Raw genomic sequence first — 123,686 nt, forward strand, 5'->3', positions numbered from 1 at the left:
GGCAAGATGTTCTAGAAAAGAATGAGAACATTCTAGAACAGGGCAAAGTCGTTCTTGAACAAGTGAAGAACATTTAAGAACAGGTCAATCTTAAAAATTAAACTTTATAATGCAGGCAAAGATGCTCTAGAACAGAGTTTAAGAGAATGATCTAGGCCTTGTAGAACAGGAGCAAGATGTTCTAGAAAAGCATGAGAACATTGTAAAACAAGGCAAACACATCCTGGAGCAGAGCACAAACATTCCAGACAGTGTAAAACGTTACAGAGCTGATGTTTAATATTCCACGAGTGTAGGAACGTTCCAGAACAGAATGAGAACGTTCTAGAGTTTAATGTTCTAGAACAAACATAATATGTTTTTAGAAAAGGACATAGATGTTCTAGAGAAGAATGAGAACATTCTAGATCAGGGCAAACATGGTAAAGCACAAAACACTTTGTAGTGCAGGGCAAAGATGCTCTAGAGTGTAAGTGTTTTAGAAGAGGACCTAGGTCTTGTAGAACAAGGGCAAGATGTTCTAGAAAAGCACGAGAACTTCTAGATCAGGCCAAAAACATCCTGAAGAACAGCATAAACGTTCCAGACAGTGTAAAACGTTACAGAGCTGATGTTTAATTTTCCAGGAGAGTAGGAACGTTCTAGAACAGAATGAGAACGTTCTAGAACAGAATAAAAATGTTCTAGAACAGTTGTTGAATTGAATGTTCTAGAGGAGACAGAACCGCGCTCGGACGGCGGTGAGTTTCTGCCGCTTGGCTGCTTTAATTTGTGCTCGAGCTGCAGCAGAGTTATACTGCAACCGACTGTAACGGCCCGCTGTGTTCCACATCTTCATCCAATCAAACACCCGGGGTGTGTGAGAGAGTGTGTGTGTGTAAGAGTGTGTGTGTGAGTGTGTGTATGTGTGTGTGAGAGAGAGAGTATGTGTGTGTAAAGGTTTAATAGTGTGTGTGTTTGTGTGTGTGTGTGTGAGTGTGTGAGTGTGCGTGTGTGTTGTACCCAGCAGTGGACTTTTCTCTATGTAAACTTTGCACTTCAGCTCTGTCGGATCAAATCCCAGCCGTCGAATGCTCACTTTGATACAACACTCACACGCTGGTTAGTAAGCCGAGGCGCCTGTACAGAAGTGGAGGAACGTGGAGATCAGCGCGTGACTCTCCCTGAGCGAGACCGACCTCATGCGCTGATCCACCAAAGTACAAATCAGAAGATCAGATCATAACATCATTAGATCAGAAGATCAGACCAGAAGAGCAGGTCAGAAGATCAGACCAGAAGATCAGCTCAGATCAGACCAGAAGATCAGATCAGGAGATCAGAAGAACAGACCAGATCAGAAGATCAGACCAGAAGATCAGACCAGAAGATCAGCTCAGACTATCAGAAGATCAAATCAGAAGATCAGAGAATCAGACCAGAAGACCAGATCAGAAGATCAGATGAGAAGATCAGAAGCTCTTTATTGAGTTTTACCGCAATAGAAATGCTGTTAGCTTCACTTCCTCTCGTCTCTCCAGCTTTTCTTCTCCTCCATCGACTCGCCGGTTCCTCCGAGAGAGAGAGTTTAAATTTAGTCCTGCGCTAAAGACCTACATTAATTATCCTTCATTCACACAGAGAGAGACAGACAGAGAGAGAGAGAGACAGACAGACAGAGAGAGAGACAGAGAGACAGAGAGAGAGAGAGAGAGAGATACTGATTCTGATCTTCATACTGAAACATCAGTGGAGCAGAAAACCTGAGTAAGTAAATATTTGTATTAAATAAGAACCGACGCGGTACAACACGTGTTTCCTCTCACTGTAAATCTGCTGGGATTTAGATTTCCAGGATCTGATCTTTGTTCTGTCATGTGATCCATTTACTAAAAATACCACCAGAAATTCCACAGCCACCTCCACCAATACGCCAAGGTGCCAACGTGTGTCTGCACCCACTGCCATCGTCTCAGGAGAGCCACAGACTAGAACCCAACTCCTCCCGTCCATGAGAAATCATGAACCGCTGTAATGTGCTGAGCTTTATACTTCCAGGATTCGCTCTTTGTTCATGTGATTCATACATTTAGTGTCTGTTTTACATTTGCGTGTGTATATTTGTGCTAGTGTGTATTTGTATTATGTGTGTATATATTGTGTGTATATTTTTGTGTGTATTTGTGCTAGTGTGTATTTGTATTATGTGTGTATATATTGTGTGTATATTTTTGTGTGTATTTGTGCTAGTGTGTATTTGTATTATGTGTGCTGTATATATCTGTGTTTGAGTGTATTTATGTGTGATTAAGCTTGTCTATTCACACTTGTATGTTTGGGGTTTTTTTCTGTGTGTATGTGCAGGTGTGTGTATTTGTATGTGTGTGTGTGTGTGTGTGTGTGTGTGTTTGTGTATGCTTTTTCTGTGTGTGCAGGTGTGTGTATTTGTATGTGTGTGTGTGTGTGTGTGTGTGTTTGTGTATGCTTTTTCTGTGTGTGTGCAGGTGTGTGTATTTGAATGTGTGTGTGTGTGTGTGTGTGTGTGTTTGTGTATGCTTTTTCTGTGTGTGTGTGCAGGTGTGTGTATTTGTATGTGTGTGTGTGTGTGTGTGTGTGTGTTTGTGTATGCTTTTTCTGTGTGTGTGTGTGTGCAGGTGTGTGTATTTGTATGTGTGTGTGTGTGTGTGTGTTTGTGTATGCTTTTTCTGTGTGTGTGTGCAGGTGTGTGTATTTGTATGTGCGTGTGTGTTTGTGTGCATGTGTGTATTTTCTATTTGTGTGTGTGTATTTGTATTTGGACATTTGTATTTGTAGATTGGCGTGTGTGTGTGTCTGCACATTTATGTGTACTGTATATTTGTATGTGCATGTGTGTGTGTGTTTGTACTTGTATTTGAATGTGTGTGTGTGTGTGTGTGTAATTGTATTTGGACATTTGTATTTGTAGATTGGTGTGTGTGTGTGTCTGCAAATTTTAGTGTATAGTTATATGTGCATGTGTGTGTATTTGTATATTTGTGTGTGTGTGTGTATTTTCTATTTGTAGGTAAGTGTGTATTTGTAGGTGTGTGTGTGTGTTTGTGTGTAAGTGTGTGTGTGTGTGTGTGTGTGTGTGTGTGTGTGTGTGTGTGTGTGTGTGTGTGTGTGATGGTAAGCCACAGGAAGCCACCATAATGACCGCCTGTCATGTTAAATATAAAGCTTTAACATGTGTGAGGGATTTGTGGGAACTGATCTGGCAACCCACATAATTAATACTCACTCCTTCAGAAGAATCAGAGGTGGGTACGTGTACACCATGAACGGGTGAGAGTGAAAGAGCTAATAAACGGGGGTGTGGTAGCTTACTAAATCAGAGACCCGGGTTCGAATCTTAGAGGTGCCAACGGCGTGATTGGGGGCCCTGTAGACACAGTTGATTAAGACTAAGGGAAAAGAAGCCAAAAGATCAAAACCAAATATAACAAAGATCAAAAGGAGCATGTACAGTCTGATGTTTGATGAGAACATGAAGTAAAGCTCCTGATCCATCAGTTTATACATGATTTTATACATTGTGCTGCTACATGACTGGGTGATTAGATTTCACATGAATACATTGTTTGTTCAAACAAGTGTTCCTAATAAAGTGGCCGCTGTGTGTATATTGAATATGTGTAGTTCCATGATCTCCTCCAGCAGGCGGGCGGCTCCTGATCAGAGCGTTAGAGATTTAAATGCTACATGACATCCGTTTAAAGCAGATTAATATTATCAGATCAAAGCAATTAGCCTGAAAAAGAGATCAGCCCACATTAAAATGAGTTTTTATTACAGCAGGATTAATGTGCTGAATAAAGTCTGACGAACAAAAGAGGGTTTAGTGGGGATGAGTACATGCATGTATGAGCTGATGGATGGATGGATGCAAAGATCAATGTGTGGAGGAACTAATAAAACGCTGAAGGAATGAATTAACATGTGGATGGATGAATTAATGGAATGATGGATGGATGCACATGTGGATGGATGTATGGATGGATGGACATGTGGGTAGATGGATGGATGGATAGATGCACATGTGGGTAGATGGATGGATGGATGGATGGATGGATGGACGTGTGGGTAGATGGATGGATGGATGGACGTGTGGGTAGATGGATGGATGGATGCACATGTGGGTAGATGGATGGATGGATGCACATGTGGGTAGATGGATGGATGGATGGATGGATGGATGGATGGACGTGTGGGTAGATGGATGGATGGATGAATATGAGGATAGATGGATGGATGCACATGTGAATAAATTAATGATGTATGCACATGTGGATTGATGGATGGATGGATGGATAAATGGATGGATGCACATGTAGATGGATGGATGGACAGACATGTGGATGGATGGATAGATGCACATGTGGAAAAATGAAAATTTGAGATCAACTTTTCTTTTACTTTCAAATGAATCTAAATAATATATAAATAGGTTTAGTGCCTTTAATGTAGGTAAATAAATATGATTAACAATGATAAATATGGAATCTTTAAATGATTTAACAGCACCGTAGCCCTGGGGAGCGTTTTATTACACACTGGAGTGCAGCTACAGCTCGGTGTGGTCGGATGTTTAGTGGTTGCTGCTTCAGTGTGTAGAAAGAACCAATTAAACACGATCAGATAAAACAAACAACAAACAACCAAAAAAACTCAAATGTACAAAGAATTGTCTATAAGTATAAAGTACATGGAAGAGTGGTCTTTTGCCAAGGTCAGAAAGAGGGACCCAAACTGTCACTTCTAACTTAACGTTTCCTGGAAATGTTTTTATTTTTATATCTTATATTTTGCATTATATGTATTTTCTTTACACTACATTGATTATTAAAGTAATCAATCAGTTCAATCAATCAGTTAGTCCTCATGTTCAGATATAATCCGAGAACCATCACGGAACCATGGGGCTTGGTGTTCCGTCACAATTTCCTTTCAACCAAAGTCTTAATGACAATGTTTTATCATGTTCTGATCATGGAGGGTCACTGATGGTTCCTTAGACATCATGGTTTGGTTTTTGGGGGGTTCTGATAGATCCAGAGTTCTAGATACGTCTCAAATATCACAAAAGCAAACATGACACACCTGAGCTCCGAACAGTTTTTAATGTTCTATACTGATCTTCATCGTTCTGAGAGATTAAATGTAGATTGATGGTAAAACGGTGATTATATCTGTTTAAAATTAAACCCACGTCAGTAAAGTGCGCAGAAGTCACGGGTCCGACTGTAACCGCAGCGATAAACGTTGGATTTTCACTTCAGATCAGTGTAGAGTGATTAAATGGGCGTGTTTCTCGACCCGAGTGTGTTTGTATAATCAGATGCAGATTGCTCGCGGTGTTTTGGAGGAAATCCAATCCTAAATGGACGGATAATTCGGAGCCCGACTGTTCGAGGTTATGAATATTACACCGGATGTAAATCTGCTCTGACGACGTCTGTTCCACTTAGCGGGTGATTAGGTGATGATTCCTCCACATGAAGTGGAATTATATTCCGTATACGTCCGGATGTAAATGGGCTCGGAGCCACCAGTCTGTTACACGACTTACTGAGGGACCACAGGTAGCCTCCGCTCCTCTGAGAGGGTTTTCACATTATTTTGGAGTCCATTTGTGTCCATTCAGCCAAATAACATTTGTATGGTCAGACTAGGATGTCGAACACAGAGGCCTGGTCCACAGTCAGTGTTCCGGTTCATCCCAAAGGTGTCCAAACTCACTGAACCGTGTCTTCTAAAACGAGAAAAGGTCCTTTCTGAAATCTGGAAGCATTTTCATTTCCTTTTACACCCCCCTTCGTAACAGTAAGTTTCCACACCATCACACTACCACCACCACGCTTCACAGTTGCTTCATAAACTCACTGTAATAAGCTAAATTTGATTTACACCAAACATATTAAAGCAAACTTTGGCCAAAATGTTCAGATTTGATTCGTCTGTCTAAAAAACTCTCTGAAAACCTTGATGAGCACTCACACCGACTGTATTTTGTGTTGTGGAGTCGTGAACCTTGACCTTAGGTGATGCTCTAGACCTTTGTAGCTCTAAACACATTTCTGGGATCTTTTATGGCGTTGTGGATGAGATCTTATTCAATAAACTCTCAGAGAAATTCTAGTGGTTTGCTCTATTTGTCTCTCGCTGTGGTTTGGTGGAGTTCTAGAGTCGTACGAACGCATTTGTAGCTTTTCTTCATACCGATATATACTGTATGTTAACACGTATTTTAACACGTTCTGCCAATCTACCTTCCTACCACATTTAAACGCGCTATACTGGGTTCAGATCCAGTGACTGGAGAGGCCACTGAAGTACACTGATCAACCAGGCAATATTTATCAGCAGAACTGACACTCACTGGATGTTTTTGTACCATTCTGTGAACACTAGAGACTGTTATGGTGGAAAATACCTGCGGTTAATGAGAAACTCACACCAGGTGTTTCTAATAAAGTGGTCATGATGATGATGATGAAGGCATCTGTGATTGTTGTATAAATCTTCCGTCTTTTCCTCTAATAAAATAAATGTAATAAATGATTTTTTGCCCCCACAGCAGTTTCCAAACACGATGATGTGCGGTTTAGTCTATCAGAGTCTCGGCTGCGTCCTAATAGTCCTCTACAGGGTTTAATTAAAGTGTCCTTCAGTGCATGGTCCTCCAGACCCTCCAGCCTTTAGCAAATTAATTACAAAACACCAGGCGATCATACTAATTCAGTCTGACCTGCACCATCGCTCGCTACCGTTTACCTCAACCTCAACCTCAAACAGCTGAGAGAGAGAGAGAGAGAATCTGTCCAGTTTATTTAGATGTATTATAATGTTTAAATGTTTCTCAGATACTTGATGGTTTGGGTCTGAGACACTTCCACTACACTTACATTTGTGGTATTTACAGACTTACAGTTATGACTGAATACAATTTGCTCAGGGGTCAAACAGAGGCTACCTGGCAATGGTAGGGCTTGAACCGGCAACCTTCGGATAACCAGTCCAGTATCTTCAACTATTGAGCTACGACTGCCCTACCACTTTCGTGGTTCTTGTCTCAGACACTTGGGTGGTTTGGTTCGGGTCTCAGGTGGCTGAGACAGTTGGGGGTTGGGTCTCAGAGACTTTGTGGTTTGGGTCTGAGACACTTAAGTGGTTTGGTTTGAGTCTCAGGTGGTTCAAGTCTTGAAAACTTTAAATCTGATGGTTTAAATCTGAGACACTTAGAGGTTCAGGTCTAGACACTTGGAGGTTCAGGTCTGAGACACTTGGAGGTTCAGGTCTAGACACTTGGAGGTTCAGGTCTGAGACACTTTGGTGGTTCAGGTCTGAGACACTTGGAGGTTCAGGTCTGAGACACTTGGAGGTTCAGGTCTGAGACACTTGGAGGTTCAGGTCTGAGAGACTTGGAGGTTCAGGTCTGAGACACTTGGAGGTTCAGGTCTGAGACACCTGGAGGTTCAGGTCTGAGAGACTTGGAGGTTCAGGTCTGAGACACTTGAAGGTTCAGGTCTGAGACACCTGGAGGTTCGGGTCTCAATTAGTCGGTGGTTTGGATCTCAGACACTTGAGTTTTTTGGATCTTAGACACTTGGAGGTTCAGGTCTGAGACACTTGGAGGTTCAGGCCTGAGACACTTGGAGGTTCAGATCTGAGACAATTGGAGGTTGGGGTCTCAAATAGTTGGTGGTTTGGATCTCAGACACTTGAGTTGTTTGGATCTTAGACACTTGGAAGTTCAGGTCTGAGAGACTTGGAGGTTCAGGTCTGAGACACTTGGAGGTTCAGGTCTAAGACACTTGGCGGTTCAGGTCTGAGACACTTGAAGGTTCAGGTCTCAGAGACTTGAAGGTTCAGGTCTCAAGTAGTTGGAGGTTCAGGTCTGAGAAACTTGGAGTGTCAGCCTGGGGTTAAAACAGCCTAGTCATTGGGAGGCGCACTTACACTCGTTGCGCTCTCAGTGCAGGTCTCAAGCCCGGATAGTAAAAGTGAGGTTGCATCAGTGCCAGCTGTGCCAAGTCTGGTATGAGGACCAGATCTGCTGTGGTGACGCCCAAATACAGAAGCAGCCGGAAATATCATATAACTGACATTGAAACTGCATGACATCAGTCCTTGATGCCACACTGGGAATTCTGGACCTGATGGTATCCATCATCTATTTCTATCACAACACTGCCATCCTCCAAACGACTGCCAGTCAGACAGATGGCAAAATATCCGTACGACCGCGCCAGCCTGGATTCGGTGCCAGTAGTAGTTAGGAATCGAGGCCAGACTTCTAATGACACGATGAACGTCGGGTTTAAAACGCGCCAGCGGATAAAGTCAGGACGTAATCTCGGGTTCACATCTTGTTCTTGAATGGAGGCATAAATCTTCACCCCCCCCGGAACGTCGCTCCTGGAGCGAGGGATTATAAGAATGCCGTGGGTTCAGAGCTACAACTACAAAGTGCTTCTATATGGTAAGTGGAGCTGATAAACTGGACAGTGAGTGTAGAAACAAGGAGGTGGTTTTAATGTTATGGCTGGTCGGTGTATGTGTTTCCATTCTGTGAGCAGTTGGTGTGACTGAAACACCTGAATGTAATAATTACAGTTGATGTTATAACAGGACTATATTTCACACTGCGCTGTATATCTGACGACACGTGATTATATAATCATTACCGTCTGTGAGAGCCGAGAGCAGGGTTCATCTAAACCCCCCCGAGATTTGCAAAGCACAAAACGGGGTCACGGTTTAAATTCTGAACTGAATGTGGAGCAAAACACAGCGATGGATCTCATCCGTCAGTCCTGACCTCGTTCAGCGTTCAGCTCTCGGTTCTGAAGTGAGCGGTGCCAATTTTACACCTCGTGCTCACTGGCGACCTCTGCTGGCTGAACAAGCTGCTTACCACGTCTCCTATACTGTAGATCTTCAGCTGGTTCCGTTCAGGCTTCTAAGAACCTTGGTGCTATTTAGAGAACAGGCCGTGTTTGCACCGTATTTATTGGAATCGAGGATGCTTCACCAGCAGAGGGCGCTGCACAACTCACAATAGAAGTGAACAGTAGTACCAAGCACGTAGATTAACTGTGAGGATTTGTGCTGAAAATCGAACACAGATCAACCGTCGCTGATTAGAAGATGTTCCAGTTCCTCTACAACCCGACACGCCCACATTCCTCGGTTCCACCTGGGAACGAATGTTTCTGGTTCAGAATTTATTTATATTTTGGTGAGAACATGCCAAACGGTTCAAAATTAGGTTCACGGACTGGAATGGAACCCATCCCACGCTGGTCAGAAGGGGCTATAAGAGTCCTACAGAGAACGCACATAAACTACCTCACTACTTGCCCTGTGTTCTTCCCCAGCAGGGGGCGCTGTTTCAGAAGCAATGAGGAGACACCCCATCCAGCCCCACCTTCCTCAGACACGTCGGTTGATGTGTGTTTGTTTCTATTGAGAGTCACGCGCTGATCTCCAGGTTCCTCCACATCTGTACAGGCGCCTCGGGCTCCTAACCAGGGTCCAGTGTCTGCTGCACTGATTGCACCGCCGATCGTGCCCGCTAGGGGGCGCCCAGCTGACCGGTAGCAGAGCTGATATTCGAACTCTGAGAGATCTGGTGTGCTGGTGGAATATCGCATTGAATGGACCAAATAACGATGAAGAAATTGTTGGACACGGTTGGATGTTCCAGCAGGACGATGACCAAGAACCCACATCAGAACCGGTTCAGGAACGACCTCCCAAAGTCGTGACCTCCAGCATGTAGGAGCCTCTGAATGTTCAGTTCAGTTCAGGTCTGCTGTTTTATCAGCGCTGCAGTTTCTTAATCAGATTCCTGTGTGGTGCAGCGCCGCTCCTCTGGACGACCCACAATTCCTCTGTCTCTGGGCGGAACACAGTTCGCGCGCTCGACTAATCGGGTTTGTTTTTCTTTATCTATGATCTATTATGACAAATTAAAGAGGTCTGGAGGCCACGTTTCTCCGACAGGCTGCTCGGCTCGTTATTAGCTAACAGACTCGCAAGCGGATTAGCATCGATCCGCCGCGGCGAGCGTTCGCCCCGATTAAAGGTCACGCCGCGTTTCTCTTAAAATAATACCAGAGCGCAAACGCAGGGGCGGGCAGAGGAAAAACGAGGGCGAACGTCTCCAGAAATCATCGTACGACCTCCAGGAGTCCGAGTCCAACACGAACGACTTGACTGAACAGTAGATGACGAGTCTGTGTGAGAACCTGGTGACCCGCCCTGCTCCCATACTACCTACCTGATCAGCTCAAGTGGAGAGGATTCTAAGCGATCTAAGAATTTAGACATGCCCTCTTCTCGGGAGAACGTTTACGGTGCGCTTGCATTACAGTGAGGGTTGAGAACGTCTCCTGGATCGTGGAGCTTCACAACCAGGTATTAAATCGCCGTCCGGACTTTTGCGCAGCAAATCACATTTGAGTTGTGGATGCACAATTGTGAGAAATCTGGCAACCTCGAAAACTTGGGCTGCATTGGGCTGCAGACGGCGCAGAGCAGAGACGCTATAGCTTTAGCTGGAGGGCTGTGTCTCAATCCACACACAGTATCCTACACATTGAGCTTATATAGCAGCCTCAGCATTGGTGGAAAGGTAATGAAGCACACTGTGTAGTGTACAGGATGGTATTTGGGACACGGCAGCTCTGCTCTGCTCCATCTGCAGCCTGATACAGCGCCGTTTAGAAGTTAGGAGGTTAAGAGTTGTGCCTCTCCCCCATTGCAGCTATAACAGCCTCTGCTCTTCTAGAAAGGCATTTCACAAAATGTTGGGACTTTATTTACATTTTATATTTAATTATTTACATTTTCCAAACCGCCCCAGTTTGTGGTTGTAGGAGCCCCGTGCAGGATTGTTTTCAGTAGATCCCTGTAAATCCAGTAGATTTAAGGGTTCCTTGGTACCTCCGGCCCGTCAGGCAGGTTTTCCAGGCTCAGAAAGAAGATAGAGAGTGAAATTGAGCGACGGAGCGGCGGATACGGACGGGAGGAGAATATGAACCCATCAGCCGCGCCGGCAGCTTGGTTAACACGTAAAGCCGAGCGTCGACAGCTCTGATGTCGGATCGCTGCTGCAAATCAGCGGCGCGGCTGTCAGGAACTGTTTACAGACGGAGAGGAACCACCGAGAGAAAGATGGATGTTTCCCAGCGTCTCCGTCGGCCTCCTCAGGCTTGACAGCTAAATGTGAGAGCAGACACAAAAACACGCCGTCTGATTGAGCTAGCGGGCGCGTGTTTATTCCATCGGTTAGCCATCGCTAACAGAACGTACGCCGTCCAAAAATCAATCATTTCACAGCGAAACCGCGCGGCTGTTTATCTGTCTGTCAGATCCCGCTATCGAACGAGCCGAGACGCAACGAACCCCCACGGCAGGATGGATTATTAATGCCTGATCCAAAACAGCCTTAAACACAAAGCCCAGAGCCCAGAATCCAGAGCCCTGACCTCAACCCCAGTGAACAACTCTGGGATGAATTAGAATGTCGATTACAAGCCAGATCTCATCATCCAACAATGTCTGACCCTAAATAAATGGGCACAGGTTCCCACAGACATGTTAAAAAACCTTGTCAAAAGCTTTCTGAGAAAAATGAAAGCTGTAAAAGTTTCTCTCAGGGTTTCAGAGTTTTTCGTGCCTGTTTCGGGCTGCTAATCAGAAGGTTTTCAGTTCTAAACTCTGCAAATGTGCTGTTCATATACATGTAATGTTATTTATATCTTTTATAATTGTTAATTAATAAAATAATTGACTGATTATTTATTTTCTGTTATTTTATTGATTTCTATATATTGTTTATTTATTTACTAGTTTATGTATGTATTTGTATATACAGTAATAGATATTTATTATTCTATTTTACGCATTAATTGAGATGTTTTGCACTTTGTTAAAGTCACATTAAATGATAATCAGCTCACATCAGTATTTTATTTCTCTTTATTATAAGCAGCGCTGGTGCAGATCAGATTTTAATTATTTTGATGTTTTATTGTGAGTTTGTGATTAAATGAATCTGCAGCAGCGCTGGAGGAGAGAAAATCCACACAGACTAACAGCGCCACCTACAGTCTCAACTCACAACTACAACAACAGCTGTAGCCTAGTGATTAAGGTGCTGGACTAGTAATCGAAAGGTCGCTGGTTCAAGCCCGACCACTGCCAGACTGCCACTGTTGGGCCCTTGAGCAAGGCCCTTAACCCTCAACTGCTTAGACTGTATACAGTAAGTGGCTTTGGATAAAAGCGTCTGCTAAATGCCGAAAATGTACAATAATGATATAATAACAATGAAAATAATAATAATAAAAACAATCATATTAATTATAAAAATAAATATAATTATATTAGTGCTATATTTATAATAATAAACTAATATTAAGAATAATAATATTAGTAAAAATAATAAATAATTAGAACAATATTTGTAATAATAATAATATTGGAAATAATAATAATAATAATAATAATAATAATAATAATAAAAGTAATAATAATAATATAATAACAATAATAATAATAATAAAAATAACAATAATAATAATAATAAAAATAGTATTCATAATAATAATAATAATAATAATAATAATATAATAATAATAAAATAAAAGTAATAATAATAATAATAATAATATTAATAATAATAAAATAAAAGTAATAATAATAATAATAATAATCAAATAATAAAAATAATAATTATAATAATAATAACAATAATAATAATAATAATAATATAATAAACGTAATAATAATAATAATAATAATAACAATAATAATAATAATAATTAAAATAATAATAATAAATCACCCCATTATAAGATCTGAATGTTCCACTCTGAAGGTGTGTGTATTGTAGAGGAGAAAGAAGGTTGTAGGAGCTGTAGGACGAGTGCTGCTGGTAAACTGAACGTTCTTTTATTCAAAACAACCTATGATTGTGACCAAAAACAGTTGAATTGTGGGTAAAGGGCCATGCTCAAGTGCCTAACAATAGTAATCCGGCTGTAGTGGGGCGTGAACCAGCAACATTCTGAGTTTCTGGGAACTTTCTGAAAGTGTAAAACTTAAACCCTAAAATAATGAAGGCACGGAGGCGCGGCTCTATTTCAGGACGTTAGCTGTGTTATTGCTGCTGTGTGTTTATTGTTTCCCCCCGTGCAGATTCCTCAGCCACACCTGCTCCAGGTTCTCTAATGGAAAATGGAAATGCAGGCTGGATGTGGAGATTACCACGGTACACAATCAAATCAGCCGCCGCTCGCTGATGACTTTGTGCTGCTGCTTATTACGGGGAACGATTTATCGCGGGTGCAATCAAGCTCCGCTCGGCGCTGTAGATGAGAGAGCGTCCGAGGAGGCGCCGTCGCTCCCCTCCCAACCGTAATAACACTGCGGGAGTAAACATCACAAAAACCCCTCGCCCGCTTCATTTAGGAGCATTTGTATTCAGGGAGCGTGGGGCGCTCAGGTGGGTCTCGGTGCCAGAACGGTCTGAAACTCATCAGAGCAACACATGAGAGCCAGAACAGTCTGATACTTGGTGGGTAGAGCATCTGCCCTGCACCCACTGTTGGGCCCTTGAGCAAGGCCCCTAACTCAGTCTGCTCCAGGGGCTCTAAACAACGACAGATCCTGCACTCCGTTTAAAGAGACGTATGTGACAACCCTGGTCAATCCTGATTAACACTAAACAGAAAACAACTATAAAAATACATTTAGAGCTTCTAATAAGTGCTTAATGTATAGCCATATTTTATATAATAATAATAATAATGTAATAAATTATAATAAGTTCACTTTAAACTAATTATAAGCACTTTGAAGCTTTATCTGCGCCTAATAGTAGCATAGAACACCTTTATTTATCATATACACACATACACATGTACAGTACGTATCCCAGCCTGTTTTAAGAGTTAAGAGTCTTGCTCAAGGGCCCAACAGTGACTGCAGGGCAGAGATCCTCCAGCCCGATGCTCTACCCACCAAGTATCAGACTGTTCTAGTGCTCACGTGTTTAGGTACCGAGACCCACCTGAGCGCCCCACGCTCCCCGAATACAAATGGTCCTAAATGAAGCAGGCTAAGGTTTTGTGATGGTTACCACATTTTGTTCACAATTTTTACTGCGACCCAGGCAACACAAACAATGCATCAAAATAAAACACAAAACAAAACATACTTATAATTAATAAAAATGACGGAGATCTGGTCCCACTGTGGTTTACAAGATGTAACGTAAAGCCTCCACAAGGGGGTGCTCATTTTATATGCCTGTTATATTTCCCATAATTATTATTACCTACAGAAGGGTCACGACCCAGCGTTCGAAAAACCCTGACCTAGTCTGTAGAAAAGCAGGACATTAAGTGTCTTGCGAGAGCTAAAAATGAGCCAGGACTGACTGTTAAAAAGAACAACAATCCTGGAAAAACGGGAAGACGTGGCAACCCCAGGATTGAGCTGGCTTAGCTTAGCCTAGCCTAGCTTAGCTTGCTAACAGTGACCCCTACAGGCACAACTTTAATTTGCATCCAAGAAGCTGCGAATGAGTTAGAATAGGGCGAGTCGTAGCCTAGCGGTTAAGGGACAGGACTAGTAATCAGAAGCCCCACCACAGCCAGGTTACCGCTGTTGGGCCCTTGAGTAAGGCCCTTAACTCTCAATTGCTTAGACTGTATACTGTAACTGTACTGTAAGTCGCTCTGGATAAAAGCGTCTGCTAAATCGCTACATCGCTAAGTGAACGAAGCCGTTTTCTAGCTAGAGACACAGAACTGAAGTTTCCGGTGTGACCGGGTTTTGAGTCGCACCAGATCGGCTTCAAAATGAACGGCTAAAATTGTCCGGGCTAATCGAGTAACGGCGTCTCGGCTCACGAAGGATTTTAAAAGAAATTGATCTGAACTCGCTCGAATAAGAACATGTAGAATAAAAAGAGGTGGAAATAAAAGAGCAGTGTGTGTGTGTGTGTGTGTGTGTGTGTGTGTGTGTGTGTGTGTGTGTGTGTGATGCTCTGAATGGGATTTAAACCCCCGACCCCGCTCCAGTCTGGTGTTTTTTGTGCTTTATTGAAAGCTATTTTCTCGGTGGCCTTTCCTCGGCCGCTCTCTCGGATGGAGCAACCTTTAGAAATGTCAGTGTGTTAAAGCTGAACGCAGCGAGGCGCCCGGTGTCAAACACCATTAGCTTTAATCCTCCTTTAAATCCTGTTTGCTTTAAAACTCCGAGAGGAAAGAGAAATAAATCTATATCTTCCTCGAGCCGTCGACTCTCGCTCCTGAAAAACACTTCGCGCTTCGGTACCGCGGTATAAGGGGTACGAGGGGTAAATAAAACAATAGAAATAATGAATACACTCACATCTGCACAGCTGCACAGTGATTCACTCATCATAATTATCTTCATCATCATTATTAATTAATAATAATTAATATATACGATTACAAACAACACGTAGCAACTAACAGAGTTCTAACACTGATAAACAGTCAGGATCTCAGTTCCTCTGACAGGAATGTAAATAAACAAGCTGCTCCAACAAGAAAACAAACAGACTATATATAGACGCCCCTTCTAATGACTGAATCCATGTGTTTCAGTCACAACAGTCACAACAGCAACAGTTTAGGGAAGGTCCTCTTCTGTTCCTATGCACAAAGCAATCTCTATAAAGACATAAAGAAAAGCTCCAGTGTCCTGCACAGAGCCCTGATCTCAGCCCCACTCAACAGCTCTGGGATGAACCGGAACATCGACCGATCAGTCAGCGTCCAGCCATACAAGCGCTGTCATCTTTTGACTGAACGGGCACAAATTCCCACAGACAACATTTAAAGTCTTGTTAGAAGCTTCTCAGAACAACAACTGTTGTTCTAGCTGAAAAGATCACACAGAGGTCAGGTGACCTCACAGCAAGAAGGTCCTGGGTTCGATTCCCTGGTAGAGTGGTCTGGGTCCTTTCTGTTTGCATGTTCTCCCCGTGTCTGTGTGTGTTTCCTCTGAGAGCTCCGGTTTCCTCCTACAGTCCAAAGACGTGCAGTCAGGACAACTAGAGATACTAAAGTCGCCCTAGGTATGAGTGTGTGTGTGCCCTGTGATGGACTGGTGACCTGTACGGGGTAAAAAACCGGGGTGTTTCCTACCTTCACCCAGTGAAACGGACCCACCGTGACCTTGATTATGATAAAGTGGTGGAAAACCAGAAAATGAACTTCACTGTACAAGAGCGGCCTCTGCTGTCCTGATCGAGAACTGCAGTTTGTATCAGTAAACGCACAGTGGCACGAGCAGCATATGTTTCTGTATTCCTGCTTCGGCACCGGGACCCTGGCCAGGATGAAGCTGTTAGTGAAAATGAATAACTAAATAAAAAGGTAGTGCAGCTGGTGAAGCGAGTGCTGCAGAGCTGCATGGGACCTGAGATTCTGGGTTCGTTCCACTATCCTAAATAATGCGGTTTGAACTGTGTGTTTCCATTTCAGACAGCAGAGGGCAGCAAACACACACAAATCACTTATCTCATAGATACTCATTTATCCACCGAAAAAAACACTCAATCAGCGATCAGGGTCGCAGTGGATCCTGTGCCTCACAGAAACACCAACCTCAAGGACTGCTCTCAAGGATTATCCACCTAATGGTATGTTTTTGAGAAGTTGAACGCTCAAGGGAGCTGTGAAGCACAAACACTAGTTGCTGAATGCTTTCAGCTTCGTAATACACCACATTACCAAAACTATCTGGACACTAGTTGATAAGTACCTGTACATGAAGGGGCCTGTCATTAAATGCTTCCAACATCCTGCTAGATCTGCTTTACTTATCTGATACTGTGAAAGCTGAAACATCTAGGAGCAACAACAGCTCAGCAGCGTGCTGAATCGTTCAGCATACACACACTACCACGGTCTGAATCTCCTCTGGAGGCCACAAGCTTCATGGATTGGGTTTCTATGGCTGAGCAGCTGCATACAAGCCGGATATGATTATGGGCAATGCAGAGCAGCAACTGGAGTGGTGTAAAGCACTTGAACTTCGGACTCTGGAGCATTGAATTATTATTAATTATTAAAGTGTATGAGATTTAGCCACATTGATTGGTTTAAACTTTATTTTTTAAGCTTTATACTTTGTTGCAACAGTTTAGGGAAGAACCCTTCCTATTCCAGCATGCAACCCTGTGCACAAGCATGGTCCATAATGATGAGTTTGGTGTGAAAGAACTCAGACGGCCTGGACATAAGCCCTGACCTCACATCGTCCAGCATCAGTGCATGACCTTTCAAGTGCTCTTTTAAAGGAAGAGACACAAATTCCCACATGCACACTCACAATACAACATCAAACTCTATATTAATGCAGTTGCTTGGTGAGTTGGTGCATCGGTGCTGCATTGCAGTTTATCTGCAGGACACAAACCGCTGTGACAGCTTGATGAAATATCGGGGTTTGGGTGCGACGGCTGAAGGTCGCGGTTAATGAACGTGTTCGATACGATGCTGTTCGTCATCATGAGAGACTCCACGCCGCATTAATGTCACACGTCCACTTTATTCAACTTTAAAACACGTCAGAGAGTCAGAGAGGTGGCGTGTTCATTACAGCTCCATGAAGGTTCTGAGACGTGGTACTGTATTCCACTTCCATCAGGAACTTCGTGGATAAACACCATTACAGAAACTCTGGGTGGAGAGCTTTGTGAGGATAGATTGAACCCTTAACCTTCTGAACCTTCAACAGTCTAGCACCCTGGTCACTGAGCCATCACCATCCCTGTTATCAGGGCATAAATGATAAACCTTCACCACTAGAGGAATGATCTAAGCTTCAGGGTGTCAATTTCTGACCCCAAACCCCCCAAACAAACTTATTACAGGATTCTTAGAGGCGAGTGTTTCATCATTCAGTCACATACAAAGAACAGTTGCAGAAAAGACCAGAATCATTCAGATTTGACCTGTACTCACAGAGAAGCTCAGCAGACCTCACCAGCCTCAGGTAAAGGTGATTAAGAAAATGAACGAGGTTCTGATGTAGGTGAGGTCGCCCTCTGCTGGTTTGGAGATGCACTGACATTGTGGACCGAAGGCAATTATCAACATTTAATACTTCTGTTTTTGAATGTTTAAGTGATTTTTCAGCACATACATTGTCGGTAAAAACAAAAAAAGCTTTAATAAATAATAATAGTTTAGATTTGAGGGGTTTCTATAAGTCTATAATTACTTGATTCTGACCTGAACGCTAAGCACAGAACAACACACACTGAGCAGGATATCAGGGGAGGATTTAGAGAATCCACCAGTCCACCTTCTGCATCATTTTGGAAGGTAGGATGGAGGAACCAGGTTACCTGGATGCAGACATACAGTAGGAGAAGATACCACACAAGGCACTGACCCCACTGGACATGAGATTGGAAGTCTATCAGGAAGCATCATCTGTGGCATCATGCTTTAAATATTTTAATATAAAATGTTGTTGTATTAATGAAGCAACATAATTAAATATATTTATTGTTTACAATTTAGTAGGTGGCTAAGTGGGTAGCACTGTCGCCTCACCGCAAGAACGTTCTGGGTTTGATCCCCAGGTCCAGGTCCTTTCTGTGTGGAGTTTGCATGTTCTCCCCGTGTCTGCGTGGGTTTCCTCCGGGAGCTCCGGTTTCCTCCCACAGTCCAAATACATGCAGTCAGGTTAAATGGAGACACTGAATTGCCCTATAGGTGAATGTGTGTGTGTGTGTGTGTGTCTGCCCTGCGATGGACTGGCGCCCCGTCCAGGGTGTTACTGTGTGCCTTGCGCCCATTGAAAAGCTGGGATAGGCTCCAGCACCCCCCTCCCCCCACGACCTTGATTGGATAAGCGGTTAAAAAAAGTGAGTGAGTTTAGTACCTGTCCTATTATTACTCAGTTGATTAAGAACGTACGGTGTAAAGCATCTCAGTTTTAAATGTAAGAAATATGAGTGTTGTTTACGTGTTTATTCATTGTGTTGTTGCTGTTGTTCATATATTGCTGTGGTTTATGCCAAATTCCGACCCCGCAAACCAGACAAAAAGGTTCAGCCGTGTCTGTTTTGGTGAGCCTGTGCCCACTGTAGCTCACAGGAGTGAAGGTTCAGTGTGTGGAACTTTCAGAGATGCTTTTGTGCCAAAAAGTGCACAAAAAGTTCGGTCACTCACACCAGTGACAATTAACCCTGTTTCAGCTGTCCCGCCCCCTACAGACATACAGCCAATCGTGTGTCTGTGTAGGTGCCCGGCCGGCCGATAGCTGAGCTGAGAGTCAAACTCTCGTGGACTCATGGGTTCTTTCTATGTAGAGTTTGCATGTTATCTCTGTGTCCACATGGGTTTCCTCTCTGTGCTAAACGATGAATGAATGAACCACATTCCACTGAAGTTATGGTTCTTCACACCACCACAATGGTTTGGCACCTCGTCCTGCCTGGGGTTAAGACCAACCACAATCCTGGACCCATCATCTTAGGGACGTTTGGTTCCTGCAAAGAGCTTAATACAAGCCACACACACACACACACACACATACACACACTTGACTTTGATCGAAGGTGAGTCGACTTGTGTTTTGGCTCCTCAGTCAGCGACATGACAATTACAATTCATCTCAACAACCTTTTCTGACCTTTTATACCCTTTGAGAGCGACACCCGGGACGCCTGTACTGACACACACACACACACACACACACACACCACCGCCTTCCACAGTCACCAACATGAGCGAGTGAAATGAGCGAGTCCAGAAAACATTAAAAAGATTCATTATTTATTCGTTTATTATTTCATTTTGGTGACACTTGTGCCACCAGAGGGCAGAATTACACCCCGATGGCACCCATGACTACTAACCAGGGTCCTTACACAGTGTTGAAGACCCCGCCCACTTTTTAGTCCCGTCTTTTTCTACCCAGCAGACTAGTGGTCGATCGTGCCAGCTAGGGGGCGCCCAGCCAACCAGAATAATAAATGAGTTACAAATCGGGAGCAGAGAGTAACTCATGAGGGCAACGAGATTCTCCACCCGTAAAGAACCTCTTCATTGGCATTCAGCTTTCGTTACTGAGTTCAGAGCTCGTTCTCTTCCACTGGACCTCCTTTAACCTTCTGTTTTTACGCCTGGCATGGAGAGTGCACGCTCTGTTTCCTGATTCCTCTGCGTTAAAAACGGCGGAGCATGTCTGGCACGGCCACCGTCCTCTCATCCTTTACAAATCTGCAGCTCAAAGGAAAAAACAGAAGTAAGTGACACACAATGATTAAAAACAGATCAGATTACATTTATAGATTATTTAATATCTTTTAATATATTCTAACGGACTCTTTTAGAGATCTGCAGGGGGGCGTGGTTTGCCGAATCATGCCCAATTGCCATGCCATTATGGCCAGCAGGGGGGGTGAAAGTACAGAGGACTGACTGTGGTGTTTCCTTTTATCAGGCAGTCTCTGCGCCTCATCAGCATTAATAGCATGAATTCTCTGCAGCTGGGAGAGATCTCTAAATACCGGCTATGCTGGACACACCGTTGCCGCAGGTCCTTTGTTGTGTGTTTTATTTTGTTTGCGCTTTTCCGATACGAGGACAGAGCTTCTGGTTCCGGCTCATATGTTGCCATTCTTTGATCTTCGTTCTGAAAAGGACCAAAAAGGACCTTGTGACAGACCCTGGACCTGTGATACTGAAGGTAATGAACTCAATCACAGGAGGCAGAGCAACCCTGTGGCTGAAAGACAACTAAATAATAACTGAATGAATAAAGTGAATAAACTCATTTTCAATGGTGGCAAGCTGGCAATGTTGGTGTTTGATCCAATAACCTTTCAACAACAAGTCCAGAACTTGAACAGAGAGCTTTAGTGTCTTTAAAGATGAGCTGTTGTTGTTTCTTGACACTCCCACATGGCAGTAACAGGACCTAGACCCAATCTGGGTGATCCAGTACAGATGTGGACAATGATTCTTGATAATTCACTAATAAACAGAATCTCGTACTGTAGTCATGGTTCCGGTCCAGGTTCGGGTTAGTCGAGAGCGTCAGGAGGTTCTCAAGTGGAACAGTGGACCAGGTCTCTGGGTATTACAGAACATCTGATCATGCTTTTACATCCAGGAGGGAATAAAGGTCGTAAAACCTGAAGCACACTGAGAACAACGGCAGCTATAAAGCTCACCAGGTTCTGCGCTGGGTCAGCTAAATGTTCTGAATCTCCCGATGACCTCCATAAATATTTCATTAGTCGGATGTTAAAAACCACTGAACCGTTATTAAACATTTAGATCACATCTCCGCGCTGACCTGTGTAAGGCTCGTTACGACGATCAGACATTTTAGCCGAAACTACATGTAGCTATTAATTCTTAATGCAAAGTCATTACGCTGCTGAAGGTCTTCATAATATATTTAAATTTACATTTTATTCATTACTGATATCACCTCCGTTCAGTATGGAGTTTTCTGATTGGCTTAAAGTAGTAGGTAAAGCACACAGAGAGAGGTTCTGCTAAGGTATGAACCTCTGAGCAGCCACTTCAACAATCTAGTCCTCATGTGGAGACGTTCTGAAGGACAGAACCAAGACTCAAGACCCATGTCAACAAAGGTATGGACTTGAAAGACCCACATAGACATAGTGAAGTTCTGAAGGGCAGACAAGGACCTAAGAACCATAAACACCCATCATAAGTGAGCTGAGGTTCTAAAAGACAAACTAAAGAAAGCCCAGAAGTTCTGATGTTCCAAAAACCTTATTTACATGAAGGAAGGTCCTGAAATATAGACCAGAGCTTACATTTATAAGGTGAGACCCTTATTCAGAGCAACACAAAACCAAACCAAACTAAACAAAAAATCCACAGCCTGAAATGACTATAAAATAGAAAAGACAGACGGCCGCATGACTAGAGCAGAAACACTCCACGCAGCGCAACGCAATGGCCAGGAAACACAGAAAACACAGGGATAAGCTTGAGACCGCCAGCTACTCAATCCACCGGTGCACCACAACCCAAACAATCACCAGAAACCCAAACCAGGGAAACTCTGAAAGCCAGTAGTAGCAAAACAATCACAAAGCTCCCCCACCACCCGAGCAATAAAGTCAAGGAACATGACAAGAACATGATCAGGTATCCATTTATTGCTTTTATTTTGCTGCTTTCCTTTTGGGTTGCACATCTTCAGCCACAGTGCAGTTCTACCTTGGTTAAGGTTCTGCAAATTGGGTTCATTTTCAATCCTTGAAGGTGCAGTGGTGAGGTGCGACCCAACCCAATACGAAAAGACAAACTAATAAAAGCCCAGATCCATATTTTAAAGTTCTGATGTTCCAGGATCCTTATTTACATAAAGGGAGGTCCTGATATAGGAACCAGAGCTTACATTTAAGAGGCAAGGTCATAAAGAACCAAAACTCTAACTTAGAGGTGGTGAGATTCAAAACAAACCAAACAAAACCAGAAAGCCACAGCCTGACTAGAAAATAGAAAAGACAGACAACCACATCACTGGTTCATTTTCAGTTCTTCAATTTCAATCCTCCTGCCTCAGTGGTGAGGCACAACCTGCCCTGTTACGATTTATATGAGTTCCAATTATTCAGTCACTGAAAAATAGCAAGAAAATGTAGATGTTATGCCAAAAAGAAAGTGCACGCCAGTCACATTCTGTTTTGTTGATGTACAGAGTGAACAAAAGTGATTAAATTTATTTTATTTGTTTTAAATCTGTCCTCAGATTTTACAGCCAGTCTGGTTTTACAGACATGCTGCAAGACTGATGTGCTGTATATCAAACAGTATACACCGACCAGACATAACATTAAAACCACCTTCTTATTTCTACACTCACTGTCCATTTTATCAGCTCCACTTACCATATAGAAGCACTTTGTGGTTCTACAATTACTGACTGTAGTCCATCTGTTTCTCTACATGCTTTGTTAGCTCCTTTCATGCTGTTCTTCAATGGTCAGGACCCCCACAGGACCACCACAGAGCAGGTATTATTTAGGTGGTGGATGATTCTCGGCACTGCAGTGACACTGACATGGTGGTGGTGTGTTAGTGTGTGTTGTGCTGGTATGAGTGGATCAGACACAGCAGCGCTGCTGGAGTTTTTAAACACCTCATTGTCACTGCTGGACTGAGAATAGTCCACCAACCAAAAATATTTTGCCAACAGCGCCCCATGGGCAGCGTCCTGTGACCACTGATGAAGGTCTAGAGGATGACCGACTCAAACAGCAGCAATAGATGAGCGATAAAAACTCCAGCAGCGCTGCTGTGTCTGATCCACTCATACCAGCACAACACACACTAACACACCACTACCATGTCAGTGTCACTGCAGTGCTGAGAATGATCCACCACCTAAATAATACCTGCTCTGTGGTGGTCCTGTGGGGGTCCTGACCATTGAAGATCTTCAACGTGCTTCTATATGGTAAGTGGAGCTAATAAAATGAACAGTGAGTGTAGAAACATGGAGGTGGTTTTAATGTTATGGCTGATCAGTGTATGTGTAGATACTTGCTGATGCCTCCGCTGTTTGAGGAGAGCATGAGAGCATATACTGTATATCTGTGGGAGGACTAAATCAGATTTCTGACACACAGCAGCATCAGACACGAGTGGAATCAAAAGCAGTCAAAGTGCCAAACACACGTTCTCCAGCACCACGTCTGCAGATCACGCCGACCCCGTGAGAAGGTTTCAGAAATCAGCGGAAGTGTTCCGGTGATTCGTTCTTCTCTAAGCATTCACAATCAGGAATGATCACGGAACGCTAAAAAACCAATCAGTTTCTCTTGAGGAGCGTCTGCAGATGTTTCACCAGCACTGGAGGATGAAATGATGATGAAGAGAGAGACACATTTACCTCAAACTGAGCATGAGAGAGAGAGAAAAGATAGAAAACATGGTGGGGAGAGAACATCCTGAAATGAGATGATTTATTCATTTATTTTTAGTATCATGGTGGGTCCAGAGGTTCCTGGAAACACTGAGGGCAGGGCAGGATGGGCATCACACACTCATGCAGTATCTTACTTATTTGCTCACATTTAGCAGCAGTTTAGTACAGCCAATCCACCTTCTGTATGATTTTGGGAACATCATTTACATAAATAGTGAGAAGATAAATAGCATGGGCTTGAGCTTGAGTGTATGAGCTTGTTTGTTTACATCGATACTCTACAGTTCATTGGTGTTCACTGAGCAGAGCCACATTGACCAAAACAGGTACCAGTACAGTCTATAAATCTGAGGTAGCAGCCCACAAATGGCCCACAGTCCACAGGTTGAGAACCACGGATGTTAAGACTTGATTCTTTAAATGAGCTTTACATCACTGTAGGCTTCAAGGCTGAAACGTAACTACATTCAGATTTGCAGATGATTACTTACAATTACAAAAAAGACAGGAAACCCTCAGAACCAACCAGGACTGGCCATGCATGAGTGGAACCTCGGGCATAATGTAAAATTATGGGTGGGGTCCTCTCCAGAAGCAGAACGTAATGCTTCGTCTGGGACAGTCTGCTCTCCAAGGGTGGTTCTGACCTGAGGTCTAAAACACTGCGACACTGAGTTCCTGAAAAGAAATAATTGTGCTGGCATTGCATGGACCGAGCAGCTTTAGGAAGCCACCCTAGGAAGAAACAGTGATATATAAATAAACCTCCACCTGGAGCAAAGTAAGTGCCCTGTCTACGGTATTCCTGCCTTCCGCCCAGTGGGTTCCAGTATAAAATTGGAAAAGATATATGTTTTATAGGAATGTCTGAGCATCAATAATGAGAGGAACTGATCACATTTATCACATTTATCCCACCTACATATACATCCAGGATTACATTCCTGTCCAAACGCATCTGTGCTCAGAAAGTTCTTATTAACGTTGCATCAAGTTCATCCAAGACTTCCGGTTCACCCAAACGTCTAGGTAGCAAACACTGTCTACCTTTTTACTATGGTATAAATATAAGGCGACACAAAGACCAGATGCCCTTAGTCATTCGTCAGTGTGGTGATGATTATTAGGCTATAAAAATAGTGCAAATAGTCCAAAGCTACACAATAAAATCATGGATGAGCAAAATGATCAATTAATGATCAGAGCCTATTCAAATATTGGGGTGAGCTTGAGAGGACAGTCCACAGAAGAGGATTTAGAAGCCTAGAGGATCTAAAGAGATTCTGGATTAAGGCATTACTCTGGAGTCCTAAATCTCATCAAGCTTTACAGAAGAAGACTCAGTGATGTACAAACAGCTGATAAAAACACTTCACTTTAAATGAAGGTGACATTTTACTCACGTTTGTACTGTTTATAAGCTAATTGTTTTAGGGTTTTTTGTGGTTTTTAACCATTTTTAAGTATATCTGGATCTGTCTGTATGTGGTTCCTCTCCGTTTCTTTATTCTCTCTCTGTGAATTTCTCAGTTTTATGTAAACAGAAGCCCGTCAACACCAGTTCAACCCATTAGCCAAGTGTGAGGATATACAGAAGCACAAGTCATGCTCCGAATGTTTCGCCGTTCCTCACTTCCTCAGTGCATTGTGGGTAATCAGATTATCTGAACATTACACGTTTGTTGACAGTGAGGAGTTAATCTGTCTGAAAAAGGCTTAGTCCACATCTGAAGAGGACTGAACGGGATTAATCAAGTACAGATGGCTAATACAGAGCCGCTCACGAGTCTTAACCACGGCTTTACCAAAACCAAACCCCCTCAGTAGTGGAGTTCCAGTTCCAGGGTCTGGTGCTTGTGCAAGATCTGAGGACCAATTACCATAGCTTAGTGTTTAGTTAAGCCTGTGTGGAGTTAGCTTTGTATGCACCTTTTCATGCACTTGACTTCACATTACATACTACACACACACACAAATATATATATACAGTATATATACTGATCAGCCATAACATTAAAACCACCTCCTTTGTAGTTCTACAATTACTGACTGTAGACCATCTGTTTCTCTACATGCTTTGTTAGCTCTTTTCATGCTGTTCTTCAATGGTCAGGACCCCCACAGAGCAGGTATTATTTAGGTGCTGGATGATTCTCAGCACTGCAGTGACACCGACATGGTGGTGGTGTGTTAGTGTGTGTGTAGACACAGCAGAGCTGCTGGAGTTTTTAAATACCGCGTCCACTCACTGTCCACTCTATTAGACACTCCTACCTAGTCGGTCCACCTTGTAGATGTAAAGTCAGAGACGATCGCTCATCTATTGCTGCTGTTTGAGTCGCTCATCTTCTAGACCTTCATCAGTGGTCACGGGACGCTGCCCACGGGGCGCTGTCGGCTGGATATTTTTGGTTGGTGAACTATTCTCAGTCCAGCAGTGACAGTGAGGTGTTTAAAAAGTCCAGCAGCGCTGCTGTGTCTGATCCACTCATACCAGCACAACACACACTAACACACCACCACCATGTCAGTATCACTGCAGTGCTGAATGACGTGAATGATTATTAACTACAATGACAATAAAGTCTATCTTATTTACTAGCTGTGCTGGAGCTGCTGTAACACTCAAATTTCCCCCATTGGGATCAATAAAGGAATCTTATCTTCGCATTAGCACTGTGTCTTTCTTTGTTCTAGTTCTGCTGGTGGATTTTGTGTTTAGCATTTGCAAAACCTGTTTTCAGTGTTTCTTTATTAAACCTAACAAAATGCCCCGTGTGTATGTTTAATCTAAAAATCTGTGCGATTAATAAGTAGTTACAGAGGCAGTAAAATAAAGTAATTACCTTTTCATGCCAGCGTAGATTTCCATAACGCACACACGTCTCTGTTTGACTTAAATGTCAAATGCAAACAGGATAATTTAATTAGGTTCTACGTTTAATATTCTGTGTTTTATATAATGCATAAGCAGTACGGTTCTGCCGGATCACCTCTCTGTTTTCTCCAGAGGTAAAGTCTGACTTTTATATTCAGGTCACAGTGTAATTACGGTGCTGCTGTGTTCAGCTGTAGGTGATAATTTCACCGTCATGACTTTGGTGTTTGCAGCCAATAAGCCGAAGCATCCGAGCGTGAACGGTTGCAATTTCTGATTTACAGAAACTCATTTACGGATCAATATTAATGGTGTTGTTTGTTGGGCTTTGAGCAGAGTTGTGGGCTTAATGAAGGGCAGATAGGTGAGGCGTAGATGTACAAAGGATTCAGAAAGTATTCACACCCCTTGACTTTTTGCACACTTTTTTGCATTGACTGTTTTATTTTAAATGGATATAATAATAATAATACATTTTATTTAAGGGTGCCTTTCAAGACACTCAAGGACGCCTTACAATACAGATTAACATCATCAATAACAGTACATAAAGGAAAGGCATGTTTAAAAATTTAAGTTTTAAGACGAGATTTGAACATAGCGAGAGAGTTAATAGCATGGATGTCAAGAAGGAGAGAGTTCCAAAGGTGCGGAGCAGAGTAACTAAAGGCTCCAGCCCCTGTTGGAGATAAGCAGATGGATGGAGTAGAGAGAAGAAAAGCAGAAGAAGATCTTAAAGTATGGGAGGGGGGTGTAGACATGGAGAAGATTTGTAAGATATTTAGGTGCTAAGTTATGAAGAGCCTTAAACTTTATGAGCAGAATTTTGAAGTTGATACTGACCATTTTCACCATCAGTCTACACTCAATCATCAACATTTTTCACAAATGAATTACAAATCAGAATCTGAAATCTCATATTCACAAAAGTATTCAGACCCTTTACTACAAATAGCTACAAGGAGCTGTGATCCTTGAACGAATTCAGTCGGACTCCACCTCAACTGATTGAACCACACCTGGGATTATAAGGGCCCACAATTATACTGCATTGTCAGGTCAAAATCCAAACCATTAAGACTAAGAAACTGGCAGTGGATCTCCATGATTACCTGGTCAAATTGGGCATCCGGGCAAAAACGGTTTTGATCAGGAAGGTAAGTATGAACTAAACTGTATGAACGGTCACTCTAAAAGAGCTCCAGAGTCCTTTGCAGTGGCAGTACGGTTGGAGGGTAAACGGATTGTACAGGACAGGTCTGATGAGATGATAATTAACCTCTTTGGCCAAAACAGCACCACCAGTGCTCTGGGTTCGAATGTCAGCTGTGCTATTGGCCGGTCAGGCGCCTACACAGACACGATTGGCTGCCTTGTGTCCAGTGTTTCCCAGTGGAACCGGACCTGCCGCAACCTAGACCAGGATGAAGCAGTTGCTGCCAAAACTGATTCAAAACTGCAAATTAAATCATACTAATGGAAACAATTAAGAATTAACACATGCAAATGTTGACCACACCTTTATATCTTCATCACCGAGGTTGGTGTAAGAAACGAGACAGTATTTCGTCTTTATTTTCCAGCTGCTTGCTGTCTTTTCATCAGTATGTGCTTTGATGTGTCACCAGCTGTGGAGGTGCTGGTGCACCAGTCTGCATCATCTGTGTGTTTGTGATAATGAAAAAGATTTTGACAGCTCAGTTCTCTTATTAAAATAAAAACCCCGCTCTCGCTCTCTCTTTCTTTAAGCCGTGGTTTTCTGGATGTGTTTGTTATATTTTAACACCGTTCTGAGTGTTCCCATGATGGACCAATTACCATAGCATGATGCAAGAACTGTGTGTGTGTGTGTGTGTGTGTTTTGTAAGCAGTGTGCCTTCCAACCCTTCAACTAATATATTTACATATACAGTAACAGTAAACAGGTTTTGTGCAAAAATTAATAAATGCCTCCAACTTTGTGGCAACAGTTTGGGGAGAGCCATTATCTGCTTATGACTGTGCTTATGTGCACAAAGAGAGAGAAACCCAAATCTACTAAGCACCATTGAGCTGTACTGAAAGGAAAATTGCCAGCCAGCTCTTCTCATCCAGCATGAGTGCCTGACCTCACAAAATATGCCAGCTTGTCTGGTATTGGGGGGCAGTTTGTTCCAAGAAAACATTCCCCTCAAAATTACACCACCACTGACCTAAACCAAAAATACAAGGTAGAATGGTAGAATGGAGGCTTAAAAAAGGACTCAACTGATGTCAATCAATTGATTGACTATAGATTTACTCATCATTCCGTTCCCTCCTCCCTGATAAATCCTGGCACCCACCTCCTCCTCATTTCCTCCACCCTTACAGCCTCATAATCACTCCTCTTCCACTACAGTTAAAGGTGTGGCCTGCACTCGTAAAATTCTATAATGGAAGAAGCTTGGTATAACCTTGAACCTTCCAACGGTAATGAGCCTCTGGGAAAGAAGAGCCTTGGTCAAGGAGGTAAGAAAAACCCAAGTTTGAATATTATATGATGTTTCAGCCAAATCCCAGATTTAAAACCCATTCAGCATCTTATTCTTCTTACTATTTTTTAAATTTATTATTAAAAGTTATCCTCCTGAACCACCTACATCACCGTGTTTGTATCATGCAATAAGAGAACCATCTCTAAATCAACTTTCAGTAGTAAATGAGGTGGCATAACCTAAGAGGTGAATGATTTATCAGTTAAAAAGCCGTCTTTATTTATATGCTAAAAAACTATTAGCAGTAAAACTCACTTGATCACTGAAACTAATGGATTCCAGCTTTACTGTGCCCTGATTTCTTCTGATATATGATACCCCGTCAGTACCATGCTCAAGCACTAAATTACCTTCTTTTCCTAAATAACCACAAAAGCTTGCAGTGTTTAATTTCGAGCTTCTAACTACATCTTTACAACATTGCAAGTGGCAGGTTAGCAGTTGTGTTTGCTGAGATGTAGACGGAACAGCTGTCATGACGTAATATGTTGGTTATGTTGGCACCAACCAATGGAGTAGTTTCAATACATTCAACCTGAACGTATAGATATTTGCAGCATTGTGTTATACGATTATGTGATGTGTTATGTGATATGGGTTGTTGCTGTATAAAAGATAGATATATCACGTTAAAGATTAGTTCGAAAGTTAAATGTTAAAATCTATCTATCTATCTATCTATCTATCTATCTCTCTCTCTCTCTCTCTCTCTCTCTCTCTCTCTCTCTCTCTCTCTCTCTGTCTGTCTGTCTGTCTGTCTGTCTGTCTGTCTGTCTGTCTATCTATCTATCTATCTCTCTCTGTCTGTCTGTCTGTCTGTCTGTCTGTCTGTCTGTCTATCTATCTATCTATCTATCTATCTATCTATCTATCTATCTATCTATCTATATCTGTCTAGCTGTCTATATCTATCTATCTATCTATCTATCTATCTATCTATCTATCTATCTCTATCTATCTATCTATCTATCTATCTATCTATCTATCTATCTATCTATCTATCTATCTATCTATCTATCTATCTATCTATCTCTATCTATCTATCTATCTATCTATCTATCTATCTATCTATCTATCTATCTATCTATCTATCTCTATCTATCTATCTATCTATCTATCTATCTATCTATCTATCTATCTATCTATCTATCTATCTATCTATCTATCTATCTCTCTCTCTCTCTCTCTCTCTCTCTCTGTCTGTCTGTCTGTCTGTCTGTCTGTCTGTCTGTCTGTCTGTCTATCTATCTATCTATCTATCTATCTATCTATCTATCTCTCTCTCTCTCTCTCTCTGTCTGTCTGTCTGTCTGTCTGTCTGTCTGTCTGTCTGTCTATCTATCTATCTATCTATCTATCTATCTATCTATCTATCTATCTATCTATCTATATCTGTCTAGCTGTCTATATCTATCTATCTATCTATCTATCTATCTATCTATCTATCTATCTATCTATCTATCTATCTATCTATCTATCTATCTATCTATCTATCTATCTATCTATCTATCTATATCTGTCTAGCTGTCTATATCTATCTATCTATCTATCTATCTATCTATCTATGGGGAGGACATGGAGACTGACTCCGTGGTAGAGGAGACACTTTTCAGAGTTCCTTCTGGAAAGCGAAAATTGAAAACAAAGTGGACTAAAGATGGGGAAAAGAAAGGGAAAACACAGAAGGCAGGTGGGCAGAAGAGTGAGCAGCAGAAGGAGGTTCTTGGTTCTGGTACCCCTGATGACACTGACAGTGATCTGTCTGATGTTAAAAGTCAGAGGAGCTGTCGAAGTGCATACATGTTCGACAAGATTAGGTCTTTTTTGACAAAAACAAAAAACATGAAAGGTGTAGTTGTTGAGGAGTTCTTTCCTGACAGGAAATTATTCATAGACTCTGTCCGGGCTCTTATGAGAAATGAAGGGGAGGACCAGTTTACTGTGCAGGAAATTTATCGATTAAAAAAAATTGTTCCAAAATTGAAATTAGGACTGAAGAATGAAGATGGTTATGAAACCTCTTAGCTTTAGCTTTTTTTTGTTTCTACTGTTCCTCTTTTCTTCACTCATGAGCAGGATAAGGGTGGGCTCTTTAAATCTAAATGGGGCACGGAACAGCTATAAAAGAGCTTTGTTATATGAATTGATCAGACAGAAGGGGATTGACATCATGCTAGTCCAAGAAACACACAGTGATGATGATAATGAAGTTGAATGGAAAAAGGAATGGGAAGGTGAAGTTCTCCTCAGTCATTTGAGTTCTACCAGAGGTGGGGTGGCTGTTCTCTTCTCTAAAAATCTCAGGACAACATCTTGTGATATTGAGCAGGTGATGAATGGCAGGTGCATGATTGTACGAGCACAACTTGAACATTTTAAAGTTGTTATTTTTAATGTTTATGCTCCCACGACTGGTGTTGACAGGGTGGCCTTCTTACGTACTGTTAGTACAGCTCTGCAGAACTGCAGCACTGATGACTACCTGTTTGTGGGGGGTGATTTTAATTGTACTGAAGATGACACCATGGACCGTAATCACACTGAACCACATGCTGCATCTCAGCGTACCCTTTGTGAGCTAATTAGAGCTCGTGAGTTATATGATGTATGGAGGGGTTTTAATCAGAATACAAGACAATACACATGGGCCCATGCAAGGGATGGTTTTATGTCACTGGCTAGATTGGATCGGATTTATTGTTTTAAGCACCAGCTTAGCATTGTTAAGGGTTGTATGATTGCACCTGTTGGGTTTTCTGACCATAGCTTGATTTTATGTTCGGCTTTTATTGCTAACATTAGGCCTAAAAGTGCTTACTGGCATTTTAATACCTCCCTGTTAAGTGACATGAATTTTAAACGTGTTTTTTCAGTTTTTTGGAATGCTTTCAAAATAAGGAAGGGTCAGTTCTGTAACCTGCGTGAGTGGTGGGATTATGGCAAGGTTGAAATACAGCAACTTTGTAAACAGTATACTTTCAATATGTCACAGTATATTGCCAAATCAATGAAAACATTAGAACATGAGATAGTTCAGTTGCAATGCCTTATAGAGACCAAAGTCATGTCACAACTCTTAGATCAAAAACTTCTGCTCTTAGAGATCTTTTGGGCATCAGGGCACAGGGGGCTCTGGTCCGATCGCGTTATCAGAGCTTGTCACAGATGGATGCCCCATCCAAGTTTTTCTTCAGTCTGGAAAAAAAGAATGGTCAGAGTCGTGTCATTCACTCTCTGCGCTCTGAGGAAGGACTAGAGCTGACAGAGCCCGCTGAGATAAGGAAGAGAGCTGTACGGTTCTACAGCGAATTGTACAGAGGTGAGCATGTGGATCATGGAGAACTGGCCTCTGGTTTTTATTCAGGTTTACCTAGGGTTTCTGAGCGCTCATGTGCAGAGCTGGAACGGCCTCTGTGCAAGCAGGAGCTGTATGCTGCCCTGCAGGACATGAAGGGTGGTACTGTCCCAGGTATCGACGGCCTTCCTGTGGAATTTTATAAGGCCTTTTGGACAGAGCTGGGGACCGATCTGCTAGCTGTTCTCAATGAGAGTTTGGATGATGGTTCCCTGCCATTAAGTTGCAGGAGGGCTGTTGTCACCCTTCTGCCTAAGGCGGGTAACCTGCAAGACATAAAGAACTGGAGGCCAGTGAGTCTCCTGTGCACTGATCTGAAAGTGTTTTCCAAGACTCTGGCTAATAGACTGAAAAATGTGATGGGGCAGGTCATTCATCTAGACCAGACCTACTGTGTGCCTGGTAGGTCCATTAGAGACAACATTCACCTAATTAGAGGTGCTTTGGAAATCTCTAAGATTTTGGGGTTTGACTTGGGTCTCATTTCTATCGATCAAGAGAAGGCATTTGATAGAATTGAACATCAGTATCTTTGGCATACTCTTGAAGCTTTTGGCTTTGGCCCAGTTTTCATGGGCATGGTTAAGGTAATGTACCAAAATATTGAAAGTTTGCTGAAAATTAATGGGGGCTTAAGTGCTCCATTTCAGGCTGGTCGTGGTATACGTCAAGGATGTGCCTTGTCAGGCATGTTATACTCTCTTGCCATTGAACCAATGCTGAATAAAATTCGCACACAGAGTGAAGGGGTAGTTCTAAGTAAAAGTGATTTGTATCGGCATCACCTATCTGCTTATGCAGATGATGTGATGATTATGGTAAATGGACAGCAAGATGTTGATAGATTGGTTGCCATTGTATGGGACTTTGAACTTATTTCATCGGCAAGGGTCAACTGGGGAAAAAGTGAGGCTTTAGCAGTGGGTCACTGGGCAAAAGGGTTGCCAGTTTTACCTGGTGGTCTGTTATGGAAGACTGGGGGGATAAAGTATCTGGGTGTGTATCTTGGGGATGAAGTCACACAGCTTAAAAACTGGGATGGTGTGGTGGAGAAAATGGCTGGTCGTTTAGCACGGTGGAAATGGATTCACGGACAGCTATCCTTTAGGGGGAGAGTACTAGTTGTCAACAATTTGGTGGCTTCAGTACTGTGGCACCGGCTGTCCTGTGTTGATCCCCCAGTTGGACTACTGTCGCGGCTGCAAACCATATTAGTGGATTTTTTTTGGGACCGGCTTCATTGGGTTCCTCAAGCTGTGCTCTTTCTCCCAAAGGAAGAGGGAGGACAAGGCCTAGTGCATCTTGCGAGTAGACTGGCAACTTTTCGTATGCAGTTTGTGCAGGATTTCCTGACTGGGCCTGCTGATCTGGTGTGGCGAAGGGTCACTTGTTCTATTCTGCACAGGGTGGATGGCCTGGGACTGGACATTGCTTTGTTTTTAATGGATTACAAACAATTGCATTTAAATGGATTACCGCTTTTTTACCGTGGACTTTTTAAAATATGGGGATTTTTTGAGAGTCGTCGACTGACCACCTCACTTTTCTGGTTGCTGAAAGAACCTTTAATTAAAGGAGCTCGACTGGATGTGTCAGGTGATGGAGTACCTGGGCTTACTCAGAGACTTTGTGCATCTGGGACTATGTTACTACAGAATTTAGTGACTGTGGCAGGATCAAACCTGAATGATGTGCACGCTGTGTCCTCAGTGTTGAAACAGAGGTCCTTGCGCCACACCAGGACCATACTTGAGCTGTGGACACAAAGGCTTTCACAAGAAGAAATGGCTTTGCTAAAGGACTATGGGAGTGGCAGGGCAGTGCCCAACGGGGAAGATCCTTTCCCAGAAACTGGACTGACACCGGCCTTAGGCGAAGGCTCAGGTCCTTTGTTAGATATTTCTGACCTACGGGACTTGGACCTTCACACTGTGTCGGGCAAGATTTTATACAGGTGCTTGGTTAAGGCTTTTAATAAGTCCGTTTTGGATGGCAGGCCGGACACAGTGTGGAGGGACAAGTTTGGTGGGGAAATGGACAGACGACCTGTCTGGAGGGTTCTGTACAAGCCGCCACTCACAAAAAGATCTGGGGACCTCCAGTGGAGAATATTACATGGGGTTATTGCTGTTAACTCTTTTGTGAATGTTATTAATCCAGGCGTAAGTGATGTATGTGTTTTTTGTGGAATTAGAGAAACGATATTTCACTGTTTTATGGAATGTCAGAGATTGAGCTCTCTTTTTAATACCCTGTCTGTTCTGTTTTTGAAATGTGGGGAGGTTTTTAATTCACTTGCATTCATTTTTGGAGCTGGCTACAGTCAAAAAACTCGATTTAAATGGCAATTGCTTAATTTTATTGTAGGCCAAGCAAAACTTGCTATTTATAATTCAAGGAAAAACAAGATAGAAGGCAAATTTGGTCAGAATGTTTTACAGTTGTTCATGGCTCTGGTAAGATCCAGAATTGTTTTTGAGTTTGGGTTTTACAAGAACATGAACAATACTGAGGTATTTGAGTCTGAATGGTGTTATAATGATGTCCTATGCAGTGTGGTAGAGGGTGAGTTGATCTTTGCTAGCCCATGGAGCTAATGGTCAGGTGTTGAAAATGTGTTTTTATGTTTTGTTTTAGTTTTTCTGTAATCAACCTGATGTTTTTTAATGTTTGAATAAAGGTTTTTGTAAAATTCAAATTCAAAATTCTCTCTCTCTCTCTCTCTCTCTCTCTCTCTCTCTCTCTCTGTCTGTCTGTCTGTCTGTCTGTCTGTCTGTCTGTCTATCTATCTATCTATCTATCTATCTCTCTCTCTCTCTCTCTCTCTCTCTCTGTCTGTCTGTCTGTCTGTCTGTCTGTCTGTCTGTCTGTCTGTCTATCTATCTATCTATCTATCTATATCTGTCTAGCTGTCTATATCTATCTATCTATCTATCTATCTATCTATCTATCTATCTATCTATCTATCTATCTATCTATCTCTATCTATCTATCTATCTATCTATCTATCTATCTATCTATCTATCTATCTATCTATCTATCTATCTATCTATCTATCTCTCTATCTATCTATCTATCTATCTATCTATCTATCACTGCCTGTCTGGTTCCTCTCAAGGTTTCTTCCAGAATTTTATTTTTATTTATTTATTAGGATTTTAACATGACAGGAATGGTCTATCTATCTATCTGTCTATCTATCTGTCTATCTATCTATCTATCTATCTCTCTATCTGTCTATCTCTCTATCTATCTATCTCTCTATCTATCTCTCTATCTCTCTATCTATCTCTATCTATCTATCTCTCTATCTGTCTATCTCTCTATCTATCTATCTATCTATCTATCTATCTATCTATCTATCTATCTATCTATCTATCTATCTATCTATCTATCTATCTATCTCTATCTATCTATCTATCTATCTATCTATCTATCTATCTATCTATCTATCTATCTATCTATCTGTCTATCTATCTATCTCTCTATCTATCTATCTATCTATCACTGCCTGTCTGGTTCCTCTCAAGGTTTCTTCCAGAATTTTATTTTTATTTATTTATTAGGATTTTAACATGACAGGAATGGTAGTTACTGCTTACAGTTCACATCAGTTCACAAGTTTAACATCAATTTTGTACCTCCAATTAACCTGACTGCATGTTTTTGGACTGTGGGAGGAAACTGGAGCTCCTGGAGGAAACCCACACAGACACGGGGAGAACATGCAAACTCCACACAGAAAGGACCCCCCCCCCCACTCAAATAGGTCAAAATTAGTAGTTGTAACAACATAGCTGTGTTTGTTGGGAAGTTGTTTAAGCTCTTATCTGTCATATTCAGCCTTTTTAGCTTCTCCTTTTAACCATAACTCTTTTAACCATAACTCACCATAATCTCTGATTTATACTTTGGTGCATTTATCACATCACTATTGACATTTGCACAACAGTAAGTGCATTTCTCAAAACAATTAGTACAAACTGCAAAACCTAGTTGATAACCTGCAACGTAGCTGTGTTTGTTGGGAAGTTGTTTAAGCTCTTATCGGTCAAATTTCATCTTCAATTTAGCTTCTCTGGTTAACCATAACTCACCATAATCTCTGATTTATATGAAACATTCATGGCCGGTGTGTGAGTACTTATGAATATTGTGTGACGTCACGGCGCTGGCTACAGGGGAAGGGCGGGAACTGAGGAGCGCGCGCGGGCAGGTCGCGCGAGTGGAACGCTGCCTCATATAAAATGCGCGAGCGCTGGACAGCGCCTCAGAGTAACGGTCCTCATCTCCTCAGGTTCGGTACAGATTTACACCGGCCCGGTTCTCTGTGTGAAAACTGCGAGCTGTTTGGGATTTTCCTCCCGATATTAAGTCGATATGAAGGTAAAATCTGTATGAGTGTGAAGTGATCGGACGTTAGGCGAGATAAAAGAGGATGTAACGGTAGGAGATCTAGCAGCTTCTGAAGCCAGCGGTGCCTCACCGTCCTGACACTGAGGAAACAAACACCGCAGCGATCTCCGTTTAACCGACGGGATTGTAAAATGAACAATTAACCCTGAATTATGGATTGTTTTCTGCTTTAATACAACCAGGTTTGCTAGCGCGAAGCTCCAATGTTGACGTTAGGGGAGACAGAAAGATGCAGCGGTGAGCTACAATGGAGGCTGAGGCGAAAATCCTGAGGTAAAAAAGAATCAAACATTGAACCGAAATCTTTGTCCCACACACATCAGTATTTTCCTCACGACGGACTCATGTTACAGATGGAAATGACCTCTCCTGCACACCTCTACATCCAGTAACCTTATCATCACAAGCAGCATCAGCCGCATCTCAGCCTCCCAATGGCTGCAGCACGGAGAATCAAGACTCTGCTGACGGTGAACATCCTGGTGTTTGTGGGGATTGTGCTGTTCTCGGTGTACTGCAGGATACAGGACCGGTCCGGGGAGATCATCCAGCTCAGACCCGCAGCACGGACCCGAACCGGGAAAGTTACCGACCCGGACCGACAGTCCATCCTGCAGAGGCTAGAGAGACTGGAGGACGTGGTGTACAATCAGCTAAACGGTAGGTGTGCTCAGCTCATCAGGTACTGCTTTATGCACACACACACACACACACACTTGCAAAAGACGTGTATCATTTGTACCAAAACATGAGTTCCTTCATCTGTTTAAAATACAAACATCAAATTAGACGATGAATTAAGTTATGCAGAAAGTCTGCAAGGTCCTAAAATTTGCATACAGCAACTGGGATCATTAATATGACCTGTAGGAAGTCCTTAAACTTTGTAATTTAGCCTCTTCATTCCTCATTAGTCATTATAATTCATTACAGGTTGTGACTTCTCTGTGCCCATAAATCCTAAAAAGGCTTAATCCCTCCAGGTACCAACATCTATACTAACAGTTATAAAAAAAAAAGTGCGTGGAATAGTGGTTTCTTTGTCAAGGTCGGGACGAAATCCCAAACTGTTGTCGCTATTCATTCATTTATTCACTGTCTGTTTAACCACTGCTTTATCCTGGTCATGGTCGAGGTGGGTCCGATTCATGGGGCGAGAGGCAGGAAACCAGCACACAGAGTTTGCACAAACTGGAGAAGCAAAAGAGAGAACATACTAACTACTACAACATTTTCAGAGAGTTGATGCTGATTGTATGATTTTTAATCAAGAACATGAATAAATAAGTGGTCCTAGACTTTTGACCCCCAGTGTACAGTATATATATATATACTATATGATCAAAAGTAAGTGAACGCCCCTAATTAATACGTTTGGGTATCTCTGTGACACTCGTCGCTAAGTACATAAATAAATGCTCCTTCCATGATGTTCTCCTGTTCACCTGTGAGGTCTGTAAGCACATGGTTTGAGCAATTTGGTATGAAGACCTGCACAGAGCTGAGCTCCAACCTCAACCCCCACTGAACACCTTTGAGATGAGTTGAAATGTTGATTGTCAGCCAGGCCTTCTCATCCAACATCAGTGCCTGACCTTGTGCTCTCTCAAATGGGCAAATTCTCATGAACACACTTCGAAATCTTGTGGTGAGCTTTTCCAGAAGAGTGCAGGCTGTTATAGCCGCAAAGTGGGGGAAACTGTATTTATGCTGGTGAATTTGGTATGGGGTGTCTAACAAGCTCATGGTCAGGTGTCCACATACTTTTAGCATATAGTGAACATGAATGTATCCTTATATTATAAGACCAGCAGTGCTTTACCTATATCGGATTTGAAATGCAGGAACCATGATGATGTTCAGATGGCGCAGAGGTCTTGTACGTTAGCCTACCACCGCTTACGTCGGGGTTAGATTCTCAGCTGGGCTGGGCTGGGCGATGGGGTTGGTCGATGCCCTGTAATGGATTGGCACCCTGCTCAGGTTATCCCTGCCTTGCGCCCAGTGTTTTCCCAGGCTATCACAACCCTGAAGAATAGTAGAGAATGTTCCCTATTTATACTGTATCATCCACCAGCTGAATAATAATACGTTTTATTTCCATTAGCTTCAGCTGACTGGGTTGACTGGTAGGCAATCGCCTTCTCCAATAAATTTAGTGTGTATTGATTTTTTCTCTGTTTGCCAGTTTATCACATCGCCGTATCAAGTACCCAACGAACCAGCTGTTCAGTCTGTATTATTCATTCATTCATTGTTTTACCACCGCTTTGTCCTGGTCAGGGTCACAGTGGGTCTGCTTTTCCAGAAATCACTGGGCGCAATGCAGTAATACATCCTGCCTTGGCCTTGGCCACCACTCCCCTCCCTCAGACACAGCTAATCATGTCTGTATGTACTGTAGATACCACCATTGGGAATCCCAGTAGTAGTGGGCTAGAGTGATTTACCGCTGCACCTCCCAAGTGCCTTGACCTGGATATATTTACCACATATGTACACGTATGATCAAAAGAAAAAATACATGTATCATCCTGCCCTATTAAATGAGCATAGTGCATAGTGCCTCAAAATCACAACATCAACAGGGCAGCTTATGTTGTTCCAGGTTGTGTATTTATCTTTATCGGTGCCCCCACAGATGTGCATGCAGTGTACACATGCCATTGGACCCTGGTGTTTAAAACGGACAATGCTAACAGATTGGACCGTCTGTTTACTTTCCTTACCCAGAAAACACACAGTTAATTATCTAGATAAACAATCTAAAAGGTTGACAAGGACCGCTCAGTAACGCAGGGTAGGAACACAATACACAATGAGCTAGGGCAGTGTTGCCATGGTAATAAAACACTGTAAGAAAGGAAAGGAAGTGGCTGGGTAAAGCTCGGTCACTACCCAGTAAATTATTGAAATAACAAATTTTTCTACAAACGCTCATTACTGAATGGGTAAATGTTCCTCTTTCTAAAGGTCATTAAGTCAAAAAATTTAATAAAATGCATTTTGATACATACAGGTCACCCCCTGCTACCCGAAATTAGAGTATTACTATAAAACCTTTCGTTAAGTTGAAATGGTGTAAAGCGTAGAAGCGTATAATACCTTTACTAAATATGGGAAAATGGAAACAAACCAAATGTCTTATAAAATCTAAAATAAGGCTAGCAAAGGAACAACGAAAGCAACCTCAACATGATAAACACACGGCAATAGAAAGTAGAAATAATGTACAGTACATACAGGTAACATACACATGGAGAACAGCAGGGGGCACTATTTACAGAACCCTTATGACCAGCAGATGAATGGCATGGCAGTTTCTCTTAACTGGCAGTGTGTATTTAAATCATGGCTCATTGGTTGGCACCTGTCCTTCTTTTCTGACACCGTGATGCCGGGCTCGATCCGGTCTGGTTTTGCCCTGGCGCAGATGCCGGCACTCTTTATGTTTTCCTGGAAACCCAGCCGGTGTCACTGCACGTTTCGGCTGTCTCGGTGGTATGATGACCTTTAGTTTAGATCCACGCTGGGTCAGTGGAGTGGCGGTCTGGTCGTTATACTGCTGTCCCTGGCTTGTTCAGGTTTTCCTCTCTTTCCTCTTTGTCTGAGAACTTGGTTGTCGCAGGCTGGCGGGTCGAGCCTTATTGTGACATCCAGCTGTCTGTGGGCTGCCGATATTTTGTACCTTTCTTATGATAATGCTATTTTTCCTTTTTGTTACTAATGTCGGTCTTTCAATTAAACTGGAGTGAGTGAAGAGTCCAACTTTGTAGCAAAAGTCGAAGAATTCGAACGGCCTTCACAAAGCTCTGACCTCAGCCCTATTGAGCACCTTGCTGTGCACATGAAAAGATGCATTTAGCTTTTATTTATACAGTACATTTGAAAATGAAGTTGAGGTCTGCACAGCGATCTGCTATGGTCCTTGATTTTCCATTTTAACATATTTATTCACTAGACTTACATGAATTGACCTTATTTATTTAAACGTATTTTCATGCCAATGACAATACAGAACATTTCAGAACTTTAAAATTGTTTTCATTTAGCACAATATCTGGCAACCCGGATCATGCAAACACTAACAAAAGAGAAACAAGAAATACTTTGTTAATATTGTTCATTTTCTCATCCCTTACCTGCTTTAATTGGTTTATTAGTCTTATTTATTAGTGTTTTTGGCAAATTGGCACATAAATACGTAGACAAATAATGTGACAAACACACACAGAAGCAGAGCAGTGTAATGATTAATTATGTCCTTGTTCAGAATGGTCACAACAGAGGGCACAGATGATATTTTGAACCTTTTCTTTAAGGATAGTAGGACCTTAAGTCTCCTGCCTGATGGCAGCTGCTGGAATGATGAATGAACATGGTGGGGAGGGTCCTTGTTGGCCTGAATTGCCTGTTTGGTTATAGATTGAACGTATAAACCCTGCCTTTGTTTAAAACTACGTTATCTATCAACAGTTATATTGTATTTTTGCAAAGTTAAGATAACATACTTTCCCAATACAGTGATAGGGGAGGAGTGCACCTCACTGTCACATCAGCTAGCGAAACATCCCTACAGAACACACTATGCTCTCTGTATTTCTCCACCTCTCGTATCGGTGCCTTTACCAGGCGTGTCTGTATCGAGCCCGACCCGTCCAGTGTCACCACCGAGACTTGAACATGGGTCTCTGTAGTGGTGGGCTAGTGCAAACAACTACTGCTTCTCTCCTCCAAATGTTACACATTAAAGTCAGGAGAGATTTTTATCAAAGCACTTTAACATTTTAAAACTCCAGAACAGCAAATCAAATACCAAAGGTTAGGAGCAATATGAGCGCAGATAATGACATCAGATCGCACAGATTCATATCACAGATAAATATAAAGGGAATAAAGACGTTTAGTACAAAAATTTACGATCACATTCCTCCAGACTTATGATTAAATATTAACCATGATGAGATTATTCATTCTTAACGTCACTATATTAAATCAATTTATCTAGGGGCTGGCTTGCACAAATTCTATTTTCCGATTCATCTCTCTTGGTTTTTATTCATGAAACATATTATTGTGAGCACATTCTGTTAAATTTCCTCTTTACTGCAGTCATTTGGAACGCTTCCATCTGAGCTTATTGTTATTCTGCAGTGGTATCGGGTGTGTGTGTATGAATGCGGTCACTCTGTCATTCTGAATTATTCTTTTGAATTTGAAGGAGAGCCAAGAAGACATGGCTTCAACGCTCTGCTCCTTTAATCGCTCCACATTCGCCGTCGGTTCATTAAAGGGGGTCAGATATACGGACCGTACGAGGACAGTACTTAATGTCCTCGTGATGTTGGGCTGTTTTAAAGTGACCGCCATTTAATTTGTGTTTTTAATGGTGTTTTTTAATGTAACAGTGCTCTGTGCTAATTGAGAATCTGGACATTTGCGGTATATGTACTTCTTGTTTACTGACTACGCTAATAGAATCCACTATTAGCATTTTATAAAAACATGCCCCTGAGCTAGTCTGAAGTAAGAATGACTTGACAGACGTGTAGGTGATTACATTATGCTCACGCAGCCACTTAGTTTATTATCCAATTCCTTTAAAAGCCAAGTTAGGATTGTGTTTGTTGGCTTTTTCTTTATGCCTTTGTTTGTCTTGACATTGGTCTTACCAGCATGTGCGGCTGTTTTAGTCGCAGTCTGAAGCCTTCCGGTAGAATGTTTTTCTTATATAAGTGCAGGAGGTACAGCATTGTTGTTGGGATTATTTAAACACTTCACTGTCAGCGCTGAGACGAGAACAGTGGCCCAACCTAAAATATAAAGCCAGCAGCATCCTGTGAAGTGTCCACGGATAGAAGACAAGAGTGACCCACCTAGAACCAGCGCTAACAGGGTGTGTGTTCCTAATAAAGAGGATTTCAAAATCCCAACAACACTGCTGCACCTGCTGCACTCAAACATACACAGAACAGCACACAGGACCATGTCATTAGCATGTTAGTGTCAGTGCAATGCTAAAATTCATCTAGTACCCATATAATCTGTGGTCAGTGGGGGTCCAATATGGGTGACAAAATGTACAGAGCAACAGATGTACTACAGTCAGTGATTGTATACCCACACAGTGCCTCTAAATAATACGTTTAGCTAATAAAGTGTCCAAAGAGTGTATGTTAAAGGTAGGTGTTTCTAATAAAGTGCTCAGTGAGTGTGTATTGTGATGCAGTACTGTAACACGTTTGTTTGGGTTTATCAATAAACAAACAAACAAACAAAACAAAGCACGAGCTTTTTAGCTAGATGCTTGCTTTATATCTCCCTCGCGTGCTCACATTCACACGCACAAGGAAGCACACAAAAAAGGAACAAGGCACAGGGTAAATAGACAGGGTAATTAGGTTCTACATGTGCTACCACTAATTAACCCCCAGCTTCACCCCGCCCCCCCCATCCCCAATCTTCTCCCACACACTGCAGACCTGAGCTCAACCACACCTCGCCTGTCTCAGGCACTTTCAGTAAAGGTGCTATTTTGGAGCTGTGGTGAACCTTGATGCTAAAATCTGCTCATGAATGACATCTCTCTCTCTCCCACCATGCTTCATCATGTCTCACAGGGATATCATACGAAGCAGAGCTGCACTTCCTACAGTTTATAGCACGGATCTATTGATCTAGCTGGACTGCAGTAGAAATCATGCGGTCACATTTTTCCTTTCTAGACCATTTGTAATCAGACAGTAAATATCAGAGAGTAAGTTCGTACTGAAATGTTTGGATGCTTGTCAAACCTGGGAATAGTCCTGTGTTCTAAACTCTGGCCTGCTCGAACCCAGGGTGTGGGGATGCAGCAACATGATTCGCTAAATGTCTCTTTTGGTTTTAATGTTCACACTTGTGAGGAGCAGATTGCTGTGGTTAGTTGTAATGTGGCTTAGCTGCTGAAGTGGTCTGGCAGGAAGCCACGTGTCCTTTTGCTTTGCCATTTTTGGTTGGCGGAGGGGTGTCAAGGAGGAACAGATGATTGGTGTGTCAGTTTCAATCACTCGTTGTTGCCTTGTAAGCTCTAATTCACTCCAGGTGGAGGTTTTTCTATGTATTGCTGGTTTCTCTTACTCGGACTTACCAGCAACCTTGTTGGCTTTTCTTTCTGAAACCATTCTGTCATATTGTGAAGACCAGTTCTCAGCTCTGCTCTTCCCTGCTCTGTTCACTTTTGCTGCTGTGACTGCGGATGCTTTTGTGTACTTCGTTTGTTACTTTGGTTCACTTGTTTTGCTTTTATTTACGATGGTCCGGCGTTGTTCTACCGTGGTTAAATATCCTGCACTTGGATTCTTCTTTCATTCCTGCTGGGCTTCACTCGCCAAGCATCACCATTTTTACATGAGTGGAAAAACATGATGAATTATTGATACATACCAACTAGGAAGGAATTAATTATAGATCAATAAAATACTGAATTTGAAAGCACAGCCTTGACTGAAAGGTATGAACAGTTGAGATGAGACGGCCACTGAATAAATAATATTAGGTGTATTGAAGTGGTTTCCTTATTTCTCAGATTTTTGCTGAAATCCCCTCTACATCCCAAACACATCAGGTACGCCGTTACAGAACTGCTCAATCCAGCCGGGATTTAGATGGATGTGTTTGTACATAATCCTGTTATGATGCCACCTTCCCCCAGATACACCCACAATCAGTCTTGGATATAAACTAAGTCATTAAATTAAGTGTAAAATTTTCTAAACATGTTATGTTTAGTATGTACCAATTTTTTTAAGTCTGGAACAATTGTGTCTCACAGTCTTGAGCAGTAAATCAGGATTTTGTAAAACATTCGAACATCTCGTTTAAAAGTCTGTCCAGATTTATTATGATCCTCCGGAAATCTGTAGTAAATTTAGATCATCCAGCCACACCCTGTACAGGAATCCTGCTCTTGCAGCATCTTCGTGATATATGTTGTGTGTATTAAATGTAGCTTTAAATCTTTATGAGGATGTTCTATAGTGTGCAGAACTATAAACGCATCACAGATGCTGCTGCGTAATTCAGGCCAGTTCTGACACTGACGTGCTCGCAGTATCTGGCTGATTCTGCAGGGAGAAGAGGTGAAATCTGGAGCAACCAGCAGATGCTTAGATGCAGAGTATAGAAGGTGTGTGTGCTCTGTAAAAGGTGCTGAAACAGCACACACACCTGAGGCTCATGATTACTCCACTTTAAATAGCTCCCTCTTTCATGGACTCACGCAGCGCATTGCTTTTATCTTGTGTCCTTGCTTGACTGTTCCTTGTTCTGTGATTTCTGTGATTTTCTCAGGATTAAAACATGAAATAAAAGATGTTTCTTTATCTAGAAAACAAACTGCCTTCATATAAACCTGGCCACTATGTTTCAGTCATAAAATCAAATACACACACACACAACAAATCAACTAAAAGATGAATCAGCAGCTTGCTGGTCCTTAACCATTAGAAATGGCTCTCGCTGGAATTCTCGCTGCAAAATCTCTCCTGCAGCAAGTTTATTAGTTTACACTAAAACAAACCGAGTTTCAGCTGAAACAGCTCTGTCAGCACAGTTACAGAACAGTTACAGTGCAGTTACAGCACAGCTACAGCATAGTTACAGAACAGCTACAGCACAGCTACAGCACAGCTACAGAACAGTTACAGTGCAGTTACAGCACAGCTACAGAACAGCTACAGCACAGTTACAGAACAGCTACAGCACAGCTACAGCACAGTTACAGAACAGCTACAGCACAGCTACAGAACAGTTACAGTGCAGTTACAGCACAGCTACAGAACAGCTACAGCACAATTACAGAACAGCTACAGCACAGCTACAGCACAGCTACAGCACAGTTACAGAACAGCTACAGCACAGCTACAGAACAGTTACAGTGCAGTTACAGCACAGCTACAGAACAGCTACAGCACAGCTACAGCACAGCTACAGCACAGCTACAGAACAGTTACAGTGCAGTTACAGCACAGCTACAGAACAGCTACAGCACAGTTACAGAACAGCACAGCTACAGCACAGCTACAGCACAGTTACAGAACAGCTACAGCACAGCTACAGAACAGTTACAGCACAGCTACAGAACAGCTACAGCACAGCTACAGAACAGTTACAGTGCAGTTACAGCACAGCTACAGAACAGCTACAGCACAATTACAGAACAGCTACAGCACAGCTACAGAACAGTTACAGCATAAATACAGCACTGCTACTGCACAGCTAGAGAACAGCTATAGAAGAGCTACAGCACAGTTACAGAACAGCTACAGAACATTCACAGCAGTTAGAGAACAGCTACTACAGAATAGTTCCAGCACAGTTACAAAACAGTCACAGCAGTTACAGCACAGATACAGAGCAGCTACAAAACAGTTACAGAACAGCACAGCTAAAGAACAGTTACAGCACAGTTACAGAGCAGCTACAGAACAGTTACAGCACAGTTACAGCACAGCTACAGAACAACTACAGCACAGCTACAGAACAGTAACAGCACAGTTACAGAACAGATACAACACAGCACAGCTAAAGAACAGTTACAGCACAGCTACAGAACAGTTACAGCACAATTACCTCCACCCCCATTATCTCCACTCCCAGTACCCCCACTCCCCCAGATTCCTAATGCAAAGCCGAAATATCAGTAAATGTGTTCTGATAATGTGTTCTAGGGTTGAAATCAACTCCAGAGTGTGAAATTAACACCCAACAGTTTGGGGATTTCACCTGATAAACACCATGATTAACTGCTGAGGTGTTGTTGAGCAGTGAAATCACCTGTCACCAATCTCTCCGTCTCCAGCACCGCAACGGTCGCCATGATCTAGTGTTTTCATTTATTTCCTGATAGGAGAGAAGGAAAGCTGAAAGGTCTCATTTCACACTGAGGGTTTCACTGTGTGTTTATACGTGTATTAAGGATTCAGACGGATCTATGCTTCACAGTCACCACGCTGCAGTAACTCTTCGTCTCTCGTGTAATTAGCATTTGATTAAAGTGAAATGAGCTTCAGCCAGCAGCCAAAACAACAGAACTGAGGGGAATGTACAAGTTCCACCAGCACCAGCCTGATTCATGACTCTATTCTTTATGTCAAGAAAATACAAAAAAAACCTGCAGGATCCATGTAATAAACCGTTTAAACCTGTTTCAGTTTTTTGCACAAAAGGTGTTAATTAAATTGTTCAGTATTGTTACAGATATTCTCAGAATAAAGCATGAGGTCTAACAGGTCATACAGAGCCAGTGCTGGAAATGAGATTCAAACATATAAGAGAAAACACATCACATAACCGTACGTGCATGTTATATAATTAACCTGAACCGTGAACCTGCACCTGTGGTTATATGGTAATTCAATTCAGGGGATAATTCAGGGACCTGAATGGTTTGTTTACACCTGGTTTTGGGACGCAGAAGAAAACTGGTCATGTCTGTTTTTCCAAAATTGTAATATGTAGATAATAACTGCATTCTCAATGTGCATTTTTATAAAGACTTCCTCATGTATTAAGAGGGTGTTTATTCTCTCTTTAATTTAAGAATCGTGCCCTTCTGCATTGCCATTTCGGCACAGATTATTGACGTGTCAGTTCATTGATAATCATCTGTTGTCGCTTGTTAGTGTTCATTTGCTCCAGGTGGAAGTTTTTTTTATACATATATCATGGGTTTCTTCTTTTCCAACTTGCCAGCTCCTCTGTTGGCAAACCTGCTTTCCTCTAAAACCGTGATACCTGGCTGCTCCACCCGTTTCTGCTAGTGTGATTCCAGCACACTCATTTCTTTCTGGGAACTCACCCATGGTTGAGGTGATTTAGTTCTCTCCTAATGGTAAAAATAGTGATTATATTAATTCAACAATTCAAATACAATACACACAATAAAATGTGCAGACAGACATGGGGTGCGAGACTTTCTGAATCCGGTCTATGTTCATCGTCATTACTGTTCTTGGATCAGATGGTGTGATTTTGTCTGTGCAGGCGTGTCTAAAGCCATCGGCCTGCTGGAGGGTCCCGGCGGTCTCGGTCAGGGGGGAGCAGCGGCCACTCTCGGAGGCGAGAGTCCTGAAGGTGGGGGGAAATATGAAGAGTACGGGTACAACGCTCAGCTCAGCGAGCGCATCTCCCTGGACAGGAACATCCCGGACTACAGGCCCAAAAAGTGAGTGTTTCATCACGTCGTTTATTCTGGGTTTAATTTCAGTCTCTCACATCAAATCACATCAAACATCAACAGTTCTGTTTATTTGTGTTTGTGATTCTGCAAAACGGAGCCCAAATGAGTCCTGTCAGTGATCATTTAGACACTGATTGCTTCTTCACACCCCACTGACTACACCACTATCCAGCCATTAAATGTTTTATTAGCATAAACACACACAGTGAAGCTGGAAATAATGGCCGAAACTGCACTGCACTAGTGTGTGTCCTCCAGTTTACTCACACACACACACACACACACTGTAGGAAATATGTGAGTACAATGTGAAAAATAAAATGGACTTGCTCGAATGTGGATAGTTTAGAGCAGGGGTGTCCAAACTTTTCTTGTTGGGGGTCAAATGGAGTAAAAAATACAACCACGGGGCCACAGAGTCTTTAGTAATGAAAATAATACAAATATAACCGAGCTCCTGATTACTAACAATTCCACCTTCTGTTTATCTGAGTGATTAATGATCTATCGTCCACAGTGTCGTGATTTCACTCACCAGTTTATAATCCTAACCTGAAGATTATTATACTTCTTCACATTAAACATACCCACTTCCCTCTGAACTCGGCGCTCCTGAGATCTTCTGCGTTCTGCGTCTAGTTTTCGTTTCCCTGGAGCCAAAAACTGGGGAACGTTAATGTAGGTGTGACGTTAATGTTTTGAGTCTGGGGGGAAAGAAGACGGGGAGAGTTTTAGGTCTGGTTTATGTGAGAGCGCCACCTAGAGTTCAAACAGTTCAAGCAGCTTTTTTTAACCCTGATTAATAGCGACACGAGTTTAATTTGATTTCTTAATTACCTCACAAGTCGTTTCAGTAATGGTAACATGCAGTTGTAGCCTAGTAATTAAGCTACTGGACCTGTAATCCAAAGGGCGCTGGTTCAAGCCCCACTGTTGTGCCCTTAACCCTCAATTGCTTAGACAATATACACCGATCAGCCATAACATTAAAACCACCTCCTTGTTTCTACACTCACTGTCCATTTTATCAGCTCCACTTACCATATAGAAGCACTTTGTAATTCTACAATTACTGACTGTAGTCCATCTGTTTCTCTACATGCTTTGTTACCACCTTTCATGCTGTTCTTCAATGGTCAGGACCACCACAGAGCAGGTATTATTTAGGTGCTGGATGATTCTCAGCACTGCAGTGACACTGACATGGTGCTGGTGTGTTAGTGTGTGTTGTGCTGGTATGAGTGGATCAGACGCAGCAGTGCTGCTGGAGTTTTTAAACACCGTGTCCACTCACTGTCCACTCTATTAGACACTCCTACCTAGCCGGTCCACCTTGTAGATGTAAAGTCAGAGACGATCGCTCATCTATTGCTGCTGTTTGAGTCGCTCATCTTCTAGACCTTCATCAGTGGTCACAGGACGCTGCCCACGGGGCGCTGTTGGCTGGATGTTTTTGATTGGTGGACGATTCTCAGTCCAGCAGTGACAGTGAGGTGTTTAAAAACTCCAGCAGCGCTGCTGTGTCTGATCCACTCATACCAGCACAACACACACTAACATGAATAACAGCATGAAAGGGGGTAACAAAGCATGCAGAGAAACAGATGGACTACAGTCAGTAATTGTAGAACTACAAAGTGCTTCTATATGGTAAGTGGAGCTGATAACATGGACAGTGAGTGTAGAAACAAGGAGGTGGTTTTAATCTTATGGCTGATCAGTGTACTGTCACAGTACTGTAAGTCGCTTTAGATAAAAGCGTCTGCTAAAAAATGTAAATGTAAATGGGCTGCAAATGATCCTCTGGCTGTAGTTTGGACATCCCTGGTATAGAGCTTTAGGTAAAGCTTAGAACACCTGATATCTCTCAGCTAGCAGGTATTTACTCTTTCCTTTGTACTCAGAACGTAATAGTAACGTGCCTGAACAATCTAAATATACGTGAGGCAGCTCTCATACAGAGCGCTGCAGGATTATTCTGCGTGATAGTGAGGCACCCCGGACGAGGGGAGCACACATCTGACAGCTCGGATCAGGAAGGGTGTGGAAGATGGACAGTAATGATCATTTGTTGTTGGCTTTTATTTAGCAGATATAGCATGAACTCAGTCATGACGGGACGCTACCGGGTTTGGCGAGATGTGGTCCGACAGGCCGGGGGTTTTCGGAAGCGTTTAAAGCTGACCTTTCATTTCACGACTGTTTCTTAGCTTTTGAACTGACATCCAGGGTTTGACGCTGTGTTTGATGTGGAATAAATCTGCTGCCATGTGAAACAAGCTCGACTGGTGGGAGTTGTTCTCCTGAGATTCAGCCGGCGCGTAACAGGCTTAGAGCTTGTGTTATAATCAATCAATCAATGAGAAGCATGAATAAGGAGACTGAGACTCACATCGGATACGCCACATTAATGCCACATAGAAATTAAACGTCAATACACAGCAACACCGAGGCTATACAAGTACACAGGAAAATCCAATCCTTTTATATAGTCTTAACACTAATGTTTACATTTACGTTTACATTTTCGGCATTTAGCAGACGCTCTTATCCAGAGCGACTTACAGAAGTGTTTCCATGGTGAACATTACCTTACTTTAGTTTAAGTAGACAACCGTACAAGAACACAAATCTGCTGGAACCCTGTTAGATAGAAAGTTGACGGGCAGTGTTTGCTCAGCCTTTAAAAACACTGTCAGACTGGAGGGTTGCTGGTTCAAGCCTCACAACTCCCCAGTGGCCACTGGAACCTGTTAGCAAGGAATATAGCCAAAACACCTGAACTCAATAGTTAGAAGGGCACTCAAGTACCCCAGGTACCCAGGTATGCAAGTACTCAGGCACCCAAGTTCTCAAGTACTTAAATACTTAAGTACTCAAGTATCTAATTGCCCAGGTATGTGAGTACCCAAGTATTCAAGTACCCAGGTACCCAAGTATCCAAGTACTCAGGCACCCAAGTACTCAAGTACCTAAATACTTGGGTACTCGAATATCTAATTGCCCAGGTATGCAAGACCCAAGTATCCAAGTGCTCAGGCACCCAAGTACTCAAGTATCCAAGTACTCAAGTATCCAAGTACTCAGGCACCCAAGTACTCAAATATCCAAGTACTCAAGTATCCAAGTACTCAGGCACCCAAGTACTCAAATATCCAAGTACTCAAGTATCCAAGTGCTCAGGCACCCAAGTACTCAAATATCCAAGTACTCAAGTATCCAAGTACTCAGGCACCCAAGTACTCAAATATCCAAGTACTCAAGTATCCAAGTACTCAGGCACCCAAGTACTCAAATATCCAAGTACTCAAGTATCCAAGTACTCAGGCACCCAAGTACTCAAATATCCAAGTACTCAAGTATCCAAGTACTCAGGCACCCAAGTATCCAAGTATCCAAGTACCCAAGTATCCAAGTACTCAAGTATCCAAGTACTCAGGCACCCAAGTATCCAAGTACTCAGGCACCCAAGTATCCAAGTACCCAAGTATCCAAGTACCCAAGTATCCAAGTACTCAGGCACCCAAGTATCCAAGTACTCAAGTATCCAAGTACTCAAGTATCCAAGTACTTAGGCACCCAAGTATCCAAGTACTCAAGTATCCAAGTACTCAGGCACCCAAGTATCCAAGTGCTCAGGCACCCAAGTACTCAAGTATCCAAGTACCCAAGTATCCAAGTACCCAAGTATCCAAGTACCCAAGTATCCAAGTGCTCAGGCACCCAAGTACTCAAGTATCCAAGTACCCAAGTATCCAAGTACCCAAGTATCCAAGTACTCAGGCACCCAAGTATCCAAGTACCCAAGTATCCAAGTACTCAGGCACCCAAGTATCCAAGTACCCAAGTATCCAAGTACCCAAGTATCCAAGTGCTCAGGCACCCAAGTACTCAAGTATCCAAGTACCCAAGTATCCAAGTACCCAAGTATCCAAGTACCCAAGTATCCAAGTACTCAGGCACCCAAGTACTCAAGTATCCAAGTACCCAAGTATCCAAGTACTCAAGTATCCAAGTACTCAGGCACCCAAGTATCCTAGTACTCAAGTATCCAAGTACTCCAGTATTCAAGTACTCAGGCACCCAAGTACCTTTTAATCCTTTTATTCAGTTTTAATACTAATAGAAAGTTGACGGGCAGTGTTTGCTCAGCCTTTAAAAACACTGTCAGACTGGAGGGTTGCTGGTTCAAGCTCTTCACAACTCCTCAGTGGCCACTGGAACCTGTTAGCAAGGAGCATGGCTAAAAAACACCGGAACTCAATAGTCAGAAGGGGTGTCCACATACTTCTGGCCACATATTCTCCTGTTTTCCTAACCTATTGTATTTCATTTTTCTCCTGCCGCTGCAGCCCCCCACCCCTGATCAGGGAGGGTCACAGACTGTCCCCCGCCCCTTCTCACAAGCACAGCCACCGAGAGAGAGGATGAATAACACTCCTAATGTGTTTCATGTGTTATGACAAAACAGTTTTCCTTTAACATCAATGAATTGCCTCTGTCAACTGGTGTCGACTGAAGAGCTTTTTAAATGGAAGCTTAATTGCAGTGTTTGCACATCAGTTTGACCTTGAGAGCTGAGACACTGAAGAGGCCGGGACAGTGACACACACCGCCTGTCATTCATTACTTTCCTTGAACCTTTTGCCTTTGTGCTTAATTTCTAGGCATTTTTGGAAGTGGTAACCTGGCAGTTAAGGTCCTGGACTAGTAATCGGAAGGTCACTGGATCATGACCGTCAATTGTTTGGACTGTCACAATTGTAAAACACTTAAAGTGTCTGCTTAGTGCCGGGATTGTACATTTCTTGGACAGCTCATCTTTTTCTTGTGCTTAGTGCATAATTTTTTTCATTGTATTTAATAAATCCCCATTTTGTCATTGCCCGGTGTTTTCACTGGCACTTATGTCTGCATTAATCTTTTCTGGGAACTCAGCTAGTAGGGTAACACTTTTTTGGCTCCGTCTCTCATGCTGTCATAATAAAATTGGCACTCCTATATGCAGACCCAGTTCCTGGGGTGGCTGTTACACTGCATCTCTCTCTTAACGGATTTCCCCCTCTTCATTCATTTCTTTTTCAAAGAATTGGATTGTCGCACACTGGTGGATTAAGTAGCTGGCATTAACGTGCCAACTCTCTCTGCTTTGAGCTGTAGATCACGGTTGTGCTTTTGTTCTCTTTCACTTCATTACTTTTAGCTGTTTTTTTGTATTTTGTTATTAGTGTTCCGTTTTGAGTAAACAATCAGAGTATTTTTCTGCTTTAGTTAATTATTCTGCATTTGGGTTCATTTCTCCCAACTTGGCGATGCTTGGCTCCCTCTGGTTCCTCCGTGGCGAGGCACGTTCCGCCCAGCGACACGTCTTTTATCTTTTTAATTTTCTTATCAACATTGTTCTGCCTGTTTCCATTCTTTTCTTCTCCAGCGAGGTAGTAGCCAATCAGAGCTTCCCTTTTAAAGACAAAGGAAATGAAAAAGCAGGAGGAAAAAGCCTTGACGAAATAAGGTGTAGCTTCTCCCCCGTGGCTTCAGTATGATTGAACTAAACCAACAAAAAGACCAAAAATATAAACTATCACTGTTTCCACCCAGAGGAAATCATCATGCACTCTGTGTGTGTGTGTGTGTGTGTGTGTGTGTGTGTGTGTGTGTTCATGCGTTCATGCCTGCTTGCATTTGCTGGCAGAAAGACTTCCTGTTTTCATCTTTAATAAACAAGATTGTTTACGCCTCTGCACACAAACATATGCTACCAAATGCACGTACACAAGGACACAAGTACCCAAGAACTCAGGCACCCAACTACCCAGGTACCCAAGTATCCAAGTACTTAAGTATCCAAGTACTGAACTATCCAAGTACCCAACTATCCAAGTACTCAAGTATCCAAGTACTCAAGTATCCAAGTACTGAACTATCCAAGTACTCAAGTATCCAAGTACTGAACTATCCAAGTACTCAAGTATCCAAGTACTCAAGTATCCAAGTACTCAGGCACCCAAGTACTCAAGTATCCAAGTACTCAAGTATCCAAGTACTCAAGTATCCAAGTACTCAACTATCCAAGTACTCAAGTATCCAAGTACTCAAGTATCCAAGTACTCAAGTATCCAAGTACTGAACTATCCAAGTACTCAGGCACCCAAATACCTATGCATCAAAGTACCTGAATACCCAGGTACTTGTATCTAATTGCCCAGGTATGCGGAAACCCAGGTATCCAAGTGCACAGGTACCCAAGTACCAAGTTGAAGTAATCCCATTTGTAGGTGATATGTGGGTGCAATCATTCTCATCACCACCATCATGTTCTGCCTCTTTTCTTCTGCTTGAACCTGTGTGTTCATCCAGCACACTGATGGATCCGATGGCCCTCGGTTCTGCCTCTTAGTGTGTTTTGTTCCTGCTGGCATTCTGCACCCTGCTATGGGGTGTGGAAAGTATCTGGGGGTTACTTTGGAGTGTCTGTACTTTGGATTGGAGACTGATCTAGTGCTGAGAGCTTCTTCCTCTGCTGCCATGATTAGGACGTTTTATGGAGCAGCGTATCCTGCCACAGCACCTGCTCTGAAAAATTCATCTTTCTTCCATTAGAGCAGATCGGACACATTCAACACCCCCCATCTACCATCTTACAGATGGTACATATATATATATATATAGCATTGCTATTCACAGCTTGTAGTGTGTGTACACTTGTGTGTGCCACCTAATCCCCCGCCCCCTTTTTTTTTTACAGATGGTACATATATAAAGAGCTATTCACAGCTTGTAGTGTGTGTGTGTGTGTGTGTGTGTGTGTGTGTGTGTGTGTGTGTGATCTATCTGCGATGCACTCACACACTTATGTTTACTTGCATATTGTTATGCAAAAGTGTCTCTCTCACACACACTTACATGCTCACACCACTGGCACAGTATTAAAATGTGCCATACATTCTCAGATGAATCACACGTGCACACACACACACACACACTACAAGCACAGTATTAAGAAGTGCCATACATTCTCAGATGAATCACACACACACACTCACACACACACACACACACTGGCCCAGTATCATGCCCGAGCGCCACACACGCTGGCAGCAGATGGATCTCAGCACGGATTCTCTGATGTCGAGGTTTCCTGGCGTAATTTCTATTTCACACCACTGGTACCCTGAAGCTCTGCGTGTGCGTGTCGCTTGTGTCAGCTAATCTCTTCCTGGCCTGGAGGACCCCATAAAGTTCTATGCGAAAGTTCACACACCCCTGGTTACATTTACATTTTCGGCATTTATCCTAAGCCACTTACAGTCTAAGCAATTGAGGGTTAAGGGTCTTGCTCAAGGGCCCCAACAGTGGCAACAAGGAACCTTCTGCTCACTAGTCCAGTACCTTAACCTCTAGGCTACAACTGTGAAAATAAGTGAATGTATACAGAGCAGGAAACTTCAGCACACTTAGTGCACAATTACTGTTTATGTAATGACACTGTGAGGTCGAGACCCTGGTCTTATCTCTGCCCTGGACTGAGCTGTTGTGCAAGGTCTGTTGATGAAGCAAATGGTGTCCAGGCAATGGAGTGGCAGTTCACCTTTTTACCCTAGGGGTTTTGCTGAGTTTTTTGCCTTTGGTTGTCAGTGTTTGGTGGATCGAGTAGCTGGCAATGGTGGCACCAAGTTCTTATTGTGTCTTATCTTCTCTCCACTAATGGCTGCGGATTTTGATTCATTTACATTTTCGGCATTTAGCAGACGCTTTTGTCCAAAGCACCTTACAGTTGAGACAGTACACAATCTAAGCAATTGAGGGTTAAGGACCTTGCTCAAGGGCCCAACAGTGGCAACCTGGCGGTGTTGAGGCTTGAACCCGCAACCTTCTGATTACCAGTCCAGTACCTTAACCACTAGGCTACCGCTGCCCCTGATTCGGTTCTCTTTTGCTTTCGAGTTCATTAGCCACAGTGCTGTTTTACTCTGCACCCCCCCTCCCCCCATGCCAAGGCACCACCCACTACTTCACAAATTGTTGATCATGTCTGATTTATTCCCCACTGCTTTAAGGCATTTGGAATTTATGAAAAGAATTTATTATTTCTTCATCATAAATTCATCTGTAGTGATCACTTTATTATCCTGCTCATGGTTGCAGTGGGTCTAGAGCCAGCTAAAAAGATTGGACACATTGCATGAACACTCACTGGACAAAGAAGCAATACACACACACACACACACACACACACACATTCACTCATCTAAATGCAATCTACAGCAAGGAATTTACCCTCTGCTAGGTTTACTTTTGGTTTTCTTCCTGTATTTTTAAGGGAGTTTTTCCTTGCCACTGTTGCCCTCGGCTTGCTCAACAGGGTTTTTTTGGTCTGTCGGTCCTGGATTCTGTAAAGTTGCTTTGAGACAACGTTAGTTGTAAAAGGCACTATATAAATACATTTGACTTGACTTGAGGCAGATACAGAAGGAACGTACCAAGCTCCACACAGACAGTGGAAGCCAGGAACATGTGAACCCACCAGAGGTTGAGAGCTTGAACATGTATGAAGGTCCACTCTGAGCTCTTTGTTCCTTTGGTCAGTGTTGCAGCAGTGTCCTCCAAACCTTCTGCGACCTTCCCTTTTCCAGCATGACCAATCGTGTCTTTTGAACACCTGACCAGGTCAGCAGCACCACTGAGACGTGAACTCGGGTTCTTGACCTATCCGCACCGGTGGGTCACTGTGTTAGACCGCTGCGCCGCTCGAGTGCCCAGGGCTGGTCTGTTTTTGGCGTTGTGTGTAGGCATCATTGTTTTTAGCTGAACGTAGGCAGCTACAGGAGACTAGTGCGTTAACGAGAGCGCAGCGTTAATGCGCCAACGCTGTGGGATCTTCAGACCTCAGGATAAACAGCCCTGGAGTGTGTTGGTGTTTCCAGTTTAGATCTCTAGATACCTGAAGTGCTGCTCTCACATGGACTCTGATTTTATTCCTCCTCCCCCTCTCTGCTTCCCTTTTCCAGTCCCTGCTATTTCTGCAGCTTCTCAGATTCCTTCATTTTGATGCTCTTGCTACATGAGACGTGTATCGATCTGCACTGATGTTTTTTTCCTGTAATATTACTGTAATGCTTCTCTGTACAGAGAGACAAAAGGATTTTTTACTGTTTATACTGCAGGTTTGTTTGGGCCCTGCTTTTAAAAGTGCTGAAGTTCAGAAAGTGTTTATTACAACCTATGAGTAGATACGTGTCCATCAATTCAAAACAGCCAGTAAGAGAGCGAGAGAATGTGGGAATATGCTTTTAAAAGAAATAAATGTATAATAAACATAATCAGAATCTTTATGTTTTTATTCGCCAAGTACCTGGTGTACAAGTAATTTCTCTTGTTTCAGGATGTCAACATTTAGATGTAGTAAAATAATATAATATACAATACAATAAAGGTATATTATACACCGATCAGCCATAACATTAAAACCACCTCCTTGTTCATTTTATCAGCTCCACTTACCATATAGAAGCACTTTGTAGTTCTACAATCACTGACTGTAGTCCATCTGTTTCTCTGCATGCTTTGTTACCCCCTTTCACCCTGTTCTTCAATGGTCAAGACCCCCACAGAGCAGGTATTATTTAGGTGGTGGATCATTCATGTTAGTGTGTGTTGTGCTGGTACGAGTGGATCAGACACAGCAGCGCTGCTGGAGTTTTTAAACACCTCACCGTCACTGCTGGACTGAGAATCGTCCACCAACCAGAAAAATAAGAAGATGTCTAGAAGATGAGCGACTCAAACAGCAGCAATAGATGAGCGATCGTCTCTGACTTTACATCTACAAGGTGGACCGACTAGGTAGGAGTGTCTAATAGAGTGGACAGTGAGTGGACGCGGTGTTTAAAAACTCCAGCAGCGCTGCTGTGTCCGATCCACTCATACCAGCACAACACACACTAACACACCAGCACCATGTCAGTGTCACTGCAGTGCTGAGAATCATCCACCACCTAAATAATACCTGCTCTGTGGGGGTCCTGTGGGGGTCCTGACCATTGAAGAACAGGGTGAATGGACTACAGTCAGTAATTGTAGAACTACAAAGTGCTTCTATATGGTAAGTGGAGCTGATAAAATGAACAAGGAGGTGGTTTTAATGTTATGGCTGATCGGTGTACATATATAATCATAGATAAGTATCTAAACATAAATAGACACAAACTGTAAATAATAAAAATGCAATAGAATGTAAATATAAAAGTAAAGTAACAAAACTGTACTGAAGGGGCAGCACGCGAGCACGGTGAGTAGAGCCGAACCTCACAGCTAGACGGGCCTGGGTTCCATTCTTTCTGTGTGGTTTGCATGTTCTCTTTGTGCCGGCAAGGGTTTGCTCCCTCAAGTTCAAGACAAGTTAGCACTCCGGCTAATTGGAGCTACTGCCCTGTGATGGACTGGTGTCCTGTCTGGCATGCTTCCTCACTTTTGCACAGTGAATCAGACCCACCGTGACCCTGACCAGGACAAGGCGGTGGTAAAATAAACAGGCAATGAATGAATAATCAGTACAGAAGGATCTATAAGAAGTACTTTTGCTGATTCATGCGTTTCAATTCCTCTCTGTCGTCCTTGTACTTTTGCACTGCCGCTGATAAAAGGAGCATCAGTAAATTTCAGTGAATGTGCGGCTGAGATAAATAAAGCTCATTTATCAGCGGCGCTATCAGGACTATCAGCTCTTCTGCTGCTCTTTATTCAGTCCCTGCAGCTCCTTCAAGAGAGACTTCAGCTCTGCTTTAATTACAGAATCGGCTCGTTAAAAAGAAAACCGTCCAATCAGATGTCAGTACGTGATCAGGAACCACATCCAGGCAAAGCGACGTTTTATTTACTGACCCTCGGCAGTCAGGACAAATGAGAGCCTGATGTCTGCAGTATGTAGGCAGAGGCATGTGCACGAAAGTCTTTTCTTTCTTCATTTATCACTTATTTTCCCCTTCCGCCACAATCTAGATATATCCACTTCCCCAACTGTAACTTCCCTTAGCTTTGCTGACCCCCACCTTGACTGAGAGGAGTCCAGTTGTGTCCAGTTCCCCTGATTGCTCCTCTATACTGATTCGACCCCTCACCGCTGACTGAGGACGCCTCTCAACTGACACGCGCCCCCTCCGGCACGTACAGTCAGTACAGACTGCATTTTTCACCCGCACGAGTCGAGTTCATACACCGACGGGCACCGTGTACGGAGGGCCACACCCCCATCGGCGTTATCCCTCAGCCCTGTGCAGGCGCCATCAGCCAGCCAGCAGGGGCCGCAGTCGCACCAGTTATGAGAACCCATGATCCGACTTTCTTACCGTCTAACCCTGAACAACGGCCGATCGTCGTTCATGTAGCCGCCCAGCCCAGTCGGAAGGCAGAGCTGAGATTCGATACGATGTACTCGAAACCCCAACTCTGGTGCGCTAGCGTACTTGAGCGGCCCCTCATCACATGCCCCCTTTGACATGCCCGTAGTCCCCACACGTTTAAATCTGTTGTTGATGCATAAATAAGCCAGATGCTTTCACGTGTGTCAGGGGGTGTGTGCTAGTCTGCGGTACTCCTCAGCCAGGATGGATGCCATGCACGAAGCGGAGGTTGATCCTGCACCTGGGGTGAGATGGTGGGGGAACTAGAGGAGGTGTCGTGGTGATCCGACATGTCTAAATAATGATCAAACCTGTTGATTATGAATAAATGTGACGTGTCTCTGGTGTGCAGGTGCAGACTGATGAGCTACCCGGACGAGCTGCCGCAGATCTCGGTGGTGTTTATATTCGTAAACGAAGCCCTGTCGGTGATCCTGCGCTCCGTACACAGCGTGGTGAACCACACCCCCGCTCACCTGCTGAAGGAGATCATCCTGGTGGACGACAACAGCGACAGCGGTGAGATTTTAATCATCATTTTCATCTGTAAAGCTCGTTTTATTAATCAGCAGCAGAGCTCTGATAGCAGCACAGAGTGTAGATCTTTCGGTAGCTGTGTGAGACGAGCACCAACCATGAGAAACAAACAAAACAGCTCCCGGTTTTAACCTGATCTGTTTAAAACTCTTCTAACCTGCCAGACCTTAAGGTTTAGAATCTGTCACAAATGGACCTTCAGAAATTCCTCCCTCAGATGCTGTTTACCCAACCAATCAGCTCCCAAAGAGGGGGTGAAAAAGTGAATTGTTATCTAACCCAGTGGTCCCCAACCACAGAAAGAGTAAATAATTCGAGACGCTACAAGAGCAATTAAATTTCCAACACACTTCAGGTGTTATTGTCTCCAATCACCACTAGGTGTTAGCAGCGTCTCGTTGCACCAAAAAAGCTCAGGATTCACACTGATTTTCCATTCTATAGTTATTCTATATTAAATCCTCCCTCCCCCGCCGGTCTGTGAAATTATATCTTATATGGAACCGGTCCGTGCTGCAAAAAAGGTTGGGGACCGCTGATCTAACTCATCCAGGGATTCAGTCCACAGGTCTGTCTGAAACCCGAGCTCTCTGTCTACACGGACGCATTTCCCATCATCCTACACTCCCGAGAAGCGGGCGTGTCTAAATCCTTAGCTCTTTAAAAATGCTCCTACTGAGGCGCCTTAATCCCGAGCGATGATCTGACTGAATGACGAGGGAGCGTCCGACGCCACCTCAGCGCTGAAGATCGATCCCAGCATTCAGTGCGGCACTGAAAACGACAAACATGGTGGACGAATAAATGCGGAGCAACCAACAGAGTTCTTTTCACGTGTAAATAAATTCTGTATAAAGGTGTAATTATATATGAGTGTGGTTTATTTGTAAATTGGTGCGTCAGGGAGAGTTTAAGCGTTTCGGGACACGGAGGGAGACGTTAGCCGGCGTGCTAGCGTTGGTTTGCGCGGCCTGATGCTAACTGTGTTAGCTTAGTAAGCTAAAACTGCGGTGACGTAATTGTAGCGCGTCTAAATCTTCATCTCTGGCATTTAGCGGACGCTTTTATCCAAAGCGACTTACAGTACTGTGACAGTATATTGTCTAAGCAATCGAGGGTTAAGGGCCTCGCTCAAGGGCCCAACAGTGGCGACCTGCTAGTGGTGGGGCTTGAACCAGCGAGCTTTGGATTTCTAGTCCAGTACCTTAACCACTAGAGGCTACAGCTGCCCCATAAATGATCTGATTATGAGCTCCGGGTCTTGTTAGAATCCTCTCTACTGAGGCAGCTGATCAGGCTGGCAGCATGGCAGCTCAGTAGGTTTCAGACACCCCCCACATGGCAGCAGATGATTCTCCTCTGCTTGCTTGACATTTCCTTTTTGAATAATTCCGACCCTTTCATCACGTCTCGGGTTCAGTAGGTGGGTGAAGTCTGTGTGTGCTGTCGCTGCAGCGCTTGATCAGGGCCGAGTCTGAGCCGTGGTTATTCTCGGCCTGCTCTCTGGAACCCACTGTGTGTGTGTGTGTGTGTGTGTGTGTGTGTGTGTGTGTCGGCCGTGGGTCGATCACGGTGCCTGAATGCTTTCACCGTGTGTGTGCGCTCGTTCTCGGCAGTGTTGCAGGCTGCCGGCTTTGTTACCCTCGCTGAATGCGGCGGCTGTGAAGTCCTTGATTCTTTATTTAAGCGCTGTTCACACGTGACCCGCCCGACCCCTGGGGGCACGGTGAGCCATGATGCATGCATGATGGCTTCATATTGCTTCCTGCGGCACGGCAAGTAGGTAGATCGGGGGTATGGATCCACAATTGCATCAGATGTTATTCCAGAAGTGCCTGTTGTGTTCATGGTTATAAATCAGATTTCAGATCCAGATGTTCACAGATGAAATTATTCTACATTTAAACACCTTATCCATCAAAACAACAAACGCATTTCCTGCCTTCCTTTCTTCCTTTTTTTTTTTTAAAATTCTGATCATTTCCAGCTCCCGGTTGCAATTCCCTTGCCTCGTGTTCCACCCTCACGCAGCGCTCCCCTACCATGGACCGGTTTCATATAAGATATAATTTCACGGACCGGCAGGGGCGAGGGGGTTTAAAATAGAATAGAATAACTGTACTACTCACAAATGAGCTGTTTTTGCTGCAACGAGACGCTGCTCCCACCTAGTGGTGATTGGAGACAATAACACCCGTAAAAAAGTAGTGTTTTCATTGCTCTTATATTGATCTCTTATAGGGCAGTTGTAGCCTAGTGGTTAAGGTACTGGTCCAGTAATCAGAAGGTTGCCGGTTCAAGCCTCACCATTGCCAGGTTGCCACTGTTGGGCCCTTGAGCAAGGCCCTTAACCCTCCATTGCTTAGACTGTACACTGAGTAACTGTAAGTCGCTTTGGATAAAAGCGTCTCCTAAATGCCGAAAATGTAAATGTAATTTATTCTTTCTGTGCGACCCGGTAATAAATGACCCACCTAGCGGTACCGGTCCCTGGCCCGGTGGTTGGGGAGCACTGGAGTAGAGGGTTAAGGTAAGATTAGAACCCCTACCGACAGACATGCAGTCACTGGCCGCTTCTTTTCACCCGCCAGTGTTGGATTCCTACAGAGGGCTGTACTGCGTGTGGAGAGTGGACCGCAGAGAAGGTCGCATTCCTTCAGCAGAAACGAAACCCCATCAACATTCCTCCCTCAGGCACAGCCAGTTGTATTGGTTCGACTCCCAGCCAGATTGGTAGCACAGCTAGAATTAAAACTCCAGAGCTGTTGAGTGGGGCTGAGGTCAGGACTCTTTAAAACGAGCAGGACCTTCCCTAAACTGTTGCTGCAAACTTGTTGTTTCCTTTGTTTCCTGTTATTTGTAAAACGTGAATTCAGTCATTAGAATCGGCGTCTCAATACTTTTGTCCCTCTGTTGTACTCACCGCTGCACGGGTTAATTTACCTTCGACACAAAACACGTCTGTTTCCTAATAGATCCGTCTCATTCATCAAAACGGCACACAACACAAATATTCCCATCATCCTCAGTCTGCTCCTCACCCACCCACCCACCCATCTCCATCTGCGTCTGAGGGCTTTGAGCCGCTCTCGTCCCGGCGTGATGGATGGATGTTTGTTTTCTCCCTCGTTCCACATTGTTGAGGCTGTATAAATTATTTCTGCCTCATAATTCTTTATGTCTCTGGCTTAGAGGCAGAGGCGAGCTTACAAAAATCAGGCGCCACATGAGAACAATTTACAGCAAGTTTACCCACCCTCGCCTCTCCAAACACTCTCTGCCTTAAGACATGTCACACGCCCACGAGCTCACTCTGGCCTGAGAAGAGAACTCCAGATAAATGCCTTTTCTCTCTTTTTCTCCATCTTTCTTATAAAATACATCATTTACAGTTTTTGGTTGCTCTGTGCTGCCACCTAAGTATGGATGGACATGGGTGCTCAGGTGGCACAGCAGTAAAGTATAAAAATAAGAGGGTTGCATCAGGTAGGTCATCCAGTGTCTGGTATGTGGACCAGATCCACTGTGGTGACCCTGAACCAGGGGCAGCTGAAAGAAAAATGAAACGATAGACACGCTATGCTCCGTTTTCCACCACTAGCGGTGCCGGCACCTCAACTACACAGTAGGTGTCGCTGTTGCACAATGAGACAAAACCCCATTGAGCCTTCCCTATTGTAGACATGGCTCATTTTGTACTCATGTGTTCTGTATTTTTTGCACTTGTATTGTGTATAAACCATCACTGTTTCATTCTTCCCTCTCTCAGTGGAGCTGAAGTTTAACCTGGATCAGTACGTGAACAAACGTTATCCTGGATTAGTGAAGATCGTCAGGAATTCCAAGAGGGAGGGATTGATCCGGGCCCGGATTCACGGCTGGAACGCAGCTACCGCTCCTGTCGTCGGCTTCTTCGACGCTCACGTGGAGTTTAACACGGCCTGGTGAGGAACACCGGCCTCCGGGTATTATTTCTTACCCCAGGGTGTAGGGGTAACAAATCTCTTTATCTGGTCATTGGTGCAGAACAGCAGACACAAGCCTGAGACCCTAACACATGAAAATGTTCAAAATGATTCAATATTAGCTCAGATCTACTGGATTTAACAATAGTGACGATGTAAATAAGTAGAGCTGAGGAGGCACCGGGATTTTATCACGACATGACAGTGCAGAGTAAATTGGGGCCCTCAGTGTCCCCCCCCCACACACACAACACGGCCCCACGTGACGTTATCTGTGGGCGTGTCACAGTGTAGAGGCTGTGAAACCGCTTTTGCGCTGTTCTTTCATATTTTAAAAGTTCATCTGATTAAATTTTGATATTTTCAAAGCGATGAACTGTGTGATAGGAGGCGGTGAAAGTGCTCTAAACAGTACGAACAACGCTTAACGTGAAAAATAAAGCTTGACTTGACAAACGTGACTTATTGTACTAAAACAATGACCGATGAATGGGCAGTACAGAGCGCTTATAACCAGTACAGAGCGCTTATAACCAGTACAGAGCACTTATAACCAGTACAGAGCAGTTATAACCAGTACAGAGCGCTTATAACCAGTACAGAGCGCTTATAACCAGTACAGAGCGCTTATAACCAGTACAGAGCGCTTATAACCAGTACAGAGCATTTATAACCAGTACGTACAGAGCGCTTATAACCAGTACAGAGCACTTATAACCAGTACAGAGCGCTTATAACCAGTACAGAGCACTTATAACCAGTACAGAGCGCTTATAACCAGTACAGAGCACTTATAACCAGTACAGAGCGCTTATAACCAGTACAGAGCGCTTATAACCAGTACGTATAGAGCGCTTATAACCAGTACAGAGCGCTTATAACCAGTACAGAGAGCTTATAACCAGTACAGAGCGCTTATAACCAGTACGTATAGAGCGCTTATAACCAGTACAGAGCACTTATAACCAGTACAGAGCGCTTATAACCAGTACAGAGCGCTTATAACCAGTACAGAGCACTTATAACCAGTACGTACAGAGCGCTTATAACCAGTACAGGGCACTTATAACCAGTACAGAGCGCTTATAACCAGTACAGAGCACTTATAACCAGTACAGAGTGCTTATAACCAGTACAGAGCGCTTATAACCAGTACAGAGCACTTATAACCAGTACAGAGCGCTTATAACCAGTACAGAGCGCTTATAACCAGTACAGAGCACAGAGCGCTTATAACCAGTACAGAGCACTTATAACCAGTACAGAGCGCTTATAACCAGTACAGAGCGCTTATAACCAGTACAGAGCACTTATAACCAGTACGTACAGAGCGCTTATAACCAGTACAGGGCACTTATAACCAGTACAGAGCGCTTATAACCAGTACAGAGCACTTATAACCAGTACAGAGCACTTATAACCAGTACAGAGCGCTTATAACCAGTACAGAGCACTTATAACCAGTACAGAGTGCTTATAACCAGTACAGAGCACTTATAACCAGTACAGAGCGCTTATAACCAGTACAGAGCACTTATAACCAGTACAGAGCGCTTATAACCAGAGCGCTTATAACCAGAGCGCTTATAACCAGTACAGAGCACTTATAACCAGTACAGAGCACAGAGCGCTTATAACCAGTACAGAGCACTTATAACCAGTACAGAGTGCTTATAACCAGTACAGAGCACAGAGCGCTTATAACCAGTACAGAGCGCTTATAACCAGTACAGAGCGCTTATAACCAGTACAGAGCGCTTATAACCAGTACAGAGCACTTATAACCAGTACAGAGCGCTTATAACCAGAGCGCTTATAACCAGAGCGCTTATAACCAGTACAGAGCACTTATAACCAGTACAGAGCACAGAGCGCTTATAACCAGTACAGAGCACTTATAACCAGTACAGAGTGCTTATAACCAGTACAGAGCACAGAGCGCTTATAACCAGTACAGAGCGCTTATAACCAGTACAGAGCGCTTATAACCAGTACAGAGCGCTTATAACCAGTACAGAGCACTTATAACCAGTACAGAGTGCTTATAACCAGTACAGAGCCCTTATAACCAGTACAGAGCATTAATAACCAGTACAGAGCGCTTATAACCAGTCCAGAGCGCTTATAACCAGTACAGAGCACTTATAACCAGTACAGAGCACTTATAACCAGTACAGAGCGCTAATAACCAGTACAGAGCGCTTATAACCAGTACAGAGCACTTATAACCAGTACAGAGTGCTTATAACCAGTACAGAGCACTTATAACCAGTACAGAGCACTTATAACCAGTACAGAGCGCTTATAACCAGTACAGAGTGCTTATAACCAGTACAGAGCACTTATAACCAGTACAGAGCGCTAATAACCAGTACAGAGCACTTATAACCAGTACAGAGCACTTATAACCAGTACAGAGCGCTAATAACCAGTACAGAGCGCTTATAACCAGTACAGAGCGCTTATAACCAGTACAGAGCACTTATAACCAGTACAGAGCACTTATAACCAGTACAGAGCGCTTATAACCAGTACAGAGCACTTATAACCAGTACAGAGCGCTTATAACCAGTACAGAGCACTTATAACCAGTACAGAGCGCTTATAACCAGTAATAACAGAGAGAAATGTAGTGTTCCTGTGTGGTACTGTTAGTACTCCAAGTTACACTTTTTTACATAAAGCTTTTTCGATTCTCCCGAGCTGCAGAACCAGCACACAAGAAGTGACTCCAGTTAAACACAGATACATGTGGAGCTTCTGGACTGGATTTAATGGTTATTTCACACAGATGTTTTTTCATGTCGTGGAACTCTTGTGATGTTTTATCGCTCGAGTCGAGCGCTGAGCAAATCGGCTATTTGAGACCAGGGTCACGGTGAGAGCGAAGCGCAAAACCATTCTCACGTGATGCACTAAAGAAAACAACAGCTACGACAGACACGTCTACGTCTTCTCATCACCGATATCTGTAACAGCAGCACAGATGCTCACGCATAATCTACACGCTCCGCATTACTCCACATCACCACTCTTTACTGTCTTTATGTAACGCGCGCTTGCTTCCCAAACACTGGTGGAAACGCGGGTTTAAGACTGACCACCTGCGAGTGCTTTGGGACGGGGGTCACTGCGCTTTCATGTCATTATATAAATTCTGATGGAGCGGCGGCAACAATTAAGCAGCGGCGGGCCGCCACCGCAAAGTGCATGTAGCGGAAACGCTGGCCCTTATAGACCCGGGTGTGCCTTTCAAAGTGTGGCTAATTAACTCAGACTGCAGCAGGTGGATTCAGTTAAGTTCTAGATACATCTCAGCATCATAAAAGCAAACAGGATGCACGTATTATTATTATTACTTTTTATTGTTATTATTATTAATGCTGTTATTATAATTATCATGTCATTATGTTGTGTTATTATTTTTATCACACATAAACCGCAGTATTATCAGTATTTGCCCACCCGTGACAGTCAGCATTACTGATGCTGATATTCTCAGCGTGATGGTGGATAAAGAGCTTGTTTGAAGCGTAAATCACGCGCTGTGTAAATATCAGCGTGTACGTGTGTGTGATACAGCATGAATCTGCAGGCGGAGTGTGTAGCACATTTGATATTTATCACTCGGGTTTGACCTTTCCAGTCGCGCCGGGTGTGATCGAGCTGTTCTTATATGCCGATGGGACGTTCCATCGGGACTGCGGAGGAATGTGCGGTCGCGTACGTGCTCCACACATCCGCTAAACACGTCGATATCGCTTAATGATTCTCCACTCGGGGCGCCGCTGATTCACGCTGGCGCACGGGGCTCCGTATGCCAACACTCTGGGTCTTTAAGTGGCGCCCGGCGGGCTGATTTTCATCTCATCACGTCACATCTTCTGACGTATCTTCTGCATCGGCACCGTGCACGAGAATGCCAACAACGCTTCAGCGCTTTGTGTTTGGGCTGCTGATGAGATTGCAGACGCTCCCGCCGGGTGTTTGATTATTTTAAGCTGGGCGCTCTGTGCGACCAACAGAAATGATTATTGGATATAAGCTAATGAAATATGTGTCGCTTACGCCTTTGCTTATTGGAGATGGATGTGATAACTGAGGGCATGAATACATTCATGATGTGGGGTGTTTACTCGCTCTTGAATGAGATGGATGGTGTGGTGAGGAGTGACCTTGTTAGAACAGAGACGGAACCCTTAGATTCATTCCCTATACCTCATGTACACCTGCTAGCTTCGTTTGGTCCAGTAAAGTGTCCTGGTTAGGGATGTTAATGATGACGTGGTTACCTGATGAGGCTCTTGTGAGAGCGACCAGGTATTAATTTGGTGTTCCTAATGTCAGAATTATCCCAGCTACTCGTTCCACCAGTGTGCACCCGAGTTCTCTGAAACAAAGCACAGGGACCAACTGCTAAGCCTGTCCAGTGTGGATCCATGTGTGGCCTACTCCAGGGTGGTTTGGTCATGAAGTCTGAAAAGCTGACACATTATTGGGTAAAATCCCTGGAAAGAAGATAAACCGTGCTGATGGAACCCGACTTTATGGTTTCGAAGAGATCGAGGGGAAGAATCCATGATTATATAGTCCTGCCTCCACCTGGAGCGATCAACACTGCTTTCTGGCCCGACACGATCATGAATGGCATAGCAGGTGGGCATGATACTGTGATCCATGCCTCCCTGCTGAGCTGTATATTAGGTGGGGCCGTGATGTTCTGCTGTATGTGATATTTCTTCTGTCTCACTGGTAAATAATGGATCGCTGAATGATGAAGCTCTGCTAAGGTCATTATCATTCCACTTTATTTCCCTGAACTCTTGTTATATGATGATATTTACTTTCCTCCTCATTGTGTAAATGAATGTAATTTCTGTAACAAGAAGGTTCCAGTTAAAAGCTTCAACTGATACGTTTTGTTTTCATTACAGAACAAAAGCGCTCGATAAATCACGGCACAGCGGCCAAAATCCCAAACATGGCAAAAACCATCATAACCGCTGCTTACCTTAGCTTCTGTTCTTCCAGATGCTATTACATTTATAAGCGTGCGTCCCATTAGGAACAGAATCCGTTATTTTGTAAATGTGCTTATAATTAAAAACCTCCAAACTTTTCCCGGTGGTGAAGTAAAACAGGAAGTGGTTAGAAAGCCGATCGAGCGTTTCATTACCGCGTCATCTGTGTGACGCAAACTGAATAAATGCAAATAACAGCATTTCTTACTAACAATTACAATCAGAAGCTCTGATTGGTTCAGAAAGCGTCTTTCAACCATCAGCACCGATTCTGTAGGAGCGTTCCATTCACCACGGTTGTTCCTGTGAAGTGCACTACGTAGGGTATTCCACAATTTTAGGTAGGGAGCGACGCTTCATCACTACACCGGAAGCTGGCTGGAACATTTACACATTGCGTGAGTTGTGGGTTAAGACGGCCGGAGCGTTATTATTATTAGAGAGCAGAATATTTATAATAATAATAATTATATATATATATAATTGTCACATGTAAGTAATGTTAACACGTGCTGATGCTAGCGACTCTTGTTGTTCACGAGTCATTTTTTTGCGAGTCATGAATCGAGTCCGAGTCGAGTCTGAAGTCGCTGTGTGTGTGACTTACGTGCGACTCAGACTCGAGCCCCCGTCTCTGGTTCAGCTCTGTTATTAAGTCTGTATTTCCTTTATACTATTTTTTGGTGAGTTCTAAGTGTTCAGTGTTCCATGTTTAGGAAGTTTCTTTCGACCTTCTAACCACCCGACAGCGTTTAGTCTCTCTGCTTGTCTTTAATGTACATAAAGGCACCGTGGAGGGAACAGAACCAACATGCCTGGTAAAAGTGTTTCCTGGAACTTGGTGCTCACCCTGAAAGACCCTGCGTCTCTTTTCGGGCCCCTCTGGGACCTCTGAGTAAATAGGGCGAGATCTCATTATCTGATAGAGGTGCATGAAAGACGCTTTTCTCACATGTCATACAGGGATTCTATCAGTCGTGGCGAATGGAGCGGTGAGTCTCTGAGGAGCGTGAAGTGTGAAGCGAGGGAGACGGACGAAGACGAGCTCAGCTGGAGATACACATCTGGATTTATTCCTTTTAGTGTTTACACAGTGTGGATGAAAACACATAACAGTCAGATTCAGCTCTCGAAGAGCCGACATGAACGAGCAGCTTTGTCGATGTGAAGCACAGTAGTGTGGAGGTTTAGAGGACTTAGATTCGGCCAGTGTGCATGTTAGACATCAGGCTCCTGTCCCAATAGTTATGAAAGCTGAGAGAAGTTTGTTGCTGATTAGATAGACAAACAAGAAACCAAAACATGTTTTAATCTGAACAGCCAGACACATAATTGGCTATGTCTGAGGAAGGGGGGTGGCCGATGCCCTGTGATGAACTGGTGCCCAGTTCAGGGTGTGTCCCTGCCTTGCACTTAGTGTTTCCAGGAAGGACAGGACCAGTCGCGACCCTGACCAGGATAAAGTGGCAGTAAAATAAAAATCTAATTTAATTTCAGTTCTGACTTATGTAGAACTCTCATCTAAAGCCTCCACAGAAACAGAACAATATTATAAGCACTGTAACTGCACTTTATAGCAATTAAACAGAATAGTCACGATGTTTCCTGCTTGAAACAACAGTTTGGGGAAGGCTGTTCTCTCCCCCAGCATGACTATACATGTATGGAACTCCACTGACCTGCACAGAGCTTTTGAAATGAACCCTACTGAAGCATTTTTGGAAAGAATTGAGGCTTAGTGGACTAAATGTGCACAAATCCCCACAGATGCACTAGAAAATCTCGTGGAAGGGCTGAGAGAGTTGGAGGAGCGTGAAGACTAATGTAGGCCCCCAGGTATATTCCGGGATATTCCGCTAGCACAGAGTTCGAAACTCGGCATTGCCACCGGCCGGCTGGGCGCCATCTAGCGGGCGTAATCGGCAGTGCCTGCAGCAGAGACGTTTCTGCTATGTGTGGGCGGGGTCTTCAAACGCTGTGTAAGGACCCTGATTGGCAGATAGAGGCGCCTGTGCAGAATGCATGGGTGAAAAAGGGTTCCGGAGGAGGCGTGAGCAGGAATGTACCCACCTCACCTGCAATCAGGGATCCACCAGCAACAGAAGACAGATTGAGTACGATAAATTAGGAGAAAATGCAGAAATAAAATAGAAAAAAAACATGTAGCTATAAAAAGTGGTCATGGTCAGGTGTCCACATACTTTTGGCCATGTACTGTATGTATGTTAAGCTTTAATGCTCTGGAATTGAATCCAGATTCAGATCTGTTACATTTTCCATCAGATATGAACATACAGACAGTGGAAGGTTCTTGAAGGTTCTGGGATCCTTCAGAACCGGTGATCTGGGCGTCCTCACTGAAGTGGATGAGGTGATCAAAGGTCTGGGTGCATTAGCAGGGTCAGAGTTCACATCCCCAGGTACAAAATTGAAATGCTAATCATGCTAATGAGGAATTAAAACCATTATAATGCAAATCAGATCATGCTAACGAGTGCCTGCTAACGTTAATACAAATCAGCTGTTGTGTAAGTCTCTCTGTGGAGGGTGTTCTCATTTACATTTAGGGCATTTAGCATCTAGCACTTTCATCCAAAGCACGATTCGAGCAATTGAGGATTGAGGGCCTTGCTCGGGGGCAACGTTGGCGGTGGTGGGTGTGACGAATTTTGGGCTAGGACAAGACGAGAGGGGCGGGCACACACGCAGAGATGTTTCAACTACATATTTAATAATAATAAAGACACAAGACAGGATAAACTAACACCAGACCTATGCTACATGCTAACTGCTAACTAAGCTAAACACACAAACAATGCTAAATGCTAATCTAAACATACATGAACTAAGCTAAAGCTAAACATGAATCCTAAACTAAACACGAATAAGAGAAACAGAACATGCACACGACACCTCAGACGAGGTTCAGCTGTGGCTAATTAGCAGGGGACCAATCACTGTGAGGGGGCGTTATCTTGCCCCTGAAAACAAACTTCTCCAACATGTGCTCCTGGAGAGAAGGGCGTGGCACTGAAACATGAGATCTGGGAGCACAGAGGCTGGATTTGTGACAGTGGGGCTTGAACCAGCAGCCTTCTGATTACTAGTACAGTACTTTAAGTGGAAGCTGAAAACATCTACAAGTAATTATTTCTGGAAACTGTGTCTTGTTTTTCCTGCGCACCTCGTCCTCGTCCTCTTAGGTTCCAGTTTTGGCTTTTCTGGTACAGCGTCCTCATCGTGTAAATGAATGTAATTTCTGTAACAAGAAGGTTCCAGTTAAAAGCTTCAACTGATACGTTTTGTTTTCATTACAGAACAAAAGCGCTCGATAAATCACGGCACAGCGGCCAAAATCCCAAACACAGCAAAAACCATCATAACCGCTGCTTACCTTAGCTTCTGTTCTTCCAGATGCTATTACATTTATAAGCGTGCGTCCCATTAGGAATAGAATCCGTTATTTTGTAAATGTGCTTATAATTAAAAACCTCCAAACTTTTCCCGGTGGTGAAGTAAAACAGGAAGTGGTTAGAAAGCCGATCGAGCGTTTCATTACCACGTCATCTGTGTGACGCAAACTGAATAAATGCAAATAACAGCATTTCTTACTAACAATTACAATCAGAAGCTCTGATTGGTTCAGAAAGCGTCTTTCAACCATCAGCGCCGATTCTGTAGGAGCGTTCCATTCGCCCCGGCTGTTCCTGTGAAGTGCACTACGTAGGGTATTCCACCATTTTAAGTAGGGAGCGACGCTTCATCACTACACCGGAAGCTGCTGGAACATTTACACATTGTGTGTGTTAAGACGGCCGGAGCGTTATTATTATTAGAGAGCAGAAAATGACATGATCAGAATGATGTTGGATCATAAATATACAGTGTATCACAAAAGTGAGTACACCCCTCACATTTCTGCAGATATTTAAGTATATCTTTTCATGGGACAACACTGACAAAATGACACTTTGACACAATGAAAAGTAGTCTGTGTGCAGCTTATATAACAGTGTAAATTTATTCTTCCCTTAAAATAACTCAATATACAGCCATTAATGTCTAAACCACCGGCAACAAAAGTGAGTACACCCCTTAGTGAAAGTTCCTGAAGTGTCAATATTTTGTGTGGCCACCATTATTTCCCAGAACTGCCTTAACTCTCCTGGGCATGGAGTTTACCAGAGCTTCACAGGTTGCCACTGGAATGCTTTTCCACTCCTCCATGACGACATCACGGAGCTGGCGGATATTCGAGACTTTGCGCTCCTCCACCTTCCGCTTGAGGATGCCCCAAAGATGTTCTATTGGGTTTAGGTCTGGAGACATTCTTGGCCAGTCCATCACCTTTACTTTCAGCCTCTTCAATAAAGCAGTGGTCGTCTTAGAGGTGTGTTTGGGGTCATTATCATGCTGGAACACTGCCCTGCGACCCAGTTTCCGGAGGGAGGGGATCATGCTCTGCTTCAGTATTTCACAGTACATATTGGAGTTCATGTGTCCCTCAATGAAATGTAACTCCCCAACACCTGCTGCACTCATGCAGCCCCAGACCATGGCATTCCCACCACCATGCTTGACTGTAGGCATGACACACTTATCTTTGTACTCCTCACCTGATTGCCACCACACATGCTTGAGACCATCTGAACCAAACAAATTATTCTTGGTCTCATCAGACCATAGGACATGGTTCCAATAATCCATGTCCTTTGTTGACATGTCTTCAGCAAACTGTTTGCGGGCTTTCTTGTGTAGAGACTTCAGAAGAGGCTTCCTTCTGGGGTGACAGCCATGCAGACCAATTTGATGTAATGTGCGGCGTATGGTCTGAGCACTGACAGGCTGACCCCCCACCTTTTCAATCTCTGCAGCAATGCTGACAGCACTCCTGCACCTATCTTTCAAAGACAGCAGTTGGATGTGACGCTGAGCACGTGCACTCAGCTTCTTTGGACGACCAACGCGAGGTCTGTTCTGCGTGGACCCTGCTCTTTTAAAACGCTGGATGATCTTGGCCACTGTGCTGCAGCTCAGTTTCAGGGTGTTGGCAATCTTCTTGTAGCCTTGGCCATCTTCATGTAGCGCAACAATTCGTCTTTTAAGATCCTCAGAGAGTTCTTTGCCATGAGGTGCCATGTTGGAACTTTCAGTGTCCAGTATGAGAGAGTGTGAGAGCTGTACTACTAAATTGAACACACCTGCTCCCTATGCACACCTGAGACCTAGTAACACTAACAAATCACATGACATTTTGGAGGGAAAATGACAAGCAGTGCTCAATTTGGACATTTAGGGGTGTAGTCTCTTAGGGGTGTACTCACTTTTGTTGCCGGTGGTTTAGACATTAATGGCTGTATATTGAGTTATTTTGAGGGAAGAATAAATTTACACTGTTATATAAGCTGCACACAGACTACTTTTCATTGTGTCAAAGTGTCATTTTGTCAGTGTTGTCCCATGAAAAGATATACTTAAATATCTGCAGAAATGTGAGGGGTGTACTCACTTTTGTGATACACTGTATATATATAATTGTCACACGTAATTAATGTTGCTGACTTTTGTTGTCCACGAGTCATTTTATGCGAGTCACGAGTTGAGTCACGAGTCACTGTGTGTGATTTATATGCGACTTAGACCCAGACTCGAGTCCCCATCTCTGGTTTGTGAGGTTGAGATCAGGACTGTACAGCTGAATTAATGAATAAAATCTGTAAATCCTGTATGTCACTCAATCAGTAAAATAAATCACAAGATTAATTAGAACCTGAAGCAGCTGAAGCTCGAGCTGAGACGTCTCAGCTGTTCTGTTCTGCACCACTGATTTAGAGATTTAGAATACAGTGGGTTTTTCTTTTAGTATTTAACCACATTTTGAATAATAGGTGAACGTTTCCGTTCTGTTAAGCGATTGTTCCCTGCAGCACCACTTAGAGCTTCATTCAAACCCGCAGTGCAGATCTGATGGTGAATAAGGGGGAGAAAAGGAACAATAAGTCGTCATTCTGCTAATAAAAGGGAGTTACGGGGGAGGACGGAAGTACAGAAAATGTACAACTGAATAATACAGCGGTACTTATTATTATTTATTATAAATCTGAATCCTAGAGAAGCAGTTCTGCATGATTCACTCACGACTAGCGGAGCGTCTCATCAGCTTCTCTCTTCTCTTTCTAAAAAATAAACATTTACATTTTTGGCATTTAGCGGATGCTTTTATCCAAAGCGACTTACAGTACAGTGACAGTACACAGTCTGAGCAATTGAGGGTTAAGGGCCTTGCTCAAGGGCCCAACAGCAGCAATGGTAGGGCTTGAACCGGTGACCTTTGGATTACTAAACCAGTGCCTTAACCGCTAGGCTACAGCTGCCCAATTAATACATGTAGCACAGCAGTCTGATGTGCTACAATTTGCCCACCACAGTAACCCGTAGGTTTGAGTCCCCGTGGTGCCACCGGTCTGGCTGCCACTCTCCGGACACTGATGGCCAGGTCTGAGGAAGGGAAAGTCTGGAGAGATACTGTCTGCAACAGCGCATCCTAGCGTCTGGTTAAAGTGCCTGCATGTGTGGTGAAGCAAAGCATTTATATCCATTTATGTTTTATATTTCTGTACAAATCCACTGCTGTCTGGGAAAAAGAATAGAGCCAGCAGCTTTACATGTGTTGTAGGAGGTCCAGTGTGTTCTATTCAGGGCCCTAAATAAAAAAAAAGAAATGAATTAATTAGGGCTGTCGAAGTTAACGCGATAATAACGCATTAACGTGATCTCAATTTAACGCGATTAAAAAAAATAGTGCCGTTAACGCAAATTGTATTTCATGTTGAGACTTGACTGGTAGAACAAACGATTTAATGTCGGACTTGCCACCGTTGTTTATTTGCGGTTTGTTAAAATAATATAACCCAGCGTGGTATTGTACCGAGTACCGAATACCGGACAGCTGAGTCAAGCACGCTAGTCCATGAACTATGGAAGCCCCAAAGGGTCAAAACACACTCACTTCGTGTAGAAACGTCCATACTACAGTATATATACAGTATGTACAGTGTATCACAAAAGTGAGTACACCCCTCACATTTCTGCAGATATTTAAGTATATCTTTTCATGGGACAACACTGACAAAATGACACTTTGACACAATGAAAAGTAGTCTGTGTGCAGCTTATATAACAGTGTAAATGTATTCTTCCCTCAAAATAACTTAATATACAGCCATTAATGTCTAAACCACCGGCAACAAAAGTGAGTACACCCCTAAGAGACTACACCCCTAAATGTCCAAATTGAGCACTGCTTGTCATTTTCCCTCCAAAATGTCATGTGATTTGTTAGTGTTACTAGGTCTCAGGTGTGCATAGGGAGCAGGTGTGTTCAATTTAGTAGTACAGCTCTCACACTCTCTCATACTGGTCACTGAAAGTTCCAACATGGCACCTCATGGCAAAGAACTCTCTGAGGATCTTAAAAGACGAATTGTTGCGCTACATGAAGATGGCCAAGGCTACAAGAAGATTGCCAACACCCTGAAACTGAGCTGCAGCACAGTGGCCAAGATCATCCAGCGTTTTAAAAGAGCAGGGTCCACTCAGAACAGACCTCGCGTTGGTCGTCCAAAGAAGCTGAGTGCACGTGCTCAGCGTCACCTCCAACTGCTGTCTTTGAAAGATAGGCGCAGGAGTGCTGTCAGCATTGCTGCAGAGATTGAAAAGGTGGGGGGTCAGCCTGTCAGTGCTCAGACCATACGCCGCACACTACATCAAATTGGTCTGCATGGCTGTCACCCCAGAATGAAGCCTCTTCTGAAGTCTCTACACAAGAAAGCCCGCAAACAGTTTGCTGAAGACATGTCAACAAAGGACATGGATTACTGGAACCATGTCCTATGGTCTGATGAGACCAAGATTAATTTGTTTGGTTCAGATGGTCTCAAGCATGTGTGGCGGCAATCAGGTGAGGAGTACAAAGATAAGTGTGTCATGCCTACAGTCAAGCATGGTGGTGGGAATGCCATGGTCTGGGGCTGCATGAGTGCAGCAGGTGTTGGGGAGTTACATTTCATTGAGGGACACATGAACTCCAATATGTACTGTGAAATACTGGAGCAGAGCATGAACCCGTCCCTCCGGAAACTGGGTCGCAGGGCAGTGTTCCAGCATGATAATGACCCCAAACACACCTCTAAGACGACCACTGCTTTATTGAAGAGGCTGAGGGTAAAGGTGATGGACTGGCCAAGCATGTCTCCAGACCTAAACCCAATAGAACATCTTTGGGGCATCCTCAAGCGGAAGGTGGAGGAGCGCAAAGTCTCGAATATCCGCCAGCTCCGTGATGTCGTCATGGAGGAGTGGAAAAGCATTCCAGTGGCAACCTGTGAAGCTCTGGTAAACTCCATGCCCAGGAGAGTTAAGGCAGTTCTGGGAAATAATGGTGGCCACACAAAATATTGTTACTTCAGGAACTTTCACTAAGGGGTGTACTCACTTTTGTTGCCGGTGGTTTAGACATTAATGGCTGTATATTGAGTTATTTTGAGGGAAGAATACATTTACACTGTTATATAAGCTGCACACAGACTACTTTTCATTGTGTCAAAGTGTCATTTTGTCAGTGTTGTTCCATGAAAAGATATACTTAAATATCTGCAGAAATGTGAGGGGTGTACTCACTTTTGTGATACACTGTATGTATTTGCATATGTGTACTTGAGTATGTGTGTATGTATTTGCATATGTGAATATGTATATGGGTATTTACATGTGTGAATATGTATGAATATGGGTATATATGTGCATGTACTGTATATATGTGGCTATATTGGCCTAATTGTGCAATATTGTCACATGTCACTTTACTATTTAATAATCTGATAGTTTAATTACTATTCAATTTTTACACTAGCAATATACTTTATGCATCATTACAGTTATTCATTTTATGTAAATAACAAGAAAGACTCGGTTCTATCTATCTATCTATCTATCTATCTATCTATCTATCTATCTATCTATCTATCTATCTATCTATCTATCTACAGTGCCTTGCAAAAGTATTCAGCCCCCTGGAACTTTTCAACCTTTTGCCACATTTCAGGCTTCAAACATAACGATATGAAATTGTAATTTTTTGTGAAGAATCAACAACAAGTGGGACACAATCGTGAAGTGGAACGAAATTTATTGGATATTTTAAACTTTTTTTAGAAATAAAAAACTGAAAAGTGGGGCGTGCAATATTATTCAGCCCCCTTGCGTTAATACTTTGTAGCGCCACCTTTTGCTGCGATTACAGCTGCAAGTCGCTTGGGGTATGTCTCTATCAGTTTTGCACATCGAGAGACAGAAATTTTTGCCCATTCTTCCTTGCAAAACAGCTCGAGCTCAGTGAGGTTGGATGGAGAGCGTTTGTGAACAGCAGTTTTCAGCTCTTTCCACAGATTCTCGATGGGATTCAGGTCTGGACTTTGACTTGGCCATTCTAACACCTGGATACGTTTATTTGTGAACCATTCCATTGTAGGTTTTGCTTTATGTTTTGGATCATTGTCTTGTTGGAAGATAAATCTCCGTTCCAGTCTCAGGTCTTTTGCAGACTGCAACAGGTTTTCTTCCAGAATGGTCCTGTATTTGGCTCCATCCATCTTCCCATCAATTTTAACCATCTTCCCTGTCCCTGCTGAAGAAAAGCAGGCCCAAACCATGATGCTGCCACCACCATGTTTGACAGTGGGGATGGTGTGTTCAGGTTGATGAGCTGTGTTGCTTTTACGCCAAACATAACGTTTTGCATTGTGGCCAAAAAGTTCGATTTTGGTTTCATCTGACCAGAGCACCTTCTTCCACATGTTTGGTGTGTCTCCCAGGTGACTTTTTATGGATATCTTTGAGAAATGGCTTTCTTCTTGCCACTCTTCCATAAAGGCCAGATTTGTGCAGTGTACGACTGATTGTGTCCTATGGACAGAGTCTCCCACCTCAGCTGTAGATCTCTGCAGTTCATTCAGAGTGATCATGGGCCTCTTGGCTGCATCTCTGATCAGTCTTCTCCTTGTTTGAGCTGAAAGTTTAGAGGGATGGCCGGGTCTTGGTAGATTTGCAGTGGTCTGATACTCCTTCCATTTCAATATGATCGCTTGCACAGTGCTCCTTGAGATGTTTAAAGCTTGGGAAATCTTTTTGTATCCAAATCCGGCTTTAAACTTCTCCACAACAGTATCTCGGACCTGCCTGGTGTGTTCCTTGGTCTTCATGATGCTCTCTGCGCTTTAAACAGAACTCTGAGACTGTCACAGAGCAGGTGCATTTATACGGAGACTTGATTACACACAGGTGGATTCTATTTATCACCATCAGTCATTTAGGTCAACATTGGATCATTCAGAGATCCTCACTGAACTTCTGGAGTGAGTTTGCTGCACTGAAAGTAAAGGGGCTGAATAATATTGCACGCCCCACTTTTTAGTTTTTTATTTCTAAAAAAAGTTTAAAATATCCAATAAATTTCGTTCCACTTCACGATTGTGTCCCACTTGTTGTTGATTCTTCACCAAAAATTACAATTTCATATCTTTATGTTTGAAGCCTGAAATGTGGCAAAAGGTTGAAAAGTTCAAGGGGGCTGAATACTTTTGCAAGGCACTGTATCTATCTATCTATCTATCTATCTATCTATCTATCTATCTATCTATCTATCTATCTATCTATCTATCTTATCTATCTATCTATCGATCTATCTATCGATCTATCTATCGATCTATCAAACCATTGTCACGATACAACCACAGAAAAGTCTGTTACAAAAACTCCCTTACAGTTTTCTCTTGTCCCAGCAGTTTTTAACATAAGTACATTTAGCATAAAATGTGTTCACCATTTTAATTGTAACATTTCACTTAAAAATCCTTCTTTTCTATAACATTTACACAGATTTTTTTTAATGCGATTAATCGCGATTAACTACATGAAATTCTGAGATTAATCGCGATTAAAAAATATAATCGTTTGACAGCCCTAGAATTAATACATTATATTAAAAAATAACTAAATAAATGCAGTGGAAAAATGCATTAAATTAATTATAATATTTAATCACACATAAGTAAATAAATGAAAACAATGAAATAAGAAAATAATAAGTTAAACAATAAATAAATGATTTTATTTAAACACATCTATAATAAAAATAATACACAAAGTTAAAAATGGCGCTCAGGTGGCGCAGCGGTAAAACACACGCTAGAACACCAGAGCTGGGACACATAATAAATAAATAACATGAAAAAAATTGAAATAAGAAAATGGTGACAGATGTAGAGCAATAAAATCTGATCGTTTCTCTTTTAACCAAAGACAGTGAGACCAGTTAGGATTCTCTTCTGTGCCAAAAGAAGATTCCTGAACCCAGAAAGTAAGACCAGGCTGTACCTCAGAGATACTTTACTTCATTTTTACTTGTAATTTGGGAGTAGATCTGGGAAAAGTCAGACGTATAATTTCATGTGCTCCTCATTTCTATATTCTCTCTTTATTCGAACCGGTGTTCCATCACAGCCTGAGGTAAGAGTACGATCACAGCGCTGTCTGCTAAACGATGTGTTCTCTTTTCTTTGTTCCCCTCAGGGCCGAACCCATCCTGGCTCGAATAAAAGAAGATCACACTCGTATAATCCTGCCAGCTATAGATAACATCAAGTACAACACCTTCGAGGTGCAGCAGTACGCCAACGCCGCTCACGGATACAACTGGGGTCTCTGGTGCATGTACATCATCCCGCCTCAGGATTGGCTGGATAAAGGAGACGAGACCGCCCCTATTAGGTATAACCAGCCAATCAGCTTCTTCATCATTAAAAAAAACTTTAAAAGACTTTAGTTTAAAGATTAACTCAGATATCACACACATTCTTATACACTCTAATAATAATAATAATAATAATAAAATAAGAAAGGAATCCAGAAGAAAGACCAGGACTCAGGGACTCTCTTTATTAGCTCAGTTTCAGGTACATTTGGCATCATTTATTTTTGTAAACTATTCAGTGTGTTCAAACAATCCTCTCAAACAGCATCCTCCTCCTACCCCGTCTCCACCCTGTCCTCAGACGACATTGTATGAGAAACCATCATGCTAATGGGATAAATATAGCCACATGGGTTCGGGAGTACTTCAGAAAACTGTTGCTTATTTTGGGATTTTAGAGACACGTGCAGCCATCAGGGTGAAGACTTTTCCTGGGAAGCCTCATTTCACACGAGGTAAATCCCACTCGCAAACCTGCGACCATTAGTGTCCTCAGTTCCCCACACATTAAAAAGTCTCATCGATAGGGACGCTGATGGAACACGGGGGGAACACGCCCCCGTCCTGACTTTTTTGGAGTGTGTTGCGAGGATCAGTTTTCAAGTTGATCAGTGAAAACGCTGGAAATCCCTTCTGTCCACATTTCTGTTAAAGATTTAGGAGAATTGCTGCTCAGGTGGCGCCGCGGTAAAAACACACGCTGGAACCAGAGCTGGGATCTCAAATACATCGTATCGAGTCTCGGCTCTGCCTGCCGTCTAAGGCTGAGCAGCCACATGAACAACGATTGGCCTGTTGTTCATATAGGGGTGGGGTATTAAAAAGCCGGATGGGGTCTCTCTCATTACTGATGCAATTACGACCTCTGCTGGCTGATTGATGGTGCTGCACAGAGATGAGAAAAGAGTGCTGTCAGGGTGCGTCTCTCCGTACACAGAGCTGATCCACATTGCACTCTCAAAGTGTAGGAGACAAGATGCATACGGCTGCTGCCCACGTGTCGGAGGGGGCGTGGGTTAGCTTCGTTCTCCTCAATCAGAGCGGGGATCGGCATCGGTGGAGAGGAAGCGTGACGCAATCGGGCGATGCGCTGAAAGGGAGAAAAAGAGAAAAAATTTATAAACAGAATATGCAATATGCAATTTATGCTATATATATTAAAGGGAAATTAACACATCACAAATTCATTTATGTATTTAATTGTGTTTGTAGTTTATAAATTGGCCAATCACACTGCCTTTATAAAAAGTACCAATATTCACACATATTAATGTTTACTGTAATATTTAATACCATAATATTTATTGTGTAGGTGAAATAAAAGCTGTTTGATTTGAAAGGTTCTAGGCTTTGAAATGATGGGGTGTAAAACTCGGACACATTCTGGAGCCCCGGCAGCTCTGTGTCGTTTAGAAGGGAAAAAAGAATGTTGATGTGATGAATAAGGGATTCAGAAATCAGAATGCAGATGAGAGAGGAATTCAGAGCGTTAGATCTGAAATGATACTTGCTGAGTGAAACCCAGCTGAGAAAGTGAATGTGAGCTGTACAAAGCTGCTGGATTCATGTACTGTGATGCCTGCAGGATGGACGTGGCTTTAGATCCCTCACATATCAACACTCACCCTCAGATCAATGGAGTTCTGCTTCTCCTTCACACGTTCTGGCGCAAATTCTATCAATTATGCAGCTCATCTGAGCCACCAGTTCTGTTTCAGCTGCTCCTTCAGATCCAAATCTAAATTGTTTATTACCCACGTGCATTTTCAACTTTAACATCTCACCATATAGCTTACATAGTATCTCATCATACATCCAACCCAGTATCTCATCATCCATCCAACCCAGTACATTACCATACATCCAACCCAGTATCTCATCATCCATCCAACCCAGTATCTCATCATCCATCCAACCCAGTATCTCATCATCCATCCAACCCAGTATCTCACCATACATCCAACCCAGTATCTCACCATCCATCCAACCCAGTATCTCATCATACATCCAACCCAGTATCTCATCATACATCCAACCCAGTATCTCACCATCCATCTAACCCAGTATCTCACCACACATCTAACCCAGTATCTCATCATCCATCTAACCCAGTATCTCATCATACATCCAACCCAGTATCTCATCATACATCCAACCCAGTATCTCACCACACATCTAACCCAGTATCTCATCATCCATCTAACCCAGTATCTCATCATACATCCAACCCAGTATCTCATCATACATCCAACCCAGTATCTCACCATCCATCTAACCCAGTATCTCACCACACATCTAACCCAGTATCTCATCATCCATCTAACCCAGTATCTCATCATACATCCAACCCAGTATCTCACCACACATGTAACCCAGTATCTCACCATACATCTAACCCAGTATCTCATCATACATCCAACCCAGTATCTCACCATCCATCTAACCCAGTATCTCATCATCCATCTAACCCAGTATCTCATCATCCATCTAACCCAGTATCTCATCATACATCCAACCCAGTATCTCATCATCCATCCAACCCAGTATCTCATCATCCATCTAACCCAGTATCTCATCATACATCCAACCCAGTATCTCACCATCCATCTAACCCAGTATCTCATCATACATCCAACCCAGTATCTCATCATACATCCAACCCAGTACATTACCATACATCTAACCCAGTATCTCATCATACATCCAACCCAGTACATTACCATACATCCAACCCAGTATCTCATCATACATCCAACCCAGTACATTACCATACATCTAACCCAGTATCTCATCATCCATCTAACCCAGTATCTCACCATACATCTAACCCAGTATCTCATCATCCATCTAACCCAGTATCTCATCATACATCCAACCCAGTATCTCATCATACATCCAACCCAGTATCTCACCATCCATCTAACCCAGTATCTCACCACACATCTAACCCAGTATCTCATCATCCATCTAACCCAGTATCTCATCATACATCCAACCCAGTATCTCATCATACATCCAACCCAGTATCTCATCATCCATCTAACCCAGTATCTCATCATACATCCAACCCAGTATCTCACCATCCATCTAACCCAGTATCTCATCATACATCCAACCCAGTATCTCATCATACATCCAACCCAGTATCTCATCATACATCCAACCCAGTACATTACCATACATCTAACCCAGTATCTCATCATACATCCAACCCAGTATCTCATCATACATCCAACCCAGTACATTACCATACATCCAACCCAGTATCTCATCATACATCCAACCCAGTACATTACCATACATCTAACCCAGTATCTCATCATCCATCTAACCCAGTACATTACCATACATCTAACCCAGTATCTCATCATCCATCTAACCCAGTATCTCATCATACATCCAACCCAGTATCTCATCATACATCCAACCCAGTATCTCATCATACATCCAACCCAGTACATTACCATACATCTAACCCAGTATCTCATCATACATCCAACCCAGTATCTCATCATACATCCAACCCAGTATCTCATCATACATCCAACCCAGTACATTACCATACATCTAACCCAGTATCTCATCATACATCCAACCCAGTATCTCATCATACATCCAACCCAGTACATTACCATACATCCAACCCAGTATCTCATCATACATCCAACCCAGTACATTACCATACATCTAACCCAGTATCTCATCATCCATCTAACCCAGTACATTACCATACATCTAACCCAGTATCTCATCATCCATCTAACCCAGTATCTCATCATACATCCAACCCAGTATCTCATCATACATCTAACCCAGTATCTCATCATCCATCTAACCCAGTATCTCACCATACATCTAACCCAGTATCTCACCATCCATCTAACCCAGTATCTCATCATACATCCAACCCAGTATCTCATCATACATCCAACCCAGTACATTACCATACATCTAACCCAGTATCTCACCATACATCTAACCCAGTATCTCATCATACATCCAACCCAGTACATTACCATACATCTAACCCAGTATCTCATCATCCATCTAACCCAGTATCTCATCATCCATGTATCTCATCATACATCCAACCCAGTATCTCACCATCCATCTAACCCAGTATCTCACCACACATCTAACCCAGTATCTCATCATCCATCTAACCCAGTATCTCATCATACATCCAACCCAGTATCTCATCATCCATCCAACCCAGTATCTCATCATCCATCTAACCCAGTATCTCATCATCCATCTAACCCAGTATCTCATCATCCATCCAACCCAGTATCTCATCATCCATCTAACCCAGTATCTCATCATACATCCAACCCAGTATCTCACCATCCATCTAACCCAGTATCTCATCATACATCCAACCCAGTATCTCATCATACATCCAACCCAGTATCTCATCATACATCCAACCCAGTACATTACCATACATCTAACCCAGGATCTCATCATACATCCAACCCAGTATCTCATCATACATCCAACCCAGTACATTACCATACATCCAACCCAGTATCTCATCATACATCCAACCCAGTACATTACCATACATCTAACCCAGTATCTCATCATCCATCTAACCCAGTATCTCACCATACATCTAACCCAGTATCTCACCATCCATCTAACCCAGTATCTCATCATACATCCAACCCAGTATCTCATCATACATCCAACCCAGTACATTACCATACATCTAACCCAGTATCTCACCATACATCTAACCCAGTATCTCATCATCCATCTAACCCAGTATCTCACCATCCATCTAACCCAGTATCTCATGATACATCTAACCCAGTATCTCACCACACATCTAACCCAGTATCTCACCATACATCTAACCCAGTATCTCACCACACATCTAACCCAGTATCTCACCATACATCTAACCCAGTATCTCACCATACATCTAACCCAGTATCTCACCACACATCTAACCCAGTATCTCACCATACATCTAACCCAGTATCTCACCACACATCTAACCCAGTATCTCACCAAACATCTAACCCAGTATCTCATCATCCATCTAACCCAGTATCTCACCATACATCTAACCCAGTATCTCACCATACATCCAACCCAGTATCTCATCATCCATCTAACCCAGTATCTCACCATACATCTAACCCAGTATCTCACCATACATCCAACCCAGTATCTCATCATCCATCTAACCCAGTATCTCATCATACATCTAACCCAGTATCTCATCATCCATCTAACCCAGTATCTCATCATCCATCTAACCCAGTATCTCATCATCCATCCAACCCAGTATCTCATCATACATCCAACCCAGTATCTCACCATACATCTAACCCAGTATCTCATCATACATCTAACCCAGTATCTCATCATCCATCTAACCCAGTATCTCATCATCCATCTAACCCAGTATCTCATCATACATCTAACCCAGTATCTCATCATCCATCTAACCCAGTATCTCATCATCCATCTAACCCAGTATCTCATCATCCATCCAACCCAGTATCTCATCATACATCTAACCCAGTATCTCACCATACATCCAACCCAGTATCTCATCATCCATCTAACCCAGTATCTCATCATCCATCCAACCCAGTATCTCACCATCCATCTAACCCAGTATCTCACCATACATCTAACCCAGTATCTCACCATACATCCAACCCAGTATCTCATCATCCATCTAACCCAGTATCTCATCATCCATCTAACCCAGTATCTCATCATCCATCTAACCCAGTATCTCACCACACATCTAACCCAGTATCTCACCATACATCCAACCCAGTATCTCACCACACATCTAACCCAGTATCTCACCATACATCCAACCCAGTATCTCACCACACATCTAACCCAGTATCTCATCATCCATCTAACCCAGTATCTCATCATCCATCTAACCCAGTATCTCATCATCCATCTAACCCAGTATCTCACCACACATCTAACCCAGTATCTCACCATACATCCAACCCAGTATCTCACCACACATCTAACCCAGTATCTCATCATCCATCTAACCCAGTATCTCATCATCCATCTAACCCAGTATCTCACCACACATCTAACCCAGTATCTCATCATCCATCTAACCCAGTATCTCACCACACATCTAACCCAGTATCTCATCATCCATCTAACCCAGTATCTCACCACACATCTAACCCAGTATCTCATCATCCATCTAACCCAGTATCTCATCATCCATCTAACCCAGTATCTCATCATCCATCTAACCCAGTATCTCATCATCCATCTAACCCAGTATCTCATCATCCATCCAACCCAGTATCTCATCATACATCCAACCCAGTATCTCACCATACATCTAACCCAGTATCTCATCATACATCTAACCCAGTATCTCATCATCCATCTAACCCAGTATCTCATCATACATCTAACCCAGTATCTCATCATCCATCTAACCCAGTATCTCATCATCCATCTAACCCAGTATCTCATCATCCATCCAACCCAGTATCTCATCATACATCTAACCCAGTATCTCACCATACATCCAACCCAGTATCTCATCATCCATCTAACCCAGTATCTCATCATCCATCCAACCCAGTATCTCACCATCCATCTAACCCAGTATCTCACCATACATCTAACCCAGTATCTCATCATCCATCTAACCCAGTATCTCATCATCCATCTAACCCAGTATCTCATCATCCATCTAACCCAGTATCTCACCACACATCTAACCCAGTATCTCACCATACATCCAACCCAGTATCTCACCACACATCTAACCCAGTATCTCACCATACATCCAACCCAGTATCTCACCACACATCTAACCCAGTATCTCATCATCCATCTAACCCAGTATCTCATCATCCATCTAACCCAGTATCTCATCATCCATCTAACCCAGTATCTCACCACACATCTAACCCAGTATCTCACCATACATCCAACCCAGTATCTCACCATACATCCAACCCAGTATCTCACCATCCATCTAACCCAGTATCTCATCATCCATCTAACCCAGTATCTCATCATCCATCTAACCCAGTATCTCACCACACATCTAACCCAGTATCTCACCATACATCCAACCCAGTATCTCACCACACATCTAACCCAGTATCTCATCATCCATCTAACCCAGTATCTCATCATCCATCTAACCCAGTATCTCACCACACATCTAACCCAGTATCTCACCACACATCTAACCCAGTATCTCATCATCCATCTAACCCAGTATCTCACCACACATCTAACCCAGTATCTCATCATCCATCTAACCCAGTATCTCACCACACATCTAACCCAGTATCTCACCACACATCTAACCCAGTATCTCACCATCCATCTAACCCAGTAACATGACAGCACTTCAGTTTACCTAAGCTCTGTTTAAAACGTGGTGTATTTATTGATCTTTCTGATCCAGGACTCCTGCCATGATCGGCTGTTCGTTTGTGGTGGATCGGGAGTATTTTGGAGAGATGGGGCTCCTGGATCCAGGCATGGAGGTGTATGGAGGAGAGAACATTGAACTTGGAATGAGGGTAAGCAGCATCATGCACGTTTGGATCTCATCTCACCTCCCTCACCAGAGATATTGAGAATTCAGATCATTCAGTGAGGAGCAGCGCCGTGTAGACACTCCAGTTCCCCGTCCTAATTACAAATCAGCGGCGTGGCCTCGCTCGGATGAAGCTCTGATTCATTCCATCTACAAACATGCAGCATTTGGGCTCAATTTTAATCACATTTGTGCAGCTGATTTTCTTTACTGCAGGATCTAAAGTTGCTTTAAGGATGCACACCCACATCAGGAAACCCATCCACACCCTGAAGCCACAGCAAGGAGTTTCTGTAGATTATAGCAGCAGTGGGTTTACTAATACATTTATAGGATGGAAGGGTAGAAACGCTGGTGAATAGATGAATAAAGTGTGCTGGTCTACCAAGTTGGTCTCTGCAATCAGCATCACTGGTTCTGTATAAAAATCACAAAACACCAAAAGAAGATAAATGTGCTTTCATCTCCTGACTGGAATCACATTATAACACACACCGATCATCCATAACATTAAAACCACCTCCTTGTTCATTTTATCAGCTCCACTTACCATATAGAAGCACTTTGTAGTTCTTCAATCACTGACTGTAGTCCATCTGTTTCTCTGCATGCTTTGTTAGCCCCCTTTCACCCTGTTCTTCAATGGTCAGGACCACCACAGAGCAGGTAGTATTTAGGTGGTGGATCATTCTCGGCACTGCAGTGACACTGACATGGTGGTGGTGTGTTAGTGTGTGTTGTGCTGGTATGAGTGGATCAGACACAGCAGCGCTGCTGGAGTTTTTAAACACCTCACTGTCACTGCTGGACCGAGAATAGTCCACCGACCAAAAACATCCAGCCGACAGCGCCCCGTGGGCAGCGTCCTGTGACCACTGATGAAGGTCTAGAAGATGAGCGACTCAAACAGCAGCAATAGATGAGCGATCGTCTCTGACTTTACATCTACAAGGTGGACCGACTAGGTAGGAGCGTCTGATAGAGTGGACGGTGAGTGGACGCGGTGTTTAAAAACTCCAGCAGCGCTGCTGTGTCTGATCCACTCGTACCAGCACAACACACACTAACACACCACCACCATGTCAGTGTCACTGCAGTGCTGAGAATCATCCACCACCTAAATAATACCTGCTCTGTGGGGGTCCTGTGGGGGTCCTGACCATTGAAGAACAGCGTGGGTTTCCTCCCACAGTCCAAAAACATGCAATCAGGTTAAATGGAGACGCTGAATTGCCCTGTAGGTGAATGTGTGTGTGTGTGCCATGTGATGGACTGGCAACCCGTCCAGGGTGTTACTGTGTGCCTTGCGCCCATTGAAAAGCTGGGATAGGCTGTTAGGAAAGTGAGTGTTCACTGGGTTTGGAGTCAGCTTCTGAAATGGATTATGGGTAAAAAACTATACGAATTACACCTCTAGTGGTCTCGTTAGAGTAGGCTCTATGATGCGACATGACTTCTGTGTTTTGGACGGAGCCATTATGGACGTTAATGAGAAACGAACGACATTAAGAAGGTTCACCTGCTGCAGGTCTAAAGTTTAACGTGTGTTAAATACCAGAACAGAGCACAGAAACCTCTTCACAATGATCCAGATGTGTTCATTTCCCCTTTCGCAGGGGTCAGGCATGAAAACATTTTCTCTGCAGCGAGGGCTAGTGACCTTACACGTGTTCAGACAGACATGTGACCACGGGCCGTCTAAATACCATCTTCAGTCAATATCCTACAGCACATAGAGTTCTACTGTAACAGCTGTAAAAGAGCTCATTATCATGGATCGATACCCACGGTACTGCAGCTCACACGTCCTGAGGAACGGTGTAAGTGCCTGGAGCGCTCGCGATCATCACTCCTGCCTCTTCACGTCTTTATTTCCTTCTCAGGGCAGTTTAGCAAAAAGATCTGATATGAATCTGCTCCTATTCATGTACATCAGAGGGATTATAGTTTACATACACGGCTTTATCGAGCGGCTGGGCGCCCACACAGGGTCTGTTCCAAAACCTAGACTTAATATTTTCAAACAGGCCTTGATACATGTTTAACAAGAATGTTTTAATCGATTATTCAAAGCAAAAAAAATAAATAAATTATTAAATAAACTGTCTTTGGAATGCCATTTCAAACACACTCAGTTTAATACCACATTAAATCGACACTGAAATCCTTTAATTGGCTTTTTAAAGTCTCATCACTTTTTGATCCAGCAAGAAAAACAGCATGTCAGGAGGGAATGGGATTCAAATTGTGTTTAGCGTGGAGGCTAACGCTGGAAGGACGATTTCTCTAAAGCCTAATCCATCAGCGGAGCAGATCAATATGAGCGCTTTATACACTCCACTAACTGCTCGACGTTAATGAAAACAACACGAGCTCGACTTTAGTGCCTGTTCACACACTGATACCCCTTTTCCACCAAAAAATCATGGTTCTGGTTCTTGAACCGGTTCCGTTCGGGTTTCTCTGAACCTCGGTGTTCTGTAGAGAACCGACGCGCGTTTCCACCAGTTTTTGAGAACCAGGCAGCGTCATCAGCGGTGGGCGTTACCTAACCAAAGTTAAGAGCAGTAATAACATGGTGGAGTGTGTGGATTATGTGAGAGCATTTGTGCTGCTGTTACAGATGTTTGTTTTTATGTAAAAAGCAGCGATCTAACAATCGGTGATGAGAAGACGTGACGTGTTTGTCTCAGTTGTTGTTTTCTTTAGTTCACTGATGTAAGAAGCGTTTTGTGCTTCGGTTTCAACGCGACTCTCGGCACAAATAACCGATTTACTCAGCGCTCGTCTCGAGCGATAAAACATCATTAAAGTTCCACGACATGAACAAACATCTGTGTGAAATAAACATCAGATCCAGTCTAAAATACCACGTGTACCTGTGTTTAACTGGATTTACTTCTCGTGTGTTTATGCAGCTCGGGGAATTGAAAAAGCTTCACGCTTTATTTTTCACGTTAAGCGTGTTTCGTTCTGTCCGGGTCACTTTTATCTCGTCATATCACACAGTTCATCTTTTTAAAGGCGCTTTGCTTTGACCAGCCAGCAATAGGAAACCCGTTTGACCATGTTTCCCTCAGACACTGCTGATCATAACGGTCGATAGCACAGCTGAGCTTCGTACTCAAGCTCTCCAGAGATCTCAAGATTAAGGCTTTTATGTAATTAGGATGTAAAGAACGCAGACAGAATTGCTGTACTTAGAAGTCAGCACCGGGCAACGCGGTGGCTCGGTGGGTAGCACTGTCACCCCACAGCAAGAAAGCCCTGGGTTTGATTTCCAGGTCAAGCAGTCTGGGTCCTTTCTGTATGGAGTTTGCATGATCTCCCCATGTCCCACAGTCCAAAGACATGCAGTCATGATAACAGGTAATACAAAATTGTCTGTGTCTGACAGACACATACATACATACTTTATTTATCCCGAAGGAAATTATTGGTCTCCAGTAGTTTAACAAGCAAAAGAAGAGAAACTAATACAAATACAAAATAAAGTAAGTAAATAAGGTGCATTTATACAGCATATGGTCTATATAAGGATATTGTTATAGTTATAAATACTGTATATACAATGTATTGTTATAGTTATCGGTTATGGGTATATATATATATAGAATATGAATATAGACTGTGTATCAGATATAAAATATATCAGACATAGGTATGGATAAGTATAATAGTGGTAATATACGGATGATGATGATGATAATAGTAGCAATATATAAATAGATAATAATATAATAATATAGTATAGATATATACATACAGGTATGAATACAAGAACGTAACAATCAGGCAGGAGTATGTAGTCTTGGAAATGGCGGTACAAGTGTGTGTTTGAGTTTGTTGACTGGGTTTAACGACCCCGTCGGTGTGTGGTGTTAAACAGTCTGACTGCCTGGGGTACAAAAGACTTCACTTGGTTGACATTTATTATAAAAAGTAAAATTGAAGTATATTTCAATAATACCACAATTCTCATCGTCAAAGCAGCAACTCACATCAGTGCAGCTCCTAATAAACGCCAAATATTTTTCCTCTTTCTCCATTTTCACTTTATCTTTCATTTCTTGTGATTCTGATGTTTAATCCACACTGAAATGTTTAAGAATTATGTACAGATTTTGTGAGACCTGCTTTGTTTTATGGCTTGAAGGTGGCGGCACTGACGAAAAGGCTTTAAAAGACTTTATACATCCGCTCACTGGGTGTTTCATCAGGTCCATCTAGCATAAAGCCACATCGCATAATTATACAATTACTAAAATGTCAGGGCGGCAAGGTGGCTAAGTGGGTAGCGCTGTCATGTCTGTGTGGGTTTACTCCGGGTGCTCCGGTTTCCTCCCACAGTCCAAAAACATGCAAGTGAGGTGAATTGGAGATACGAAATTGTGCATGACTTGTGAACCGATGAATCTTGTGTGGTGAGTAACAACCGTTCCTGTCATGACTGTAACCACAGTGTCAAACACCACGTTACAATCCTACAACGGAGACTATTCTGGTTTATCCCCAGCGCATGACTATGCCTCTTGTTAATCAGTCAATGTTCTTTGTTAGCCTGTGTTAGCACAGCTTAGGGGTTAGGTTCCTGTTTAGCATGTTTAGATTAGTGGTAGCATTAGCATAGCTCATGTGTATGTATGTCTTGTTCTAGCCTGTGTTGTATAATCTCGTCGTGTCCTTGGTTATTATTAAACCTAGTTTAAACGTCTCTGCGTGTGTGTCCGACCCCTCTTGTCTTGTCCTAGCCCTAAATCCTAAAGGGGCCACCATATCCACCGCTGAGTGGCTGAGTGGAATCTGTGATCATCTGAAGACTGAGGCTTCAAATCCTGGTCTTTTTTTAAGCTGCTACTGTCGGGCCCTTGAGACCGGCTCTGATTTCTCCATGTTACGACTGAACCTGCATTCCTACCCCGAACGCTGACACAGAGATTTCATGTTTCTGTAGGTGTGGCAGTGTGGGGGCAGTATGGAGGTGTTGCCGTGCGCCCGGGTCGCTCATATCGAACGCACCAAGAAGCCGTACAACAACGACATCGACTACTACGCCAAACGCAACGCGCTGAGAGCCGCCGAGGTCTGGATGGACGAGTTCAAATCCCACGTCTACATGGCCTGGAACATCCCCATGAACGTGAGTGCTACTGCGACTGCAGATCACAATTGAGACACATCCATAATTAAACCCCACTGCAGTGAATTATGACCCTGTAATTATGACTGATCATAATATTAATAATTAATGTGTGTCCGGAATCGAAAGGGCGGCGGAGCGTAAGAATGATTCCATGAATCCCATAATCCTCTGCTGAGCTAATGGGAGCTGCTAATACTAACACCCGTAATTAAAGAGCTGATGAGCCGTATAGCATCAAAGCTAATGAAGGACCATGCAGCGAGGGTCCTAGCTGACTGACGGCCCGAAGAATAAACTCTCTAAAAAAATTTCTTTCTGTCATTCATCCCTCCAGCTACATACGGGGGACGTTTCTGACCAAAAGTATGTGGACACCTAATCAGAAGCTTTGTTGGACATCCTACTCCAAAACCATGGGCTTTAATATGGTGTGGGAATTTGTGCCCGTTTAGTTGAGAAGTGGATGAGAAGTCTCAAGTCTTGGTAGGGTGGGTGGAGGTCAGGGCTCCGTACGTAGCACACCAGCACCGAGATTCTGAACTCCTCGGTTCGGAACTCGGTGTTGCCTCCGGTCGGCTGGGCGCCATCTGGCGGGCATAATTGGCAGTGCCTGCAGCAGATACTACTTGGCCACCGTATCTGCAGGGTGGGGGGCCGGACTATGTGCGGGTGGGCGGGTCTTCATACGCTGTGTGAGGACCCTGATTGGCGGAAGAGAGGAGGGCTGTGCACGCGTCGGAAGAGGCGTGTACAGCGACGTGCTCTCCTCAGATGTAATCGGGTATCTCTCAGCAGCGGAAGACAGATTGAGTCGCTAAGTCGGGAGGAAAAAATGGGGAGAAAAATGCGTTAGGAAAAAAAAGAAAACGAATAATGACAAACCATCATCGCCCCACAGGGGTACAATCACTAAAACCTCAGCAAACTCAAAGCAAGACAGGAAACACAGAAACAGAATGAAGAAGAGCTGGATTGTCACTATTGCCAGCTACTCGATCCACCATCCAGTGACCCAGCTCTGCAGATAAAACAAGAGAAAGAGATATTACACATTATATAACAGTTAGTTCCGACCGTACAATCTGATTGGTTGAGAAGCGTTCTAACTGTGCTGATATTGGTGATAACGGCACGGCCTTTTCACACCACAACTGTATTACTCCGCTGACGCGTTGCCAGTAACGACGAGCTTCATGCAAACAAACGCTCACGCAGGCGACACCGACTTTATTCCCGATCGCGTTTTAAATCCGTTATCTGATATACAATTTAGTGCACTATGTAGGGAACATGAATGTGTTATCTGATACACAATCTAGTGCACTGTGTAGGGAACATTAATGCGTTATCTGATATACAATCTAGTGCACTATGTAGGGAACATGAATGTGTTATCTGATATACAATCTAGTGCACTATGTAGGGAACATTAATGCGTTATCTGATATACAATCTAGTGCACTGTGTAGGGAACATGAATGTGTTATCTGATACACAATCTAGTGCACTGTGTAGGGAACATTAATGCGTTATCTGATATACAATCTAGTGCACTATGTAGGGAACATTAATGCGTTATCTGATATACAATCTAGTGCACTATGTAGGGAACATGAATGTGTTATCTGATACACAATCTAGTGCACTGTGTAGGGAACATTAATGCGTTATCTGATATACAATCTAGTGCACTATGTAGGGAACATTAATGCGTTATCTGATATACAATCTAGTGCACTATGTAGGGAACATGAATGTGTTATCTGATACACAATCTAGTGCACTGTGTAGGGAACATTAATGCGTTATCTGATATACAATCTAGTGCACTATGTAGGGAACATGAATGTGTTATCTGATACACAATCTAGTGCACTATGTAGGGAACATGAATGCGTTATCTGATACACAATCTAGTGCACTATGTAGGGAACATGAATGTGTTATCTGATACACAATCTAGTGCACTATGTAGGGAACATGAATGCGTTATCTGATACACAATCTAGTGCACTATGTAGGGAACATGAATGTGTTATCTGATACACAATCTAGTGCACTATGTAGGGAACATGAATGTGTTATCTGATACACAATCTAGTGCACTGTGTAGGGAACATTAATGCGTTATCTGATATACAATCTAGTGCACTATGTAGGGAACATGAATGTGTTATCTGATACACAATCTAGTGCACTATGTAGGGAACATGAATGTGTTATCTGATACACAATCTAGTGCACTGTGTAGGGAACATTAATGCGTTATCTGATACACAATCTAGTGCACTATGTAGGGAACATGAATGTGTTATCTGATACACAATCTAGTGCACTATGTAGGGAACATGAATGCGTTATCTGATACACAATCTAGTGCACTATGTAGGGAACATGAATGTGTTATCTGATACACAATCTAGTGCACTATGTAGGGAACATTAATGCGTTATCTGATACACAATCTAGTGCACTATGTAGGGAACATGAATGTGTTATCTGATACACAATCTAGTGCACTGTGTAGGGAACATGAATGTGTTATCTGATACACAATCTAGTGCACTATGTAGGGAACATGAATGCGTTATCTGATACACAATCTAGTGCACTATGTAGGGAACATGAATGCGTTATCTGATACACAATCTAGTGCACTATGTAGGGAACATGAATGCGTTATCTGATACACAATCTAGTGCACTATGTAGGGAACATGAATGCGTTATCTGATACACAATCTAGTGCACTATGTAGGGAACATGAATGTGTTATCTGATACACAATCTAGTGCACTATGTAGGGAACATTAATGCGTTATCTGATACACAATCTAGTGCACTATGTAGGGAACATGAATGTGTTATCTGATACACAATCTAGTGCACTGTGTAGGGAACATGAATGTGTTATCTGATACACAATCTAGTGCACTATGTAGGGAACATGAATGCGTTATCTGATACACAATCTAGTGCACTATGTAGGGAACATGAATGCGTTATCTGATACACAATCTAGTGCACTATGTAGGGAACATGAATGCGTTATCTGATACACAATCTAGTGCACTATGTAGGGAACATGAATGCGTTATCTGATACACAATCTAGTGCACTATGTAGGGAACATGAATGTGTTATCTGATACACAATCTAGTGCACTATGTAGGGAACATGAATGCGTTATCTGATACACAATCTAGTGCACTATGTAGGGAACATGAATGCGTTATCTGATACACAATCTAGTGCACTATGTAGGGAACATGAATGCGTTATCTGATACACAATCTAGTGCACTATGTAGGGAACATGAATGTGTTATCTGATACACAATCTAGTGCACTGTGTAGGGAACATGAATGTGTTATCTGATACACAATCTAGTGCACTATGTAGGGAACATGAATGCGTTATCTGATACACAATCTAGTGCACTATGTAGGGAACATGAATGCGTTATCTGATACACAATCTAGTGCACTATGTAGGGAACATGAATGCGTTATCTGATACACAATCTAGTGCACTATGTAGGGAACATGAATGCGTTATCTGATACACAATCTAGTGCACTATGTAGGGAACATGAATGCGTTATCTGATACACAATCTAGTGCACTATGTAGGGAACATGAATGTGTTATCTGATACACAATCTAGTGCACTATGTAGGGAACATTAATGCGTTATCTGATACACAATCTAGTGCACTATGTAGGGAACATGAATGTGTTATCTGATACACAATCTAGTGCACTGTGTAGGGAACATGAATGTGTTATCTGATACACAATCTAGTGCACTATGTAGGGAACATGAATGCGTTATCTGATACACAATCTAGTGCACTATGTAGGGAACATGAATGCGTTATCTGATACACAATCTAGTGCACTATGTAGGGAACATGAATGCGTTATCTGATACACAATCTAGTGCACTATGTAGGGAACATGAATGCGTTATCTGATACACAATCTAGTGCACTATGTAGGGAACATGAATGTGTTATCTGATACACAATCTAGTGCACTATGTAGGGAACATGAATGCGTTATCTGATACACAATCTAGTGCACTATGTAGGGAACATGAATGCGTTATCTGATACACAATCTAGTGCACTATGTAGGGAACATGAATGCGTTATCTGATACACAATCTAGTGCACTATGTAGGGAACATGAATGTGTTATCTGATACACAATCTAGTGCACTGTGTAGGGAACATGAATGTGTTATCTGATATACAATCTAGTGCACTATGTAGGGAACATGAATGCGTTATCTGATACACAATCTAGTGCACTATGTAGGGAACATGAATGTGTTATCTGATACACAATCTAGTGCACTATGTAGGGAACATGAATGCGTTATCTGATACACAATCTAGTGCACTATGTAGGGAACATGAATGCGTTATCTGATACACAATCTAGTGCACTATGTAGGGAACATGAATGCGTTATCTGATACACAATCTAGTGCACTATGTAGGGAACATGAATGTGTTATCTGATACACAATCTAGTGCACTGTGTAGGGAACATGAATGTGTTATCTGATACACAATCTAGTGCACTATGTAGGGAACATGAATGCGTTATCTGATACACAATCTAGTGCACTATGTAGGGAACATGAATGCGTTATCTGATACACAATCTAGTGCACTATGTAGGGAACATGAATGCGTTATCTGATACACAATCTAGTGCACTGTGTAGGGAACATGAATGTGTTTGTAACGCGAACAGTTAGCTTAATAGCCCAGTTAGCAGCTCCTAGGAGTTCTGTTCTCACCCATAATCCTTTGGTGTGTGTGAGAGGGTTTTTTTTTTCCTTCGGAGGTTCTTGCCTTTTTCTTCTTGTTGTTCTTACCTCCCTGAAATGACTTTTTGAAACTTGTGATGTCTGCTCTGTAGTGTTAAACTTTATATTGGTTGTGGAACTACTTTTTGGCGGAAGGTTTTGTCAATATTAAAGCATATTTATTATGAAATTCGGGGCTTCTTTGATTTATTTTCTTTCTTTTTTTTGTAAAAACTGTTGTATAAAAGCACTAGAACACTCGAGGTCGTGTGTTATCGCCAATGATGATGATGATAACGAACGTTCCTGAACGTGTTTCAGAACCCTGGCGTGGATTTCGGCGACGTCTCTGAGCGAGTGGCTCTGAGGAACCGACTGAAGTGTAAGAGTTTCCGCTGGTATCTTCAGCACGTCTATCCAGAAATGAGGATCTACAACGACACCATCACGTACGGGGAGGTGAGAACGTCGGCATTCGGCACCGGAACGTTAATGATGCTGGATCACACACTTCAATCCACACTTTGCTGCTCAGCTCTGTGATCCTAAAGATGCCATAACACCTGGTTATAATGCACGTGTACCTGAAACCTTCTGCACAGATTGGATATAACGTCACTTTTTGGAAGCTTTATTACAGCTGAACAACCCTGTGCACTGAGGGTGACGTTGTTCAGCACCTGGAACAGCAGCTCATACTTTTGCTGATAATGCTGCTGCCATGCAGTTTCCAGTGTGTGTGTGTGTGTGTGTGTGTGTGTGTGTGTGTGGGCCCACTTAAAACATCTTCCTATGTTCCTGTTTGTGTCAACACACTCCCTCACACACTCCCTCACACACTCCCTCACACACACACACTCAGATACAGTAAAGCAGGACACTATAACCGAGTACCTCCCAATTATTACTGTGCAGTCACTATAGCTCACTGTGGTGGAACATCAGGAGATACGTTCCTGGACGAGACTTCCTAAACAAGCAGCAGATTTACGGTTCCTTCAGGTCTCTGGGCTCAATTCCCATCATAGAAGAACTGGAAGCTTAGTCATTTGGCACAACTTCCACATTTAAGTGTGTGAAGGTCTCACAAGGATGCTCACTGGTTCACTGGTCTGCGTCCACGAGCTTTTTTTTACCCAGTTGCGTTATGCTTCCTCTCTACTGGACTGGGAGACTAAACCGACACACCCGCCCTCCGACACGTGTGCAGTACCCGGCTGGATCATATGCGGATCAGCTTTGTGTACAGAGAGCCACACCCTGATCAGCATTATTCCTCGACTCTGTGCAGACGCCATCAATCGGCCAGCAGCCGCTCAGGTGGCGCAGCGGTAAAAAAGACACGCTGCAACCAGAGCTGGATTCTGAGTACGTGGTATCGAGTCCAGCTCTGCCTCCCCGGTTCGAGGCTGAGCGGCTGTATGAGCAACGATTGGCCGATTGCTCAGTTAGGGGGCGGGACAAAGAACCGGATGCGGGTCTCTCTCTGTCAGAATGCGATTACGACCTCTGCCGACTGATCAGAGGCGCCTGCGCAGAGATGAGGAGGAGCGCCCTTAGGGTGTGTCTCTCCGCATGCAACGCTAGGTGGCGCCACACTCATCAGTGTGCGGGTGGCAGAAATGCATCCGGCTGCTGCCCATGTTTCGGAGGGGATACGGGTTAGCTTCGATCTCCTGGGTCAGGGCGGGGTTCGGCTTTTTCAGCCACATCCCAAAAACAGACCCTACAGGGCAAACTCAGGACCCCCTCAGAACGTCTGGAGATCCACGGGGGAGCTGCAACACAACACAAGGCCAGGGCTGGAGAAATCTAGGCTGATCTATGCAGCCCACTGCCACCCTGACCCCCATCAGCGGACCAGATGAGTCCGGTCTCAAATTACCCAGGGCAGGAAAACCCTGATGGAATTATTTTAGTGTAAAAGTGATTCTGAAAGTGAGTCTGAGTGTCTGTTTTAATCTGTGTGTGTGTGTGTGTGTGTGTAGGTGAGGAACAGTAAAGCGAGCGGTTATTGCCTGGATCAGGGATCAGAAGATGATAATAGAGCAATCCTCTACCCCTGTCATGGCATGTCGTCTCAGGTAAGATGTCTGTCCACTCAGATTTGTGTTTAAAAAGCACTTTGGTCCAGTAATCGAATCAGATCGAAAGTATTTGGTCAGACAGGATGAAAAGAATGAAGCGCGTTCACTTAAATGTAGACGTCTCAGCCACTGCTGGGTAGATACACACGTGTCTTATCTTATCCTGTTTAATCTAGGATGAATGTATTAAAAGGGTGTCAGGGTTGATAGCGCTGTTGCCTCACAGTAAGAGGCTCTACCTCCTGTGCTCTATTTCCTGGGTCAATTCTGTGTGGAGTTTGCATGTTCTCCCCGTGTCTGTGCAGGTTTCCTCCTGCATTGTCCTTCCACAAGTCTGTAGACGTGCAGTCAGACCAAATGGAGCTAGTAAAATTGTCCTAAGTGTGTGAGTGTGTGTGTGTGTCTGCCCTCTGGCACAGGACTGACCCACTGATTAGAATGGAAAGCCTTTATTTGTCATATATACATATACAGATATAAGGTTAAGGACCTCGCTTAAGGTCAGCGGTCAGCTGGGCACCATCTAGCGGGCATTAATGGCAGTGCCTGCAGCAGACACGTTTCTGCAAGGGCGGGATAACCAGACTATGTGGGTGGGGTGTTCAAACGCCGTGTAGGCATCCTGATTAGCAGATAGAGAGGTAAAAGAAAGGACTGTGCGCAGGTCAGAGGAGGCGTGAGCAGCGGTATACCTTCACCTCGACTGTAATCAGGGATCCACCAGCAGCGGAAGATAAACTGACTACGATAAATCAGGAGAAATAAAGAGAAAAAAAACATCTTATTATTATTATGTACATCAATCTGAGGGAGAAAGAAAAGAGAGAAACTGCAGTTATTTTGCGTTTTCGTCCTGGATGTTTTTAATATCTGAGCCACAAAGGTGGAACATTTCCAGCTAAAAACTGGAGGGGTAACGAGAAAGTCACAGGTTCACACCCCACCACTGTTAGTTACTACAGCTCTTAACCCTCAGTTGATGAATTGTGTATACCGTGTATATCGTATACCGCCTTTGCAACAATAGAACATCAAGGTTCTGCGGGGACTTAATTATAAGTGGAAATTCTTATTTTTGGAACACTAACTACTGGCGCTACAGGCTGGGGCTGGACTTTAGTGAGCTCTTGTCACTAGGCTATATACAGTATAATTCAATAAACCTTTTCTCTTTTCACTGGTAATAAGGTTATTAAAATTAATATTCTGGTCTGGATGATCAGACGTGGAGACGTAATAACTGGGATGAATAACCAGCGCATCATTGTTGCAGGATTAAACCTTCCAGAGCGATAAGAGTGTCCCGATCACGTCATCCCCTCCATCACGCACCGGGACAAATAAACGTGCCGCCGCTGTTCGATCGAGCCGCTCTATACGAAGAGCGTAGTCTGTCCACGCGCCAGCAGATAGATTTCACGGCTAATCAATTATCTACAGGTGCTTTTGTTCTGGCGTTTACGTCGATTTGCTCCGAGCGATCGTTTCATTCTGTCGGCCACACAATGGGATGAGCTTAAGGTCTCCTCTGACTGTCACCTGACCTCGCCATCTAATATCCAAATATTGTCTTTCAGCTGAATTATTGAGCATCACACAGAGCCGTCGTTTCTATATCTATCTTAATGGACTCCGTCTACACTGCGAGTGCGAGGGGTCAGCGTTTCTCCAAATTTATTTATTTATTTATTTATTTATTTATTTATTAGGATTTTAACGTCATGTTTTACACTTTGGTTTTATTCGTGAGACGACAGGTAGCTACTGCTTACACAAGATTCATCAGTTCAGGTTTGATAGGCAGTTGTAGCTTAGTGGTTAGAGTACTGGACTAGTAATCAAAAGGTCCCTGGTTCAAGGTTGTCACTGTTGGGCCCTTGAGCAAGGCCCTTAACACTCAATTGCTTGGACTGTATACTGTCACCATATTGTAAGTTGCTTTGGATAAATGCTAAAAATGTCAATATCAGACACAGTCATGGATGATTTTGTATCTCCAGTTCATTTCACTTGCACATCTTTGGACTGTGGGAGGAAACTCACACGGACACGGGGAGAACATGCAAACTCCACACAGAAAGGACTCAGACCGCCCCGCCTGGGGATCGTACCCAGGACCTTCTTACACTTGTGACAGTACACAGTCTAAACAATTGAGGCTTAAGGACCTTGCTCAGGGGCCCAACAGTGACAACCTGGTGGTGGTGGGGCTTGAACCAGCAACCTTCTGATTACTAGTCAGTGGTGAAGGTACTGGACTGAGGGCTGAGGCCGGCACGCGCCCCCTCTGACGCATGCACAGCCGCCGATCACTTCATTTCACCTGTTGGGTCGAGATCAAACAGAGCGCAGTATTGAGTCACTGCCCTCCATGCAGGCGTCTAGACCGGTCAGCAGAGGTCGCACTTACACCAGTGCTGAGCAACACTGTTTAAGCCGTCGTCCTTCCGCCTGTGTTGCTATGCAGCACCCACACAACGTTCTGCTCTGTTAAGAGCGTAATGCGCCGGTCGAGTGGGCGCCCTCTAGCAGGCACACTTGGCAGTGCCTGCAGCAGACAAAATTGGCCATCAGGTCTCTGTCGGGAAAAGACCGGACTAATAAATGGGCGGGGTCTTCAAACGCTGTATAAGGACCCTGGTTAGCAGCACGATGTGTCTGTGCAGAAGTGGATGAAAAAGAAGGGGACTCCGCACGGGTTACCGAATCGGGTTACGCTAAAATCAGGAGAAATGGAGTGTAATGCAGTAATGATGGACGTATGATCCTTAATGTAAACTGATAAGATGGCGTCTGGATGGGTGCCGTGTCGGGACGGTCCTGCTGCTGCTGATGATGATGTGGTGCGTCTTGTTGCTCCTGCTGTTTCGATGATGAGAATCGATATGGAGAGAATCTAACGTTCTCCTGCGTGATGGATTCAGTTTATAAAATGTACTGATGAATCCTGAAGAGCAGCTCAGTGCTGTCAGAAACATCACGCTCAGATTCTTTTTCTGTCTCTAACTGAACCGTCCGTCTTTATTTGTGTTCTTCTATCCTCAGCCGTTCTGTAACTGCACTTTTTCTCCCGTTACATATTTCAGCTAGCGCGGTACTCCACAGAGGGGCTGCTGCAGTTAGGACCCCTGGGCTCAACCACGTTCCTGCCCGATACCAAATGTCTGATCGATGACGGGCGGGGTCGAACGCCGAGCTTGAAGAAATGTGAGGCCGTATCCCGATCCTCACAGAGACTCTGGGATTTCACGCAGGTACAGTAAATAATCCAGAGCCATGAGTTTTATCCTGTGGGATGAACCCCGCCCGTGAACCATGGTGCTCTGGGAAACGGGCTTTCAGTTATATCAGTTTATAAATTCCTCTTATAGTTTCTTATATCTCACATGTTGAGTACAGCCCATGCTAACTCCTCTCCACTGTTTAAGCACCATTAATAGGCAATGGATGGATAGATAGATAAATAGAAGGAAAGATGGATGGCTGGATTAATGGATTGATTAATTGGTTGATGGATGACTGGGTGGATGGATGAGTGAATAGATGGATGGATGAATGAGTGGATGGATGAATAGATGGATGGATCTATGACTGGATGGATGGACTGATGAGTGGATGGATGGATCTATGACTGAATAGATGGGGGATGGATGGATGGATGGATGAATTGGTTGATGGATGACTGGTTGAATGGATGGATGGATGAGTGGATGGATGGATCTATGACTGAATAGATGGGGGATGGATGGATGGATTGGTTGATGGATGACTGGTTGAATGGATGAGTGGATGGATGGATGGATCTATGACTGAATAGATGGGTGAATGAATGGATGGATGGATGAATTGGTTGATGGATGACTGGTTGAATGGATGGATGGATGAGTGGATGGATGGATCTATGACTGAATAGATGGATGAATGGATGAATTGGTTGATGGAAGACTGGGTGGATGGATGGATTGGTGGGTAGGTGGATGACTGGACAGATGAATAGATGGATGGATGAATAGATGGATGGATGAATAGATGGGTGGATGAATTGATGAGTGGGTGGATGGATGAATTGGTTGATGGAAGACTGGTTGAATGGATGGATGGATGAGTGGATGGATGGATCTATGACTGAATAGATGGGTGGATGAATGGATGAATGGATGAATTGGTTGATGGAAGACTGGGTGGATGGATGGATTGGTGGGTAGGTGGATGACTGGACGGATGAATAGATGGACGGATGAATAGATGGGTGGATGGATGGATCTATGACTGAATAGATGGATGAATGGAAGAATGGATGAATTGGTTGATGGAAGACTGGGTGGATAGATGGATTGGTGGGTAGGTGGATGACTGGATGGATGAATAGATGGACGGATGAATAGATGAGTGGGTGGATGGATGAATTGGTTGATGGAAGACTGGTTGAATGGATGGATGGATGAGTGGATGGATGGATCTATGACTGAATAGATGGATGAATGGATGAATTGGTTGATGGAAGACTGGGTGGATGGATGGATTGGTGGGTAGGTGGATGACTGGACGGATGAATAGATGAGTGGGTGGGTTGATGGATTGATGAGTGGGTGGGTTGATGAGTGGGTGGATGGATGAGTGGGTGGGTTGATGGATTAGTGGGTGGGTTGATGGATGGATGGATGAATAGATGGATTGATTAGTGGATGGGTTGATGGATTAGTGGGTGGGTTGATGGATGGATGGAGGTGTACAGAATAATGTTGTTTGTGATGGGTGTGTTTTTCAGAACGGGCCGATTATAAACAGGGACAGCGGTCGCTGTCTGGAGGTGGAAATGTCCAAGGATGCAAGTTTCGGGCTGCGCCTGGTCATGCAGCGATGTTCAGGACAGAAGTGGATGATACGGAACTGGATCAAACACCCCAAACACTGAAGTAACTAATAAACATGCTGCAGGAGTCACCAGCTCCTCTCTGCTTCCTGAGCGACGGATTAAACGTCAGCTGTCCGTCTGCTGACGCCACCGTGCAGTTTTGGTCGAGACTGAGACGCCCGTCTGTTGGGCGGAGGTGTTTCTGATCAGCGGGAGGGATGAGACGAACCACTACGGTGATGAACCGGAGAGCATCACTGTACAGACCTCTGCTGCTGGGGTTGAAGATAAATGCACCACTCCTATAATCTCATACACCTTACCAACAGTTTACATTCGATTACAGGTCCAGACTCTACTGAGGGAAGATTCTCCCGCTCTGCATCTCATCTTTGTTTTATCTCAGTTTACATCAGGAGAGACGTTCTACCAAAGCTGTTACGTTGGGGTTCAAATGAACGTCCCGATTTAGCACCCACTATTAGGGCGCGTTCATATAAAAAGGGGCAAACCGTGAGCCTTGGTGCAAACCATCGTTTTGCTGGTCTGAATGTGCATCAGTGTGGAATAAGGTGCAGATCCAGGGTTACAGCTCCACATGTATCTGTGTTTATCTGGATTCTCCTCCCTGTTTCACTTTTAAACTTGTGTTACAGCTCCAGCTTCTGAGAAATGGTGAGAATCAGAATCAGCTTCTCCCAGAGTCTAAAACGCTTCTGGTTCAGAATAAAGCTTCACGTGGTTTAATGTAGTAAAAGAAGGAGACAGGAGCACTAAACTTCTCTTCATTATTACTGCTCATAAGTTCCTCCACTAATCACATTCCTCACTCGCTGTTTTACTACAATAAGTCACGCTAAGCTTCGTTCACGTTGGGACGCTCAGGTGGCGCAGCGGTAAAAAAACACAGTAGAACACCAGAGCTGGGATCTCGAATACATGGTATCGGGTCTCGGCTCTGCCTGCCGGTTGGGCTGAGCAGCCACAAGCTGGATGGGGTCCCTCTCTTAACTAATGCAATTACGACCTCTGCTGGCTGATTGATGGCGCCTGCACAGAGATGAGAAAAGAGTGCTGTCAGGGTGTGTCTCTCCGTACACAACGCTGAGCTGCACTGCACTCGTCAAAGAGTAGGTGATAAGATGCATACGGCTGCTGCCCACGTGTCGGAGGGTGCGTGGGTTAGATTCGTTCTCCTCAATCAGGGCGGGGATCGGCATCGGTGGAGAGGAAGCGTGACGCAATCGGGCGATTGGACTCGGAAAAAGGGAGAAAAAGGGAGAAAATGCTTAAACAATATATGTACAGTATATATTTAAAAAAATAAGTTTTGTTCACGTTAAGCGTTGTTCGTACGGCCTGAGTCGCTTTTACCGCCTCGTATCAAACAGTCCGTCTCACTGGAGGAGCTTTGAAAAGGTCAGCAAACCGGGTCAAAGTTTAATCAGGTGAACAGAAATCGCAAAAGTGCCGTCAGCGTAATCGGTTTTGTCGCTTCTCATGTGAACGCGCCCTTATACCAGCGGGTACCTGGGTACGGAAATCGTTCTCTTTGTTAAGCAGGTAGATTCGAATTGTTTCAGATTGACCGTCCAGCATGTAGGTGATCTCACTGCACCTGAGCTACGACCCCGCCCAACAGTTTCTGAGATAAAAATGCACTTTTATTTCATTCTGAATAATAGATCTATTTAATATACAGTGTATCACAAAAGTAAGTACACCCCTCACATTTCTGCAAATATTTTATTATATCTTTTCATGGGACAACACTATAGAAATAAAACTTGGATATAACTTAGAGTAGTCAGTGTACAGCTTGTATAGCAGTGTAGATTTACTGTCTTCTGAAAATAACTCAACACACAGCCATTAATGTCTAAATAGCTGCAACATAAGTGAGTACACCCCACAGTGAACATGTCCAAATTGTGCCCAAAGTGTCAATATTTTGTGTGACCACCATTATTATCCAGCACTGCCTTAACCCTCCTGGGCATGGAATTCACCAGAGCTGCACAGGTTGCTACTGGAATCCTCTTCCACTCCTCCATGATGACATCACGGAGCTGGTGGATGTTAGACACCTTGAACTCCTCCACCTTCCACTTGAGGATGCGCCACAGATGCTCAATTGGGTTTAGTCCATCACCTTTACCTTCAGCTTCCTCAGCAAGGCAGTTGTCATCTTGGAGGTTGTGTTTGGGGTCGTTATCCTGTTGGAAAACTGCCATGAGGCCCAGTTTTCGAAGGGAGGGGATCATGCTCTGTTTCAGAATGTCACAGTACATGTTGGAATTCATGTTTCCCTCAATGAACTGCAGCTCCCCAGTGCCAGCAACACTCATGCAGCCCAAGACCATGATGCTACCACCACCATGCTTGACTGTAGGCAAGATACAGTCGTCTTGGTACTTCTCACCAGGGCGCCGCCACACATGCTGGACACCATCTGAGCCAATCAAGTTTATCTTGGTCTCGTCAGACCACAGGGCATTCCAGTAATCCATGTTCTTGGACTGCTTGTCTTCAGCAAACTGTTTGCTGGCTTTCTTGTGCGTCAGCTTCCTTCTGGGATGACGACCATGCAGACCGAGTTGATGCAGTGTGCGGCGTATGGTCTGAGCACTGACAGGCTGACCTCCCACGTCTTCAACCTCTGCAGCAATGCTGGCAGCACTCATGTGTCTATTTTTTAAAGCCGACCTCTGGATATGACGCCGAACACGTGGACTCGACTTCTTTGGTCGACCCTGGCGAAGCCTGTTCCGAGTGGAACCTGTCCTGGAAAACCGCTGTATGACCTTGGCCACCATGCTGTAGCTCAGTTTCAGGGTGTTAGCAATCTTCTTATAGCCCAGGCCATCTTTGTGGAGAGCAACAATTCTATTTCTCACATCCTCAGAGAGTTCTTTGCCATGAGGTGCCATGTTGAATATCCAGTGGCCAGTATGAGAGAATTGTACCCAAAACACCAAATTTAACAGCCCTGCTCCCCATTTACACCTGGGACCTTGACACACGACACCAGGGAGGGACGACGACACATTTGGGCACAATCTGGACATGTTCACTGTGGGGTGTACTCACTTATGTTGCAGCTATTTAGACAATAATGGCTGTGTGTTGAGTTATTTTCAGAAGACAGTAAATCTACACTGCTATACAAGCTGTACACTGACTACTCTAAGTTATATCCAAGTTTCATGTCTATAGTGTTGTCCCATGAAAAGATATAATGAAATATTTGCAGAAATGTGAGGGGTGTACTCACTTTTGTGATACACTGTACATGTACAGTACATGTTAATGTCGCAGCTAGGAACGTGGGTGCAGCACCGGTCCTGAAGTTTGGGTTCTGGGTTTGATCCTGTCTCAGAAACGTGCAAAAGGTGGATTGGCTGTTTTAAATCGCCCCTACAGTGTGTATCCTGATGAAGCATTTATTAAGGATTATTACGTAAAGCCGTTCACTGGAATTTGAAACATGACTGCTGGGCTTCACGTCCATCCAGCCACTAGTCAGGTCAGGTATCGATCGATGTTAGGCAGTAACCCAGCAATCCAAAAATATCTCGGTGCTCCGTGTGGGCCAGCAAATTCAGCAAGCTATTTTTAAACAAGTGATCTCGGGCTCGTTTGATGCAGCGTAACCATAAGAACCCAAGTTATTCCACACTAAACACATCGAACCATTTTACCATTGCTTTGTGCATGGGAAACAGGAAAGGGCATTCCCTAAACTGCTGCCGTGGGTCGAAAGTCCACTCTCCATATTTATGAACACCACACTCGAACCTCCAACTCTTTCTAATGCGTGAAAGTACAGAAGGAAGTGAAAGAGCTTAGTCAGCACTAACTGAACCTACTGATGTGAAAATGCTCCAGTGGTTTGTCCCTGCACCCGCACCCCCCCCCCCCCCCCCCCCCGCACCCCCCTAAATTCTGCTGAGTGTGTCTGAGTGCCAGCGAAGCTCGCAGGGAACACGGCCAAGGCTCACACTCAGCATCAACACCGCTATTGATCTAAGCTCAGCTCAGCACTATCTTTAATGAAACATGAAAATATCAGAGGCTCAGTATGGATCAGTGGTCAAAGGTTTACACACACACCCGTAAGGGACGTGCCGGGTCACGCCAGTCCTGGACTGGTCTCTTTTTGGAACTGGACTAGAACTTGATTTAAATGCTTTGATAATAAAAATTTGCTGTTTAAATTTGGGTGGCATGACACCCTTACGCCCCTGTTTCATGGCACAGTTCCCTATGGTACGGTACGTTGTTTCCTTTGCCAAGTTACCCACACATACCTGAATACCCATGCTAAATTTGGTGACCCTTCTTGACCAGGGACTCTCGATTGGTCAATTAGACTCGCCACCTGACTTAAACAAAGCTACAGAAAGTTAAAAACACAACATGACGGCCGCTCAGGTGGCGCAGCGGTAAAAACACACGCTGGAACCAGAGCTGGGATCTCGAACACATCGTATCGAGTCTCGGCTCTGCCTGCCGGCTGAGGCTGAGCGGCCACATGAACAACGATTGGCCTGTTGTTCAGATATGGGCGGGACTAATCCGGATGGGGTCTCTCTCCCATGACTGGTGCAATTACGACCTCTGCTGGCTGATTGATGGCGCCTGCTCAGAGACGTGGAAGGAGTGCGCTGATCAGGGTGTCTCTCTCTACGTACACAGTGCTGCCCACGTGTCGGAGGGGGCGTGGGTTCGCTTCGTTCTCCTCAATCAGAGCGGGGATCGGCGTCAGTGGAGAGGAAGCACGATGCAATCGGACACGCTAAAAGTTGGGAGAAAATGCATAAACAAAATACAAAAAAATTAATTGGGTGGCATGACAGTCGTACGCCCCTTTTTCACGGCACGGTGCCCTGCGGTACGGTACGTTTTGAAATCCGTTGTCTCCTTTGCCAAGTTACCCAGACATACCTAAATACCCATGCTGAATTTGGTTACCTGACCTGTCCAGGTGGTGCAGCCGGATCATTCACTCTGAATCTCGGCTGTGCTACCGGTCAGCTGGGCGCCCCAATTTCATTATTAAGTTTATTTTGTTTTGTCACGGTAAAAATCACAGACAAAATGTGGGTCGCTCGAAAAGAAGTTTTAAAAAACCCTGTGGTAGGGAACTCCATCTCCCCCTCCCCCTCGACACCTCCTCCTGCCCTCATAGGTACGCTTGTACAATTAGAATCAAATGATAACACATCAGGTTTAATACGCTAGATCGCCAGGGGTGACCTCGAGTGTGGTTGGTGCCAGTGGCCTGGTCGGGTGCCGGAGTCACGTGTTTATCACTGCAGCAGAGACGCCCGCTGTCTGGTATGAGCACCTAATGCTGGAATCGGCATCTAATAACGCTTTGCGTGTCTCAGCCTCTTGGATTCCACCGAACCACAGTGAGAGCCATTATATTCACATAGAGGAAACTGGCAGGCTGCTTTTGTTTGTTTGATTGTTTGTGTTGGCATCAAGTCATCCAGGTATTTCAGAGCACCACGTCAAGAACTGCAGACGTCTCCGAGCTCAGCTATGAAAGAGATTCCCAAAACCTGCTGAGATAATGTTAGCATAAGTTCTGCACAATTCTCATCAGCATTAAAGTAATATTGTGTTTCAGGGAGGCAGATTTATCTTCACCATGAACGTAACGCTAGCAGACCGACACCTACCTGTAATCTACCTGCTTGATGATGTTCGGGTCACGATGCACCAGACCTGGATGAGAATACATCATGTTTATTTGTGAGATTTATTATTTCTGTATATATTGAACCCAAACTTATCAGAAACTTGAATAAAAATGACTTTTTTTTTTGGTTTGTGTCCTGCTTTCTGCTTCCTGTCCGCATGGACGTGTGTCAGTAATCTGGTTCTTCTCTGGGTGGTGCAGCCCACGTTCTGCCAGCACACTATCGCTATCTTTTATATAAGCAGCTTTAGGTGTCCAGCTAAGTCAATCGACTTTACTCTTATCGACTCTCGGCTTCTTCCTGTAGGATCTCACTAGAGTGCTCGTGCATGCGTTCTCCTCAGAGAACGTCAGAGGAACCGTGGAGGAGCTCGTTTAATAAGCGGAGAGAAGGTGGCACCACGGGACCAGATTCAAGGTCAGAACTAAACCAATAATGCACTGATCAGGTTAGTTTGGCTGCACCAAATTCTGTACAGGTGTAATGACCTCGTTGAATGTGTGTTTGAGCAGGAAGCACCGTGACCCTGACCATCCTGATGTTATGAGTAGAAATGACGGAATATTCAGTACTGCATCTGTTCCAGATCATTCATGCAAGAATTGGACCAGTTATGCAATTCTTATAAACAGATGCAGCTATTTCAGTACCGCCCGTCCACTGTGTGTGTGTGTGTGTGTGTGTGTGTGTGTGTGTGTGTGTGTGTGTGTGTGTGTGTGTGTGTGTGTGTGTGTGTGTGTGTGTGTGTGTGTGTGTGTGTGTGTGTGTGTGTGTGTGTGTGTGTGTGTGTGTGTGTGTGTGATGGCTAGCGTTCCAGCATGAGAGCCACTGGGAATTATGTAAATAAGCTCTGGCAAGGTCATCCAATCAGCTGAGAGCGTTCTGGGTGTGATGAGTGATGACGGGTCCGGCGCTCGCACTGCTGAACCTGATCCAATCATTCTGGTTCCATTCAACATCCCTCTGTTAGTCCTGATGGTGGACAAGTAATCAGGAGGTTGCCGGTTCAAGCCCCATCCCCCAATTGGCACTGTTGGGCTACTGAACGAGGCGCTTAACCTTCAATTGCTCAATTTGTATTCAGTGATGATTGTAAGTCACTTTGGATAAATGCGTCTCTGCTAAATGCTGCAAATGCCAAGCTGCCACTGTCGGGCCCCTGAGCGAGGCCCTTAAACCACAGTTGCTTGCATTGTGTTTAGTCATAATTGTAGGAGTCACTTTGGATAAAAAGCGCCTGCTTACCTAATGTGCCACCTGGGTATATGAACATCACTTTTGATTAAAAAAAAGCCCAAAACTAGTGCACATTAATGCTAATACTAATGCTAGCCTGTCAGTAGTTTGGCATGTTCTTCTCAAAGTTTTCCTTCAGCTATTATGGTTTTCTGCCTCTCCCATGCAGAAGTTTCCTTAAATTGCCCCAGATGTGAATAAGTGGGGTAACAGCAAGTGATGTACCGGTGCCATGTCCAGAGCACCCAGTGCTTTTGAATAGGCACTGGACCCACAGCAGCCTTGATCATGATAAGAAGGTTATTGAATTGTTGCATGTTTAAGGGCTCAATTATGGTTAGAAACTAGTCATTAGAAGGTCACTAATGCAGGCACCACCAACACTAATTCGTCACTGTCGGGCCCCTGAACGAGGCCCTTCGGTTGCCTTTTGTCGCAGTTGTAAGGCGATTTTTTTAGTCATTTCCAACTCCCTACTACAATTCCTCTCAGCAGTGGTGTGAGCATGGCGCTGGGTGAGAGGACTGCACTACATGGTCAAAAGTATGTGGACACCCTGTCTAATAAGCCAGTTTAGTTGTTTAAGCCACACCCAATGTATACATTAATTATATGGAATAAAAATGCTCCCAGCTCTGTGGAACAGTTTGGGGAAGGCCCTTTCCTTTTTTCTTTAGTAAAGGTTTAGGTTTGGTGTGAAGCTCTGATCTCATCCCCATCAGGGTTTCATACAGGCTACTTCTGGGATGAATCAGAACTTCAGTGCCTGATCTCACAAATCCTGGGCACAAATTCCCACAGACGTGCTTGAAATCTTGTGGAAAGCCTTTTCATGAAAAATGGAAGCTGTTATCGCTCTTATGGTCAGGTGTCCACATACTTTTGATGAAGTGGGTGTACTCTGACAGTCAGTTTAAACCCGGTGAGGAGCTTCAGGTTCAGGTTCAGGTCAGCGTGACTCAGAATCACACGGAATCATAAATTCTGTCAGATATTTTTCTCCCTGAGCCGCGTGGTAACGATCAGAAACGTTTCGCTCCATCGAGCGAGCGGCCGTATCGATTAGCACTCGTGTTTCTCCTGAATCAATCTCCATCACCCGGTGGCCATTTTTTTATTATTATATTTCATCTCAGTGGGAGACTGATGGTGCTCACACTGTGCTGAGGGGTGCTGGAGCTGCAGAGACCTGAACCCTCCATGCACAAGATCAAAGAGCTTACGAAAAATAAAGGTCCGGGTTGGGCATGGTCAGCGCGAGTGCAGCGTCCACTCTTCATAATGAGTTTTACAGAATCATCTGAGATAATAAAAACAGTTCATGTGAAGAGACGAGTGCTGGACGATCAACCTGTATATAAAGCTTATAATTGGGGTCCTACTAAATTCAATAAGTCATTAAATTACACTCATAAATGACATGATAGAATAACTCAGTTACTCAAGTCGTGTTTTTAGCTGCTTTACACTTTTACATCTTGGACATTTTGTCTCAGCCATCGCGAGTGTGACCGAGCGTCTTTAGAGTTGCTGAGTTTCGATCACGTGTGTAGAGAAACACACTTTTACATTCATTATGGATCCACAAAGAGACAAAATGCCTCAATACATAATCACACATTAAATATTATCAGCACACGACGGCACAGAAACGTCTCTTACACTAACGCCATTACTGTACGATCGCTACGACGCCTCGTATTTCATACAATACACAAATTAAAAATGTTAAATCACTAAACACAAACCATACATTTTGAATTTTACAGCTAATTGCAGATTACACGGATCCGTGATGCGTTTTTTGCAGCCGTGAATTAGGTAGATCCTTATTTATGTCCAGTTTTATTTTAAAAGACATAATGGTCAGGTGTCCACATACTTTCAGGCATCATTAAAGTTATAGCTGAGGTAGGAGTAAGAGTTAAAATCACATTTAAACCTTAAAATAAACTCTATATTCGAACTCTAATCCTTCTTCTCATGCCGAACCTTAGTTACACATCCTAAACCTAGCTTCACATACATGCAGTTTAGCTCTTAATCTTAGTCCTAGTTCTACATCCTAACCCGAATCCCAGCTCTACGTCTATATTCTAGCTCTGCATCTTAAACCTCGTACTAATCTTAGCGCTGCAGTCTAATCTTATTTTATTTTCCGGCCTCGGTGTGTAAACCAATAAAAATATTATAAGAAATATTACAATAATCCAGCTACAAAATTCTGAACAGTGACCAAAATTCTAATATCACAGACGTTCCATATAAACTCAGGATTATTTTAAAAACCGTTTTGCTTTCTAATCTTCAGTGACTGACAGAATCGGTTCTGCTACACAAAACATGCAAAAGCCGTGAAAGATCAATCCAACAACAACTGAAGTTAATCAGGAAGCTACAGAATAGACACATTATCACCACATATATATAACACCTCATATATAACACCACATATATATAACACCACATATATAACCTAACAGTGTAAATGATGAATTCAGCCCAAAATCAAACTGAATCGGAGCTTCTGGTCTCTGTAAAGAGCCACTAAATGTAATCCCTTTAACATCAGCATAAACACACACAGCTGAGGGTTCAGTAAAGACATGCTGTCACAAACTAAATATAGTGTGTGTGTGTGTGTGTGTGTGTGTGTGTGAGTGGGTACATGAAGAATTCTCTTGGTTGTCACAGCAGGGTTCTCCGTTTCTGTGTGTTACCATGGTAACAGAGCAGCGGGGTGGGTTACAAACGCAGCGCAGTCGTTCCTTCACATCAAGAGGGGCCCGGGTTCGATTCCCCAGGTCAGGGTGCTTTCTGTGTGGAATTTGCACGTTCTCCCTGTATCCATGTGGTCTCACCTGTCCGGGGCGTCTCCTGTCTTCCGTCCAATGAATCGGATCAAATGAATGAATGATTCTTATGTTCAGCTCTTTATTTTTCATAAAACCTAAAGCTACCCTAACCCAAACCTTCTAAACCAGCTCAAAACCCTACAACCAGAACCCAGAACCCCTACAACCATGACTCTACAACCAGAACACAGAACCAGAAACCCTACAACTAGAACCCAGAACCCCTACAACCAGAAACCCTACAACCAGAACACAGAACCAGAAACCCTACAACTAGAACCCAGAACCCCTACAACCAGAAACCCTACAACCAGAACACAGAACCAGAAACCCTACAACTAGAACCCAGAACCCCTACAACCAGAAACCCTACAACCATGACCCTACAACCAGAAGCCAGAAACCCTACAACTAGAACCCAGAACCCCTACAACCAGAACCCCTACAACCATGACTCTACAACCAGAACACAGAACCAGAAACCCTACAACTAGAACCCAGAACCCCTACAACCAGAAACCCTACAACCATGACCCTACAACCAGAAGCCAGAAACCCTACAACTAGAACCCAGAACCCCTACAACCAGAACCCAGAACCAGAAACCCTACAACCATGACCCTACAACCAGAAACCCTACAACTAGAACCCAGAACCCCTACAACCAGAAACCCTACAACCATGACCCTACAACCAGAACCCAGAACCCCTACAACCAGAACCCCTACAACCATGACTCTACAACCAGAACCCAGAAACCCTACAACCATGACTCTACAACCAGAACCCAGAACCAGAAACCCTACAACTAGAACCCAGAACCCCTACAACCAGAAACCCTACAACTAGAACCCAGAACCCCTACAACCAGAAACCCTACAACCATGACCCTACAACCAGAACCCAGAACCCCTACAACCAGAACCCCTACAACCAGAAACCCTACAACCATGACTCTACAACCAGAACACAGAACCAGAAACCCTACAACTAGAACCCAGAACCCCTACAACCAGAAACCCTACAACCATGACCCTACAACCAGAACCCAGAACCCCTACAACCAGAACCCCTACAACCATGACTCTACAACCAGAACCCAGAAACCCTACAACCATGACTCTACAACCAGAACACAGAACCAGAAACCCTACAACTAGAACCCAGAACCCCTACAACCAGAAACCCTACAACTAGAACCCAGAACCCCTACAACTAGAACCCAGAACCCCTACAACCAGAAACCCTACAACCATGACTCTACAACCAGAACACAGAACCAGAAACCCTACAACTAGAACCCAGAACCCCTACAACCAGAAACCCTACAACCATGACTCTACAACCAGAACACAGAACCAGAAACCCTACAACTAGAACCCAGAACCCCTACAACCAGAAACCCTACAACATTGACCCTACAACCAGAACCTAAGCCTCGCATCCTCAAAGTATGAATACAACTGCAGGATACTTAACCAAAGCAGAACAAAACTGGAGCCGAAGAGTCCTGGAGGAGATCCTTCCCAACTGCAGAGAATGAATGCTGATGAGGTGCAGAGACTGTCCAGACTGAAAAACAAGTGACTGAAAAACAAGTTGACTATGACTTCTGCTAAATTGTGAGAAACTGGGTAAGAGAGAACCCAGATACGTTGATCCTCCCTTAAGATCATCAGTCTGTGAGCATTTGGCAGCACATTGGTGGACTGAGTAGCTAACATGACATTCATTCAGTTTGTCCTAGCACTAGTTTTTTACTGTTTTCCTAATCACGTTTGCTTTAAGCCCTTTCAGAGGTCCCCAACCACCGGGCCGCAGACCGGTATCGGTCCATGGACTATTTATTACCGGGCCGCACAGGAAGAATGAATAATTAAAGATGCTATAAAAGCAGTTTTCACAACTTCTATTTCGGGTGTTACAGTCTTATTGTCACCTCTAGGTGGGAGCAGCGTCTCATTGCAGTGAAAAAAGCTGATTATAAAACGGATAGTTCCGGTCCTAAAATCTGATTGGCTGAGTCGCGTTCGAAGCCGTTGTAAAATCCCCGATAAACTCACACCTAGGACCACCTCACATCATTCCATATTAATACGCCACTGAATAGAAAAAGTATATGTTATGTTCGACCTCATGTTGCCTAGCAACACTGTTAACGAACTATTTTGCGTCGCGGAAGAACGCTTTATTGTAAGTTTATACACGATAAATACATTTATGAATTAAACATTGTTGTATTTATTATATTTGATGTTGACCGCCGTTTTATAAAAGCAATAAGCCACTCGAGACCGTGCGTTACTGTTATGATTTTAACACGGGGAAAGAAGTTTTAGGCTCTCCGCTTCACGTCGTACCCGTGCTAAAATCACAGTAATGCACGGCCTCTCGTGGCTTATTGCTTTATTTTACATCGTTTGTGAGCGATATTATTAAATCCGCCGGTCCGTAAAATTATATCTTCTATGAAACCGGTCCGTGGTGCAAAACAGGTTGGGAAACGCTGCTTTAGATCACCCTGGAATGGTGGGTTCATCCTCGATGCTTTACAGCGTCATATCAAATCCCACCTCACACACTTGGATTACTTTTTTTAACCACACTGCTAGTGTAAACATCTCCTCAGTCACAGTTTTGTTGCTTAACTTTTCTTCTTCTTCTGTTCTGCCACTGCTCTTGGTTCCAGAATCATCTCATCAGTCTCTCTTCTTACCACCCCATTACACCTGATCCTAACTCCAAATCCTAAACCTAAACCTATTTCTACCTGTTAATCGTAACTTCAGTTCATGCCAACATACAAAACTGTCACTGTTACTCTAATCTGACCACATTTTTCAGCAACGAGTAATCTAACGCGTTACTATTTCCAATCCAGTAATCAGATTAAAGTTACTTATCCAAGTTACTGTGCGTTACTATTTTTGCGTCTCGGAGAGTGACGTCTGGCCTATGCGACAATTAAGTCACGAGCTGCGTCCGGAATCGCATACTTACAGAGTATGCACTAGATTGGAGGAAGTATGCACTACTCGGCCGGTAAAGAAGTACATACTTTCAGTACAGAAGTGTGCAGTATGCAAACAACACCGCTACGTACTACACGTGGGGACGTGATGACGTAATATCACCATAGTTACAGACTCATTACAAACCCCACTCGCCAAAATTTAGGATATTTATCGTCTTTTTGTTATTTATTTGTCTCTAAAAATGTTATTTTATTTATCTTACTTACACTTGTGAACAGAGGACTTAGTTTTTCGCGTCTTTCTTGTTTCTTATTCCGCTTCAATCGCCGACGCAGCTCCAGTTGCATTATGGCAGCTGCTGAATGTAACTAATAAAGTAACTTGTAATCTAACTTAGTTACTTTTAAAATCAAGTAATCAATAAAGTAACTAAGTTACATTATAAAGGTAACTATGCCATCACTGACCACTGCAGTCTGTGACAGGACCAAGAACTCAAATCCACTCTGCCAGCTGTGCCACCGATTTCATAAGAACAGAAGATTCATGCTGCACTATTATAGTTTACATTTAATAATGCTCAGACTGGGATTAAAGTGTCGTTGTTGTTGTTGAGTGATTGTGTGTAGGGACGCTCAGGTTGTTGTTGTTGTTGTTGTTGTTGTTGTTGTTGTTGAGTGATTGTGTGTAGGGACGCTCAGGTTGTTGTTGTTGTTGAGTGACTGTGTGTAGGGACGCTCAGGTTGTTGTTGTTGTTGAGTGACTGTGTGTAGGGACGCTCAGGTTGTTGTTGTTGTTGTTGTTGTTGTTGTTGTTGAGTGATTGTGTGTAGGGACGCTCAGGTTGTTGTTGTTGTTGAGTGATTGTGTGTAGGGACGCTCAGGTTGTTGTTGTTGTTGAGTGACTGTGTGTAGGGACGCTCAGGTTGTTGTTGTTGTTGTTGTTGTTGTTGTTGTTGAGTGATTGTGTGTAGGGACGCTCAGGTTGTTGTTGTTGTTGAGTGATTGTGTGTAGGGACGCTCAGGTTGTTGTTGTTGTTGAGTGACTGTGTGTAGGGACGCTCAGGTTGTTGTTGTTGAGTGATTGTGTGTAGGGACGCTCAGGTTGATGTTGTTGTTGTTGTTGTTGTTGAGTGATTGTGTGTAGGGACGCTCAGGTTGTTGTTGTTGTTGTTGTTGAGTGACTGTGTGTAGGGACGCTCAGGTTGTTGTTGTTGTTGTTGTTGAGTGACTGTGTGTAGGGACGCTCAGGTTGTTGTTGTTGTTGTTGTTGAGTGATTGTGTGTAGGGACGCTCAGGTTGTTGTTGTTGTTGAGTGACTGTGTGTAGGGACGCTCAGGTTGTTGTTGTTGAGTGACTGTGTGTAGGGACGCTCAGGTTGTTGTTGTTGTTGAGTGACTGTGTGTAGGGACGCTCAGGTTGTTGTTGTTGTTGTTGAGTGACTGTGTGTAGGGACGCTCAGGTTGTTGTTGTTGTTGTTGTTGTTGAGTGATTGTGTGTAGGGACGCTCAGGTTGTTGTTGTTGTTGTTGTTGAGTGACTGTGTGTAGGGACGCTCAGGTTGTTGTTGTTGTTGTTGTTGAGTGACTGTGTGTAGGGACGCTCAGGTTGTTGTTGTTGTTGTTGTTGAGTGACTGTGTGTAGGGACGCTCAGGTTGTTGTTGTTGTTGTTGTTGAGTGACTGTGTGTAGGGACGCTCAGGTTGTTGTTGTTGTTGTTGTTGTTGTTGTTGTTGAGTGATTGTGTGTAGGGACGCTCAGGTTGTTGTTGTTGTTGAGTGACTGTGTGTAGGGACGCTCAGGTTGTTGTTGTTGTTGTTGTTGAGTGACTGTGTGTAGGGACGCTCAGGTTGTTGTTGTTGTTGTTGTTGAGTGACTGTGTGTAGGGACGCTCAGGTTGTTGTTGTTGTTGTTGTTGAGTGACTGTGTGTAGGGACGCTCAGGTTGTTGTTGTTGTTGTTGAGTGATTGTGTGTAGGGACGCTCGGGTTGTTGTTGTTGTTGTTGTTGAGTGACTGTGTGTAGGGACGCTCGGGTTGTTGTTGTTGTTGTTGAGTGACTGTGTGTAGGGACGCTCAGGTTGTTGTTGTTGTTGTTGTTGAGTGACTGTGTGTAGGGACGCTCGGGTTGTTGTTGTTGTTGTTGTTGAGTGACTGTGTGTAGGGACGCTCGGGTTGTTGTTGTTGTTGTTGAGTGACTGTGTGTAGGGACGCTCAGGTTGTTGTTATTGTTGTTGAGTGATTGTGTGTAGGGACGCTCAGGTTGTTGTTGTTGTTGTTGTTGTTGTTGTTGTTGTTGAGTGATTGTGTGTAGGGACGCTCAGGTTGTTGTTGTTGTTGAGTGACTGTGTGTAGGGACGCTCAGGTTGTTGTTGTTGTTGAGTGACTGTGTGTAGGGACGCTCAGGTTGTTGTTGTTGTTGTTGTTGTTGTTGTTGTTGAGTGATTGTGTGTAGGGACGCTCAGGTTGTTGTTGTTGTTGAGTGATTGTGTGTAGGGACGCTCAGGTTGTTGTTGTTGTTGAGTGACTGTGTGTAGGGACGCTCAGGTTGTTGTTGTTGTTGTTGTTGTTGTTGTTGTTGAGTGATTGTGTGTAGGGACGCTCAGGTTGTTGTTGTTGTTGAGTGATTGTGTGTAGGGACGCTCAGGTTGTTGTTGTTGTTGAGTGACTGTGTGTAGGGACGCTCAGGTTGTTGTTGTTGAGTGATTGTGTGTAGGGACGCTCAGGTTGATGTTGTTGTTGTTGTTGTTGTTGTTGTTGAGTGATTGTGTGTAGGGACGCTCAGGTTGTTGTTGTTGTTGTTGTTGAGTGACTGTGTGTAGGGACGCTCAGGTTGTTGTTGTTGTTGTTGTTGAGTGACTCTGTGTAGGGACGCTCAGGTTGTTGTTGTTGTTGTTGTTGAGTGATTGTGTGTAGGGACGCTCAGGTTGTTGTTGTTGTTGAGTGACTGTGTGTAGGGACGCTCAGGTTGTTGTTGTTGAGTGACTGTGTGTAGGGACGCTCAGGTTGTTGTTGTTGTTGTTGTTGAGTGACTGTGTGTAGGGACGCTCAGGTTGTTGTTGTTGTTGTTGAGTGACTGTGTGTAGGGACGCTCAGGTTGTTGTTGTTGTTGTTGTTGTTGAGTGATTGTGTGTAGGGACGCTCAGGTTGTTGTTGTTGTTGTTGTTGAGTGACTGTGTGTAGGGACGCTCAGGTTGTTGTTGTTGTTGTTGTTGAGTGACTGTGTGTAGGGACGCTCAGGTTGTTGTTGTTGTTGTTGTTGAGTGACTGTGTGTAGGGACGCTCAGGTTGTTGTTGTTGTTGTTGTTGAGTGACTGTGTGTAGGGACGCTCAGGTTGTTGTTGTTGTTGTTGAGTGATTGTGTGTAGGGACGCTCGGGTTGTTGTTGTTGTTGTTGTTGAGTGACTGTGTGTAGGGACGCTCGGGTTGTTGTTGTTGTTGTTGAGTGACTGTGTGTAGGGACGCTCAGGTTGTTGTTGTTGTTGTTGAGTGATTGTGTGTAGGGACGCTCAGGTTGTTGTTGTTGTTGTTGTTGAGTGATTGTGTGTAGGGACGCTCGGGTTGTTGTTGTTGTTGTTGTTGTTGAGTGATTGTGTGTAGGGACGCTCGGGTTGTTGTTGTTGTTGAGTGATTGTGTGTAGGGACGCTCAGGTTGTTGTTGTTGTTGTTGAGTGATTGTGTGTAGGGACGCTCGGGTTGTTGTTGTTGTTGTTGTTGAGTGACTGTGTGTAGGGACGCTCAGGTTGTTGTTGTTGTTGTTGTTGTTGAGTGACTGTGTGTAGGGACGCTCAGGTTGTTGTTGTTGTTGTTGTTGTTGTTGAGTGATTGTGTGTAGGGACGCTCGGGTTGTTGTTGTTGTTGTTGAGTGACTGTGTGTAGGGACGCTCAGGTTGTTGTTGTTGTTGTTGTTGTTGTTGTTGAGTGATTGTGTGTAGGGACGCTCAGGTTGTTGTTGTTGTTGTTGTTGAGTGACTGTGTGTAGGGACGCTCGGGTTGTTGTTGTTGTTGTTGTTGAGTGACTGTGTGTAGGGACGCTCAGGTTGTTGTTGTTGTTGTTGTTGTTGAGTGATTGTGTGTAGGGACGCTCAGGTTGTTGTTGTTGTTGTTGTTGAGTGATTGTGTGTAGGGACGCTCAGGTTGTTGTTGTTGTTGTTGTTGAGTGATTGTGTGTAGGGACGCTCAGGTTGTTGTTGTTGTTGTTGTTGAGTGATTGTGTGTAGGGACGCTCAGGTTGTTGTTGTTGTTGTTGAGTGATTGTGTGTAGGGACTCTCGGGTTGTTGTTGTTGTTGTTGTTGAGTGACTGTGTGTAGGGACGCTCAGGTTGTTGTTGTTGTTGTTGTTGTTGTTGAGTGACTGTGTGTAGGGACGCTCAGGTTGTTGTTGTTGTTGTTGTTGTTGTTGTTGTTGTTGAGTGATTGTGTGTAGGGACGCTCAGGTTGTTGTTGTTGTTGTTGTTGTTGAGTGATTGTGTGTAGGGACGCTCAGGTTGTTGTTGTTGTTGTTGTTGTTGAGTGATTGTGTGTAGGGACGCTCAGGTTGTTGTTGTTGTTGTTGTTGTTGAGTGATTGTGTGTAGGGACGCTCGGGTTGTTGTTGTTGTTGAGTGATTGTGTGTAGGGACGCTCAGGTTGTTGTTGTTGTTGTTGTTGAGTGACTGTGTGTAGGGACGCTCGGGTTGTTGTTGTTGTTGTTGTTGAGTGATTGTGTGTAGGGACGCTCAGGTTGTTGTTGTTGTTGTTGTTGAGTGATTGTGTGTAGGGACGCTCAGGTTGTTGTTGTTGTTGTTGTTGTTGTTGTTGAGTGACTGTGTGTAGGGACGCTCGGGTTGTTGTTGTTGTTGTTGTTGAGTGATTGTGTGTAGGGACGCTCGGGTTGTTGTTGTTGTTGTTGTTGTTGAGTGACTGTGTGTAGGGACGCTCGGGTTGTTGTTGTTGTTGTTGTTGAGTGATTGTGTGTAGGGACGCTCAGGTTGTTGTTGTTGTTGTTGTTGTTGTTGAGTGATTGTGTGTAGGGACGCTCGGGTTGTTGTTGTTGTTGTTGTTGTTGTTGAGTGATTGTGTGTAGGGACGCTCGGGTTGTTGTTGTTGTTGTTGTTGAGTGACTGTGTGTAGGGACGCTCAGGTTGTTGTTGTTGTTGTTGTTGTTGTTGAGTGACTGTGTGTAGGGACGCTCGGGTTGTTGTTGTTGTTGTTGTTGTTGAGTGATTGTGTGTAGGGACGGTCAGGTTGTTGTTGTTGTTGTTGTTGTTGTTGAGTGATTGTGTGTAGGGACGCTCGGGTTGTTGTTGTTGTTGTTGTTGTTGTTGAGTGATTGTGTGTAGGGACGCTCGGGTTGTTGTTG

General features: G+C 43.6%; 1 protein-coding gene across 2 annotated transcripts; it reads left to right on the forward strand.

Moving 5' to 3' along the window:
• Positions 1-37,005: 37,005 nt before the first annotated feature.
• On the forward strand, positions 37,006-107,315 carry galnt9 (polypeptide N-acetylgalactosaminyltransferase 9). 2 transcript variants are annotated; one of them, XM_063017640.1, is made up of 13 exons: positions 37,006-37,180; positions 37,333-37,423; positions 37,504-37,810; positions 48,176-48,356; positions 60,123-60,289; positions 64,077-64,251; positions 80,922-81,119; positions 88,535-88,652; positions 93,624-93,809; positions 98,954-99,091; positions 100,621-100,716; positions 103,806-103,973; positions 105,488-107,315. In XM_063017640.1, exons 3-13 carry the CDS (start codon positions 37,585-37,587, stop codon positions 105,632-105,634), a joined length of 1,800 nt encoding a protein of 599 aa, XP_062873710.1. In that variant the 5' UTR covers positions 37,006-37,180; positions 37,333-37,423; positions 37,504-37,584; the 3' UTR covers positions 105,635-107,315. The 2 variants fall into 2 exon arrangements, with proteins under 2 accessions (XP_062873710.1, XP_062873711.1); XM_063017641.1 differs by having other exon boundaries at positions 37,006-37,120.
• The last annotated feature ends 16,371 nt before the right edge of the window (positions 107,316-123,686 follow it).

The sequence above is a fragment of the Trichomycterus rosablanca genome, chromosome 21 (genome assembly GCF_030014385.1).
Source record: "Trichomycterus rosablanca isolate fTriRos1 chromosome 21, fTriRos1.hap1, whole genome shotgun sequence".
Classification (NCBI taxonomy): Eukaryota; Metazoa; Chordata; class Actinopteri; order Siluriformes; family Trichomycteridae; genus Trichomycterus; species Trichomycterus rosablanca.

Excerpts from the sequence above, each read along its gene's own strand:
- galnt9 (XM_063017640.1), top strand. The coding sequence starts at position 37,585 with ATGGCTGCAGCACGGAGAATCAAGACTCTGCTGACGGTGAACATCCTG. Across the intron at positions 37,811-48,175 it reads GGTGTACAATCAGCTAAACG|GCGTGTCTAAAGCCATCGGC; the intron begins GTAGGTGTGCTC and ends TTGTCTGTGCAG. Across the intron at positions 93,810-98,953 it reads CCTGGAACATCCCCATGAAC|AACCCTGGCGTGGATTTCGG; the intron begins GTGAGTGCTACT and ends AACGTGTTTCAG.